The following is a 115,336-nucleotide window of genomic DNA, read 5'->3' on the forward strand; positions in this document are numbered from 1 at the left end:
GGTCACCAATTACCGATTAAGTATTGAAATACACCGGACAACGGGCATTCTGTCGCTCTAGTCGAACGAACCGAAGAGGGAGAAATTGTTGGATAAAAGATTTAATTTGGCTTACCTTTTTGAGAATATTCTGGATGCGATGACTTGTAGATTGGTGAGAGGTTTTAGCGGAATAACTGACTTTAATATTTTGGATATTTTGACTAACTTGGTTTATTTTATAAGTTTTGATATTTAAAAGTCACAAAAACGGAGTTACACAGTGTAAGATCTTAAACTTAGTATGACAAAAAATGGAGTTGAAGTTCGCTGAACTTTTGGGCAGAGTAACGTTGTATGAAAGTTTTAATGCAAAAGGCTAAAGGATTTTACCGCGAGACTGTACCGGAACTAGATGACGAATCTGGAGGTAGAAACACAAGAGAGCGATCGAGTGATCGGTCGCCCTTTTTATAGGGGTCGATCGTTGCGCAGAACGATCCCCCTCTCTAGTTTTTTGGTCACCTTTGCGCACCTCCCCTCTTTTTCTAGGAATTTCTAATTAGGTCACGACATCCTCGCGCATACACGCCCGTTATCTTAGTTCTTTAGCTATTACTATATCGTAGGTTTTTACGTATGGTGTATCGCTGTTTGGTGCGGTGGTGTAGGTGCGTGGACTTGGTTCCGTAGTTCTCCGAACTGCGTGGGCTTTTCGTTGTGGCGCCAGCCCCCTTTGTGGCGCCAGCCCCTTTTGTGGCGCCAGCCCCTTTTGTGGTGCCCCTCAGCCACTTAACTTCTTCCTGTCTACCTCTTAATGTTTTTGCTATCTTGTTCGTTACAAAGCCCATATTTCATTCTGGTTACCTGTCGTTTGTTAGTTTTATAGCTATGTCTATATAGGATTACATATGTATTATAGTCGACTACTGTCGTTATTAACCTGGAGTACAATAGCAATTGTTTATGAACATAGTTTGTTATTTGTTTAACATTATTAGAATCGCGCTGCTGCGAATATCCTTAGTTGTTTGTGTTATAATTATCTTAACAGATTTAGAGTATTTAGTAATTTGATGATTCATAGCTTTAGAGCAGGTTTACATGTGTGCTTTTGTATATGATTCCCTTCTGTAGTTGTTAATTCTTATATTGATATAAATCGGCTTGGAAGCTTCTAGAACGTTTTCGTTTCGTCGGTAAGTTTCCTAATGTATTCTCTAGGTAAGGCTCTGTATGGTTCCACATTGGAGATCTGCATTGCCTTCAAAACGTAGCGCGTGTTGCCTACAATACGGCGTTGCGGAATAAGGTATAGTTCATGCTGGGTAATTAGCATTCACGGTTTGATGGTTTTGCAGTCTCTGGTTTTGTGAGTTATTGCAGCAGTGCTATCTTTACATTATATTGGTTATGCGTTTATCTATGGTTTTACAGTCTTCTATACTCCAGGCTATATAGTAAAGCGTATATCGCTTATAGTATAGCTCTCAGCTCCAAATGCACAAATGGCATTGTTGAGTGTTATATAATAATTGGGTATAATTGTGTTAGTTAATTATAGTGTTAATATGATATATAATAACGCATAATAGTATTATAGTTCTCTGTAGTACGAAGATCTCGTAACATGGTTTTTAAGCCTTGGCTAGTGAATTTCATAGTTATTTCCATCTAGGGATATTCCAAATAGTTAGACAGTTGTTTTAATTTCTTATGGTTACAAGATTCTCGTACTTCGAGTTTGGTTAGTTGATAAAAGTAACATGCAGTAATAATAGTCGATAAAACATACGGACGTTCCGGTCGGATGTTACAACAGTGTCGCTCTGTGTCGTTGCTGGAAAGCTCCCATTGATGGTTTGTTTTCATAGACAGTTTTGTACGACATAACCTACGTCACGTCGACTATTATTTGAGCCATATTTGAGCCATGATTTGAGCCTTGCCAGATTCCGAATGGTCCCGAAGATTCTCGACTTTAGCCGAATGACGTGCGGTACTGCGGAAAAATTAAAATATTTTGATTTCAACGCAGTGCGGTGCGGCATGCCGGAGGTTGCCGCTGCCGGACTTGCGCCGGGCTCTGATTGGTCACCGCAGCATTTGCCGGAGCTCAACGCATACATGGAGTCTTAGCTTAAGGCCGTACGTCGTTCAGTCCGTAAAAAGAGACAGCAGCGTACGCGGCCAATATCTGTTTCTTTCTAACCAAAACGTAACGTAAATGAAGCGCCTCTAATGTGAAATTTTCTCTTGAAAATTGATAGAAAAAAGTCATTGAGTGTTGAGTGCGGAAAATGTATTTTTTTATTATATTTATCTTATCAGTGAGCAGTTTCATTCTTTTGCTCATTATATCAATTAATTATTAATGTTAACGTGTTTGAATACTGCAACTTAATCTCACGATATGACATTTTATCTACTTATAAAACGACCTTCGAGGTTTTTCATCTCGCAGTTATAAACTCTGGCGAAATATATGGCATTTATTCTTAAATAATCATCCGTTAACTGAGGATATACATATAAAGGCTAGAAAAAGAAGTTCTTCATAACTAATAACTATCGCGTGCAAAACGTTGGTAACATACCGTCGTCATAGTGAAATTGCAAAGTTGAGAAAATTCCGTTCAAGAAATATCTGTAAGTGGTCGTAGAATTCGTACTTCACCTGACGTCGCACATTACGGCAAAGCTCTAAACATATCTTGATCGCGTTGTGCGTAGCTTACGTGGTGTTTTCACCCGGCCGTTGCGACCATAGGGATATATAAAATAAAGCGTAAGCAACGGCCTGAGCGTCTCCTGAACGCATTTGAATCGGTTTCTCTAAAGGACAGAAGATAATAATTCTTCCGCCCTCTCGGTTGGGGGGGGGGGGGGGGGGCGACGAGAGGAGAAGAACAGCTAGGCGGGCTGTGCAGCTACCCCCACTCCATTGGAAGAACAACAGAGAGGGTGGGAGGATTATTATCTTCCGTCCTTCACAGAACTGATTTGACTCTTCTGAACGCCGTGCGGCATCAATCGTTCCCGAGCGATCGGAGTGAAATGACGTGTTTTCAGTATCAGTTCAACATTCAGACCGCGTTGTTCGATCAGTGTACTTGCACCATACTCATCTGTGAATAATACACGAAGAGCTGTGTGTAGCCTGAAAAGAAACCGAGTTACTGAAATAAAAACCTCCTACGAACGTTCAAGGAGAGTTTCGTGTCTCGAGTTCCATTTATTCAGTGATGTCTATTTTTGTCTCTGTGCGTCGTGTGTCAGTTTTATTTTTTTGGTTGCTCATTGGTAAATGCGCAGTTGCATTGTTAGAAAGTTTATTCACTCTGTTTAGACAGCTGCAGCAAACAAAGTGAATGTAGGCTCGAGTGTTATTGCGGTGCGGATTCTTGGACTATAAGAGATTAGTGAGGATCTAAATTATGTGAAAAGTGCGTCGCTTCGCCAATAAACCTCAGATGCTGCAAGAACTACTACGTATAAAAGTGTGGAGCAGCCCAGAGTCGAGGTAACAATACTTCTTTGATTATTCATTGATAATTCAAGGTAGTACACATGAAGCCGAACTTTTGTTCTTGCATAACATACAAAGAATATGAAATTAGACAACAGTAATAATTAATTTGCAAACTGAAAAGCCAATTTGTTAAATCAATTCAAGTATTCTGTTTTGTTTCTCACAGATTTAAGCAGAGACTTCCGAGTAACTTTTCCATTTCTCGGCAACGTTGGTGAGTTTGCACGTGTTAGGTTACGGGTATTTCCCTGGGATTCCTTTGTCATGTGGCGTGGCGGTAACAATTGTTACACAAATCATCGATTTCTTAACTGCATGGATAGGTTCATTCGCGATTGCAACGTGCTTGACTTACAGTCGAATAATTTTTTATTCGCAATTTAAATTGCCATAGCTTAGAGTTAGAAATTTTGCACGTTGCTAAAAGTGGAATGAGCATCGCGACAGGTAACCATCGCTTACTCGGCACTCGCGAGATCGAATTGTGTTTCGTAACTGACGTAATAATCTACGTTTGAAATTACCGATGATACCGTTTAAGTGGTGGGTTCACCTGAGGTTTGAACGTATTCAATTATTCACATTACTATTAAATCGATAAAATACCAAACTCTGGTATAACGTAACTTAATAACATTGTATCTTATATTATATATCATTTTCAATTTTTCAACAGCCGACAAGTATTGATCAACTGCAGGCTTAGTTCGCTTAGAAAAATGCTAAATGGCATGCAGCATGTTTTTAATCAATTTTACAAAAGGTTAATGTACCGATAGTCTGCTAACATTAAACATTAAAATAATACATACAATATTAGGGTTGGCGGGAACAACCGCGATACTGTATTCTGAGTTGGCAGACTATGATACAAAAACATTTTGCTTCCAACAGGTAACCAACGAAATGTAAGTCAGTGACCACGGCGCAAATGATGAAGAATGAAGTGTGTTGGAAAAAATGGAGAATCGTTTAGATCGAATATAGGTAACCGGGTAGGTGGGTCGACGTTTTGGGATACGTCGCGGGGCTTATGCATGCGTGTGTGAGTCTCTTTTCCGTTGGGTGGTTGCGTTGGGAAACAGGCAAGGGTAGGAAGGTCGCGATGTACCGTGATGTTACTAACTTTTATAATCCACAGCGTCAAACGATCACAGAAATTGTTTACCCAAATGACTCCGTATTCGAGTCTCTCGATCATTTGTGAGCATTTGAATATTAAAGAGATTGAATTTCCTATTTCTTGTCGCTTTGCAACCATTTTTCAATCGTCACTCAATTCAATTTAATTCAATTATTTAGTCATTAGCGACCATTATTGCATGAGGTTGATTTCTCTGATCGTCTGAATGAGCAAAACGCATCTCTGGACCATCTATCGCGTTCCGTGGTACGCTAGATGGAGAGAAATGCTGAGCTCGAAAACTTCGCGTCGAAGAGGACCGCCGACCGTCACGCCACACAATAATGCATGCCCTCCTACCTCCCTCCCGATTTCGATTCGATTTATGATCTGAGAAGAACAATCCGCATAGCAATGTACCTAATTCAAAAAGATACAGATGTGGATTGGGTTTCTACAGAATTTTTGGGACAAGTCCCAGGTAATACAAATTTTTTGACAGTTTAATCTGTCGCGCCTTATTGCGCGTAGATTAATTACGAGAATTGGACGCAGCCTTTTGCGCGTAAATTAATAACGGGAATCGGACACGTCGTTTTACGCGTCGATTTTGTAAACAGTATATAAAAGAGTTACCTACTCTAAATGTACTGATCTTCCAACTCTTCGGTCAATTTTTTTACGAATAATAACATTTTCAAGTCCCACGGCGCCTTTTGCGCGTGGACTTGATACCTTTCAGTTATGAGAGAAAGCGCGGCAGTTGAAGCCCGGCGCTCAAAGCCCAGGTACAAAAATATCGGTAGTGTATAGTGATAGTAGAGAATCTTGGCGTACAGAAACACTCGTTTAACGGGTGCGATCACGATTTAGATCGTTTAACGGATATTATTTTCTGCTTCAGGGCAACATAACCAATTTTTTTAACAAATGCACTTAGAACTAAAGGGAGCTTTCCAGCAAGGAGACACAGTGTGACACTGTGTTACACGGTCGAACACTGTGCCTTGGTGCTTGCTGGAACGCTTTGAGGATCTTAATTCAGTCACTAGAGTCCGCTCATGCATTATACGAAAAATCTAAGAACATCGAGCGCTCCAAGAAAAAAAAACATTTGTGAAACGCGTGTAGATTATCATTGCATTTAATAAATAAATATAAACAACATCATGCGTCGAAAATAAAATCTCTAACTAAAAAATTGGCAGCAATGAATCCGACACTGTGTCGAACCATGCTCCGCAGCTGTGTCCGACTGTTGGCTGTGTTCGAAAATTGACTGGCAGTACTGTCAGCAATCTTTCATCTCGTTTGCGCTTCCAAGTTCATGGATAGCTCTGACTCTGTCCTAGGGAATTTTCAGCACTGTCAGTCAATTTACGAACACGGCCTGTGTCGTTGTTGGAAAGCACCATGTTCGACACAGTGTCGCTTTGTGTCATTACTGGAAAGCTCTCATAGAATGTTCAGTTGAAAAACATATTCACTTTAATAACCCAAAGCAGAAAGCGATTTTCATTCAAAAAATTCATAATGTTTTTTATTCATCCATATAATTAATAATTGAAGCAACGAATATTAAGGCGAATATCATGTTGGACTCGACCCATTTGTTATCAGTATGTGGACTTGTGTGATTGTGCCTACCATACCTTCGTCTGTTTCAGCTAATGAAACTTTCTGTCTGTTTCAGCTAACCAAACCTTTTATCTGTTTCAGCTAATCAAACTTTTTGTCTGTTTCAGTTAATCAAACCTTTTGTCTGTTTCAGCTAATCAATCCTTTTTCTCTTTCAGCTAATCAAACTTTCTGTCTTTTTCAGATAATCAAACCTTTTGTCTGTTTCAGCTAATCAAACTTTTCTGTCTTTTTCAGCTTATCAAACTTTTTGTCTGTTTCAGTTAATCAAACCTTTTGTCTGTTTCAGCTAATCAACCCTTTTTCTCTTTCAGCTAATCAAACTTTCTGTCTTTTTCAGATAATCAAACCTTTTGTCTGTTTCAGCTAATCAAACCTTTTTCTGTTTCACCTAATCAAACTGTCTATCTCTTTCAGGTAATCAAACCTGTTGTCTTTTTTAGTTAACCAAAACTTTTGTCTGTTTCAGCTAATCAAACTTTTCTGTCTTTGTCAACTTATCAAACTTTTCTGTCTTTTTCAACTTATCAAACTTTTTGTCTGTTTCAGTTGATCAAACCTTTTGTCTGTTTCAGCTAACCAAACCTTTTTCTGTTTCAGCTAATCAAACTGTCTATCTCTTTTAGCTAATCAAACGTTTTGTCTGTTTCAGTTAATCAAACGTTTTGTCTGTTTCAGTTAATCAAACCTTTTGTCTGTTTTAGCAAACCAAACCTTTTGTCTGTTTTAGCTAACCAAACCTTTTGTCTGTTTCAGATAATCAAACCTTTTGTCTGTTTCAGCTAATCAAACTTTTTATCTGTTTCAGCCAATCAAACCTTTTGTTTGTTTCAGTCAATCAAACCTTCTGTTTCTTTTAACTAATTAATTTGTCTCTTTTTTGTTAATTATATATTTTACTTATCTGAGCGAAGTATATTTTTGTCTGTATCGACATATGTCACGAATTATATTGTCATCTGTTGCAGGTAACTGAGTTTCATTTGCTATACTGAAAAATTAACGATTAATTTTTTAGGCTTGGGTCTGGTTCGAGTCTGATTCAGGATTACTCATCTTGTTTTCACCGACGCATAGATTTAGTGATGTGGTTAAGAATCATCATGATCACAAAGTCTGGTAAAATTTATTCAACTGTAGTTTCTTTCATGGTTTTAGTCTTTAATTGCGATTGTTTAGTGTCGGAGTTTTTTTTCTCGAGTCGCTCATAGGTCATGTTCGGTTTGTACTTCACTGTAGAATTATACAGCTCTGTCGTATTTTGGTGGTTGTACTTATTCTACTCCGATTTGTTTCCATTTCTTCAAGGATTTTTGCATCGTCTTCCGATAGGTAAATGCCAATGTATAACAGCGATTCGTGTTTTCGATCTTGGTTTACTTTTTGATTGCTTTGCGTATTCACCATGTTCTCCACTTTAGTGATTATCTCATACCTCATAAGAAAAAAAACTCGTGTGCGAATATCCAAAGTCAATCACCGTTCACCTATAAGAGAAAAACAATCACCCTTCATCTATAACTAAAACAATCATCTTTCATCCATAATTATAACAGTCATCTTTCATCGATAATAATTAGTTAGCGGGTTATATGAACTGAAAAATTTCTAACAAACTGCAAATATAGGCGAGTACAAATTGACTGGGGAAAACAATGTACCATAATTAACATGTGAAAAAACGTTATCTGCAATTTTTCGAAGAACGTAAGATCGATCTTGCAAGTATTCTCCGTGGAGTAGGCCTACTGGGGATACCACGTAAAAAAAAAACGCGCCGTGTGCTCTACCGCTTGCGGTGGTGTGGAAATGAGCATAAGTGAACTTATTTTCACTGGTCAAATATTAACATATTGTAGTTTTTCAAATGAAAATGTTATTCTTGCGTAAATTTAACTCATTGTCAGTAAAACTCATGCTTCGACAATGTGTAACGCGTGTGGAATCATAATACCTTCGGATTTCTCTAGTTTAGTCAGTGAATTCCACGTAAATACCTTTTTCTTTTGATAAATTTCGTTTCTTAATTAAAGTCAACAAGGTGCACATACCTTTGGCAATTTACAGTATGGTAATTCCAGCATTTTTCTCCCCGAATTGACCTTTTGCAGTCGATACAAGTCGTTACAATAAAACACAATATTTCCATACCAAATGAGCACGTCTTCCGTGACAAATGATCAAGAATAAAAAAACGAAGCTCATTCAAAACCGGCTACTAAAAATGACAAAAAGAACCGTGTTGAAATTTTGTACGTTCAAGATACCGGTAATCTGTCTGAAAAATCTATTGTTCCAAATGAAATACAGTTAGAAATTAACTCCCATCTTCGCTTTGGAATCTATATTGTAGAAAAATGTTTTTAAATTTTTATGACAAATTTGTATACTCGGTTGATTTCTAGATTACTTAACCAAATCTACTGTCAAATACATTTTTCAAAAACTCATTACTTTCACATACATAAACAGAAAGGCAACTAATATGATAACTTGCATTTTATAATATTATTAATCGGTTTTAGACTCAATGAAAAACCACAAAAATGCGTTGTCACATTATGCATATAAATTTATTACTTCCGACCGAAAGGAAGTGATGCGTCAAGAACACAAATCACAAATCAGTTAAAATAAAAAATATGACTCTTTGAGTGGGAAAGATTTTCAACGCATGATTATTGAATTATTGTTACTTACAATGTAATTGTGAATAAAATAGTGTGTACAAAAGGTTGTACTGAGTAAGATAATACATAATACGAGTATGCTATACATAATTTTCTTATACCCCGCAGATACTTGCCGAGGAAACTGTGAAGGCCGCACTTCCAGAGGATACATTCGTAAAATGTGAAAAAAATGATGCATCAATAACTAAACGTTTTACGCATAAGTAATCGGGAATACATATTCTCTCAAACTCGAAATTCCTAACAATCAACACAGGCACTGCCGTAAATTTATAATGAAATGAACAGATATGAGTAATTATAATCAGGGCACTTGATAATAAATTTTTGAACAATCTTGTGTTTGGGGGTTAGCGGGCAGAGTCGCAATCTAACCAAATAATGTGAGTAAAAGTTGAAAAAAGGAACCTTGATCTTCTTTAAATTTTTTTCAATTGCTTTTGTGATAATGATTGCCTGAAGTTCATTGGGGTTTGTTACAGCATAGATTCAAACATTAATAACAATTGAGTCCTACCTAATTTACAAAAAATATTTACAAGTAGTATTTTTGTGTAGAAAGGTCTGGGTTTTCCTCTGCAAATACACTGTATTTAAAAAAACCACGGAAATCTAACGTCAGTTAAGAGCTTATTTTTATATGTCAGCTGTACTTTCCTTGGGAACGAAGATATGAGCGTTGATTGAAGATACACGAGTTAAGTAGTAACCATAGGTATGTACATAAATTACATACGGTACATATAGGAATAAATATATATCTCCATTCTTTGATTAACTTCTTTGATTCTGGCTCCCATCCTTTGCATCAAGAAAAGGTTTCTAACGTTGTTAACCGTAAACCGGGTGCATGTTTATTGTACATTTATTTAGATGATATTATTTTTGTTAATCAGATGGAGTTTATTTGACATGACCGAGCAATTGATCAACGACCAATCAAATGCTTAGAAAGAGACAAAACATTGGCCGCGTGTGTTTCCTTCTCTCTCACTTTTGGCGCTGCCACAAGCAGTACCAGTGAGTGCGCAGTCTATGCTCTATATTTTACGGCTATGCTAATACTAATAACTAATAAGGAAAATGACGCAGAGGGAGGTACGCGGGGTGTGTAAGTGTACCCAGTAAAACAATTATTTTGAAGTAAACTTCCACAATTATGTATGCAAGTCATTAGTCAGCGGCAGTGAGTCTTGACTGGTGGAAAGACGATTCGAGCGATTTAAGTGCGATTAACTGGTGGAGGTTATGCGCATAGCCGTATATCCGAAGTGCGAAAAGTTCTTAACCTCGATTTGCGAATGGGCGAAGGGTTGCTTAAAAGTAATCCAATTGCAGTTACAATCGTGCGCGAAAATGCGAACTGCGTTTGCGATGTACTTTATACAGGCGTTGATATTGAGTGCCATAGGAGATGTCGGATTCGTTTCCTGTACTTCCGACGTAGATGATGCCTTCAACGAGGAGCTTATGCTGAAGCCCTTGCCAAGCGGACACGTCTACGCACATTTTCAATTTACTACCCTGTGGCGGACTGACATTGAGACTGAAACCTGTATGTACTACGTATAATCCGTACATACGTTCTTCTATATCAGTGTAGATGCATGGCCAAACGTCATAACCTGGAAAACGGCGGTACTAAGGTGAGGTCGGAGTGCTGACCAGATGAGTTAATCGTATTTTACAATTTTCTTCCCTCTTGAATAAAAAAATCTTTGGGAAATAATAGCGTGCACTATTGTGCTTGGGTGATGATTTGAGTAAGTTCGAAAAATTGACGCAAACACTGAACATAACCAGATTTTCACTCACTTTGAGGTTATGGTGTACTGATATCCGAATCCCATGGTTTGCGCACTTCTAGATCAATTTTCGAATTTTTTTTTGTCCCAATACACAAATACGATCGCAAATACTGTCATTCCCCAACATTTGAAGTATTTTCCTTGCTCGTGAGAGAATAGCGTTCTGAAATTAGATTTTCTCACTTTGTTGGTACTTTAACCTCGCTTTAAGTTTGACACTCTATTGTTTCATTATTTGCTCATTCTTTGTTTGATCGCTCTATTCTTGAATGCAATTGATCTATCGAATTGCATACATCTTTCTGTATACAGTCCAACATTCTCGGCTATTTCCTCGTGGGTTAGGGGAAATAATCGGCCGGCACAATGTCAGAGAACTTCACGTCAGTTTGACTGAAGGATTATGGCGTTACGAGAAATGGGGATATCCTCTTCAAGATACCGGTTCTGGCGCCGAGGTTTATGCCTGGTTCAACGACGACCGAAGGTACAATAACTTACTATTATCTACCCTAACGACAATCACTCAACAACCTTGACATTTCAAAGAGTTCTCATCTTCTTTTCATCGATTGCCTTTCCTTGGGAAATTTGTATTAGTACCATATTTGATGATAATATACTCGATATTCTTGCTCTTAGGATCGATGAGAATTGGAAAAGCTTGACTAATGCTCTTGCGGGTTTGCTGTGCGCGTCGCTCAATTTTGTGGATGTGTCCAACAGCTTGTCACCTGATTTTACCTTTCGACCCAGCGGTGCTGTTCCAAGACCGCTAAACTCTAGCTGTCTTCGATATTCTTCGCTGCCAAGAGAAATAGTTTGCACAGAAAACTTGACACCGTTTAAAAAATTACTACCGTGCGACTCTAAGGTATGAACAAGAAAAAATACTCTGACAATATTTAACTAACGTCGAAATCACAATATTTTATCATTTTCGTCTTTGCTCGTATAAACAAAAAATTTTAAACCTATTCAACATAGTTTTATCCCTTAGAAAGGATTGGCTACTCTCTTGAATTCAGCATATATCCATAACACTAATTACCACTCGATAGCTGTTGATGTACGACCTGTATGTACCAATGCAGCATGTACGCAAACTACCATTGAACTGCGGCAAACAATTTCATTGGTCTACGACACTATGACAACTGATTCGCAGGTACGTACATATGGCATCGAATAGCAGGCACATTTTTATGAAAAACTCATTTTGGTTGAATCTTATTCTTTTGTATCATTCTTGATCCTACAAAATGAAATAGACTGAACCTTATCTATGAATTACCAAGTTAAAAATGCTGGATCCAACGTGATATTGGAATCCTGAAATAATTTTTGGTTCACAAAATAATATGAACATGGCCAATACTTTCTGACCTGCAGGACTGGTCGGTGCGAAAGCTTTTCGGCATTGGACTCCGAAGCGCTTGTCCATTGGCCACCCTGAGCCATGTATATGTAGATGTAACCGATAATGAGACATCTGAAACTTATCGGCTAGTGCCTGAGCCACCAGAGACTCTAATCAGCTTACGAGGAGGTCAAGAAAATAGAATAGCTGTGTACGATATTAAATCTTTGTCCAATGCCGGGATGTTCAATGTCGCTGCTGTCCATAGCAAAGCCAAAATTTATGGAGTCGAAATTCCACCGGTGCTCTTTGCAAACAGATATGTAGTAGGTGTGTCTGTGTTTATACTGTAATGGACTTGATCTTTATTAAACTGTAGTATTATGAAATGGACGGTCATTGTTCTTGACATAGCAGGATCTGAATAACTCGTGACAAAACGCTGTTCTCAGGCTATGGTCAAGAAAGAGGCGGCCTGGTGACAAAACTCCATAATAATTACTGGAAGCCATTGGATGTCGTGCTCCTGGAGAACATTCCATGGTACATACCGGTCTACACTCATACCATAAGGATCACCTGCCAGGGGAAATTACTCAAGCCTCGTATGTCTAGATTTCAGCGAGTATCGTTTGTTCCCATCTCCATTCTGTAAATAATTTTTTCTAATCCTTGGTTCGTGAATTTTGCTCGTGGTTTCAGTAATCAAGCGATACGTGCCTGGTAGAGAAAGGGAACGTCCTTACTACCTCGAAATGGTTCTGCGACTTCCCCCGCGTTCTGTAACAGAGTTTTCAATAGAATTAGACTATCTTTTTCTCAAGTGGCAAGAATACCCTCCGGACGCTAATCACGGGTTCTACATGGGCCCTGCAATAATAACCTCTCTTCTCCCAACTGCGAGAAATTACACCGCTCTACCTCAGGACGGAAGTACTATTTCATCCAGGTAAGGAAACAATGATCGATCAATTATTGAACAATATTCCGTTAAGCTTCGAGGACCAGTAGGTAAGAAGAGCATTACCCTTTAGGGTGGCCACTGAGATGTTGAACCTGGCAAATTGAGTAATTTTTTTTTTTTAAACTGGCCAGCACGGGACGTTAGTCTGAAACATCCGAAGCTGTTTCCTGATTGGTCAATGCAGCGAATATAATACAACCTAAAGCCATCATTATTGTGTGGTTGCAGTTTCAATGCATCTCGGGACGGTTACCTGGTCCAATTACGGACTGAGATTCTACTTGTCAGTCTGCCAACGCCTGACTTTAGTATGCCTTATAATGTTATTTGTCTGGCTTGTACGGCCGTGGCACTGGCTTTCGGACCCCTCCACAACATAACAACAAAGAGGCTTGTTCTCAAGCCATCTAAGAAAAATAAACTAGTTTCTTACATCAGAGAGAAACTCTCCAAAACAAAGGTAGATAAGATAGAGTAGATATGCAAAGTTCTCTTCAGTCATATTTGCTATTTGCTCCAAAAAAGAATACTCCATACACACTATTGGATCTGTCGCAAAGGCCTTGGCGACATAATATCATGAGTTGTAAAAATAAAAACTTGAAGCAATTAGGTAAATAAATCAAACAATCGATTATCTGGTATTTCTTACATAAAATGTTGGCATATTTCATTTCTGTAAACACAAACCTTTTGAAATACCGATATACCTCTGTGACGCAAGACGGAAAAAATTCAAAACTCGACAAATTTGGAACGAATCTGTGAGGCACAGTAGAGAACACAAATATAACATATAGTTAGATTTTATTATGAACAATTCCGATACCAATCTCATTGTATACATATAATATACAATTGGGTACGTGACAAAAACGAAAAGATAAATGGACGGCTGAAAAAGTTATTCGAATATCTCGAATTGCATGGTATTATAGTATATTACTTACTTTGGTTATTTTTAATCGTAATTGCTATAATTTAATCTTGAAAAGTATTAGGTACAATTATAATGGAATTGTATAACGTACGGACAACTTGATAAATAATCAGAAGTAGAAGGATGACTTTGCAAACATAATGACAAACAGTAGAGCAGGCGACGAGAAGTGGTACATGGTGCACGCACTCCCCCTCGAACCGTCGTTTTCGTTTTTCTGATTGTCCAAGACCCCTACACAAACATTACCGCAATCTTCGCCATCGCAGATATCGCACAGCGTAGCCTTCTGCGGTTCATAAAACACTCTCGCGCGTCGACCTGAAGTTCAAAACAGATATATTAAGCATTTTGTCGGTTGTTCCCTCTCAGAATGCGATATTCTCCCACAAATTGCTGATAATAGTAAGAATATATGCAAAATGCTGTCTTACTTGAGTCGTAGTAGTCATAAATTGAGACTGGAACAGGCTTCTGTTTGGCAACCTTGTGAGTCCTGAACGCGGACACTGTCGGGCAATACTCCTCTCTTATCATCTGCGAATTGTTTTTTACTAAGTTATACTCTTGTAATGGATATATATAATAGTACATTGGTCTGAACTATAGAGATTCTGCACGTTCGTCTTTTTTTCACCTAATTAATGACTTGCAAATCGCTTACCTTGTCAAAATACAAGACTACCATAGTTTCTCCATTTTTGGTCTCGACTCGTTTAACATGCTGCGATATTTCCAAGCTCGGGAGGGAGTCAATGTCGACAGTGAATCCTGACGGTAGACTTACTTCCATTACAGCCATGTTGCTTTCGTTTGCTTCTTTTGTAGGGACGAATCTGGTTGAAGGGGATAGTGAATGTAATTAATTTTACTCTAATGGCTATCGTTTTGCTAATGCTACTTTTGGCATTGTACGTCAGACATTTTGTCGTACCCAGAGCAAATTGAAAGCTGCAAGTGATTAGCATTTGAATTTTTATCCACTTGAGGGTCGAGGGTGAATAGGGGCCATGCACCGGTCACATTCAGATTGTAGCTGTACGATACTTGAATTATTGCAAATCCAGTGCCGGTAGCCGTCAGGTTCACCTCTCTAGTTTTTCTGGGCAACTAAACGAGACACGGGATGTGGTCAAAAATCTAGTCCCATATTTACCAAGTAAAAAAAGGGCGTGACCAAAAAATATACCATATGCTTCTGAAGAATCATATTATTGCCTGGGTTGATATTGATATTGCTTTGACCTCCGTCTTCGTAGACAAACGATATGGCAATGTTGCTGTTCTTGGATGATATTTTTTCACTCAACTTAGATAGCGCATAAATTCCGATTACCGTGTCCTGCAAATAAGGGTGAGCCATCCAATAAGCAAAATGTGCAATTTTCTATGTACTATCGACTTGAAAAATCCTTGTTTTCTCCATGAAAGTGGATGATAGCTCTTTCACAGTTCTCACCAGACATTTTTTTATTGCATGAACACTAAGTTATTCCATGTTCATTTTGTTTAACTATAGACCTATGTATCTGGAATTAGCATTTTTCACGTCGATGATAGATGAAAGAGAAATATTGCAACTTGCAAAATCGTATCGCGAACCTGTGTTGAGGCGAATCCTCCATCTGCGTTTCTCTGACTCACGAGCCACTTCATTATGGGTAGTGAATCGGCGACCATGTTTCGTCTGAGGTACGTAAGCAATGCATATGAAGTCATCTCAACATCTACGGAACTTGGTAACGAATACCAAGGATTCTTGTTGTCCTCTGGGATTGGTTTACTCCACCACATGTAATCCCCGCTTTGTTTGGCTTTTGATTCCAATCGATTAAATGCTGTGTCTTCGTAAGGATTCTTGGCTAAGTTTAAAACGTAGGTGCAGAGACAAAGTGAATATACATCATCGAGCCCTTCGAGATTCCGCACAATATAATCGACTCCCTTGTTTACGACATTGCTGTATTCCTCAAAATAATCCTGCAGGTGAAACACACAGTGTTAAATTTTTTTTTTGTAACTTTTCTAGTAGGTAAGGCTGTCGGTCATTATCGATCTTACCCGATTTTCAAGGAAGGCTACCAAAGTGAATGCAGTCAAAGCCAAGCCTTTAGCTGCGCCGCCTTGCATGTCGCGATGACTCACTTTTCCTACCTCAGGAAAGCTGCCGTTTGGTGATTGGTTGGTGGTGAGCCACTGAAGAGCTTCCTTTATAATTCGATCTTCTATCATAATGTGTTCTGCAGCCTGGGCAAATGACTTTGCCACAAATGCGGTCAGCCTACAACGGAATAAAATTGGTAATACAAATTGGATTGCGACTCCTGTTTCAGGGCAGATGTCTGTTAGCTATATCGCTACTCACCATGTGCTGCCACTGTGATCCGAGGTTCCAAATGCGCTAAAAGATCCGTCCTCGTGACGATAAGTCAACTCTTGCTGGTAACCAATTTCCATATATTTGAGTGCTTTTGCTTTAACTGCTTGCGTGAGTTGATCGGTGTTCTATAATAATGAATTACAGTCCAGATAAAAATAACGAATAATATCAACATGGATAAGGAATATTATTATAGAATTACACACCTTCAGATAGTTAATCACCACTATATTGGGGACAAAGTTGAGCATGTTCTGTTCTCCACATCCAAATGGCATTTTGATTAAATTCGCCAGATTCGGTATACTGGGTCCGAGAATATCCCCTGAGAATAAAGATCGTAGTGTTAGCTGGGCGGTTTATTCCTCTACCTGCTTTCAATTATCGCAAGCTTCAAATCCCTGGCAATATCTTACCGACGGCAGAAATTTCCACATGCTCAGAGCCCACTACAGCATTTCTTGGTATATCTACCGTCAAGTTGGTTTCAAATGTTTTTGCGTTTCGCAGATCAACAAATATAGCCTTGTTCCGATACTGAGTTTCTCCTTCAGACTGAAAATCCATAAAGCTAATGAACCTTGGAAATATATGTAAAAAATTTTATTTTACCATTTTCTAATAAAATATTTTTGATAATATTTCTTAAACCTAAATTTACACACTTTTGAATAAAACAAACTCAAATCAAAATTTATAAAATATCGAGTTTTACCTTGACAAGTAGTTTCTGCTCAATGCCATCTCCAGCCAAGGTACTGCGCGCAGTGGCCTTAATGACAATATGGCCCAAGTCCCTAGGAATAATCATGAAGGAAACAGATGCTTGCGAGTTAGCCTTGATATCGATCGTCTTTCTGCGATATAGTTCCAGCTCTGCGGTAAATAAATCAAATTGTTTATTTGCGTTGAGAATACATATTGCGACACCTGCGACCCAATCTACACTTACTCGGTGTGTCATGGATCTCGTTTGATATTTCAGCAAATTCAAACTGGTTCATGTTTTCCAGTACGACCTCCGCTGTGAGATCCTTGTCCAGGTAATTGAAAACTACAATGGGTATAGCAACAATCTCTCCTCGTATCACAGAGTACGGTAGATCAAGAGATACGAAAAACGGTTGGAAGACTTTCAGCTGAAACACGGATATCCCATGTTATAGTCAATCACATTCATCAAGTCTGGAATAACTGAGTGTCAAATACACACCTTTCTTGGAGTATCAATGAGTCCCAACCCGTGAACGGAGTCAATGGAAAATGCAGTAAGCACCCAGGAGGTGATGGTGTCAGGAACGGACCGCCGAAGAACAGTTTTTCCTTCGGGCCTGTTACATTAGAAAAACTGTTTCAACATTTATCACCATTAGTGTAACGAATTTTATGTTAATGAAAATGATTCAAAATAACCGATTGTGGGTGTAAACATGGCATACAGGGTGGGACGAACAAACAAAAAAACAATAAACAAAAAAGAAAGGAAGAGGCACCATATAACTACATGAATACGTAAGCGTGCAAGAAGACATGAATAAATACCCTGAAGAGAAATTCGCGAAAAGCCAGGTGTTTGAGATGTCATGCATTGGGAAAACATGGGGCTTGTTCCATACCGGGGTTGGAATACGAGAGAAGGCGTAGGGACCCGCCAATGGTGGTCTGGTTGCTATTCTGTACGTTACCGGTGGGCCGATGTCTGGCCTGAGCGTGGAGACACCAGGGTGGAAGCCATCTATTCTACCACCAACAATTCCTGGCTGGCCTGCAATCCAACTCTAACGGTATAGGTAGGTGGATAGGTCATGGTATTATTTTCTCCTACTTCATGCTGAGCTTACACACCTCGTCACTTATCGCACTTATCTTTACATTATCAAGGCGAGCGTTGCCCTTATACCAGATAAATATGACTGTTATTACGAGTTGAGATTCACGCGGGGTTAGCAGTAGTGGGAAAGTTAGCAGTTCGTTAGTTAAAAACTTTCCATTGCTGTAAGGTCTATTTCCGCCACTTGCTTCATGAGACAGTCATCTTTGATGATAAGAGAGAAAAACAGAGGTGAAAATTTTATACACACATATATGGGTGTGCCTGTACATAATAGTATAGATATATATTAGGGCAGTCCTTATTTAAGGTAAGTGCAGCAGTTATTCACCCTGTCCCAATTATTGACCTTTTTTGATTGTATCTGTTTGATCGTTAGTTCTAAAATTACCAAAAAATAAATTTGTAGTGTCTAACCCTCTAGCAATCGGTTTTAGTCAAGAAATTCACAATTTGTGCCGTCAATTTATAATTTTAGAAAATAAAAGAGTCAACAATTAGGTCTAAACGTGTCAATAACTGGTGGAAAGAACGAATTGCATACCCTGTAAATGAAAAAAAAATCAGATTTAGAGGGTGTGCAATTCATCTAGATTGCCTGGTATGATGACATGAATTTTTTATTGGATAGTAGCACCAATATCCATTAAAGTCTCGCGGTTATAGATTTTTTTGAAAGTCATTACTCTTACAATAAAATATATACTGTGAATGAAGAAATATAACCAAAACACATGTATTTCAAATGGGGCCACCCTCTTACAGGCAGGTGTTAGAGTTGAGATAAAGATCTGAAAAAATTGGGGAATCGTTTTTGAATTATTTGGAGTCGATTTGGGGGGCGAACAATAAAAAATTCGTCCAAGGCCTAAATATGGACCACCCTAATATACTACACACTTGTGGATAAATCGACCCGTTTTACCCAATTGTACAGTCATTGACCATTGCCATTCATTTTCATGACTTATTTCCTAACAGTACCGTCAGAATGAGCGTTAACCAGTCTGATCATTCACTAATGACTTCCAATTCATCAGAGACGCGGTTTTTAAGGATTTTTCCAAGGATTCTAAGATTTTCCGCACATTATACAGAAGTTACAGTACCATTACTCGAAAAGTTTGCAACTTGGATGCTGCAGGCTTTATTTATTCCGAATGCCGATACATTTGATGAAATTGAGAAACGTCGACCTGTGACAACACTTATTTGACGCTACCCTTGTAGAAAAAGATTCTGGAAAAATGTCGGTGATGGCAAATTTCCGCTATTAGGTTTAATATAAAAACCGTTCAATCCGTATAGGTATGTATCACTTATATACATATACTATACCTAAGTTTGTATAAATATTGTGTTTATGGAAAGATTACATTCTAAAGCGCTAAGAAGTTAAACTCATGAAACGATCTTTTGCAACAATCAGCCCTTAGGGTCGGGTCCAAGATGAATCGAAATAATCAAGAATCCATTCACCGAACTGAGGGGAGTCGTGAAATGTAATCAATTAATTATCGCATACCCAGCATCAAGCATATGCCAAAGCCAGGTTTCAGGGAAGTTCTTGCGCACTTTCAGTTTCCCAGGTTGGATTGTAGTCGGGTCGGGGCTCGCCGCCGCACTTTCATACATCTCTTCGTCGAAATTAGCTCTTTGGTATACTATGCAATATGTTCTTTGTTATGTAACAAGTGGGAGGGTATCATTATTACTGTAATAGGCAGGTGGTAAACCAAGTCCTCGAGAAACGTTTACAACTTTGTTTTCCTTGACGGATCATCTGAATTTGCATATTGAGTACACGATTTGATTAATTCGTCCTGTCGTTCTCGTGAAATAAGTTTTCAAAGGATCGAGAACTGGGCCTAATCATTTTTAATTCCGTAAAGTCAGTATTTTCGAAATTCACAGTCAACCCCTAGCGAATTTTTTTTCTACACTCATACCAGCAAATTTCGTGGATACGAGAATGCATACTTTTCAAGTGTTTGGTTAAAAAATTATCCGGAACATAGAAACGTCCTGCGTGAAATAACGTTTAATAATCTTAAAATTTGCGGATCTAGGGGAAAAAACTATTTCAAAACATTTGACCAAAAAAATCGAAAGCTCCTGCAAAATTGGTAAAGCCATCAGGTATAATTTTGCGTCAGAGTAAATGACAGCTACACATATTAAAATGGCATTTCACCTTCAAGTATCGGAGACTTAAGAACTGAGAATACTGTGGGTAAAGATCACTCGTACGTGTGGAGATGTGTCGAAAAAAAATCGCCTTAGGTTCGATCTTAAACGAGCATTTGGTTGTCACATGTACCGTTATCTATACATGCCAGGTTATTGCACACGAATACAAGTTTATTATACTGTCGTAAAGAGTATTGGCGCTTGTTCAGGAAGTAATTTAAACATTACTATATTTATACTACTTCGAAATTCTGATGCGAAACTTACTAAGTGGGGACATATCGTGGACGTAGCCATTGGTCAAGACAACCGCGCCAGATTCCTGAAATACAATTATTTGGACATAATTTTCAACAGTATCTCTGCTTTCTATCAAATTTAGAGACAGATTTATCTGCAAATCGTTATACATACATTGAAGACGTCGAATGCAGTAGATGATCCAGGGCTCCAAGAAGAACTACCCCATGCCGGAAAAACAGATGAAAACTCGTTGTTCATATCGTATGACTTCAGTTCGTTCAATATTTGGTCCTGCAAACGGAGTTACGACATTGCCAAAATTCAAGCAATTGGAGATACAACATATGAAAAAAAATATTATCCTTCTTGGTTTACAAATGTGCGATATTAGTTTTCCTCTCTCTTTTTTCTAATATGACGAAGAAACTGTTCATATAAAAAATTCAACTGTGCGTGATGCATCGAATACTCACATGTGATATATCGTTGCCAGACTTCAATAGAATTGAGCTTTGATCAACGCCGAGAAGTGCAATATAAGAATTTGGCTTTGATGAGATAACAAGATCTACATTAGCTCCAGGTGTTGTTTCGTTGAGCATAGTTTTGATGTCAACCTGCAACACCAAAGATTTGGCCAAATTACCATCATATCGAATGTTTTTCACATTCAGGATGAAGTTATTCTTTCATTTACTACTTCGGTGTGTTAATTCAATTCGTTACATACAAAATTTTGAAGTGCGCCATCTAGATCGACATTAAGGGAATCAGCAACTATTTCTCCATCATCGCGCATGTAGTAGACCAATATATGTGCTGTTGGTGCCATCACGTATGTGGCAAGGAATCTATGGGTACGAATAAGACATATAGAAAGATTTACTTTTGAAATACAACACGTGCACTGTTAAAGTTGGATGATATCTCACCTAAATTTGACAGTGTATTCCTCTGGGACTTTGACAGAAGCTGCATTGAGAATGTCGCCTCGTCCCAATACTTGGTAGCTCAGATATTTGAGGGGTGCTGTGGAATTTACTTCGATTTCGATGTTACTGTTTACCTAATTAAAGTATACCATTTTTTCACATTCTGGGATAGAATTTTCGAGTGCATATCTTCAGGAAGAATGGTTCACACGTACCATGGGTTTTTCGGTCTTCAAAAGTGCCTGTATGTAAGTTCCGCTCGGCGACAGAGCTTGATTTATTGTAGAAAACGACTCATGCAGAGTCAAGTATTGTGCCTTTATAAAAACCCAATTCATTCTTCCAGTAATTGTATCAACTAATAGATATTAATTATTTCGAAGCAATTGAAAGCTATGTAAATAACAACATACCTGGATATTCAACGCGGCTGAGGTATCATTTTCCGCGAGGGGTGGGTAAAAATCTAATTGTATCATTCCATGTTTGTCCAGCATGCGAGTAATGTTGGTGTAGGCAGATTGATCATGGCTGAAGCCGTACCATATCTGTACTGGATTTATCTGGTCCTGGACAGGTGCTCCGTCATGATGAGCGATTTTTATCTGCAAATTAATGGCATCGCTTTTATTAATACACAGACATTGGTTAAGCGAAAATGACATCTGCACTGCATGGACAGACATAGGTGCATATACACAAATATATGATTTTTGCCCACAGGCGTAATTTATCTTTCATTCAAGCCATTATTCATTCATATTCCAGCCAAGTTACATCCAGAGTCAATACGGAGTCAGAATAATACGTCATACTTTCACACATCGATTATATCTGGTTATGTAAACTTACAAACGCAGTGTATTTCAAGCCTGGCTTATAACTTTTTGCTGTTTGTATGAGTTCCATTGTATATTGATGCTTATGCAATATCATCTGCGCGGAGGTGTTTTGTATGCGGCCAGTCAATGCCTCCTTGACAGCTACTTCCAATTGTATAGGTCGTTTGTAATCGTCCGTGAGCCTGTGAATAAAAATTTTCAATCATTGACAACTCATTGATGCTGTAAGACCTGCGAAATTCTAAACAACAATCCATCAAGTTGCCCATAGGTAACTTCACTGCCAGAAGTATGTATAATAGTAGAAAACTGTAGGTTTGTCACATCAAGATCACCTTAGCTCATTGCCAATGTCGAAATTGACTGTAACATTTCCATCTATAGGCACTACTTTCCGGACTGGCGCTTGGAATATCGGCTGGATCACATCAGAAAATATATCTGGGTATGCTGTGATGGTCGCTTCCCCTTTTACTGGTTTGCCGTAGGTGTACCTAAAACGTTTACATCTAATTATTTCGAGAAATGAGTTTGAGAAGTAAGTGACGATTTCAGTTTTCCAGAGATATTGTAGATTGACTTTGTCGTGTTCACGACGAGAAGTGCAAAGAGTATCATTGCAAAAGTGTAAAAATTTCATCACCTAGCACGCACGGTCGCGGTTACAGAGGAGTCTTTGAAGGTGGCATGTTTCGGTACATCGATGACCACCTCGAATTTAGGCAGAACATATTCGGCAACCTCAAATTGCTTTTCAAAAGTTTGGTCCAATATGTTGATAAAGATCTTCCAATTTCCTAGTACTGGTGATTCAGAGAGCTGCAATTCTCCGACAAAGACACCTTTACTATCCGTGCGTCGCTTCCACTGTTTGATTCGGTTGCCCTGCCCATCCTGGCAAAGTGATTCATATAATTTTAGTCAATGCTCAAGTTATGTAGAGGGTATCTCGAATCGATTCGAAAAATAATACTCTCTAAACATTGTCTGATTAAAATTGTTAGATTAATTACCGTTATGTATATATCTAATTGAGCGCTGCTCAGTGGAGGGCGGAGCCTTGAGTCTAGTATTACAGCGCGAAACAAGACTTTGCTACCAGGTTTATAGACCGCTCGATCGGTCTGCACAAAAACAGAATAGCTTTTGTGGATGTATCGAAGATCAGTAGAGTTCGAAAATATAATTCCAGCGAGTCCTCGCGATACCAGCTTGTAATTTCCAGGCGTCGTGTCTCCAACCTACAGACAACATTTTCGCAACCATTTAAAAGGTTATCATTTTTCACTCTCCTCCTCACTTTCTACAATACTTTTGATCATGTTACCATTTTTATTCTCATTTCATACCAACAGAAGTATCAGATCAAGTATGGCACGTAAAAGAGCATGTGCACTGGAACAAACCTCAAGCCTGACAATACGAGTTGAATAAGGTTCCACCGTAATGGTCTGGGAGACATTGAATACATTTCCAGAGTCCAAATTTCCGCTTAACTCTATGTAAATAGTGGATGGCTGAGATATCTCTGTTGTCCCAATAGACACGTGATATTCCGAGTTTGGCCGGACAACTTTTGGTCCTATAACTGTGTAGTACCTTTGAAGAAAAATATCTGTGAGATGCGAGCAATAAAACATAGAATGATGTGTTCGTCATTGATATTATTTTGCACAATTAAAGATGCCGTGAAAAATTATCTCTATTAGACAGAACCACGATACATAGCTGATGACTGGAAATACATAAACGTACGGAGAAGATGTTACGGTAGCAATTGTCCCCAGCATGAGCAGTAACGGTGGCCATAGCGTGTCCATTATTTCTCGACGGCACTACAAAATTCAAAACATGATCATATTACGTTATCATTCCTGTATCGTTAGGCAAATTTACTGTTATGTCCGTTTACTTTTCGTACGAGTACAAACAAGTTGCCATATTTCCCATATTACGTATCAACGATATGAAAATGTTGCAGTCAGCGCAATTCTACTTGCAATGCCGAATACAAATATCCAAAATACGTTTTGCTTTACACAACATTAAGGCCGGAAAATATATAATTTGAAATACCACTTATCGCCGGAATACATTCGCTGGCGTTAATTTTGCATGAAATATGAAAGTTTTTGGATATTTTTGTTCAGCAGCTTATGTAGAATTACGCTGAGTGTTGGCCTTCACATCAGTGATTCGTCGGCTTCGGTAGTAGTAGTGAAGGATAAAAAAACATTTAACTCGGTCGGTAAATACTGACTAAGCATCCTTTCTACATTTACAGGCACTCGATACACCTGTGCGTCAGAGCGATAGTAGGAAGCTACGTCTTTGCCGAAACAGGAGCTATGTCTCACTGATATTGAACGTGATGAGCATAGCTTTACAGGTAACTCGCTACTCACCTCAAAGAATTTGGGTCGGCTTTCCCTGATTCTCTACTAAACGCAGCTTTCTAATATGGAACAAAGCTATCGGGATTCTTTGCCGAAAACACAATCTTCCGCAGGCGTAGGATGATCAGCGATCCAGGAAATGATGAACCGCGAAATGTACAACAGGAGCAAAGCAATCACAATTTGACACACGCCGATGAGTTAAATACTCGTAGGACGTATAAATAAGGCGCGTCGCTGTACACGGATCTTTTCGGATTTTGAAGGTAATAAAACAGAGCACACGAAGAACCGGGCGTGTCGAAGCGAACAATGAATGTAGTAGGAAATTAGCGCGGCGAAACTGGTTTTCTCTGAGCGACGGCGATCACACCTTGAGAAGATCTGTGGGACCGATGCAGTGCCAATCAAGGTAGCCGTTGATCGCTAGGAATCCTTTCTCTCCTCCGCATTCCCCACTTTTTCCTCGAGTATGACGCCCCGTGACTTTTTATACATATACGTATAATGTATTCTTGTAGACTGCCGATCTAACGTATATACATGGGTATAAACCGTTACGATTACGCATATTGAAGTACGGTGTAATACAATTTAAGTTTTATGCAAGTGGTACGACATAACTGTGCGTTTGGGAAAATCGCAATTATTCCCGGACATTCGGCCGCTGTTGCTTATGCAGGTTTATGTGTTGCAACTCCTAATTCATAATGATTAAATAACCAGCTTATTATCCTCAGTCGTAAAAAGGACTATATCCTACAAATTATGACGCTCCAAAAAGCAGGACTGCAATGAGCCGCGCAATGGCCGCTTATAAATTGAGCCGCCCATGTTTCTCATCTATCTCCTATTCTTTAATCGTGTAGTCAGATGCGTGTTTTCTATTTCTTTGATTCACCTTGCTCAACACCTGCCCACACAGACATCGCATATTCAACAATTGGTAAAATCCACTCGGTAATATCGATATGAATACAGATTCGTGGTTGCAATTTAAGAACTCTCTAACTGAAAAGAAAAAATGCATTTCGTTCGGTGATTTCATCATTTCACCTTGCATACGAAGGTCGCCTGCACAGACTTTACGTGGGTGTCAGTCACTGCCTGTACTGTACTGCATATGCTTGCTGTGGGACCTGCCACTATGCTACCATCCCACTGATCGTCACGTAACTTGAATGCTCAAACGGCTCTGCAGTGTTGCCACCCCATTGATTGTAAGGGGTTTAGGTGAGTTTCCAGTCTTCATCAAGGTGAATTTTTAGTAGGAATTGACTCAAGATGTATACATATAGGAATAAAGTCTTTTAAACCTTGCCGAGTTTGCTTCGCGGGTAAAGTTATGGTAAGGGGAGCTGAAGGGCCGGAGAAAAATTACTGCGTTCTGCTCAGATGCTGACTCGGTTTAATATTGAAATTCCATAAGACGAGTTGGTAATTAAGTGCAGAGCAAGAGAATTACCCCCGGACCCACTAAAACCCACGTGTCCCACGCAGCCGAAGGAAATATATAATTATGCCAGAGCTTGACGTCTTTATGTATTTTCAGTTACAGCTGAGAGAGCGGAATCCACTGAAATGTATATCTCTATTTCAGTGGCGGAATCTTAGAGCATTTACAGTAATATGCTCCAAGGGGGAATCTGATCGTGAGCCATCTTGAATTAAGGGACGAGCGGTGAGAGAGAGATAGGTGTGTTTGAAGTTGGTAAGTCTTGTCGCACTCATGGCGACTTCCGGCAACTATCTGTCAGGACCGTCAGGCCAGAATTGTAGCTACGCGCCATGGCTACGCGTTGTATCGGTTGCGTGCACTGAGCTCTACTAGCTGTTATACAGAGTTCAGTAACTTGGTTCAATGTTCATTGTCAGATTGCGTTATTTTGGTGGTATTCTCTAATTGATATATAGATACATCAATCAACGAAAACCAACGCCAAAATCAAGCGGAATCAACCTATTTGCACAATAATGTAATCAACTTCTCAATCAGATCTTATCACACAAGATCAATCTATATTTATACGAAAATGTAATCAACTTCTCAATCAATTTGTATATACGTCATTTATTCTTAATATTATAGCACATTCATGTTTATTAGGACTCATTATATGATTTACACTTTCACATTTACATAATTTATACGCTATCTTGACTGCTTTTGCTACAATTTACATTCGAACAAATCGAATAAATAAAAACAGAAAATGAAGAATATTTCTGCGTGTCTACGCATAACCATACCCGGAAGACATGCTTGGGATCAACTGTCGAAACTCAGTGGACCGATGTCTGTGTTTAGTCAGTACATATCGTGTGTGACAAGTGCATACCAACTTCAAACAACTATCTCTGTCTGACACATTCAACCACCCATCACTACCATACACTTGTTCCACTCACGGAGTAGAATAACTCCGTGGTTCCACTATTATTAGAGTTCAGTGCCCGAAGTCACTGCAGCACAGGTTGGTATTATTGGACATACATTGTAATCCTCAGTCGACGCATTGTATATATTATTGAATGGTTTTCAATGGTTGCGAGTTGCGATAGAGCAATACAGTACCTAGAGTTCCAAGTTACGCCAGCGTAGCGCCACCACCGAATCCTTGTTTGATTTTTACAACGATATGCTCAATCTCTTAATCTCTCTACTTCATGTGGTTCGTGGTGATTCGTCGTTGTTCGTGGCGCGAGTGCGGCATCTGCAGCGACAATAATCACTTTTCAGCTAATAGCGTCACCGGACATAGACATATTTGTTTCTCTATATAACAATCAAATAATACACAACTAGTCGAATCGTTTTTTAGACTGGGTTGATTCTAATCACGTTGCACAAATATAACAAATTGTTTTGCGATCCATAGTTTTCCTTTGGTAAGTATCATCCTCCGATATAACACCGCGTTGATTAAATTTCTCGTCGCGTCGAGTAACCACAAATCAACATACCCCTGGGTGAGCGAATTGTGCTTGGGCATACATCGCAACTCAACTCATTCGAGCTCTAATTAACTTAACCTAACTTAGCCGAGTCTTTCCTAGCTTAATTTTATCCCCTGCATAGCCCAACCCAGACAGCCCAGCTTGGACGCAGTAAAGCTTTTTCAAACTTATTCATCAGATTCGCGCATGAAACGTCGACCCAAGTATATTTCACTTGACTTTGAGTGAAATCCCTCAAATGAAATGTAAACGCCTGAGACTGAGTGCAAGCAGTACTTCCATCATCTGACTGTGCAAATGCTCATCGCTACTTTTTTTCTTTGATTCCACAAAATCTGTTTGGATTGCCAAATTTATTCAGCACTAGGATTATCAGGTCCTGTGAAAATGAAAAATCTTGTAGAGAAAATACGCAACATGTAGGCACAGTACTGAATTCTACCCAGCATTTTCTCACACTTGATCAATGGGCAGGTACCCCTAAAGTTCAGCAACTGGTAATTAATGCTGCGTAGGTACAAAAAACGTTGATTCAATATATCCTTTTATTCGACAGTACCCTAACTAAAATACATGAGAAAAGTTTACAAATGCATTCAATTCTATGTCATGGCAGTGGAAATAACAGGTATAGGTAAATATGTGTATTAAGTACCCAAAATCAAAAACCACCAGTGATTATACATAACCAGTCCGAGCAGCCGTTTGAATTATTTTAAAAATGCAACTAGGTCCGGGAAATTCTGCTGAGGCCAGAGATTACATAAGTCAATCCTTTCAATAATAGCAACACTGCCATTGTCGTTGCTTGATTTTCAACCCTCTTCCACAATGAATTTGACAAAAAATTTGTACCAGGTTCTAACAACATATCGTACATGATTCAGCAAACCAGGGAATTGACAGTTATCGTTGTTTCAGAAATGAGGCGCAAAAGTGAGAGGAACAAATCCAAGGGATCTCCGGAGAAGAAAGTGGAAAAGGCAACACGAAAATCTACACGGAAACGTGGTAGAAGGGCGACGTCGTCATCGCCAGAAAGAGAGGAATTTGAATCTAAGTCGGTGGATTTGTCAAAGGAACAAGAGAGCATACCAGAATCGATGACGTCGCTGCCAGCCACAAGGCTCAAGATCAGAGAGTTGAAAGCAATAGCGGAAGAGGAGTCATTGGCGAAGCAGATAAGCAGCAGCAGTAGTGCCCCGCCCTCGGAAAACCTTGAAGAAGGCGGAGGGGAGGGAGCTTCGGTTTGGAAGGTAGCAAGGGCGGATGCCTCACCAGGTGAAATCCAGAAGCTCAAATTATGCAGGCAGCGAAATCCATCGGAAGCATCGGATAGTTCTTCGTCTAGGAAAAAATCTCATAAGTCGTATGAAAGTGGTGAGGGTGACGGCGAGGAAGGTGACTCCACCGAGGAACCGCTTAGGTCACGGAAGCGGGACCTTGGTGAGGAGCGGCAGGATGATCCCTCCTCCCCGAACCCGGGTCAGGACTCCAAGGAAGAGGTAAGTCATTGTAGGGAGATCCTGCCCAGAACCACTTCAGCCAACTTCACCTTGTCTGACGATAAAAAAAACGTAGATCGGCTAGCCGACAACAACGCCGACCAGGCTATTCGTTACGACCAAAACTGTCCTGTCCAGAAGTCGCCAAAAGCAGATACCAACGAACAGGAGGAGCCCAGCTCCAACGGAGATGATCTAGATCAGACAAAGGCCCCTATAGTCGAGCGACAGGCTTCCGAGGATGTTGATAAAAACTTGCCAGAGGGAAGGAAGGGCAAGGAAGAGGTGGAAAAGGTGGGTGAAACTGAAGCTGAGGCTGTCGTTCGGCTTAACGAGGTGCCGATAAATGACAGCCAGGCTGATGAAAAAGAGGATTCAATTGCTCCCGCTGAACTTGAAACTAGAGAGTCGAGTACTGACGAAGATAGCTGTAGCAAGCCCATTGCATCTTCGGTGACAAGTGAGACAAAGATTCAAACTAAAAGGTCTGAACTACTTACGTCATTGCGTACAGTGCGGCGGAAGCATCGTGATAAGTATCACGAGTCCTCAGACTCTGACACACCTGAATCTGAGGATGAACCCAACGAGAAGAAGACTAACGATTCTCAGCAGAGAGAAGAAACAGGGAAGGAATCAGCTAAGATCAAGAGCAGCAGATCCCCGTCTCCAGTGAACAGATTTGGTTTCTGCGCAGAAGTTTCAGCGGATAATAAAACTGAAAGTTCTGGAGAGATAGAGGAGAGGAGAAATAGCCCGAACGATTGCAGACCCTGTGACCAAGTACCAGTTAATTCACTTTCAGCTGATTATAAACCTGCAAAAGTCAATTTGAAGCGATCCTTGTGAGTAAAATGCTGTTTTGTGTGTTATTTTGTTTTTATTCTCCTTTTTCAAAGCCACTTATCTGATGGAAAAACGTCTCTAAATGTGGCATGACCACCCGAATACAATCGACTAAAATCTGTATGGAGATTTAGTGCTCTTTTGTTGCTAATTTATTGTCTGTGTCGCGATATTGTTGCTTCAGCCGTTTCGGCAGAATCAAAGCCAATGCCAGGTTGGAATAAAGTTGACAGTGCTTTGAGAAAAAATTTAAAAAAAAAGTAAACATGGTCTATTAATTGTAAGTTGTTATTTAGTTGATTGAATGTCACGTAAATATAATTTCAAATTAAACCTTTATTTCAGTAACTATACAACCAGCATCCACTTTAAGAATTAGTTATTCTGGAAAACTCCACCGCATCATTTTGTTATTCCCCTGCATTTGGCCAAAAACTCCTTTCAGTGTGATGAAAATACGCAATTCCGCAAAATGTCCTTTATTTAAACGATTATCAAACCTATTTCTACTTTTATAATTAACTGCGCTGGAAGACTCCACTACACGATTTTGTTGCTCACCTGCATTGGGCCATGTAATCGCTGAAATAATCGACATTTCGAGTAACTTGGTATTTTTATCACACTAGGGGTGGTTTTTGGCCAGAACAAGGTAAGCAACAAAATCGAACTGTGGAGTTTTTCAAAGCAACTAATTCTAAAAGTGTATATTGATTGTAGAATCACACATATAAAGGACATTTTCATAATTTAGTATTTCTTATCATATTGGAGGGGGGGGTCTTTGGTTAAATGCAGGTGAGTAACAAAATAGCGTGGTGGAGTTTTTCGGAGTTACTCATGCTTAACGTAGATGTTGGTTGTATGATTACTGAAATAAAGAATAATTCGAAATTATATTTACGTGACATTCCAGCAACTAAATAGCAACTATACATGTTTTTTTTTATCATCCACCCATTGCAGTGCTAATTTTTTTTCACCTAGCATTGCCCTTCATTCTGCCGAAACGGCTGAAACAAAATCGGGATTTTGGCAACAAATTCATAATAGAATAGATGTAAATCTTCATGTGGATTTTATTCGATTTTGTTGACGTCGTCATGTCACCTTTGCAGACATAATGATAAATGCAATGTAAGCGATCATACATTTAAAACATGTTCTTGCTTCAATTACTTTGCAGCTCTGTACGGTTAATGGAAGCCGAGGAGTCAATAAAAAAAGATGATGCCGAGAAAAATGGAGAAAGCGAAGTGTCTCTTCGAGTCAAGGTAAGAATGCGGTGTACCGTTTTAACATTCTTGATGGGTATTTTTCAGATTCCAAAGAGATTTTGCTTTCACTATCTTGCCATACAACTCAATGCTTTCAAAGCTTTTGAAATCTTACTATAGCAGAACCTTGATAATCCGAACTAATTGGGACCGGGGGTGGTTCGGACTATCGAATCGTTCGGATTACCAAAAAAAGTGCTTTCCAGGCATAGTAGCATGCAAAAAATGAACACTGACATACTATTTCCCATAAAATAAGAAGCACGTTGTATTGTTAAAGGTAAATAGTTTGTTTTATGAAATACTACTGTGCTACAGTAAGGTAATTATATTTTATGTAATGTATTGCACATGAATTTCGTAATATTTTTAGTATACAATCTTATACACATACAGAAAGTACAGTACTGTACACACAAAAAAATTATATTGTACAGAAAGATAAAAAAATTAAAGAAAACAAAAAACTCAACAAAGAACATTCGAAAAACCAACACAGGCTCAATAACAACACACATGATGCAATGTTTACTACGGTGATGCTCTGTTTACTGTAGCAGTTAGAGAGCGATTCTGATTACTATTTTTATTTTTTCCAAAACGGCGTTCGGATTATCAAGCGTTCGGACTACAGGGGTTCGGATTATCGATGTTCTACTGTACTTACGAATAGGTTGACCAATTATATGTCATGCTTGGCCAACAGGAAATTCACAACGTAGCTGAACAAGCCGATGGTAAAAATTTGCCCCGCAAGCGTCGCTGGGGAGTTGCTGTTACAGCAGAATCAACCCCAGCTTTTACGGTATCGACTGATTCCTTGAAGGTATGTTTCATCTTTCCTTAAAATTTGCTAAATTGATGTCTACACTCGGGAATTTCGTAAAAAATGCTTGTCTGATTTTCTCTCCAATCGTTACGCAGGCTTTGGTACCCGGCGCAAAGCCACTGTCGATTACAGAAGTCAGATTATCCAAAGACGATGATGAGCCAAGGGAACGACGCAAAGAGCGGGAAAAACGGCGTTCGATCAGCGCCGACGCCACGGAGCCGAGAGTTTCCGAAGACATTGCAATGACAAAGAACGAAAATACGAAAAAGGGAGATCTCAAACACGATAATCACATAGGTGGGTCGCAGACGCAGTTTAACACGCAATTAATTTTAAACACAACCTGTATCCAAAATTTGTAGTCCCTCCTTTTCATTCAATCGTATATTTAGATATACTTGATATTCCACAGGTGCAAAGCGGAAGATATCAATACTGAAAGAAGCGCCTCCCGTCAAATCACCAAGCCCGTCATTGGCAAAGGCAACAAATGTACTGCTGATAAAAAACCTTGTTCGCCCATTTACTTTGAACCAGATCAAGGAACTGCTTTCTCGAACAGGCACCATTATAGAGAATGGCTTTTGGATAGACGGGATTAAGTCCAAATGCTACGTAGTGGTGTGTATTAAATTTTTAACTTCTCAATTTCGGGGGAGCTCGATATTTATCTTTTCCGTTATCTTAATTATCAACAGTATGCGAACGAGGACCAGGCATTCGAAACCAGACAAGCCCTGCATGGAATTTCGTGGCCATTGTCAAATCCTAAACGTCTTCAAGTCGAGTATGCAACTATAGAAGATGTGGAGAAAGCACGCGAACTGTTCAAAGACCAACCCGCCCTCCGCGCTGCAGAGCCATCGGTGGGTGGCGATACCTGGCAACAAGTCTGGGCCCGTGAGGAGAAGCAAAATGCACCGGTCAAGGTAACCAGTTTTTCAAGTTGCTCACAAAAGACTGATGCTTTTGGAGTCACTGCTGTTTTTCTTTCCTACATATCATTTTGCCCACGAGTTGAGGTCGTTTCTTTTCTTGGTTCGGCCTTGCGTTATATTACCTACCTACTTTTTTTCTTTCTTCTCCATATCATTGTAACATAACAATTTACACATCGTGTAGGTGAATACTGTCCGTGAATGGGATCTGGGTAAGGAAGATGGCCATCAAATGAAAGAGAAGGAACGGGGAAAAAAGGATTTGGAGAAGAAAAGAAGGCAAAGAAGTCGCAGCCCACCGATAGAGCCTCACCTACCTCCACCTGCTCGGAAATTCAAGAAAAAAGAGGACGACCCACCGCCAGCCAAACTCCTCGACGATTTGTTTAAAAAAACTAAGGCCATTCCATGCATATACTGGCTGCCACTTACAAATGAACAGGTAAAAGAGAGGTGATGTTACCACACCTGTACAGGTTTCTTATTCTTTCATGGAGAAACGCATGACAATGAACCGTTTGTTATTCGTGCCTATAATACCTATGATCGAATTTCAGATTGTGGTAAAGGAAGAGATGCGTCGGCAGCATATGGCCGAACACGCGCGTAGACTTGAGGAGATGAAGCGCGCGGAGAGAAGCAGAGACCCTGCCGCACGTCGCCGGCGCAGCCCCAGAAAATAAACTCTGTTGGTTTTATCCAACAGTTGTATCCTCCCCGAGCAACTCAAGATTACATTTACGACTAGACAACAACACGCGACCGACGTTCAGGTCTTAGAAGCTAGAGTCTGTATAGAAATCAATCCAATGACTTACCTATTCCACGAGACGATCGTTGCACGCAAGAGACCAATTAACCATCTCTTTCCTCTATTTCTCAACCCCACTTTTTTCCCCAGCCTTTCCTTCGACTTTTTTCAATAAACATGCTTCTTACTCGTTACTGTATCTCAGTTGTGATTGACGAGCAAATCGTTCCAAGACTTTCACCGGGTTGCAGACTTTTGGTGCATAAACTAACTTGTAATTCCCGTACGACCGACGCACGAATCGAGTCCCATCTCTCCAGTCCATTCCTCAATTTCAGCATTAAACCGTATTTCTTACAGGTCTACGTCTGTTCATAACCGTTCACCAAAGGCAGTAGAGATAGTGATATTGTACTTTGATAACTGTACCGTAAGGGGACTGTCGCCGGCAAGAGACATGGTATTATTTCGACTAATAGCATCGATATCACTATCAGGCTTTGGCCTTGGTAATAATTTGCCCCCGGTCCGGGTGCGCCGCGTCGTGGGAATAGGAAAGACAAAGACATTGAAATGGATATAAAAGGAAAATCGAGAGACGTACCGGCATTGCTAGATCGACACTCGAACATGGGGGTGTGTAACACAACCAATACTGCGCTTCAGTCATGCGCCGCCACCCGCGTAATGCTAGTTCCAACAACTCGAAATACATGCAAAGAACGAACAACTTGTACTTCCGATGGAAATTTTGAACAATGTGTATTACGTACAATACATAGTAATTTTCGTTAGCCGACATTGGCACGTTTGGACAAATATAACGCGCAATCGGTGTGACACCGTTAAATGTCGGCGAACTTCGAAACGTGACGAATAATGTGTTATTTCAATAAATTCACACCTGCCATGAATCAGGTAGCAGCTGTTATTCGCCGGCGATTTATGCGCAAGTGTAACAACATACGGCACGTATTGCCGCCCCGCCTTGCGGAATCACATGTATATATTATACTTGATATATCCCAAAATGTGGCATGTAAAATTATTCATCAATAAAAGTAAGAGACCTCAAAATACAATCTCTATACGCGCTCTTTATAACACAAATAATAATAATAATAATAATAATAACAACGACTACAATTTACAGAAGATTTGACATTTGTTGTTGTTTCTTTTCGGTCTTCATAGTTAATAATTCACAGAGAATGCCCAGATTTATTCAACTGTCCCAGGTATATGCAAACAGGGTATGCCGGTAATCTATTGCAGGGGGGCACTATTGTTCACTGCCTGGGTATTGATTCAATGACAGTGGCAAGTATTCTGTTTGATAGTGCAGTAGTTATTTGTAAATAATTTTTGGTTCTCCAAAAATGCTTGGAATTCGTCACCCCCCCCCCCCCCTATGGTGTTACATTTTATCAACCCACAATGTTATATTCCTCGATACCAAAAAATGATATTGACGAATTGTCGGCAGGCTCTTTATTCAATGTTACTGGGTGATCCCTATCTTCAGTCACCACAGGGTTTGTATTCATACAAAACTGTCGATCTCAAAAACTGCTATTTCGAAAGTCTTTGATACAGCATAAACGAAAGCTAAAAGTAGGTAATTGGAAAAAATCCCTAACATAATGACCGATTTGTACAAATTACTCATACATATGAATATTAATCTTCATATATGTATATATACACGCTTATAAGATGCACACTTAACATTAAGTGAACTATATTATCCTTATCGTTATTGTTATTGTTACCAATAACATAATTTATGTAACACGGTATGGTTTACCCGTCTTTTTTTGCCCCTTACGTCGTAGTACTTAAAAGTGTTTGAAAGAAAAAAGATTAAAAAAAAAAAAACCACACTTATAAACCGTACTTTTGTTACATAAAGTATCTTGTGCACCATGGAAGCAGTATTTGCCTCGCTTATTTCTAATATTCGTCTTTGGCTTGCGCAAGCGCTCGCATACGACTCATATTGCAAACTTGGACTTTGCGTAAAAAGATCTATTTTGCATCCTTGGTACACATTCAACTATTTTTCTTTTCAAACTCTCGAAAGTTAGTGTGTCCTTGGACGTTACCGGACCGATATACTCGAGTAGTTTCGTGCCATTATTATAGGCAATGAATTATTAATTTTCTTCAACTTCTCACAACAGCCACCGAGAAGTAGGGTACTCTTCGGGACTTGATAGAGTTGTAACAAGCCTTGCACTAATCAACTTTCACTACGCTGTAGATTTTACGCACGAACCAGAAGCAGGCAAAGAATCCAATGGAACCTGAAATAAATATGCAACATGGATGTTGGCAATCTTTCACGATGACGCAGAACCATTAAAGACTTGACGTATCCTCGCCTCGACTTACCTGTGAGTAAGAAAAATAAGAACACCATAATAAGGGTGTATCCGAAATACAGGAACGTCGATGTTGCGTCTTCAATATTAAGTTTTGTGACAAAGTAGTGGATACAGTAAACTAGAAGATAGAACGCGGTGAAACCTGATGTCAAGAAGCTCCGCCACCACCAGTGGTAATCCTAGGATGCAGAATATGTGATATTCATTTAGGGATATTACTGTAAATAGTAAGTGCATTGCCAAAGTAATGCTTGAATTTACCTCTGCGCAAAGATGGAAGTAGCAAAGAAGAATTGTTGTCTCTGAACATGTTATGACAAGAATGAGAAATACCAGGAACAAGAATCCGAACATGTAGTACACCTGACTTGACCTGGAAACGGAATGTGTATACATAAAGCATGAAATAAAATATCTTACTTGGATTGATAACTATGTTTGTTTGCAAACGTCTCATTTACCATAGGGAATTTAACAGAAAGAAGAGCTGAATGAATATGCATCCAAAGGGCAAGACTCCTCCCATCACTACTCCAGGAACAGCTTGTGTGTAGAAACTTTGTTCCGGAATCTGCCGTGGGATCTGGTTGGTCCTTACAGGATGTTCGAGAGGCTGCGGGGATGAAAATTAAAGAAGACCGTTACTCGATGTGAAGAATTTACGTTGTGAATCAAGGCGGAAGGAAATAACAATGACTGTGAAGACAATGATGGAAACAACACCAGAGAAAGTAACAATGATAACACTACTAACCCTTTTCCTAAAGCCAAAATATGATCCAACGAATGTAAGAGGAACAGACACACCGAACCACAATGCCAACAGGGCGACAAGTGTGCTGAAAGGTACAGCTGCGGAGCTGTCGTTCATCCAGAATATCAAGTTCATTACAAAGAACAAACTGAAGACAATGCTGGAATACAGTTAAATCGTATTAATAATAACATTGGTTTTTTTTTTTCAGCAGATGCTGGCTGCAAACAGTTAGGTTCTAAAAAAATGCGTGCATCTATCTGCAACTTACCCAGGGCTAAGCATAGAAGTTAGGAGAACGTTCGACTTCCACTTTTCGCCGCCAAAACTCTTATATACACGAGCTGAGACATATCCAGCTGGGGTGCCGAGGCACACATATAGAACCATGGCGCAAGTCATTAGGGCACCACGATTTGCCGGTGAAAGGAAGCCAAGACAAGCAAATGCTTGAGAGAACGAACAATATTGAGTAATTACTGTTTAGTTCCAATATTATCCTATTATGGCTTTCTGCTCTTAACCAAGACTCAAGTTTCGACCTACCTAAAGTAATCAGTGCCATAAAGAAAACCTGAATGCCAGAGCCGAGAAGTACCGACAGCAGCATCCCTTTCCGCGGAGGGCGAAACACATCACCGTGTACCAACTTCCATCCAAATTCCTCCTGCGCGTCCTCTCCCGACTCTATCTGAAAGTAGGCCTGCGTTATCACAACACAGACATTGCATAATCACTATTTCATAGGTAGGACTTCAATTTTGAAATTTGTCAGGCAACAAATTCTAAATTTGACTCGATAGGTGCTTTGTAAAAAACCTGTGCAACAAATGTGCAATGAAATGAGTAATTTGCAAACATACCTGGTTATATCGAGCAATATCTTTATTCAGCGTGCGTAGCATAATCATAGCTACCATCCCAGACAAAAAGAGAACAATCACTAGCGAATTTAGGATACTAAACCACTGGATGTTTGTTTGTGGCATCGACTCGAGAATATAATCCCATCTCGATGACCATTTGATTGTGTTATTTTTCTGAAAATTGAATTGAATTTTATTTATTAGATGCACAGATACAGGAAGATTTTTCCATAATTGTAGCAATCACAAAAATCCTTTTAGCTCTAGCCATGACAGTTCATTACATGTAGCTTATGTGATAGGATTTTCAAGCACTTTATGTGTGTCGCAGAAGCCCAAAACTAGGCTTGTTCGCGATCAGACTATTCTATAAATTCGTACTTATAATATATCTAAATAAAAGAAATAAATAATAATACTATAAATCTAATTAAAATAATTGACTCATTTATTTATCTTAGAGATTGCAGATCTATAGGAAAAGTATTTTACAGTGAAGGTAGCGGGTAACGGTCACGAGTCATTCATTCGATTGTATTAATAATGCCAAAACCTTAGCATAGAACATCACTTGGAAGTGTGGAAATAGTTGAAAATCATAGTTGAATAGGGCTTGTTCTTTGTTCAGCTCACCAAGTACGTAATGCGGTATGTGTAAAGCACGTCAAGTTTTTCCGAAGGGCTCAAGTCTTCTCTTTTTATTGCCAATGGACTTCTGCTATCGCAGTCAGGCAAAGACGGATTGTGATTTATGCTGCGGGGCTCCACCTTGACAGCTATAACACGCAAGCGCATAAAGTTACCTTTTGGTAAGTATTCGCAGATTGCTAATCTTCGTCAAGCTACCATGCCAAAAGTGGACATTTGCCATTCCTGCCAATGCAATTTTTTTAGGCTTTAATCAATTATTCCGAATTGTTTGTCAATTTTTATTGCTAACAATATCGGTAGATCAGACTTTGAGATAAAACTTGTTATTAACCGAAAATGCTAGGTGCACTATATATTTTTTAAAAGGTTGAATTCACGAGAATCGTTTTTCTGAAGGAACTTACATATTATTCGCCCTACTTTCTGACTATATCCTGATCCCCACTCTTCTTTGTCACCGCTGTGATACGTTATGGTCAAGTCCACGTGATTGAACAGGTAGTACGTATTCGGTTGGTTGTAGCCAATCTGTAGAATTAAAAAAATTGTCAAGTTGCAAACATATGACTGTTAATTGTCCTCAAATATATTAGATCATACAAGGATGGTAGTGAACGTAATTTCTATTCATTCCTTTATTCTGGCACAATAACGTGTTTAGTGATATAGGTATGTGAAATGTTAGCGTCTTCCTTGATATTTTTACTCACATTACACATGTCTGTTGGAGAGCGAACTTCTTTGGATAGGCAGCCCATGGGGAATCCAGTACTGCAGTATTGGCGCGAGCTTTCTAGTGGGTAACACCATGTAACAGGCATGTTATCTGAAACAGGAAGTGAGCTGGAAGTGAATTTGGGTCGTGTGAAAATTCTTAATCACATTCTATGGGTGATTGTTGTGAATATCTTATCAACAGACCATTGTGGGTGCAATATCGTTACAACCAAGATATAATTACCCTGCATAGCAAAACAAAAAGAATTTGCTAAGATGTAATTGTAAAATATGCGTTCTACGGACCAACAATCCAGTGATGCTGGTAATTCAGAGCCATGCCTTTCTTCAGTAGCTGCAACTTCTTTGCTGATTGCTCGTCTCCTCCTGAGTACGTCTTTGTGCATAACAGCTTGCAAGTTTCATTATTCATAAACTCGAGCTAAAAAGTTAAGATTGGAGAATTACGCAGTCTGAAAACTTGATACGAACAGTTATATCGAGATTTATGAAAAATAAAATTAAAGGTTACACGGTAAAGGATGAAAAATTGGTCTTAGTAACCTGGATTGTGGCAATGACCGGTATATCGTTGTTGTCATCACTACGACGATCGACCAGCAAAGGTAACCTCACAACCAGTTCTCGGAAGCAATATGTAACAAACTTACCTTGTAAGGCGACAGTCTTATACGCTCTCCAAACACCACTTGACCCAAGTTTTCTACCGGCGATTGGTCATTATTAGCAGGGCAGAAATCGAAACTGAAAAAATAGCATAAACGAGTAATAATACGCCTCGGTCAATCATGCAAGCAAATTGCACCAAACATAGAGTACTCACTGGTTATACTCATAAGGTATAACTGATTGCTCTGTATTAAGTCGATTGACGTACAACTTGATCTCTGACTGAAACAATTACAAAGTAGCAGTGGTGAAAACCGTGAAATATGCCAGTCAACGAGGGGTAGAGACGGTGGGCTGTCAACGTTGCAAAGACTAGTTCAATCTCCCGGTATTATAAGAAGTATGCCGCTTTAATCGTGTGCACCAAACAAGGTATACAGGCCATGTGTCGCTGAACCACCATGGCACCATTATTATCGTTACGATACGTGGATTTTATCGGTTATGTCCAGTCATCCGGAAAACTGCCACGCAGTAATATCGAGTTAACAAATCTGCGGTGGTACATACCTTGCAGGTATCCGATTGTTCTCCGACATGGCAATAATTGACGGGTGCTAAACCTGGTAAGTAAAACCCGTTGGACGCAGTTAATGCGCACAACCCAAACAGTAGAGGCAGAGTAAATTTCTTCGCCATTTTGGCTTTTCACTAGTAAAAATTTTTCTTATAGCAAACGCACGGGATTGCTTGCTTATGTCACATCAGGTCACTTCTTAGCACATAACTGCCAACCACTGTCGTTCGAAGATATTTTGTGACAGCCCGGAAACGTCATACAGGGTATTCCGGAGCCACGGAATAGCAGCACTTCCGCGCACTGCCGCCTCCACCGCCACCGCCGGCATGACACGTCACAGCGACTGAACGGCTCGAGTAAAGAAACCGACTGCCGGTCAAAACCCGTTTCGAATTTACCAACATATATGTGTGTGTACTTACGCGACGAAACGCCGTTTTTGTCATTTTCCCTCAGAAATCGTTTGTAAATCGATCGTAGGTATCTATTAGTCAATTATAAATATTTGTGGGTAATTACTTCAATAGTATTTAGTAAAATAAAAATAAGAATTTCAGTCGAAAAAATTATTTAAAAAACGTTTTCTCAATAAGTGAAAAGTGTAATCGAAAGGAACACGTTTGTAAGTAACGAATTCATCAATTTCTAGTATTGTTATTCTATAATTATCCGGTAATAAGTTAATTAATATATTTATGGACTTAGTGGCGCAAACCTCATACGTGCAGCTACTTATGCTGCCACTGAAACATACTTCACCTTTTGGAACACGTACCGCGTATGCTTCCCGTAGAGTGGAGCGTGCTGAGAAAAACAGCGACTAGCAGATAATTTTGTCTCTTTCTAATTTGCTGCGCACGCAATAAGGTACAAAAGCCTCAAGAAGTAAGTCAAACACTCGATGCTTTATCAAATACATAAGCACGCAATGCGCCATAATCTTCAGAGGAATAATTTAGTTGGGGTTCAACTAATACCTGTATTTCATATTATCTGTAACGCGTGTAATGCTACACTTGGCTTCGATCGAACTTGTTTTCCATTTGATGGATTTAAGACAAGGAGTTATATTTGTAGTTGACCGTCGATTAATGCAGGCAGCGTTACGCTGCGACAGCGAACCTGCCCGTGAAAATGTGTCCGTAAACACATCACTGTTAATGCTTATGGTCGAGTAAAGACATCACTTCGCATTTTTTCTCAGTGCTATTCTTCATCGAGGCTTCTTATTTCATAAAACCAATTTTTTTAAACAAAGATTTTTAATGTGGGTGGATAAAAAAAAGTTTTTTCACAGATTCATAGATTATTCTTGGGATCGATGAGGTACCAACTTCGGTTTTGCTTCCAATCGTTGCGCATTCAAATACTTCAGAAGGTATTTCAGCATTTTTCGAAATTTCACTCCGACAGGATGAAAAAGTATAAAATGTGTCCTAATTGATCGCTCGATATCTCTTAGACCAGATGTCATATCGACTTGGATTTGCTACTAGTTTTTAATGTGGTTAACTATAATATGTGGTCTCCACTGACAATTTGTGAGGTGTAAATACGAGTGTAAAGCACCAGCGGGGTGGGGGCACAAGGCTCTCATAGTCCTAAGCCTTCAGTGTTCTTATAAACCTAAAATTGAGAATTTGGGAAATGGAGTCCAGGGTAAATTGATGAAACAAGAAAAAAATGCGTGATGTAAAGACAACTGTGTCCAATTGTTACGAGGCTTCGAAACTTTAATTACACATTATCTGAGGCACCAACGATTACAGTAAAAAATTGGCTTCATGACATAACGTACAGCTTGCTAATTGTAACATTAATCATTTCATCCTAAGCATTTATTCATCTTCATATTTACAATCCATTTTCAAATATGCCACAAATTTGTAATACTGTCGAATGAAGCTTTCAAATCTATCTTGTCTTGGCTGCGATGGCTTCCATAAATTCCTTACACGGTTTGGTTGCAGAGACCAAATATTGGAATGTCACCTCAGCTGAGGAATTGTACAAATTTAGCGGCTTCGTCGACACGTACACAAATAGATATTTCGTACTACATGGATAAAGTACAATTTAAAAGGCAACTCTTCGACATAGAGAAGCTGGTATTTTTATGTGAAAGCTAAGTTGTACTAAGCAGCGCTGAGTAGTCTTCGAAGTCGAACATTATGTGTATGATATTCATCTATAATGAAAGATGATACAATTCAGGTTTCTTTGAGGTGATGCAATAAACCGTACAGTATCGAACTAAGCTTGAATATAGGAAGAATATGTACAGAATTTTTTCACATCTTCAGACCGGAAGACATAGTAGAGTTCAAGTCCGAGGACGAGAAACGTTAAAATTTTTAAATGTCTGTGCCTCTGCTTATTGTGGTGGCCAGATTCATCGAATCTAAGATAGTAAATAATAATGCTTGCAGTTGTGTTAAGAATGCACCAAATGCACAGTTCAGTCAGAGCTATCAAGACAAACATATGCTCTAATGGAAGTTTGCAGGTGCAGCTGAAGTTGATCAGGTTCAACATGGATATTTGGTGCATCTTCAAATGAAATACCCAACAATCATATGGTACAGCGGGAATTTCATACAGAAAATTTGAGAAATCGACTTGTGCTCGCTTATACCATCTGTTTACGGAGACCGGCGATTTTCAGGCTAAATATCTGTGGCATAAAACTTGGCAGTAGTCGCGTATCCTCGATTTCACGCATTTCAGGCATGAGTGCTTTCTATGCAGGACTGGGTAATCGAGAAATAAATCTAACTTTACCAACAAGATTGCTCACTGGTAGTCCTTGGCGTCTCGGCTCCCGGCTAGAAGTTCCTGCCAGCGTTCCTTAGGATGTTCGTGTACGTACAACTGATACGCATAAGTTGGTAGAAACGAGACTTTTCAAGTCTTTGGGAACTTGAGGATTGTAGCTTCAACATCATTTGTCATCAATAAAACTCGGAATCTGAGCTATGTTGAGAATCACCGGATCGACTTTTCAAGTAGGCTTCCGAGGTTTGCTGAATCGATGTCGGTTGATCGGCATTCCAGTTTTGACCTGATGATAAATGATATCAAAATTATTGTAACTGAGGTAAACAGCGTTCGCCTGGCGACGGGAATGAAGTTATTTTATATTGAGAAGAAAAGGAAGAGAATGAAAATGCAGACGTGCGATAAATTCACTTACCGTTCGCTGCAAGTATTGTAGCTAAGCAACGAGAGACGGTAGGATTTGGAGCACAAGCAAGTGCAGGTGTAAGCCCGTCTGCATCAACTGCAACAACACTGGCCCCTTGTTGCAGAAGTCGGCGCGTCACCGACACCAAACCATTTCTTGCTGCAAGGTGTAACGGCGTTCTCAACTGCTTATTCGCCATATTTATTATTGCCGCTCTATGCAGTTGTTGCTCCTGCAAGTTTTCATCTTCGACGCATATACTGTTTATGTGATCAAGTAGGACCAGAGCTGCCGGTGATTGACGTCGTTGGCAAGCCAAGTGAAGTGCAGTATTTTTGTTAGCATCGACAGCACGTACGTTCGCCTGCCATTCCAATAATAACTCTGAAATCAGGAAACCTCTTCGATTATTCGTACTAAACCTGTTGTCATCTATCGTCAGTTGTGAGCTGACAAGATAGTGCGTGACACCAACATAACCAAATTACACCGCTACTTGTGACTGAATTATGGTGATATTATATGATTTACGAATACTGATCAGGTTTTTCATTGAGCTCAAAAAAATATGGCTAACCGATAGCGTTGCATTGCCCTGTTGCCGCGGCGCTTAGCAAAGGCGTTCGTCCTTCACAATCTGGTGTTTCAAGGCCGGCTTCTTCTGATCCGACTGCAGTTAGAATGAGACGAGCACATTCTGCAGAGCCAGCGCTGGCGGCGACATGCAAAGGCAAACGACCACCAAGAGTATCCCTAGGTGTTGCTACTGCTCTTCCTCCAAACTTGCGTATCAATGATATCAGACAATTGGTTGAGCCTTGATAGACGGCACAGTGTACCGGAGAAAATGGATTACCTGCGAGTGAACAAGATTTTCAAATTACAATTTACTATCGTTACGTTACATTTTTATTATTGTAACGTTTGACAGGCACTACTATTAGCGAGTGAAATCTTCAATTGACTGGCGAGACTAGCTTACCTTCCAGCGAGTCGATCACATTCTGTTCCAAAAGGTATGCGACACAATCGGAATGCCCGTTGTAGCATGCCCAGTGTAGCACGTTACAACCTTGATCATCCTTTAGCGTCGCTGCTTTAGGGTCAGCCGCTATTAACGCTGCTAGAACTGACCGTCTGCAAAGACTTGGACTATATACATTCCATTTTATGCATTATGTAGAGTTTTGCTTAAAGCTATCGCTTGTTCCATACCTGCCGCATGCAGCTGCCAGGTGTAAAGGTGTTTTTCCATTACCATCCTGGACTGCGACAATGGCACCATTTTCTAAAAGAAGGTCTCCAAGCCTGTGATGTAGTCCTTGAATTGCTGCGCGAAACAATGGAGTATGCTTATTTATGTCAGGCAAATTGCAGTCGGCTTTATATTTTAAGAGCAATATGGCACAATCGAGGTGTGCATTTGCTACCGCCAATGCCAATGCGGTTCGTTGCTTGGCATCGCAACGATCCACAACTGAGGGGTCTTCGGTATTTTCCAATAATAAAATCAAGCATTCGGAATGACCTGCTGCAGCGGCACAGTGTACAGGAGTTCTTCTCGTGATGGAATCCTTGAAATAAGTTATCAAAACTGTCGATTATCAGCTTTATACTTGTCACCCGTTAGTGTTGTCTAATTTTGTCATCTATGGATGACGTGTGTATCATCAAAGGTGTAAAAATAATAATCATCAAAAAAAAAAATTGCATATGTCATTTGTAAACTCTTAATAGAATGGGAAATCTGGTTTATGTAATAATAGAATATGTTTCATCAACTTCACTGTTGATCACAACAAATGTCTACGCTTCTGCGGTTAAAATGAGAATACATGCTGAGCTGCAAGTTTTACCTGCACCGATACGACAGCGCCGCATCTGAGTAAGAGTTGTACACACTGCTTGTGCCCTTGGTATGACGCCAAGTCTAGAGGCGTCTTGCCAGTTTCTTCTTTAATGTTGGTATTTGGGAAAAGCGGTAGCAGAAGTCTCAGAATTTCTCCGTGACCATAATGCGCCTGTTCAATTGAATTTGTCCTCGTTTAATCGTAAACGAAAATCTTGATTTTCGAAAAGGTATTTCTGGATATATATTTTATTAAATCAATCTGTACCGCGAGATGTAACGGTGTAAGAGCTGGACATTGCGGATGATCCCCGTCCGCCGTGGTTGTCGTAAATGGGGCCGTGGAAACCAATAGATTATGAGGTGTGGATGCTCGGAGTAACGCTGCGAGAGCGGGTTGATTTCCTCCAGCGACGGCGTAATGAATCGCTGTGAATCCACGTTTATCTCGAACTAGATGGTCAGCTTTATGCTTCAACAGGTATTGCACACACCTAAGTCGAGAAAATTGCGTTCGGCGATCGTTACGCCGATTGTGGAAAACAAAATCATTTAATGTCGGATACCAAGTTCATTGGTAGTTATTACAAAATTAGAATACGATGTGTTTTTTCATAGTAGTTTTACCCACAAGGCAGTTTGCATGTGTGTTGCTGGATGGTACAGTTTAATTTCAATTACTGATAGTTTTGCCACTAATGAGTAGTACGAAAGATTAGCTTTACATACCGCGCTTCAGAGTCCGAGGGATCAGCGGCTGCAGCTGCGAGATGCAAGGGTGTTGCACCCTCTGTGTCCTGAGCGTTGACGTCACTGACAAATCCCACTAGAGTGAAAACACAGAGATAATGACCCTGGCCTGCGGCGTAATGGAGTGCAGATCTGTTTTGATTGTCTGGCAATCGAAAATTGGCCCCGCTCGAAAGTAATAAGTCCAAGCACTCGACCGATCCCTGGATTAGATAAGATATTAATTTACCTATCTGTCTCTTTAGTTCAAAGACAAATAAAATGTGTCAATGATGGGGAAAATTTTTGAAGCTTGCGTGGCAGGGATAATTCTTGTTATATGGTGTACATACAGGTGTTGGAATGAGAATGAAAACTTGCAGGACAGAGACTTTGGACATATAATCTGAATTGATTAATTTGCGGCCATACTTTGAAAGCAGCCAAGTGTAACGGTGTTCGACCTTTGATATCCCTAGAATCCATACGCCGACTGTCCGCTTGTAATAGCTTTCTGCAGACCTGAAAAAATGGGCATAGTACATTTCTGCGATTGTTGCGAAAGTACATTTATTCTGTATTGTACCTCTATATGCCCTGCGAGACAGCTAAGATGAAGAGGTGTTCTCTGATCGGAGTTTCGTGCCGCTGGTGAGGCGCCGCGCTCAAGTAAGGTAGTCGAGAGACATTCGTGCCCGTACCTAGTGGAGAGAATTTTTGCTCAATCAAAGGACAAAATTGTGCTGGAACTAACAAAGTATTCATTGGACCTCAAATATTTCCTACAGATATAACTGATAAATACCACGCCGCGATATGCAAAGCTGTGTTTCCATTCTTATCACGGGTGTCAACCGACGCTCCTCTGTCCAGTAGACTCTTGGAGCGTGTAAAACGACCGTGAATGGCGGTCACATGCAACGGAGTACGACCATCCTGAGATTGAACGTTGATTTGGGCACCAGAAAATAGTAAAACCTCCAAACATTCGACACCATGCACACTGGCGGCAGCAACGTGTAGTGGTGTTTGACCACGGTAATTCAATGCCTCTAGGAAAAGGATAGACGTAATATCGCTTTATATTGATTTTTGGAGGTCACACGTTCTTTGATTATGCAATTTCTGATCCAATTGAAAGTTGTTTTCTAATTGGGACAAGCTTTGTACCAGCTTACCAATATTTGCGTTGTGGTTGATCAATTCCGTCACAGTGTTCGCATGCCCATTAAAGCAGGCTATGTGCAATGGCGTATTTCCATACACATTCTTTGCCTCAATATCTGCTCCGGCGGCAATGATTATACGGACGCAGTTCACTTTTCCTGAAGCAACGGCGGCATGCAGCGGAGTATATAATTCACGATCCTTGGCAAAAGAGGTTGATGTTTATTGTAATGCGATAATGGGAGTGTATATAAATTATGAATTCGATATTGAGATGTTATTGAGTATTTGTGACGTTTGTGAAATCAGGGTTGCTTGTATTAATTTTTGGGGAACAAAAACTTGATCTGTACCTTAACATCGACCGATGCCGTGTTTTCCACTAGTAATTTGACAATAGCATCGTGACCCATGTGGGCGGCGTAATGCAAGGCTCTCCGATCTTTCTTGTCGCAAGCGTTGAGAATGCACCCGGGTTGAGATACTAAAAGCTTCGTCATTTCAAAGTGTCCATTGTAGGCGGCATGATGTAAGCTCGTTCTTCCACCCCTAAACAACAGTTTCAACAGACTGTACTTACATTGTCTAAATTTTAAATGTGATAATATAAGAATGAATAAGTTAAGAAGTAAAAATAATGTTGAACAACTAATTTTGTTAGCACTGTTAGCTGTTGGCAATAAAAATAGTTACATCAAAGCAATTAGAATATTCGATGGTCTACCAAATGATCTAAAAACGTTTCAAACTGATAAAAGAAATTCTAAGAAAAAATTAACAGATTCGATTAGATTTAATATATAGTAATTAAAAAATAACTCAAGGTTGTAACTGTTGACACATGGATATTAAATAGCATATTGCTATATGATCAGATGAATACCCTCTAAATCAAACCAGTAGGTATTTAGTTGTTATATTTAGTATTTAGGTCAGTAGTATTATTATTTCTCAGATCTATGTATAGGTGATTTCAGTTATATATTACACCTCTACAAGGTTTTACTTTGCAAAATCTATATCTACACTGAGAAATGTTTGGTCAAATAAATAAATGTAAGTAAATGAAAATGTCACACCAGTCAAGTAATTTATGATTACTAAAAGAATAAATAGTCAAAAAACAAACCACTAACCTGTCTGTGACGTTTATGTTTTGCAGAGGGATGAGACTCTCTGCGCATTGTATCGCATTATTAGCAGCAGCGACGTGCAGCGGTGTTTGCCAATTGCGGTCACGAATATTCACATCTGCCTCATACATCAGCAGTACATTAACGGCGCCCCAATTACCTGAACGGCAGGCTCGGTGCAACGGTGTTAGCCATCTGTTGTCTTTTTGGCTGACAAATGCTCCCCAAGTTATTAACGACTGTACGACGGCTGGATCTCCCCTGCGCAGAGTCAGAGTTTATTCGTTATGTCCCACTGCCACAGGATATCTTTATGATTATAAGCTTTACACGTCGACCCTAATATATTGTTTGTTTGAACCAAACGATGCAGTACTGAAGGAATATGTAAAAATAGTACGATGGGAGTATGGGTTAGTGGGAATAAATATTATCTCAAAGAGAAGATCTGAAAGAGATGAAAAGAGTAGCGATAAAAAGACCAGAAGATGCAAGACGTCATACTGGTGATAATGCTGACACAATGATAAGGGCAGATAATAAGTCATTCGTAACTCTCGAGGACATTCAGCGTTAGCGGTAGACTTCTAGGCTTATAGACTATCGAGTTCAAACCAGAATAGATGAAAGATATGGTAGAGTGACATATTTAAATGCATCGCTCTGATCGATTGGACACACACGGTTGTGTCAAAGTAGATGCGTAACTTACATGTAAGCAGCTGCGTGTAGAGGAGATCGTTGTTCAGAATCTCTCGAATTTACACCAACTTGTTGCACCAGCAAAGCCTTAACCTCTTCCAGGTTGCCATTGAATATAGCTTGGATCAAGGGTGGCTGAAAATGCGAAACAATATTTATGAAACTAAATGAGTCATACTGAATAATTCTGACTAGTGGTCATATTGGTAAATTTTTCATTTCAGGTATCCATATGTTGGTCTGAGTATCGAAGATACATCTGTTTTCGTGTTAACGGGATGTACTCAAATTTTGAGTTGTCTGGTCAAGTTTGACTAATATATTGTCTTGATATCTATACTCGATCGCATCTGCGATATATAAAGATTTTACCGGTCAGCCAATGATCAGGTGCGTAACTTGAAAATTTCACATTGATTCTGCTCACCATTAAATTACTGTACTTTTCTTGCAATTACAAGGATCCTGGCAAGTCACACTGAATGAACAATATTCAGAAATGATTTGCCCCAGTTGCCTTAATACGAGTTTGCCTGGCAACCGTTGTGATTGACTTTATTCAAACATATAAATCTATCTCCGATTACAAGTATGCAGGTAATTTGAATCTGCGTCTAAATTAAAAGGGCAAAACTTTACTTTATGTAGAGATGGACCCTAACCTAAAAGATGTAGTTTCGTTTGATATTGGTAACAATTTTCTGCCACACCTTTGAAACTCACCTCGTCGCGAAACATTTTTAACATGTTTGTCAACTAATCAACGTTCATAAGACGCATCCGAAAGTTATTGACAATTAAGTAAACAAACTGTTATCTGCTGTCACGTACCGCACATTGGAAAAGTGAAATTTGAATTCTCGTCGCATACGAGTTTCCCGATTTCAATAACAAATTGAACGATGAAACAGTAATTACTTGTTTTCCACGATCGACTCATGAAAATTTTAGACGGAGACCAACGGTAAATGGTATCCGAAACCACACTTGTGTGACAAGAATTTCCAGTAAATTGTTCATTTTTTATTTTTATTGCAATTGACTATCAATTTAGCCTCAAGCACAGTCGCGTTCACCGCGTGACAGAAGAGCGATGGTGATTCATACAGGACACACAAGAGAGTCCACGCTCGGATTTTTGGCATAGAGATAATATTGAGGTAGACTGAGCAAGGCGTCGAAAACCCGAAACGCGCAAGGAAGGAGGGGCGCCATTCAAAAGCAAGCTAGACAAAAATAGAGAGTTGCCAGCGGAGCTCCTTCTCTTTGTATGCGGGACTTTAGTTTCTACTTACACGCGTGCCCATACCATTGAAATATAATAATCATAGACATGTAATCACTGAACTCTATATTATAATATTATAATATAGATATAATATAACAGTACTGGAACGCTCATTACGTGGCTCGGTATACGGCCATAGATTTATCGAGAAAGACTGCGTGGTCTGAGCACCGAGCTGAGACCCTAATTAGAAAGAGAAAGTAACAGCGGCATCGTACCTCTCACTCTAATCGGTGACTTGGCGGGAGAAACACCTAGCTTATACATGTTATGCTCTTCCCGGCTGGCGGCTGCTCCTCACTCCTTCGACCGTGCAGCAGAGAGGTCGGATCCCACTATTGCTTTCTCATTTTAATTAGGGCTTCAGCTCGGTGCACGGATCGCGCAGTCTATCTCTATAAGTCTATGTATATGGCTCGCCTTCAGGAGAAAGAAATAGCTTGGAAGTGAAGTTCTATCTCTCTTGAACCGATACAGTCTTTTAAAAAGTTTGTACACCGGAGATTAGTGCCCCTTTTGCACGCGTTTTGTTTTGCAAATCAGTGACATTACATTTTTGCTTAGACTGTCCCTCGTATGCGCAGTGGCCAGTAGAAAGACGCAACACTTCACCTCCGATGTATTATAGGGACTGTCCTCCAAGCTATCACTCTTTCTGGAACCCTCGCTGCCGCAGTGAGCGTTTATTTTATCTCCTATCAGAGAACACTTACCGTGGCGAAGTGCCGCAGTCGTCGTCGAAACTGAATAAATTGATGGCATAACAAAGGATAAAACTGCAGCATGAATAAATATTTGACGAACTTTGTAAGCTTGCAATTTACTGCAAAACATTGTCTATCATCTACTACTCAGCAGACACAGTTATGTAACCTTAAAGTAACATTTATCAGTTATCAAACCCAATATACCATGTTACATAGCTGTTTAGTTCCTAGTTACCGTCGCGTTACGTATAACTTCCCGCTCAGTTCAGGGTGACAAACAGTAATTTAACATACATGTAAGCATGTTATATTTCCAAAATCTAACAGTAGCATCGCAGTTAGGTGATGGATAGGTGGGTAGTAACATATCTTACATAACCTTGTGATAAATATGTTAGTGGGCCTGTTTGGGCTTTAAACCTCAACTTGAATCGATTGAGAAGAATCCGCGCACAAACTCGAGCGAATATACCCAGAGGTTCGGTATTTTCACTGGACTTTTGTGGGAAATTCTTTTCAATGGAATTCGAGTGAAGCTTTTTATATTTGTACCATACACTTGAAATTATCTACCACCGTATCGTCCGTGCGATCAGGAAGTATGTACATACACACTTTTAAGTCAACAATGTAGCCAGAGTTGAGTCGGAAATAAAGTCCTGTATGCAACACAGGAATAAAAGTCGATTATTCGCTTGTTGCCTAATACTATTATACATTACTACAGTACTGGTTCGAGCAACGGTGCATGTTTGCGTATGCTGCTTATTGAAGTAGGTACATTTGAAAATAAAATATATTGAATGGATACTAATAAAGCTATTCGGTCCAAACGGATGAAACAGAACTCAAATTATGTATACCTATCCGCTATCGGGAGATTGTATGGAAATCAAATTACACTACCAGCCCGCGAGCGGGCAACTCTAATGACAAGCCATTAATTTCTTCTTCGGTAGCAGCCATCAGTTAGCGGTTTTCCGCTCGCGGGGCGTAGTGTGATATTCCGTTTTCACTTAATCTATAATTCTGAATGAAGATGTACGTACGCAATGGATTCGATTATACTCACCCATACTCAATGAAACGGGAAATTCGCGAAACAGGTATCATTCTTCGTCATCTAACTTAATCGGATAGGGATAAAAGACGAAATTATAGTTGTACGCAGTCATGAAATAATTTATGCAGAAGATTTATGCCCTTTTCTTGGAGTCTCGTCCGAGTCTTCTTATGGCTTTGCCTTTGTAATCAATTTTCCATATGTACGTCATCAGGGGGCGACGAAGGGGCGTGAAAAGTGCTACGTGAGGGTGCGGTCGTCTCGGCTGAACTTTTCTAATTGACCCACCGAGCCAAACGAAGTGACTTCGTGTAGCGGATCAACCGCTGTATGAGGATTGCCACCCACTCTTCCTGAGCAAGAATGGCCCACTTCAAAAAATATTTCCTGTATGTAGTATGGATCATGCATGTACGCCTCATGTAGATAAGTATTATCCAGACACCAAATCACAGTATCCACTGGACCTCCTGAAACGAGTCCGATTATACGATACGTATATTACCGAAGCTCCGGTAGCTTATTAAAACGACTGACTTGCCAGACCGTAGAGTCGGGAATGTACGATGAATGGGACCCTGGTGCATCGTAAATGTTGTCCAATTACTGCTGATATCGCGTTTCTCGTGTTAAATGAAATTTGCACTTCAGTAGTATTAGTCGGAGACGTCATTTCGTAATTCTGTAGGTAATTTAAGTAAGTGCAGGTAGTGATAATACACTGTCAAAAAATTCACGGCGTCAATAAGAGTCTACACCGATTAGTGTAAAATTAAACATCAGCGGTGTAAATCGTTCGATTCTTGACACCAAGTGGTCTTAAAATTAACACCAAAACGGTGTAGACTTCTATAGAATATTTTCGGTATTACATTTAACACCGCATTTCTAACAGTGTAAGCAAACAGTCAAGATAAAAGGTTCGGTCGCACAAAACTATCAATAACATTCTTCACAAGTGGCTTTGGGGTCGGACAGTAATTTAACATTGATGTAAAAGGATCGTATGCACGTCTATTTCAGCCGAAGCGTACATCGGTACATGCAACATTTTTCTGACCCGTTACACACGTACGATCATCCAACGATACGATGGCGTTGACGTTGAGATTCTTTGTTCCAAATGGCAAAATTCCATTCTACTGTAAATTGTATCGTGACTGTCTATCGAAAGAGCCCCTTATCAATTACACGGATACCGCCAGTGCCAACACATGTACAACTTTCACCCGACGATGAGCCAAATATAATGGACAAATGCTGCGATCCTTTCAAGGGACACAGACTTTACGTGCAACTTGGTAATGTGTTGAAACAAGTTGTCCCTGAATAAAGATTGAAATTCCAAAAGATGTCAGCGAAATTGATATATGCCATTTTATATCCACCGATCGCTTTCTAAACGATATTGGTAATGGAATTGGAAATTTTTTCACAGAAATTAAGCTGGTACTGCTGTTAGAGGGGCTCAATTGCCTTCTGTTTAAATTTGTTCATGGTTAAACACGGAGCAGCTGCAGAGGAAGTGATATTTCAAGCTACAGTGTTTCCGATCGATTGTATATTCATTGTGACGGAGCACGGTCGATTGTGTTTACCGATTATGTATATATATGGACTAGGTACATACATATCAGGTTGACATGGGACAAAGAGATGCCGGACGGTATTTGAAAATTCCTGGTACGAAATTGGAGAAAACATCCCATTTATAGAAGGTAGCAAAGGCCCGAGAACTTGTATCCTCAGGTGCCTGACCGGTACAATTAAAATATCTCCAGGCATTGTTACTCGTTAACTCGGGGAACCTGAAATTAGTTACAAGTCCAGCACATCGTCGAAACATGGTCAGCACGTTCGCTGCAGATAATTCAACTGTTGTTGAGTCAAATTACTGGCGATGTGCTAAAACTTAAGATCAACCTCTGAGGAGGTTACACGAAGTTTCGTCGGTAGCAAACGAGTTAAAACCCTAGAGGACGGGTAAATGGGACATGAAATGAAATAATAAAGATGGACACGTTCAAATCAACCGCAGTAAAGATAAGGGGTATTCAAACGACTGACAATCGGAGATTCCACAGCTTCTCTCTCCTTGTCAGCCCCGAATCTCCCAGAGTTTTGTCAGTTATCTTAATTAGATCTGAATCTGCACGTGACAGGGCGCTCAGTCTTGGTAATAGTGGCTTCGCGGCGAATTCAACCGATAAGAACCACCCACGACCAGGACCTCGAAATTTGCCTCTCCTCGGCTGGTGGCTGTCACTTGATCTGCGGCGACGCCACGCCGGCTCACGCGCGTATTTCTGTGTTACGTCATACGATTTCAACTCCGACTACCATCGCTCGGCTGGGGAGAGGCCATGAATTAATACTCACCTGTCGACGCGCATACGCAGGTTATGATTGACAACTCGTCGCACACGTTTGATCTCGACTGTGTAAGCTGCTTCGTCCTCGTTAGGTAGATCCCTGGTGGATTCCATCCCACTGAAATTGAACTCAATTTACATTCATAGATATCACTTCGATTATACTTTGATTTCACGGTGTGGTTACAAATTTTTTACCCTGCATTTTCACTGTAATTGCATTAAAAGCGAACCAAAATCCTACCAAAATATTACTGAAATAAAAATTTTCCATTCCACCGCTAGAATATCACTGAAATGGAAAAGATTTCTTACTCAGCTGAAATTACACTGAATTCTAAATTCATACTTATAACTGAAATCACACTTGAAATCTACTGAAATTAAATAATGCGCATATATTTTATTTTAAAAAAAACAAAAAACTTATAGTGGTATTTTGATGATACCAGAGTGGATTTTTCGAGTTTAATTTTGGTAAAACCGCAGTACAAAAATTTCACAACTACACCGAAGAATTGAGTGGAATTTGTGTGATTACTTGGAACTTTACTCTAATACCACTGATTTTAGGATCTACGAAAAAAATGTTGTAATAACACGGTGAGACCGAATTCGCTAGGGCGAGCTCAGCATCAGCATCATCCATCCCAAGTGTAAAGCGGGAAGTATTAAAGAAATCGGTACATCCCCTATGTTATTCATTAATGCCTTAACCATCCGGCAAACTATTTTCGGTCTGAAACAAAATGCGAGTTTGATTCTGATTCTATAAATATTTTGCGACAATGCCTAGCGATTCATTCACGTCAGCTGTATCGCAAGTCATTGTCACATAATTCGTATAGAATCGGAGTCGCATTTTGTTTCAGATCGAAAACCAGTTAGTCGGAAGGTCAAAGCATAAATGAATATTACTCTACATGGATGTATGTACGTACCTACGTATACACACACCCACACAAGCCGCGCCGATTAACGTTTTGCAATGCAGATGCCTGAACGAGAGAGAATCGCTTCGCCGGAAAATTCAGTTTCCTTGATTGATTAAAAAATTGACGACAGATGGCAGGATAAGAAGGGTACATACATACAGATGAAAAGCTGCGGCGGATAGAAGATCGTAAAAGTATCCATGGCAACCCAACCTCTGACGTCGGTCTTTCATCCGCAATTCTTTACGCTTGACCATTAAATGATATAGGTATGACGCTGGGTGATTTGCTGCCTCAACACTCGTCGATACTCGATTCGGAACAACTGCGAGGATGCAGGACTTGTTCTGCCGTATCGAGTATTCAGACCGATGACAGCTGTTATCGATTTCTGCAAGGCATAACGACATTACGTCCGTTCGTTCGCGGTACCTATCATTTATTACTAGCTATTACGATAACGTTTCGATTCGTTCTGGTGCGTGATTCTCATTAAGAGCCAACCACGGGGACGAGACTGGATCGTGTCTGTAATACTCACTTACACAAATTTTTCTAGTTTTGTTCACCGAAATAGTCTCAATACGATTAAATGATAGGGTTTATATACCACCACTCGTCCAATATTGGCTCGACGTAATCGAAAGATATATTGCACATAAGACAAAGGTATTTAAGTCCTTCGAACAAAAGGGTTTGGCACCGCAATGGGAAGGGTTCTGTTGCAATTGCAAAATAAGATTTGCATGGTAAAAGCACTGTATAAAGATTGCAGACAGATTCTTCTGTCATTGTAATTAAAAAATTATCATTTCGGTGTAATTTATGCTACAAGAATTGAATACAACATCCAAAAAACGCCAAAGAAATGTGCCACAGTTAATGGTATGCTCATTCAATAGTATTTGACCAGTGATGCTTCAGCTGTGCAAATCGGACTTTAATACAGGTAGTCGGAGCCCATTCTACGTATTAACTACTTACGTTACTGCTCTTGTGAGTAGGGATTCTGGTGCCTCAAGGGAAGTATTTTTCCACTCTGATAAAATATTTTTTAGATTCAATATGCAACATATCCTTTCATTCCAGTAACCAATTAACGACTCATATTACACGGTAATCTTTACTCCATTTTGTCCACCGAATAGATTTAGTATGAATTTCACTTCATTACTGTGATAATATCACGAATCAAGTATAGTTATTTCATTAGCTTTAACACATCAATGTCGAGATATCGTATGTGTAAGTATAGATACTTTGTTAAATTGAATTATTTCATAATCTTAAACCAATCACCGATTGATTTTGGTATTCGCAATTTAACCGTCAACTTTGAAAAACTTTCCACTGAACGCGTCTGCGAACTGATTGAAAAAGCTACAAGTTTTCTCTGAGAGATATAACGGATGCATATTTATAGTGCTCAGTGTAACTTGCGCCTTTTGCGAGGTAAAGATTAAAATTAAAGTTGGTCCATTCGGTTCAGGGAAGCTGCTAACTAATTACTTTACTGCAGGGTGATATTTTAAACAAACCTCGTCCGCCCTTTATCGGCTTAACGAAGAAATCCTTAATTGGTCCTTCGACCGATGAATATACATTGTGGCTTGTTGACTGTATTTCTTTTATCCTTTGTCGTTCGAGGTTCAGTTAATAGTGGAAAATGTTTATTTAGATAATTTCATGCAAAAGGAACGCGGGGCTGTTATACCAAGGCTACTGTTGCGTAATATTTCATCAGTCTAGCGGTATAAAGGATTACAGGTAAACAATGTCCCGAGCCTCTATCCAATTACTTCCCATGTATATAACCGAAGGTATAACAACATTGACTAACAGATCTTCCTTAATATCTGTAAACATCCAGATACCAGGAGCAACAGCACGTTCGTCTACAATGTATATATTATAACATCGGCCACTTACTTCCCGGGGTATATTCCATTGGTATGTCACCAGTTGCTCCTCTCCTTACATTCATCCTTTATACCCGTTTCAACGCAGTGATCGCGCAGCAAGAGAAAGGCGACCGGGGTCGGGGTTTGTGGAAGGGTAAGATGGAGGGGTTGAAACATATCCCATTCTATCCCATTCTATCCCATCCCATCCCATCCCATCCCATCCCAGCCCATCTCATCCCCGTACCACAGCACCCACGGAACCTCTGTACCAGGCCACGCCTCCCGTGTCTATATAAAGGTGGATTGAACTGGCGCGCGTCACTCGCAACTCTGGCAGCAACCCGCCAACGAGTAATAAGACTAAAAATACGAATTAAAAGCCGAGAGGAGGGAAAGCGTCAGGAGGGTAGACAGGGACCTAGACGTACAAACGAGGGGGAGAGTGTGGAAAAAACAGAGATAAACAGAGTGAGAGAAACATTGACTAATCAAGAGAATCGCAGTGTTAGGCATTATAGGGACAAACAAAGCGCGGAACACCGTTCTGAAATTTAAGAGAATCGTGGAGAACGAAAAGGTGTGTGAATGTGCGTTCGTGCGCGAATGAGAGGGAGATCGAGAGAAAGAGAGAGAGAGAGAGAGAGAGAGAGAGAGAGAGAGAGAGAGAGAGAGAGAGAAATAGAGAAAGCGTGGGGTAACTTGGTGCGTCAGAGATGCGGTAAATACCGCACATATGTGTAAAGCTGCATTCATACATACACGTATTAATGATTGTATCACATGTGTTGGCTATGCGTATTAGAGCGACCCTTGAAATGGACTTGGGTGAATTTTAAAGCTCAGTGCCAAAGCGCAATTTCGCATCACAATTAGTACGAATCTAACGTGACTGCGAGTGCTATTTCTGAATAAAAATCGCCCTTGACGGGACATGCCAAGTTCTGCAACCGTACGAGATATCGCATTAGGAGTTTCCAAGTTATTTTCCCACTAGTATCAACAATATGTTTTCGATTCGTGTGAGTTTAGAATTTTTTGAACGACAACTCAAAGTCAATGTTATTCAACCGCTGACAGGCAAACATCCAAACCGTATACCTCTCGTGGCAATGAGTGTAACAAATAGCCAGTGGAAATTAATTTAAAATATCTCAGCTTCTAATAAAGCTGGCGAGTCGTTTTTTTATTCAAATTAAAGTTCAAACAATTCTGCATGAAATGGTTGTATTACGAAAGTAATTAAGTTGAACTAAGCAAATAAAAATGAACGTTAAAGGGGTTCAATACTTACGGTATACTCCAAAAGTACAAAATTTTTGGGGGGGATATTTTATCCTCATTGCCTTTCAGGGGTTAAATGAAAAATAATACGTACTTACAGATACCGGTTTTAATTTATTGACCAATTTTCATTTATCTATCTAGACAGCTGATTTGAATTCACTCAAACTGGTTTTAAGGATCATCTTAATTATATGTATAACGTATTCATGAACAGATAAAGGGGTGCAAGACAAAGACAGAGTGAGATAGAAGGATATTAGAGTGGCAAGGTGTTGATCTTCTGACAACACGTACAGGTCGTAAAAACTTTCTTTCATACAAGCCGAAGAAGAGACGAAAACGGGGGAAAAGGCCGAAGCAAAGCCTTAGTGCGCAAGGTGACAGTATTTAACGAGATAGACTTCGATGTACAAGATGAAGACCAGCTTACTTATTCTTGTCTGTGCAATTTTCATCCTCTTGGTTGATCGTGGTTGTGCAAATCCTTACTTCGAAGATGGTAAGTATGTGTGTTTTTGTTTAAATTTTTTTCTTCTCACTTTTGAGAATATATAGCTACGTACCGATCAACTAGTATAATTCACTACTTTTTCGCTGTCTAAGTAAATCGTCATTCGTTGGTAAATCAAGTCGAATTATACACTTACACTAATAAACCAACAAAAGGGAGTGTGTATCGCCTGCTGAAGGTTCTTTGAAACGTTCGAAAAATTTCAAATTGAACGCTTGATCTGTAGCGAGATTATGTAACGTCTTAAAAAATTAACGGTACGTGGGTCAGGCGAACGTGAATCGCTGTGAGGACGATGATAGATCGTTCGAATTTTCACAGGTACGGTTGTGAGTACATTTTAATATACCTGTAACTGTGCACGCAGGAAAAGACAATTCGACGAACCAGCATATTTTTATGTTAATATAGTGGTTACAAGAATTTTCGGTGAAATAGCGAAGGTTATGCAAGCATAGCGAATTACAGGACTTCCCACTGTAGTAAGCCCATTAGTTACACTTGCAAAATTCTCGTTGTTGCAACAAATTTTCTTGTTGTCTCTACATTAGCACTTAAATTTGCTGCTCCAGCAATTTGTTTTTTTCCGTGTGACATGAATCTATATGGCGTACATTGTACCTAAAATTTGTCGTAAAGAGCTCTGACGGTGCGGAAAATTGTCTTTTCGGTACTGCGAGATAAGGTGATGCGTGGCGTTTTTTACGAACTTTAAATAATACAAAAACGATTCTCTAATTTTTTTCCCATTTTTATCTCAACTCCTGCCCGTGCCTATAAGAGGGTGGATTACTCCATTTAAAATACACGTATTTCGGACAAATGAATCTCAGCATATATTTTATTGTAAGAGTAATAATGATGACAAAAATTTGTAACCGCGAGGTTTTGGTAGGCGTTAGTGCTACTATGTGAGAAAAAATTTACATCATCATACCATTCAATCTCGACGAATTGCACACCCTCGAAATATAACTTTTTTCCATTTAGAGGTGGTGCAATTTGTGGTGAATTTTATATGTGTATACCTATATCTGTTCCATGTATCGGTTCGTTTCTAGACGAGACCGAACGGATCGCAGAAGATGATGGACTCACCGAATCCGAGTATACGGACAATGCATTGGACCGTTTACTTCACGCAGCTCAACAGAAGTGAGTGGGCCAACCTGGTCAATGAATCAGTTCTATCACTCGTTCTCCATCCACATCTAATCTCTGGACTTTGTGTTCCATACGATGCAAGAGATACAATTTTTCCGATTTTGATAGTTTTCCTTCTATCCCCCTTCAACAATGCGTTACGCCCCATATCACTGTGTATGAAAATTTATTTTTCTTATTCGCATTTTAATTACGATTTAACTTAATCTCTGGTGGTTGCACATCTGTCTTTACAGGCGTGGCTGCGTGCGCCGCGATGGTAACTGCGATCATCGGCGAAACGATTGCTGTTACAATTCAAGCTGCCGATGCAACCTCTGGGGATCAAATTGCCGCTGTCAACGGATGGGCATCTTCCAGAAGTGGGGATAAGCTATTGGGTTCGTCGCAAACGCAGAACGGCCCTACCCTCCGTATCGCGAGTAAATCGCAGACATCCTGCAGGCTCCAGGCACCTACTCGCGTAACTCGGTCTTTACTATAATATATATTATAGATAGGATATGGTAATAATGTGTGATACGTATACAAGTATCGTCCGTATAAAACAACGTAAAAATCATTTTCTCTTCGTAAGGCAGACGTGAAATCAGACTGCGAATTACGTTCTTTGTGGTTTTTTCTACAATGCGGAATTTATCCGCGTGCTGGGTAACTTGGGGCCAGACGACCCTGCCGAGGATTTGCGCCGGAATTTCATTCGATAATATTTTTGGGAAATTATTTTTGCTGGTGCAATTTATGTTGTTGAAACGTTAGTTTGCACACTAAGTGCAGGAACTATAATTTACGAGCTTTACGAGCAGATTTGAATTGCTTGCTGTTTCGTTAACATCGATAGTTTATTTCTTTTCCAACTCCAGTTTCTTTCACTCTCGGAAATACAAAACACGAACCTTTATCGTTTGACTGGCTTGAAAAACATTCCTCGACTTGTCTATCCATGTGCTAACATTATACGATGTATTCATCTATTATTAGTGTTACACTTGATGTCTAATTATATTAATAATCTACGTAAATATAAATAGAGCCTAATAAAAGATATGTATTAAAAACTGGTCCATCCTCGCGATTTATTTTCGTGTTCTTGCTATTCTTACATGTCTACCTGGCAATCACCGACGTGTGTCTTCTTATCGTCAGATGACAGATCGTTTTATGTTCATTTCCAATTAGCTGCAGTTATGCAGCTTGGGTAGGTACGAAGTTGGAAGATGCAAACTCGTTTAGTTGGTATCACAGACTTGTTTAGCATTGGCATACGTGTTGATAATTGTATCGAGACGAGCTGATTTTGATACTTCGGTTTGGCACGTCAATATCATGCCTATAGGCGTGTCGTTTATTACACATGGTAGATGTATTTACCACAGGCCATACTTAGCAAAGTTCAATCGTTATGACAACGAGTTTGCAATCCAAATATTGAAATCTAATAATGCTATTGCGAGAAGGTACAAATGGCATGAAACGAACATAACCACGTGTACTAAATTGCCGTTCCTGTGATAGACTGATGGTACTGACAGCTCATGTGGACAGTATCACAAGGAGAGTATCAGACCTCCGGACCACAGATTAATTCTGCTGAAACTTCCGGGAATGTTTCTTTGGGCCCAAAATATGAAGCTTCTGATGTATAGTTCCATCCAGTGGGCCTTCCTTCGGTCGATTTACAGTACTGTTTGGTATGTCTAAAAATGAACGGAATTATTATCAAGATGATCCCGGGTGGTAATTTTATCTCCCGTACATTTCTCTATTGTCTTTTCAAAATACAAGAGAGACATCAAAAATCGTGACACAGGTAACAGTTATTGCTAAGAATTTCAAAATTGTATCATAGGTGATGAATCATGAAACGTATAAATTAAATCACTCAAAGATTATGCACATCACGTTGAAAAGAAACGTGCAACGACATACACTTGATATTTAAAGGGGTCGTCTTGTGTGAAGGCTGTTTATGCAGAGGTTTTTTGGGTATTTTTTAAAGATAAACCATTGAAATCAAATTTTTCATAATTTTCACATTATATTTATAGACATTCAAACAAACTTTGTACATTTTTTTGAGATGAAGTAGCAAATATAACCTTATGTCTACTGCCCGATAGAGGAACGTGTGTGAAAAAAACTGTAGGCATGATATCTCAAAAAGGACTAGACCGATCCTGCTCAAATTTTGATAGCATCTTTATTATATCTATACCTATCCCGTGAATTGGAAAATCATAATTGCTTCGGTAGTTTTTTTTTTTTTACAAAACAAATTGAAATTAAAATTTTTTTCCATTTGTTTAACTCGCGAATGGTTTGTCTTCAAAAAATATCCCAAAAAACCTTTAAAGAAACACCCTTCACACCAGACGACACCCTTAACATGGAATATTTGAGAAAAAGGGTTTAAAGACGTTACAGGTGCTGTGTAAGTGTGTACTTGGCTACATTTTCGTGCCTTGATAGATTCAGTTGGCACACCTGACATCGCTATCGGTACTGTCACGAAATTAATTCCAATCACCGATTGTGAATAATACCTTTTCTCTTTCTAGAATGATGCATCTCAGATATTGTGTTCCATATTCACAAATCGGCCCTCGCAATTGGTTAACACGGATGAAACAATCAGACCAGGCTTTATTTGGTCAAATTCTCTGTGTTAAAATAAGGTTCTGATACCTTTAAGCCTGGTGATTTTGAACATCGGCTGACTTGCGATATGGTGTGCACCTTTAATATAAATTTATTCAAACACACGCACATGCACACACGCTGTATTATTTGCAGATTAGGTCGGCAGTCAGTTGTCAGTAACAGAAAACATGCAGAAAAGTTCGGAAGACCAATGAGGTTTGGCGCTGGCCTAAGGCAACTGGGAACTGGTAATTAATTTAACTTGTGAGTCTGCTGCGAATAGTCCCAAGAGAAGGGAGCACGCGGTAGCGACGAACGTCTTTCTCGATGGCAATCCGAGCTGGGTTAGGGTTAACTTGGTTAACCCCAAGTTTTGACCTACGTAGTGCGATATCATCAAGCTTATGCGTCATAAATGTATGTACATATCTATATTATATGCCCTGCACGCGCGCCTTCGCGATTGCGAAACGTAAGAAGGAAATACAGTGTAAAAGTATACGCGTTAACCTATATAAAAATGAATCGATTTTTCAAAAGAAGAGAAAAATAATAGGCACGTTCTTCCAAAGGTCAAAGTACTACACACACTACCCAACGGATTGCAAACAATTTTCAATTGAAGCAATCTATGGCGATATGTGTTGAATGCTTCTTAAGAGAAGGTGTAAACAATTTTTAATTAATTCATTAAAGCACGTGAATGGCTGAAACATACTATAACGGTAGTAATTATTACAATAATTGCACCGTCTCGCCAATTAACCGAATAATTCGGATCGCATTGTCTCCTATTTGGGTCAATTATTTCACCAGGTTAACCCGCTGTAACGTAGATCTAGTTTCTGAGGAAAAGAAAAAAAAAATACTGGCCTAGTATTTTGTAGGTGTAAGTCGAAGAAGCAAGGAGAAGGGCTTAAAAATATCATCAATCAGGGCTACGAAGGTTGAGCCTCAGGTCACAAGTTCACAAGTGTCACTTGTAATTGGCATCTGTCTTGATCCCGTTTATTTTGTCGAAGCTGAGGTGACGATGAAACTTGCTTTTCCATGAGAATTAGAAGCTGGCAATTAATCGAATTGGTAAATGAATTTCATTTACTTGCTGCAAGTATTGCAAAACACTTCGTCTGCAATCTGTGCCTAATGCCAGCGCCTGATTTATAATACAGAAAAGTTCCTTGTCCTTAATCTGATGCGGTAATGGTGAATGACTCAAGCAACTTTTCGCTCAATTCAACTATGTGTTCAACTTTGTAGTCATTGAGAAATAACCGAGACGTCGAGTGACCCGAAGAGACGACGGCTTCCGGAAGGGTAAAGGAACCTGCAGGACAGGACTATGACCTGTGAGTAACGGCTGTTTTACCTGTACCTGTAAGTCGCATATTACCGACTTCGTTACTTTTATGTTGAAAGATTTTTTTATCCCCATAACGAAAGATCTTCATCGTGAGATTCTTGTTTTTTTTTTGTAGCAAAAGCTTGACTAATTCCTAAAGTACCAATATTTACCAAGTGTAATTCAGTCAGGTGACTGCAGTTTTATTCTAATTTTCTTCTTCGCAATAAGAGCAGTGTCGATTTCTCTGGACGCATTATTATGCCCTTGTTTGTCTGCAGTCGGGTTCGAGTGATAAATAAATTATTCGTTTGCTTGAACGTCGTCCCATACAAATGTGGCTCTACTGATCGGATAAAGATCAAACTGTATCAGCAGGTGTGTAATTGAGGTGGGAAACATCTTTGAAAGTACCGAGTACAAATGTCGCAGGTTTGACGCGTTGCCATAACAGGGTGAGTCGCAATCCAGCGCATTGTTTCGGAAAGTCGGACAAGTGAAAAAGTTGGCTACATACGCCATTCCACGTTTAGTCTAGACTTTTGCGCATCTGTAAGCGATTCCATCCTGCAAGTGATGCTGGTTGCCACACGCGATCCTCGACGTTCTCTAATGTGTCGCAAGCGTTATCGGCTTTCCCGCTATCCGCCCCGTCTTATTGTGTATAACGGTATTGTGTTTCGGACCGATTGCGGGTTCAGTTCAGCCGAGATTCGTAGCCGCGATTCCGTCGTTCGCCAGCGAGTACGGACAACGACATGTAAACCTACACCCGGTGCATAACATAGGTAGCCAGCTACTCTCGGGCCATGATTACCTGCATTGATAAAACAGGCACGGAGGTACTTGCATATCGTACAGGATCTCGCCACCGACAGGTGGGGCTTAATTAGTATAGTACACGCAACAAGTACAACGAAAACCGAAAAAGTCTCTGGAATGAAAAGTATCGTTCGCAAATGCCGCACCTTCGTAGCCGTACTTCGTCGACTTCTATTCCCCACCGTCACGCTTCCTCGGCTCTTACTCAGTTTTCCCCCGTCGCTGCTCCTCGCCACGCAGCTCTGCCGTTCGGCTACTCTCGCCAAGGTGAGGAGGAGCTGGAACGAGGAACTCTAATCCGACAATGTACAATACATACATACAAATAGGTATGCACGTTTCTACGCTGGTATAAAGTTGTATATACCCAACGCGGGGAGTGCCTGAGCGAACGTGGCGGTGCCTTGGCACCAACGGCATCAACTTGCAACATCGGTTCAGTGCTGCCCATCGCGCAGGCCTGCGCGCACGTTCTCGTCGTTCTCAATACGCATTTACAAACACGGTGTTTCGTTTACAAATTGATATCACGGTTGAGAACCCCTCAAAAATTCTCAGCAGCTAACGAGACCAGATAGTGACGAGGTGACGACGTGAAACGCTCGATTTATGGAAAGGTGAGGGGCGGTGATGGGGGCGGGAGGGTGGGGGGGCGGGAGGGAGGGAAAAAATAATATTCTGTCAACTATTACAACTGCAACGAGGGTCGTTACCCATCAATTTTCCATAGTTCATCCGTACTACCTGGAAGGAAGTATACCTTTAACGTTCCTATAATGAGGTTGGAGTAAAACATTGGAGTAAATAGAAGCAGCAAAAATGTTATTTTCGATAGCAGCCCAAGTACCGGCTGCACACGTATTCGTCGAATGACACGGTTATGACCGTTGGTAACCAGGTGGATACCTGCACCAACCTCCGATTGTTCCACATGCTTTTCCAATGCGTGGCTTCTTCTGCAACTTGGTCCTCGCACTTGTCATTATGCAGTTATCAAGAATCGCCTGATCCAGCGATACATCACGGATATGCTACTTCGGGAATGGCAAACCAAAGACAACCTGCTACCGCGCGATCATTCGTTATTGGCCTGCAAGTGGTAGCGTTTAGTACAAGCACGTTTCGGTGGGAGAGCGAACGATGCAACGTCTCTAATTGGACGTTCAAGCTGACAAACAAGTAAGATCATAGATTTCGTTACCTCTATAGGTACTGCAAAATAGTAAAGGTCAAAACAGTAACAAAAGTCAACTCGTCAGGACGGATATTTCGTATATCGTAGGTACCTTCCTATCGTATACGTTGCAGTTTGTCGCAAGAATCGTTCGAGTAGAGTTCGTCACGGCATCCGATGCCCCCGTACGCTGAAGACGGTCTCGCTACACGGCCACTGGCTGGTAAACGTCAATGCAGAATGTGTTAACAATAAGGAAAATCGGTAATTCCTTCGATTCGAGACGTAGTGGGAATAACCGAGTCATTTGGGTTAAAATCGCGGATCGAAGCATCAAGCAGTGGGTAGAGGTCAACGAGAACGTTTTTTTTCGAAAGAAAGGTTACCGAGTGAACAAGTGTCGGGTTACTGGAAAACGCGCTTCGATAGCGGTACAACGATTAAAACGTGCACACCTTGCCGAATCAAAATGGCGTGCAGGCATGACAGCTAGAGTGGGGTACGTGAGAACTATTATAGCGCATCTCCGACAGGCTGACTTCGCTCTGGCGAATAACCGACACATGAGAAAAAAAAGTCTTTCGTCGCTACGTCTTTAGACGGCACAACGAGTATCGATCGGATTTTGTTGTCCGGAAATTTTCCCAACGGTCAAAATCATTTTCGAAACACGCGTTCAGCACTGGCGATATAACCGTGTGCCGGTTGACTAACGTTTATTTTTAGCAAAGGCGAAAGATCGCGAAAACCGGTTTCAAGTCCACACTCTGCAGGTTATCCTTTGAGGACGGGGTGACTCGAGGGACGATATTATAAGAGGAAAAAGACGCGAGAAAGAAGTCGAGAGGGAGAGGAAGGGAACCCGATACAAAGGTACTAAGCTGCGAGAGTACGCGGAAGAAGAGGCGAAAGTAGCAACCGACTGACGGACACTCGGTTGTCGAGTGTGCAGCCGGGAGGAGTGGAATCGTTTGAGAATCATCGCCTAACGGCCGTTGCGGGCTGTCCACCGCGTGGAACTTACTATGCTGTACATATTGATTGCAGTTGGGGGAATACCGTATAGGTACACAAGTTAGGCGGTAGCCCGAGGCCAATCAGGTTACAGCCGTACGAACAAAGTCTCGAAAGTAGGCGCGTCCCAACGTCCGCCGCAATCCATGGTATTTATTTTCTGACAATCGGCCAGCTTTCGTTGCACAGGCATTGGGAAAGCTTCCAAAACGTAACGGAACCTATCTTACACTATCGTCGACGAGGATGAATGATGCAGCGTTGTTGTTTTCGACGGAACACGACTCAGTGTTTGATAATTCACTCGCCGCGTGTATGTCCGATCCGACGGGCGATCTGGCAGGTGTTGTTCGTATATTTTGATTAAAGAAAGCAGCGACGGAAGAAGGAAAATCGAGGAAACAACAAGCAAATGCGTATACGCTACAAATGGAAACTCTTTGTCACATATCTTTTACGGAAAAACATGTGATTCTTTTTTACGAAGCATAAGAAAACGGTCCTTTACGGAAAAATAAGAAGAGCTAATACGGAGAACAGTGAAGCCCGATATTTCAATGATCGACTTGTATTTGGCTTGAGGCAGTCCACGAGGGCGGTGGGCACGTCAAAGGGTTGAAAACCTCCAAAGCATTTCGAGACCCAAATCAAGATAGAACCGAGTTCTCGAGTTGACCAGGAAAACTGCTGTGGTATTGATAGAGGACAATAGTTGGCAGCGTGCCTTTGTGATTTGTGTCGCGGCGGTGGTCAAAACTTAACTCGACTGTGATCAGTGGAACTTGACTAATAAATATTAAAACACCGGTGAGTCTACATCTGTGGACTGCAACGGCTAAACTTCAAACTTATGCCGGTCGATATCTGTGGCGTTCAATTGTTACGGTACCTGCAGCCTGCAAAGCCTGTTACGGGTTGATAAATAACATTTCAAGAAGACGAGAAGAATAGTGTAAATTGAAAAGCATACATACTTAATATATCTGAAATCGTTGATGGATATTTAAAAATAAAAAGTACAATCATATTTGCCGTGATTTTGAAGATTCATTCTGTGGTATGCCTGAACAAATAATAACAACTGAACAGGGATAAAAGTTTTAAGTGTTTTTGCGTTGGGTTTTGAATATACCAAATGTTAATTCACTTCGGGTTCAAATTAAATGTCACAGGGCTTAAAAGAAACTTGAAAAACTAAATACCGACGTGGATCCGCGCACAGGCATATATTTAAAAGCAAATAGCTCGGCGAAAGGAGGAAAGATTTTGCTTCGGATGAGAGGAGTCGGAAAAGAGGCTTGAAAATCAACGGAAGAAAATCAAAATACAAAAACAGACAAAACGATTTGACAAATCTTGGTTTTCTAAGTCTTACTGAGGCCTGAATTGAAGATTCAGTATCGAACGGTATGAAGAATGGCAGAATCGAACAACCACCACCAAAGTCATCGAGGTATGATGACTGTGCAACCAACGTTGGATGAAAAACGTGCAGTAGCAGCACGTGGTGCTGCTGGGGTTCTGGCCGTCGGCGTTTTAGCTCTCGTTCTGCAATCTGCTGCGGCGGCAACGCCTACTTGGGGTTACTTCTCAAATCCTGATGGTAGGTAAAAATTGTCTCTAATTTGCTAATCTATAGACGTTCATGTTTTACTCCGTTTTCGTTCTAATATTTCTTTCCTCTTTCCACGTTGATATTTCTCTGGCCTCCGGTTTGCCCCGCGATGGATATGACTAGGACGTCATAAATAATAATCAACAGATCAGTCAATCAATCCGTCAATCAGTTAATCGATTCCCCCCTTCGAACGACTACGCTTCAAAAATCTTTACCAGCATCTGCTATAATCTCAGAAACTCTCTACCTCAAGCCATCGGAGAGTCAGCCACATATTATACTTTCAACAGACTTGCCCGAACAGGTTATAACCCGTCATCGTCTTCATCAACATTTCCTATCAGCTTGAGATATTCTTGTTACATAATACTCGAGGTGTGATTTTTCTTTGGTTCGAAGGGTAGTGCTTACAAATTTTGTTGATACCACGTGTTTTATTTGAACATTTTGTTATTTTCTCCCGAGGTTCTTACAGTGCGACGATACTAATTATATCCACACTTAATGAAGCTGAATCTGGCAACGTTAACATAACGAAACGTCTGGGAAAAAATTGTTATTACGCAATTTTAGAATAACTTTCAAGGAGTCAGTTTTTCAAAGTAAGATGAGTCTAATAAGGCGGTTTACTAAATTTCAGACATCTCTAAAGGTGCGAAGTAACGATTTTTCCTAAACATGCATCGTTACAGTAACGTTACTATATTCATCTTCATTAAATTCATTCTCTTCCGTAATTGCTTTTAGTGATTCTCGGGATCAGAACACAAATAAACGTTTATCTTTGTGATGCGATGTTCCGAAGCGTATAGTTGATATCGGTGTACTAATATGGCCCGGATGTTTGACGCGTGCGTTATGTTTAGAGGACCGTATATTTTACAGCACATTGAACGATACTCTATTTTCTATACAAAGTGTCATTGAGCTGCATGGCAGATCGATAAAGGTTCAAGACCAAGGCTGTGACATTATGCCGGAATTGTGCAACTATGGAATTCTGCGGCGTGAGTCAGATCTGAGTGATTTACGATTGCAACAGCTCGGATCACGGACGAGCGAAATGTGTATTCACAAAATCAGGCTGCTCTCGTGCCAATCATGCCGGTATGAAGATACTTGTTGTAGAATGATCAACGGAGATGGCATTTAAGTTAAACGTACGGCCAATGTAGAGGAGTAAATTTACCTATCTAGGTAAGGTTTCCCATTTTAGTGTGACCCACTTTAGACATCGCTCTCAGCTCTTTGAACTTAATTATCATCCATGCTGCCTGTATACGCCTCTCGCCGGTTCCTAACCTTGACGCTACGTGTCACACCACCAATAGCAACAGATACGCGGGGGCAAGGGTAAAGGAATGGACCCCTTTGGCAATACTGTTATCACATTAGATGTAGGGAGCGTATAATGTACGTGCGCATCTGTATAATCATTCGCGTACGTCGCGCAACAGTTCGTTTTGGTGTTAATGTGACCCTGCGTTAGTTGGGTCTGTATTTCTACCAAATGTCTGTGGTATAACGATACGTACGGACATTTTGCAACGTTGTGATCTAGCTTTAAATTCACCACTGCTACTCATAAGGTTTCGACTGCCACTGATTTCTTATATTGTTACAAGTAAGTAGGTATAATTTACCTACAACATCGTTATGCCGAGAATTCGGTGAAACAGACTGCTGATATAGCCGTTCGTGGTGACTGCGTCTTGCGCTAACCGCTGTGGGTTTGCCGACCTTCATCGCCGTTAAACTGACAAGGAGAGTATCAGACCTCTGGACCATCGATTCTGCTCAAATTCTTAGGATCGTTTCCTTTGCTTAAAATATGAAGCCTGTCATGTGTAATTTCATCTCATAAGCCTCCCTGCACTTTGGGTAAAATTTACAATATCAAAAATGTAACGGGTAATATGCTATGACAAATGAAACCTGTTGTGTATTTTTGCCTTAAATATCAATTCTCATTGTTCTCCGTTAAAGTTTCGATGACAGGATCTTGTAGATTCAAGTGTAAACGGATCTATTATTATTCCACAGTTATAGTTAAGTATAAACTGCGAACTATAGACAATCTGATATATTGTAAATTGTGCGAAGAATGGCCCGGTAGATATAACTATTTATTAGAAGCTCCATATTTTGGGCCTAAGAAACATCTTGGAAAGTTACACCAGAATCCATGATTCGGAGGTCTGATACTCCGCTTGTGAGTACTTTGCTTTACCATTTCGTTCATCGTCGTTGGTATACCTACATGCATCGCTATAGTCAGTGCGTGTTCGTTATAAATGAACTAACGGTGCATCAGTTACGAAACGGCTAGAATTTCGAAAGGTATATTAACGGTATACTTTCTAGCCATGAGATCTCCCGTAATTCACTTCGCGTCGTTATGATTTGAGGGCGTTTCCCTGCGGCCCTATTCTCAAATTTTATCACTTGTCACGGTAAAACGTCGGTATGAGTAATAGAGCTCAATGATTTTGGGTTGGTTAATATTTTTATGCTCTATATTCCTCGTCACCCGATTTCGATCGTCAAAAAGTGAAAAGAATAAAAAAAAGAAACTCGTGATAAACCGGCTTAATCAAATCATCGTATTCTATGGACGGATAAAAAATTGTCCACGGGATCAAGTGAATGCCGCGATTTGAAACAGTAAAACATTCATCGGTTGAAAAGTTCCAAGTGGCAACTGTGGATAATTTTTAGAGATCACCAAAAAGAAGTTCGTTCATATTTGCAAAGCTATTATGATACCCTCAAACTAATGATCATCTAGTTGTTTGTCATTGAAATAGATAAAAATGAACGTCAAGGTTATGTTGTTTCAGTTGGAAGAATGCCGTAACATGTGGAGATACTATCTAACCCAAAGATATCAAGCTGTATTATTTATATCACCGTTTCGGTCGAACACAATTGGAAAAAATTCAAATTTCGAACCCCAACCGCGGGTCTATCTTGCCACAAGCGACTGACTGTGTTGCAAGATTTTTACCATCTCGGTTATTGCGTAACAAAGCCATCAGCCAACGGTTCTCAACTGTATCAATAAAAATTGCCAGCGATGAGATCACCTTTCCAACCACACCCGCACGCAACACGTTCTCTTCTCATGCATTATACAACCTCTACAACCTACATCGTAGCCGATAGGATTCACATGTTTTAACGACATGAATTCCGATGTAACAAAAACACAAATTATACCCTAAACAAAAAAAAAACTGCGAACAACATAAAGAAAGACAAATAACCGTCGCAAAGCTCGAGTAACTAACAAATTTCGAGGTCGCGACATGATACAGCTGGGTGCGACAGAGAAATGTGAAAGAATGTGCGGGACATTGTGTTTCAATTATCGTAGAGTTAGTTACTGGATTATATATGTATACTTCGTATGATTACGTTACATCGCCGTCACGTTTATAGCTACCTTGCACCCTGATATTGAACTAGGAATTTATTAGCCACTTTCGAATTCGTACAATACCTTGTGTTCACAAATATGTACAAAACTCTAAGCCAGTGTTCATATGCACGGGTTGAATTTTACCGTTTCCAGTCGTATATGAGCCTTTCACTTTCGGTCATTGAACCCACCATCAAAGCTGGTGCCAAAGTATTGAAAAGATTCTGCCCGTCTATACATATCACACGTGGGCTTACAATAAATTTTGTTCAAGCGCGTTTGTAGGCCAATTAGGTGGGCATGTGAAATATAAAAAACGGATATCCTGAAGTCAAGTTGATAAAAAGAGCTTGTGCGCGGGAATAACGACGAGGGGGAGCCGATTAATGAATTTCAATTTCAGCGTTGAATCCAATAGGCAATTTTTGTTTTTGCAATTTTCTTTTGTTCTAGCTGGTTCCGCAGCAGAAAACGGATACTTTGGGCCTTGGCGACAATGCAAACAGCTGCTCTACGGCAGAGAAAGATGCGGTTCAGCGGTATCCAGGTTTCAACCGGTCGGTGAGTTGATCACGATCTCATGAATCGGGATATAATATAAGGATGTTCCAGCGTTGGCGTTTGACTAAAGATTAAAAAATTATGGATAATAATTATGCGGTTGGTGCGGTAAGACGCCATTAATACAGACGTACAATATTCCACGTGATCGGATTACCTATATCACATCTTTAATGGAACAAGTCTACTGCTCCAGTGAAGGATATTATTACAGACTCTGAACTAGAAACGAAAAAATGAACGGGGGTCGAAGTTAGCTCCTTGTTGATTGCGTGCCATAAACATTCCGCCAGTTGCCCGTTAACACGGTAAAATTTGGGGTTATGCATTTAAGCATAAAAAAAATCAGATCACCGAAATCCAGGGATGTGAATCGTACAAACAATAGTCCATTGTGCTGAGGATGAGCTGCAATGAGATTTTATCCCGTCAAATTTCGGATCTACGTCGACGATTCTTTTCCCTTGGTCGCGTCAAGTGTTTGGCGGGTTTCGTCTGACCACTCGGATCCTTTTCTACTCATCATCATTGCAGTAATGGCCAACCGTAAAGACTACCTACTTTTGAATTATAGGGGCTCCGCCGAGATCAATTTATCGCGTCGCTGTTGTCCGAACTTTCGTATGTATAGGGTAACGTGGGGCACGACGGACCACCTAAGCTTCTAGTTATTTTTTAGTATCTTTTGAGTATCGGGTACAAGTTTTTTTCTTGGCCTAAAAGAATGTTGCATACTTTAATTCAACACATATTTAACAAACTTTCACTGCGCCGAAATATCGCACAGCTCTATGCTTGGGGCGCGCTGATGAAACACGTGCTCGTGGTATGAAATCTGTCGTTGTGTGTACACAAGGCATTCCACGTCAATTGTATCGATTTTGGCCCATTACCATTTTTGATTTTGTTAAAGAATTTTATGCGATCGTCCCAAATTTAAAACTTAAAAAAATTTTTCGAGTATGTAAATTTTATTATGATTTTTGAAAACCATCATTTCTTATGACATATTTGATTTTAAAATCTGAAAAAATTCTATAAAATAGATGTCCGAATTCTGAAGCCTAGGTCCAGAGTGGATCTGTGATCACTTCTACTCTTTTTTGAGTTTTTTAAAGCACAGAAGCAACCGTCGGCTGACTTTGGGTCTGAGTTTGAAGATTTTGATATCTTACTCAAGATTTTTGAGAATTTTTTCAGATTTTTAAATTACGGAATAAGACATGTTGTTTTGAAAAAACTATAAGTAATACAGATGTATTTCGAAAAAATCTGAAAAAATTCAGGGTACTATTTTGGAGTTGGGAAAATCGCATAAATCTTTTTGAATAAATTCAAAAATGGTAAGGGTCCAACTTTGGTACAGTTGGCGTGGAATGCCCCATACATACGTAAAGTACATTTATGGGATGTCAAGTGGGGTTATATTAAATATAATGTACTTTCATACGGTTTCGCCAATCGACCATTACAACCTACCTGAATCGCAATATTTTCTTCATTTTCAGTGGCTGTATGGGTGGCTGGTCTTTCAGCAACCGGAGCATCCGTTCTATTGGCGATATTTGTCGTCTTGAGTGTTATTCAATTAGCGATGGCTTCTTCGGCGAAGAGGATCCTCATGTCCTACAGTACGGCATTGATTGCCAAAGTGGCGCTCGCTACTCTCGCAAGTAAGTATTTAAAAAATTTTAATTATCACGGAAAATGTTATTCCGAAACAATAGAATGGTATGGGTTTGGAGTTGACAAAAAATGAGAGAGATTCCTGAGATCTAGCTCACAATACTATACATCATGCAACCGTAAATAATCGCCGCAAAGTTGAAATTATCGCATTGGTTTACCTTTTGGGAAACTAGGTGCAGGGCGCGCGTACGCACACTGAGAAAAAAATTTTTACGCATTGTTGACAATTTGTTAAGTTAAAAATTTATAGTCCAGTCAACCAATTTTATGATATGCTTTACTATAATTTTCGTTTGGTACACTATAAATAAATGTCTCTTCAAACGAACTCTGTTAGTCAACATGTAACGGTTAAAGATAGTATAATAATTGTGCAACTAATTATATAAAAAGTCAGAATGTCGACTATTCAAGATGTTTAGTTAGATTATTCGGTATCGTCGGAGGCACACCATTTTAATGCGGGCCTGTAACAAGGTGTATAGTTGGAACAATTTCTTCATGTTTGTTATTTACAAATATGTGCATTTTAATTATCTCACATGGTCAATGATACGATAATCCTTTTAAATAATTGTTTTCTTCGTCTGTGTGTCATTTCATACGAGGGTTCAATTGTATAATCAAGATGTGTAATATGTGTACAGTATGAGAAACCATAAATGTAGTTCCAGTGACTATATCTTCATTGTTGCATTTACCATAAATCTAGCTCAGCTACTGATATATCTTCATCCGTGATTTATTATGGTGTTCAAACAAGTGTCCAGGGTTAAAATCCTTCCGAGTGCGGTGACTTTTCATAGGTTAAGAATGCGTATTTCATTATTGGCGTTGATAATAGGTTACTAGGAACTTAGTGCGTATGTGGTATGTTGCATATCAAGTAAAATTACGCGTAATTATTAGAAAAACTTATTTTTCCTAGCACATGGTAACAACAACTACAATGTTCGACTTGTGATGCAAGTATAGCTTTGGCTACCATGTCTCCACGATTTTTGTAACTATATTTTATAGTAAATGTTTGTATTATACTTTCGGAATATCGTGACTCAGTACGTGTTCTTGGCATCCGAATATGCAACATCCAAATTACATCGGTTACATGATATTCTTCGAATTATACGTAACGAACCATATAACACAAGTTATAGGTACATAATAAACCGTACGTCTACGTTCGTGACAAAAGTCGATAAGTAAGCCAATCGACGTGGGATACATTGTACCTATTTAGGTGTTTAACACATACACGCATGTTCGAACGTATCCAGGATTATAGTTGTATGGTTATATTTAAGTATTCACGGATATGCGTCTAAGAGCATCTTGAGAGCACCTTTATATGACGAATACAAATAACACCCGAGGTTTAGATTGAAAAGTATGCATATATGTATGCGTGGGTTTTTGTACGTTTTTCGCTTCAAAAAAACCGAATATACGATGCGCATATTTTATGAAGTAAAGACGATATTGTACAAGTACGCCGTTTGATAACCACGCTAAGCAATGACCCAACAATGTTTTTTCTTGTTCCAGCTCTGCTTGCCATCGTAGCGTCTGGTTTATTCGCTCTGCAGACCGACGATAGAGCCAACAGTTTTCTCATCACACGGGGAGAAGCTTTTTACATGCAGGTAATACGCTTTCTATTTATATTTAATCCGAGTCTGTGTACCTAAACATACGGATGCCACATAATTGCCCGATAGGGTATTTCGTAGGTATAATGCCGCACGGCACACGTGATAGGTGGTACGTAGTAGCAAGTTTGGGGTTGTTGGGTTACATTCGGTCCTGTATGCCAAAAAAAATTTCGGCGACTTATGAAAATCAATTACGATTAGTCCCATCTCGGTAAAGGGTATAACGAGGAAACAATCTCAATCGGCAAACATGCCTCTGTAATTGTATAGTTCTACAGAGTCCATTCTAGTGTTGTGCGATTAATCGATTAATCCGCATCTCCGATTATTCGTTTTTTCCTATTCACCGATTAATCGACGATTTTGACGAACCGAGGTTAATCGTATTTCCAATCAACCGATTAATCTTGGGCTTCGATTATTCGATCGATCGAAGTTGCCTCGTAGTAATTCAGCAGGTCAATCGATATACGAATCGAAACCGTCGATTAATCGATTGATCGGAAAAACGATTCATCGAATGCCCAATTAATCGAAGCACCAGTCCATTCTGCTCGTCCGTATCTTGTGTTCAGGCAGGTACGAGCGAGCCTCTATATTTGTAATAAAGACTACCCTGTCAGTTTACGGAGTAAAGTCAGCCAAAAATCGACGAATGCAAATGATCCGCTGCAATCGGGATGTTGATAAGAATCGATCACCCACAGCTGTTAGTTTCTTCGGTTCGCTCACACCGCGGTTCACGGGCACGTGGCTTCATACAACACTGCACGTGTGGGTGACGAAGAACACGGGGGCGCGTCTCTGCCAACTCGACGAATCGTGCGAACCATTTCAAGATGGAGACCGCGCAGGTGTTACAGGTCACGTGCCACACGTATCAAAGTATTACGGGTGCGCGTCTATGTGTTGACGAATAATAAAAATATGATGTGCCCGGAATAACGACTGCTACGATTGTTATTGCTATTGTTGTTATTATTATATATATATATATATATATATATAAGAGCGATCGGGCTTGACATTAAAAACAATCGGTAAGGTCGTCAAACGTGCAGTTGCCATGCTGCTAGGAATGGAACAAGTCTGTCAAGTTGGTACGGTGATTAAATTTATTTGTTTTTCATTCGATGTAAGAATAGAGGCGGGTTACTGATAATCGGAATGATTCCCGTCGCCGCGGGCGTGTCATGTGTCAGGCGTGTGTTTTTCGTTGTGGTTTGCCCGCTGGATATGTTGGATTTCCAGTATAACCTTCGACGTGTAATCCGATATTCAAAATTCTTTATAATTTGCCAGGAAAGTTAGAGGAGTGAATTGTTTATTCGGCTGGCTCGTTTCTTTCGTATGTTCGTTCTTTTTCTCTCTCTCTCTCCCCGACAACTCGAATTTCCAAGCTTGAGACTCCGTGGAGAGACAATGAAAAAAGTGCCAGTCTCGTCCCGGCACGAGTTAGCATTGTGCCGCTTGTGCAAGTTTGACCGATCTCATGGGTGGTGTGTTTAAAAACTATTATGAGTGAAAGAAAAAAGCGACGATTATTGAGAGAAGCAAAGGATGAGATCAAGCTGGAACGCAGCCGAACGAAACAACGCGGAAAGGTATGATGATTTTTTGACAACCGGTATTGTGAAGATTATCTTGCGTATCAACTGTACTGAAAAATCTTTAAATGTGTGTGAAAATCAAACTGAGCAAATGGGGAACACGGAGACAACAAGAATAAGAATATTTGACGTTCTCCATGCGAATGAAACGTCAGGTAATTCGTGAAATAGTTATACCCTGTAAGGTTTATACGGTAGTGAATAAATGGGCGTGGTATAATTAAAACTCCACGACACGAAAGTCTTATTTGTTTTCGGCCAGTTCGTAAGATCGCGTTCGTGCGGACAGTTGGGAATAGAGAGTGTATTTAAGTGACTCTCTTTCTGCCGGGAAATTCGATGGGGGTGTGAAGAAAAGACTCTCCGACGTTCGGGCGCGCAGTACCTTCAATTTACAAAATACTCTGTAAATTTGAATAAGTGAAAATTCACCGATTACCAGTTATATTAAGTATAACCATGACTGGAACAAAACCAATGCATTGTACACACTGACGATTCACTGACTTTTCACGGATATTTCACTGATTTCCAGAAATACACTTATAACTGATTAATATTCAGAGAGTATACGCTCTGATGGCAACACAATGTTGGGCGTATTTGTGTAACAAGAATCTAGGCGTTTCTTTTTTTTTTTTAGCTGTGTTATAACCATTATCATTGATCAAAAGCTTCTGCACTAGGGTGCTCTCGGGTTTATCGAAATACCCAGAACGCGTTGACGTATACATTATAAGCCCATTGTCACACGGCTGAGCTGTGCAAGCCCTGATCCTTTCTACGTATATGTATGTACATTATAGGTATATGCTATCGACGATACTTTCAACATGCACCAACAACTACGCGTAGGCGTTGGAAAACAACGATTAATGACCTGGTATGCTCGATTTTATCATGTTATATTAGCTGGCGGCAATCGCATTGAACTTTGGCGTTCTGGTGTCCGCTGTCTACGAGGGCATTTACGCACGGAGAGGTGGTGACCCGACTAAACTTCGAGACGTTCATACCTCTCATGGTAACACGATTGACAATCCGGGATACCGGGAAGCCCATTACCCCACGAATGGTGAGTTACTCGACTTGTAAGGCATATCGCTACGTGGTATTTTCGGATGATTTTATTCCATGAATGTTGAGATGTAAAATGTCTGTATTATTCGTATAGAAATATACGTTCAAGTTCCGCATTTGCGTGAATAAAAATTGACGAGCGATTAGGTTTATTTCGAGGTCTTGAGAGAAATAGTACACATAAGCTATTCGGAAACATTATATTTCATTGAAAAAATGTAAAATAATATACCCGTAATGAAATCCATTCAAATGTCTTACGGGTTGCCAAGTTCTACTCTTCTAAAATATGTGAATCCGTTTTAACAGGTTTGACTTTGCGGTGCATCGGCATCGATAACTACGTATATACCTATATACATTATATCTATAGAGACGATATGGATTTTCGATGGCAGACCAGGACCCGTTATATTGACGAGATATTATTTTTAGGGGGTGGTATTTCAATGACCGACGCCAGTGGTAAGCCTCACCCCGGTGGTGCCGGAAACGGATCGATGGCATCGGTGGCAACGTCCGGCAGCGCAGCCAGCACTTCATCCCCCCTTAGAAGCTCCCTGAAGAAGCCAAAACCGATGGGTATACCGAATCCAGGATTTTCCTCGCACAGTCCGACTTTATCAAGAAATGGATCTCAGAAAAAGGTACGAATTCAGACACATTCCACGGAAGTTTGAGACCCGACAGGTAACGATCGTCAAAAATAAGCTAGCCCAAGTTACTCGCTATAAATCTGGCTTAGTTAGTTATAGGTACGGATTCGTTTTGCACACTTGGTTGGATGGTAGTGGTTTGACGCTCGTCAACCTATATTCAATCTAAAATCGAGCCTTGTGATCATAATAAGGGGAACATTAGACGGTGTTATGAAAGTAAGTTTACACGTTGATGATTTGATTGCGGTTATACAGCTGCAGGTATTACAACAATCATGTGCGTGAAACGGATGCCGTCGTCCGAATGTTAGAAATATGTTTATCGTTATGTTGTTACACGTACTGTAAGTACGTACAGTGATCCGAAAAATCTTATGAGACATCCACAGCCATCTTTTGCTTCGAAGTCTAGTTTCAGCCTAAGAATCGTTTGTCATCAAAAAGCCTCGAAACCCTGCGAGAAATTTTCGGGCTATACGGCAAGACCATACGGGGTCATTTGGTCGTTGCATGAACAGTGGCAGTCTTGTTCACCAAATGAATAAATGGCCGCGTATAATATATGATTAATATGGGTCTAATTACGAACAAATGAATATACGGGCCGATATACGAACCTTCGGCTAGCTTTTTAAGGTCACTAACGATTCAGCTGAACTTTGGGTACGTCTCAGAGTCCAATTCTTCGGCCTTCATTCCTCGTCGTTTTCGAAAATACTTCGATTCATTTTATCACTTTTTTCAATTGCAAATTTGTCTTCGAATTTTTAGGATCTTCTGCCGTCGGAAAAAAGTTATGACCTAATGTGATTTTTGTGTATAAAAGTCTGATCTTTCCGAATAAGAAATACTTTGTGAGAGTCATTTATATGCAAAGGGTCAGGAAATAAATTGTTCTGTTTCGACTTTGAAAATTTCAGGATATACTTCAAAACGTTTGCTTTTTGAAACAAGATATAAAACCAGTTTCCAGGAAAAGGTAAGCGGTAGAATACTAAAAATTGAAGTATTTTCATAACTCAGCGTACACTATACATATTTGAATCTAAAATTTTATCCTAAAAAACTGGCCGAAGGTTCGTGGATTGGCTCATACACAGGCACACATGCATCTACGGGACAGTGATTTTCTAATCGTGCAATATTTTAAAACCTGCGATACAATTGAAGAGTAGTCAAGTGTTACCTTACCTATCAGATTGCATTAGAAATGCTCGTTGTGATCCGAGTGATAATTTTCCCAACTATTCGTACCTGGCGCACTGGTAAAAACAGAATTACATGCAAATACAGGAACATGTGCAGCTATCCAACTATATCTATACATACATTTTCGTACGCATTATGCGAATGTTGCGGTTAACGAAAACAGAATCATTGTTATATTTCTATTTATATACGACTTTTTTCCGTAACCAAGTAATATTTAAGATTCGCGTACTTATAGGATAAAATATATGCCTTTGCTACTTACTCGCAAAATATCCGTCCAGTCCGAATAAGGGCAGCTACTGTTTTGGCTGTCATACGGGCAAGAAATATATTACACGTTATATGTATGTCTAATACATAGTGTATACTAGTATATATTTATATTATTACTAACTCATGTACCTACATGTAGCATGTAAGCTTCATTCAAAATTTAAAACGGAAAGAATTTTTATCAACAGCATCGTTGCTGTTATCATTCACGTCGAGTATTATTATTATCAATATTTGTCTTATTGCTATTTTTTATCATTATTATTATTATTATTATTATTATTATTAAATATTTATTATTCTTCAGCGACTTTTTCGTAAGTTACCTCACACCTTTTATTGGGAGCCGGTCTCATGATGTTTGAATGACAATATTGATTTGACTAGAAAATAAAAATAAAAGCGTTATGCGTATGTAGTTAACGTTGAGTATACGGATGCTTCACCCTTCAACCCTTCACGAATGAATGCGACAATCGAAAGGTGTCAAACACTCATCGATTTTAAACGGACGTATTTTCAATTGTTATAATTTCTGTAAGGTCAGGTGAATAAATTATATTGGAAGCAATTGTAATGGATGATAAAAAAAAACAAAAAAAAAAAAATAAGAGTAAATATGATTACAATAAGCGTAAACAAAAGTCATATCCCGTATGTCTTGTTTTTTGATGTTATGCATACTTGTACTGTTGTTACACGCTTACATGAATATTACACAGTACGGCGGTGTTTACGTATGCACCATAAAGTTTTTAAACTTCCAAAACACCTTATAAAAAAATCACTATTACCTACATAAGGTGTTGGGTAATACATCTATCTATACAATATCATATATGAAAATGAGTTTGAATTATGCAAACGTTAAACTAAATAGAATATGGAGAAAACACTTTATCTTGTACACACTCGTTTCAGGCGTGGGGTGGGGGGGATTTGTTTTGCATGATTAAAGAAAACACGGAAGTTTGTAAAAAAAATTAATATTTAATTGTATATCAGTTTACAAGTTAAAAACTTGACGACGAAACTATTGACTTGCGTAACGTCACGGTATAGTAGTACAGGTAATTATTCTCACCAGGAGATAACTGGATACGATTAAATCTGACTCTCGTTATGTTGAAATTGACCGTTTCATGGCATCCTAGCTCGCATGTACAATAGAACCATTCTTATCACCGGTTGATGTCCCGTGACTTTTCGTCAGTTCCGCGTTACAAGAACTACCGAGCCAAGGATCGCAGGTAACTATGTAGGAAAGTATTTATTATACACTTAAATCTGGACGTGTTGATCAATTCACTCCAATTGCGTTGTACTGTAAAATATCGCTGGAGCATTAATCAGCCAACGTGATATTCACGGTTCACAGTGTATGTCGAATCGTTGGATAGCTCGGATGCTTTAATCTTTGAGATTCCATGATGATACGCGCATATAATGGGCTGAGATAATACTCGGGAATTCACGCAACCCGAGGCGTGGGACGGTTGTTCATTACGAAATAGGTATATAACTTATGGTTAAGGTTCGAACTTGAAGTCCAGCTCTTTCGACGCGAAAGAGGAAAGAGTAAAGGTCTGCTGGGTGAGAGGGAGAGCGTAAATACACACAAAAAAAAAATGTTGCTGAAATTGAAAATATCAGTATCGTGAAAAAATAGAAAAAACTATTGCAGTCACGCTATCGTCATGTCAACGATACTGATCTGTTTGTGCGAATATTTTAGTTACGAAACTACAGTTTAGCTGGTAACTTCGATTGTTCGATTCACTACAGCATGTCGGGACAACAGCAATAGTTTTTACGATACCGCTGTTACATTAGTCCGTTTTAAGATTACAACTGCAATGCTACAAGTTTTACCATTCAATTGTCCTGTAACATCAACAACTGGCGATAATCCAATTTTTGGAAGACACTTTATAATTGTCGAACAGATGTAGTAGAAATAGCCTTGATCTCTAGTTGATATTACATCACCTTCATTATTTAGTTTTTTCACAGATCAAGTAGACCAATGAATTAATGATATGGCTCATTTCTGTTTTCATTCTAATTCTCTATTTGCAGTTACTTTTTGGCTGTGGTGCAGCAGTTATATTGTTATATAGAAGACAGCATGTGCGGAACGTACTCCAGTGATGTAAAGTAATACTTGCAACAGCATAAACACGATTTGTACGTCAAGGTAACAACACAACATTGCCGAAATAATGTGATAGAATTGACTGCATCACAATACTACAATATTACAAGTACACAAAAAATGTTCCGAGTCTTTCGGTTTTTACGTGAACTCGTATCTAAAACAATCGAATCATTCCCTCGTCCCTACAATTTCTCATAAAATTGGATGATTAGCAACAATTTTTCAGCAACAACAATAACGTACAATTACCGCATCCGTCGAAATAGTTACCTGTAATTGAAGTCAATTATACTACAATTTGAGTTTCTTTGGCAATTCCTTTTTCCCGTGCTTAAGCGTCGAAGATTCGTGATGCTTGATCACCGCACACCTTGATCGATCGTTACTTAAAAAATATTCTCAAGCGGTACACTAGAATCCATCTGTACATTTCGTAATCACGTTCACACGATACACATGTACCCATATGATAATCGTGTAATACGTATTTCCACGCGCAAACACAGCGTCAGGTGGGTGTAGAAAGTTCTTTTGGACAAGATTTTTAAGTAATTCTTTCAAGTCTATGGTACATATTAACATTACCGTGGGTATCATGAATAGGATATACACGGAGCCTGTATTGCACGATATGGGCAAAGCTACGGGCGTTATCAGGACGACGTGCATTGGAAATGTATCTAATCCAGAACCAGAATATTTCATAATGGTATGCGAAAAATCTGGAGCCATGAGTTGGTGCTGCGAGTGTACGGGGTGGCTGCGGATGCTTATCCACATGCATCCTACCCGTAAATGCGGTAGTATTATATACCTATGCCCTGGAAATCGGACTTATTATCAAAAATAAGTCTCTCGGTCTTTGGGAGCGCTGGATATCAGCTCTCGACGTTTCCACACAGGTGCTGGAATCACCCTGGTATTTTGCGTGGAAGGCGTCGGCGTCATTGACGTCGACATCGTCGTCGTCGTTGTCGTCGTCGTCGTCGCCGTCGGCGGTGACTTGCCCGCGAGGGTTTCAGCGTCAGGTATGTGCCTTGTTTGGTGCCGCGAGTCGGTGTAACGTCTCTTTGTGTATTTCTTATTTTCGTTCGACGATGAATTGATATTTGACTGTTGCTGCTTCGGTGACGGGCTCGCCGGTGAATTACTAGTTTCCGGTTTGGTGATGTGCAGCATTCTCTCGATATCCGCGGTCTTCGACCTGTCAGGTTAAGCGACGTGAGTATACCGATTCTGGTCTGTCATTCGTGTCGACAATCTTGGTATTTGCTCTACAATATTGCACGCGCAAACGGAAATCGTTCAGAAATCGGCGACAACCGAGCTGTTACAACGTCGCGAGTTAGCAGACGATGATATACGCGTTTCATACACTTGTCGCCAATTTCAACGTACAACATTGATCACGCAGCAGGATTGTACATCACCCACCTTAATACTGCACCGCCGATACTAGTGATGCTTGGCGTGTAAGACCCAACCGAGCTCTTCGGGGTTTCCAAGGATGCAGCCGTTGACACGGCGGTCTGACTGTTCTGACTGGTTGACCTCGATATTTGGCGAACTTCGCTCGAGGTAGTAAAGGACACCCTTTGCAGTACAGCGTGATGATCAGGGATGTAGGAAACTGCAGTGACCGCGCTATCGGGACTCGCCGGTGGGCTGGATGCCCACGAGGGTGGCGAGCTTGGGGGTTGATCGCCCGACAGGGTAGTCGAAGATCCCACCGCGCTGTCGCTCCCGTGTCTACCGCCACCTAGGGGGCCAGATTGTTTCTCATTAACGTCTAGCCATGCCATACATCGATGAGCACATCGGAATCGACACTGGGTTCCAGTGCATGCTTGCGTGATGAATCAACAGGTGTTTCACGAGTGGATGAGCAGTACATGAGAGAAGTGTAAGAAATGCTGGCCAGTTGGGTGATGGTAATAGATCAGTTGGACGTATATACTAATTTAAAGTGTGTTTCCGTATTATAACTGTCACCTTCGCTGCAGCCGGATATCGATCGTTGTCTTTGCCGCCGCGGGGGTGCGCAGGGTTGTTTCGGTCCTTCCTCGATGTAAGGTATGTCGGGATCGTCGAGGTTCAGGGTGAACCCGGACATGGGTATCGTCAGGCTGGCCGTGATGACCATGGGTGACGATTTTCGCCTAGGATCGGTTGGATCCTCGCTCGAACCGCTGTCGACACTGTTGCTGCGGGTGCTCCCGTCCTTTCGTCGAAAACCGGGACGTTTCGACCGCCTCGGCCTTGGCCCGATGTCGCCCCCGACGCCGGCTGTCTGATGAAGACACTGTTCCCGCGTCCAGACCTTGCGTGGCGCTACGGCTTCCTCGGAGAACGTCTCCGTCTCGCTGCAAGGATCACCATCGTCCCCGCATTGCCTGTGCGCGAACCTCGTTCAACAATCAATATCGAAAACGAAACGCCGTGTCCCGCCGACCATGTACACTCGGGGACAATGAATCTGAGACGGCTAATTTTTTACACTACAGAGTTATGTTGGCAACACAGAGAAACCTGCAGCGCCACGGTCGGCCGAGCGCGAAACAAACTCAATCTAAATAAACGTAACATAACCTATGACCGTCGAATCTAACCTTACTATTAGAATACGTGTCAATCCAACAAGTCATTATCCCCGCGGTATTCTAAGGTTAGATTCGAGGGTCATGGGTTATGTTACGTTTATTGAGATTGAGTTTGTTTGGCGTTCGGCCGACTGTGGCGCTGTAGGCTTCTCTGTGTTGCCAACATAAGTTTCCAGTGTAAAAAATTAGCTGTCTCAGATTCATTGTCCCCGAGTGTACATACGTAGATATAACAATACGATACAATATCGATACATGATACATGTACGAAGCATCTTACACTGTGTATGCTCGATAATGGATTTATTGTACCGGCTGAGAACAACAAAGTGACAAGGTATGATTATACTAAGGAAATCGTTCGCTATCTCGAATCGCACAAGTCCCTCTTCTATCCGCATGGTTATAGCTGACAATGAGGTAGGTGCAGTAAGTTATACCTACTATATATTTACGGAAAGTGAAAACTTACTCGTCTGCACGGCGGGTCAAAGCGGCGTCCAGGTCGGCGGGATGCGTGTCCATCATGTGGAGATATAGTTCGTCGAGAAGCGCTGCGGGTACGGTGAACAAAACTGAACTATGTTCGAGCAGAGCGCGGACAACGTTTATCACATCGATTCGTTCTTCAGCCCTTTCCGCCGAGATTTCCGGTCGTGTCTGCCCCGGCTTAACGCAGTGCAGGATGTTTGGCGCAAATACCTGCTTGGTCGGTGCAGAAATAAGGTTTTACACAGCTATACCTACCGAGACAATTCGATTATTGGAATGGACAAATTTCTCATAACTCATCATCGAAATCAATAGAACTGAGTTGAGACTTTTGACGGAGTACAAAATTTCTCAATACTCAACAATGAGACCTGGACTACGTTTCGTCGCGATGTAAGAAATGAAGTGTAGGAGAATTATAAAAACCAGTCCGTTCCACCTGCTTTTTTCCTTATCCATTAATCAGTTTTTTTTTTTGTTTTTATTTTTTACAGGCAATTTTTGTTCTTACGGTAGCCAAGTTGGTTGCATCCATCTTGTTACCGGCGATCCATTCACCGGCCTCACTTTTGTGGTCCTCGCTGTTCCCAGCAACTTCACCTAAGAAATTGAGCAAAGCCCACAGAGTGTCACGATTTGGCGCCGGCAACAGTTGAATCAAATGCTGCAGAGCTTCCTGCTGCAGTCGTCTGTTTCTTATCTCTGTAATTTACATGGTAACGATAAATAATTAATGAGTAAGAAATCGTATACATTCAAAGGGTGAAGGACAAAGAATACGTTTAAGGAAATAACAGCCTCGACAACATGGTGGTAATTGTCGAAAAATGAAAATGAAAAATTGACGAAGCATTGATTTCAGTGAAGCAAATTTCACGTTCTAGAACCGTATTTCAACATTCACGAGTCGGGTTATACAGTTGCATCCACACCAATGTGTCCCATGCCAACCTACTCTGTGTGTGAACGAAAGCTTGGTAGAGATCTCTGCACAAAAGAGGATCTGGTAAATCCCGGAAGTATTCCTTCAGCAGAGCAGCCACATCGTGCGGGCATTGGTCAGGGCCAATTTTCGACTCTCGGCCACAGTCGAAATCTTCTCGCAGCTATAACAATGCATCAGTTTTGAGTTAAATTCCGAATACGGTGCGCTTGAGCCGAAGATGGAAGTAACTCTGATAGCAGCAACATGTGAAACGACGCTGAGAAATTGGTTTTGAAAAGGATACCTCCGTTTTGGCAGGTATTTTATTGAAACAGTGTTGCTGTGTATGACATTACTTTGAGCTTAAGTTTATTTATGCCCTGGTAAACTATGGTGCAAGGAAGATTTAGCCAGAAATTAAATAAAACGATACACAGATCCATAAAAACGAAACTAAAAACTAACTTGAAAAAGAAACAGAGTAAAATAATTCTCAATCCAAAGTTCACGATAAAACATAATTGATGAATAATTTTATAAAACATTAAATATATTTGGCGAGATGAAATGAAAGTGGGTAGGCGTAACAGAGTAGACGATAACTCACCTGCCGAACTCTTTTCTTAGAGGGAGATACGCGAAATATACCGAGGGTATGAAGTCCGCTGACTTGGAGGTATTTGATGCATTGTTGGACAACGGCTGGAACGGAATCCCATTCACCCGGAAATCCACCACCGCCACCACTGTCGCTCAGCTCTAGCAATCCCGAGTCACTGCTGGTCAAAGCCCCAGCTTTCGACGGTAATGACTCGCAGGAGCCACCCTTGAAATAATATCAATGCTGTATCCGTACATAATCATCGACATCGTACTCGCTATATAATACGGTACTCAATTTTACGACAACTCTTTGCCGTTAACAAGTTATAACCGGTGCCGACAAATTGATTTTCAATTCGAGAGAAACCAGCAAGAACCTTTTTTTCAAGTGGCTGGCTCTGACACGTATTAACTAGGGCTGTGCGGGTTTCCGAAATTTCAGGCAAAAAAGTTCGGGTTAGGGACGGGTTTGTGTGGGATCGGGTTTTTTAGCGATCCCAGAATGGTTGCGATACCCCAAATCTTCGGAAAACCGGGAATCTTTGGTAAGGAAAGCAGAAATTTTTGAGAAACTCGAAACGTGGGTAACCTAACTTATAGAATATTTATAATATTGGACAAATACTAAATACTAAATACTAAATACTAATAGTAAATGGTATATATAAATGACATCAATATTATCAGAAAATAATACATCATCTTTCACCGGGAGATCCGGGAATCCCGACATTTTCCTGAATCCCGAGGTTTTCGGGAATTACCGGATTCGCCGGGGAATCCCAAAAATTTCGGGAACCTGACCCGACCCGAAGAATTCTGGCACTCGCATAGTCCTAATATCAACTATGCAAATAATTTTGTTATTGTAAACTTGTTTTCAGATCGCTTGAACTTGCAGGCACCGACACTGCAATTTGACAAATCTACAGGTTGTTTAAGCTTGTCTTCGAAGAGAAATATTGCATCAGTATCTGAGGTACCAAATTTTTTGTTTAGCTAAACAGGTATAAAATTTAAGATCAGTAACGGTGATCTATATTCGTATAAACAGTTGTCACGGTATACTTATTTGACGCGTTCTGGTTACACTTACAAACATGTCACCGCAATACAGAAAATTGCACATGAGTTTGGTCCAGGCATTCAATGGTGAACATTGCTTTTCATAATGTAGTAGTTCCACAGATCTTGCGCATCATCTTGAGGATGTAGAGGCGTGTAGGTCGAAATTGTGCCAATGAAAATAAAATTATACAAACAGGTCTCATTTTTATTTTCGACACCTGTGTAAAATTCGGAAGCGATTGTCTGAACCATACCGGAGTTATTTTACTTTTAACTGTTTGTAATCTTACATTGATTCTTACGGGAAACTGTTAGGCTGAATGTAAAATCACGAAAAAGAAAAAGTAAGATAACGCCGGTACGGTTCAGACAATAGCTTTTATATTTTACACCGGTGTTTAAAATAAAAGTGAAAACAAACTGTGTAATTTTCCTTAATTTAGCACTATTTTGATCTATACGCCTGTACACCCTTAAAAGTCGACAGGTTCACTTCTCCATTTATTTCTTGATATACTTTATGCGACGAAGAAAGGGATAAGAAACGAGCGGGCGTTACAGACGGACTGCAGATAGTTGCGCATGCGTACCATGCGTGGTTCCGATTGAAACTCTTGGCGCAATGTTACAAGCCCTCCTTTAAATAAAGCCTCTTACAAAATTAAGCGGTCTTAATTAACCCGACGGTAAAATTAGTCCCTCTGGCCCTGTTCTATTCTCGTCCACGATCTGTGACGTCACGTTTCGCCTTTGCGATGACGATCAACTGCATGCAACGTAGTTTCGCTAGTTGCCAGTTTGAATCGGTCAGGTGTGCCGACGTAGTCTTATATATACATGCCACGAAAATTTAGAATATTAAACTACGCCATGCCTGCGCGTAATATATTTCACACCAAGATCGTCGAATTTACTATTGAAGTGTAAACCTATATTAACCTTCCTTATTTCAGTCTCCCGTTATAAATACCTGTACGTATTTATTTTTCGTCGAGTGAAATCGCTAGTACGAAAACAGTCTCTCCTCGAAAGAATTTAAAACGCAAAACTGTCCCGCACGGTGACCCGGGTTTGGATTGTTGAAGGTAAGTATTGCTGAAGGATTGCACAAGTTTGTCAAAAGTGTCAAGAGCAAGATAATCGGCTACGGGTGCAGCGATCGAAATCGTTACTTCAAATAAATTTGAGTCGACTACCCCTCATGTGCAGTAGACATTTACGGGGACATTCACGTAGATCACAGCAGTAAAAATGATGCTGGTAAGGACGAGCATGGGCATTCAGGGAGTGTGAAGGTGGGCATCTGCGGTGGCATGCAAGGGTTCAACATCTTTGGTACGCGCATACCTCGTCTGTTTTCGCAGCGACGCTGGGCACTTCAATGAGACTGGTAAAACTGGCCCTGCTTCCGTGTCTACTGTTTCTCGTCAAACTCCCAACGTCGCTGATCTCTCCAGCTGCAGCGGCGATCCTGGCGATCCTGTCGTTTTCGAGGCACTGGGACAGTGGGATTCCAAAAACCAGACCACCTACGGATTCTACAGACGAAATGGATCATCGGTAAATCATACTGCCAATGTTGGGACCAAATGGGAATATGGTATTACAGCTTCGGCATTTGCCACCTTGAATATTGATCTACGAGACATTGTCGTGGTGAGGGGTTGGCTATGGAAAAGAATGAAAAAATGCTTGGAGCAAAAGTTAGTCGAGTTGAAGAATTTCTCGCATCATCTAACGTTAGCTCTGTTCATTTTCTGCGGTGTTTTATTTAAGAACGATGACGCATTCCGTGAAGATTGGTTCTTTTGAAAAAGGGTTCGCTTCTTATATCCCGAGCAAAGACTTTAACGACTGCTTCAGAGGTAACGGATGACGATGACGTCACATGTTACACTGCCGACCAAACAAAGGTTGAATATAGCTGTATATTTATAGATATCGTGCGATACAATATCGAGGTTCAAGGTGGTTCTGCCGTGTATCTGAATTTTACTGTCGACACGCTACTTGTGAGAACAGAATTAGTTGGGAGGTGATTTTCGGTAATTGGGATCATACAGGGATCATTAATTGAGAATTGTGTTTCCAAAGGTCTCGAAAGTTCAGATAATTCGGTAACGGTCCCAGACCCGACTTGCTGGACCGTTGCTTCGTCTAACTTTCAGCACGCAGCGACTCGATGAGTTGAGGTTTTCATTGACCTGAAATGGCGCGGCTCGCAAGAACTTCATCGGTTATCCCGCAGACCATTGAGTTTTTTTTTTTTTTTTTGTCTTTCATCTTCTGCGACAAAGTGACAAGTGCCATTTTGATAAATCGACAGGCATAAAGTGAGGTGTGCCTGTCGACGGTCGACTCACATCTGTGTAGGTAAATAGATCGTTATATAAGATATCCTATTGTGGATCCAACCCCTTTATAACTTCACAGCTGTACCGTGTATTTACCTCCGCTATTCGGTTTCATGTTCGCGAAGGTCAACTTAGGATAAATTGGTAGTAACTGAAAGGAGGAGGATGTAGACGCAGACCTGCCACTACGAGTTTTCTCTGAATTTTTATGCTTTCCTCGGATACGTCACATCGCGAGAGAGAAGTCAGTGCTTTTCGGATATCTCGGTCCAGTATTCGATTATCGGTGCAACCCACCTGCTGACACGTCGTCATCGACATCGACAAGATCACGTCGAAACGTTCCAATGACGAAACCGTCCCGCGAAACGCCGCGATGGCTGTACCGGTGGACTCGACGTCCGCCAAACTTGTATGATATAGAAACGCTCAACATGCGTATACGCATCCCGATATAGAACGCAATCTGGGACATTGACGCTTGCAAGTTCCAAGCATATTGTTCGATATTATATTACGATACGTTCACTCAAGTAAGACGATCCTTCAAATTCAAGTTTTTCCCACTCACACGACTCACGTACATGGGTATAGTTTCATGTCATGGATATCTTTTAGGTGAATTAGGTACTCCCGAGTCCAACACTTTATAAATTATTCACTGTGTCATGCACCGTGTCTTAATCGAATGATTTTAAACCGCATTGAACGCAAGCCAAAGCAAAAAAATCTAATCCCCTATATTCGAAATACCTCGTGAGTTTCGTACGTATTCGCAATGATACGACTTCACTTGTAACATTACTCTGCGCTGCGCAGGTAAATTTAACCACTGCGGGATTATGGTAGCCAAAATTCCGTGAATTATTCACTTGAAATTGGGACTAAAGCGAAAGAACATACAGGCACAATTCTCTTGAATACAAAGAACGTTACGAGTTTGAAAAAATGTTATTCCACGTTCCCGATCGTCGCTTAGGGTATACATACATATATATCATATAATGCGGCACGTAGTATTTCAGAAGAAGGGCAATAACGATCCTAGCAAAATCTACTAACGGTAACCCGGGTGAAATAAGAGACATTTTCAGTGTCTAAATTTACCGAGACCGAGAGAAGATGCGGTGGTATTGCATATTTCTAGATATACGTATCATGCACGCTATGTATTAAGCACTCGTATGCGCTTGCGTATAAGCGTGATGCACAGGTATACGGATACACGTATATTCGTCGGTTGGTTTACTCGGGGTTTGTAAGTGCCGGGCGTCAATCAAGACTCTCTTTGGTGCGCGGTCACTCACTTGGCATGTAACCGGTCATCACCTTTAGGACTGACAATGAAAGTGAGTTATGCATGGTGGGTTGCCTAGGCCGATCTCCGAGTTTCAGCGAATCAACGTGTGGGGGAATAACTCGAGTGTAATCTTCAGTACTGGGTGTCCCTTGACTTAAAAACTATAATGTCTGAGGTCCTCGGACGAAATTCCACGACTCGTCGTAGCAACGTTCGATCAATCTTGTTGTTGGATCTCCGTATCAGAGACGGACAAGTCAGCCGACGCGGATGATGCAACAGTTGCCAAGAAGTATTCATCTCTCAATGTTTCAACGCGAGACAAAAATTTGATCGTCCCGAGAAGCGTTAAATTGCGATCACATTTCCGGTAAAAATATGCGAAGTGGGTGAATGCGATAATGGTAAAACAGTATAGGACCTATTGCTGCGGACAGTGATCATTGAGATGGTATGCGATAAAGGCGCGATGCGTTGCCGCTTCGGTCTATTTCAAGATATTTATATATAGGCCTATACTTTGGAGCCCGTTTATACTACAGGCCACTCTATTCAGAGCATCTTTCATACACATTGATGCGACAAGGAAATAAAGGGAGCCGTGCGAACGTTGAAAGTCGGTACATCCAATGACAACAGTACTCCCACTGCCTATTGAATTCGGGTAATTTAAGGCATACGTAATTTGCACGCCTTTGCACGATTCTTTTCTAGCGTACTCTATGGCATTTGAATTACAAACCTGGAATGTACGGCGGTTTTCGAAGCGAGTCAGCTTACGGCCGTGTGTTTCTATACCTATATGTATACATACAACACGTGTAACAGCTGTAGGCATGATAGACGTCACATCGGTGATATCATTCTCGTGATCGATGCGTGCTTTCTGTACCCCAAACGTCACAGGTGACCCATAACTTTTTCTTTTCTGCAGCATGCAATTCTACCCTGACTCACACGATTTCGGTACCATGTATACCGCCTGTCGCATGCAAGAAAAATTCGAAAATCTTGGCGCGTTTCATTAGTTTGAATGGCATACTGTAAGCGTACTTCGTACATACGTCAAGGTGTGCGCACACATGTCCGCGACTCACCTTTATCTTTATCATCTTTTCCCTTGTTGTCGAAAAATCCGGTTGTGAGAGCCTTGCGCTTCAGTAAATAAGCACGACGTTTCGGTTTCGTCGTTACCGAGCCGCCCAAAGTTTCTGCAAACAGAAAAATTATATCAGGATTCGTGCATTATTATCCGTAGCATCTGGTCTGAGATTACATTGGTTTTTCGCGTTTTTAACGTACTATTCTTCATTTTGTTTCAGTTAGAAAAAATAGGTAAGCATCTGTAACCGTGGATGTCTGCTTGGAGAGTCTGATTACGCAAGTATGAGGTATCAGCGTATACCTTATAGCATTCGCTTCTTTGCACGAGTCCCGCCTTATCTTTAAACTGCAACGGTGCAAGTGATCAAGTCTTTCTCAGATCTTACCGTGGGTAAGGCGACAATACGTTTCATCATGCAACACTCTCATACTTTCAGCTAAAATTATTAAAAGTATCTAAACGTGATTCACGCGTTCACCCATTTCTTGAAATCCATGCACGTTGTGTGTGCGTTTAACGTACGTGATGCACCGATACATCGTCAAATGAATTTTAGGTACATCTGTAGTGTCGAATTATTGATTGATGAGCAAATCGTGAAATTCAACCACGTCGCAAGTTCCGCAATTTTTTATTGTCACGGTATATCGTTGCCGTGTAATAAAAAGAGTATAACAAAGTTTCGTCGTCCGTCTTCTATCGTCGCGCGGACTGGCAATGAGAAGTGAACGTGACCAAGTCGAAGGCATCGCGTAGACTTACCGGTAGGTGGACGAATGTGGACCCCAAGATTTAGGGCTTGTAATTTCGCGACAGCCACTTGACAAAGCACGCGGCGTTCAACGTCCGAGAGCGCTCGAAGTGGTGCATCTTGAAGAGTGACGCGGCGACCTCCAGCCCCAGCCCAAGTGCATCTTCCCTGTAGATAAGCCAGCGAATGGAAGAGAGACAAATAAATCAACGAATTAAGTTTAACTATTCGACGGTGAGAAATTGTAAAGACATAATATTTTACATGATTTGCAATATATTTGTAACAATGTTTAATCGTGTGGCATTCGATAGTCGTCATCGTAGTCGCGTAAGGTTTAAGGTACGGATAGGTATCCGTGTACGCTGTTTTATGCGATGAGCATTCGTAGCGCTGCCGCCCGACGGTTAAAGTCGGAGAATAAAAGGAGACACGTTCAATTTGAACAGCAAAGCTATGTGTAAACTTTTAGAGGCTCGTATAAAGCGACACTTTGTTTTCCAAGTGCTTGCGGGAATCATCGAAGGATGTTACGCAACGGGCTATATCCGTTTCAGTCGGTCAGTGTGGAGAAAATATACCTCGGACGGTCACCAAAACTTGGAAACCTTCGGAAGAGACGAAAATTACTGACGTCGTTGCATTGAACTGACGAATTTACAGTATAAACGGACTATGAAGCCTTTCCTCCTGCTGTATAAATCATCTTCAATTAATAAGGTGAGGTTATGCAGTATAAAAATATATTAGAACAGTATAATAGTTTGAAGTTTATCGCCATGCTCATCGTCAGTTAACCCTTCGTCCCACTGTGCGCCTCTCTCTCCATAATAGTATCAGCTGTCATACCTATCTATAAGACAAGTATACTGTTTTACAGCTAACAATAAACATCAGTTTGATATCACCCTCCAATTTCGTTGCAACTCGTGTATGTTGCAAAGCATTGAAAACTAATAAAAGACAGGTATTTCTTTATAGGCGGGAAAACGGTTTAAAGGGGTGATGAATGGGTGTTAGGTGAAGAATGTCGAGGGTATAATCTCTCTTTTACTGGGTTGTACACCCGAGTAAAATCGATTTTAAGCCGCCTAATTTTAGCGGGGTGGAAATGAGGTTGGCAGCACTAGCGGCCAATTTATTACGCCTATTGAATTACGCACGTAGTATCTGCTCGTACGCCGATATGATTGGTTAGAGGCTGCCGGAGCCAACCTTGTGTTTGACGTGCTTATACGTGGTGGGTACTGCTAATCGACTTCGCTCGGTTGTACACCTAACATTCTACTACCGTAATGGGCCTAATTAATTTCCCACGGAGGGAAAGGAATTCTTGAACCACTAAAATAAATTTGGTTGGAGTCCATTCTCTGCGATCTAGTATCCCTTATTTATTTCAAACACGATGACTTCGATTCGACTATTTCGATTTAATTAGTTGGTCAAAATGATTTGGTCAAGCAAATTCCTGGATTCAACAAAAGCCTTTTTTGTCGTGATCGAGTGAATTATTGATTTGAATGAAGCTTTTGATGTGTTTCCGAAATTGAGTCAACTAAATATCGTTTCAATTGAAGTTTATGTATTGGTCCTCCAAATCGCATGTTTGCTGACAGAAACAGTTAGGTACTTCAAATAAAATAAGTATACGAATCTAGCCAGCAAAAAATTTACATCGATCGAATGCCATACTTTATTGTTCTAACCGGAGCTTGTTTGGCCGAACTGGTCGAATCAGTTACAGTAATTTGTTTACGAGGTAAAAGAAACGCCACATGCTTTGAAACAAGCAGAGAATATATATTCATTGTAAACATCCGGATACTAGTGCTATAAACGACCACTAGGCGGCGAACGTTCTCGCTACGGAAGTTGCTTCAGAGATAGTTATAAAACTGGGTAGTCGGCTGGAAAGTCAGATACGGATCACGTACGATAAATTCGTGATCGGACCTGTTACAAACGATGAAATCATAGTAACAAGTTACGCGTCATCAAAATTGAGATAGACTACAAATGTACGAAAACTATATTGACACGTGATCAATTTATACTACTATATATTTAATAATAAGTTTGCGGATTTCAACTATTGAATATCGAGTAAAACCGATGAAAATTTCGAACGAACAGAATTATACATGATATTATTCGAAGCATACGTTTTGTACGCTTGAATAACTCTAATGTTCAGTCAGTGCAAAAGATTTTAGTAACAACAAATTTCGTTACCTGCTTCAACCAATAAACTCTTGAATCAACAAAACATGAATCAGAACAAGCTCAATTTGTTTGGATATTAATAATTTCAGATTTTTAAATCAAACCGATTAAGGTGCGTTCAGTCAAATTTTTAGTCATTTAAATCAGACATTTTCTTGATACAATATTCACATTATTGCAAGAAACACTTGCACCCTGTTATCTTGAATAAATTGTCAATCAGCACTATCATTCAGAGGTTTGATTCAATTCCATATTAAGGTTGTCACAACTATTTCCTACGAAAAAAGTATTTTTTTGAATTAAGTAAGTATTTTGTTTACCGCATTTGACTAGCATTTAGTTAAATCAAACAAATATCACTTGACTCAAATAATTCTTTTCCTTCGTGTAGTGTATTTTGATATGTATTCCTGGTAAGACGTGGGACGATGAAATTCTTTTTCGAACAATAGACTGGGTTGTTAGGATAAAATTTCTTTACACACAATCACCGTGTTAGCACTGTTGATATATTTCTAGGTGACCGAAAGTCAACTCTCCTGAAGACTTGGCCCGAAAACTATACACATCTGTTTGTGAGTAATAATGCGTAAGAATTCACGTTACCGTTCTTACGTGTATAAGTATAATATTTAAGCCTATTGTATATCAGTCAATTTTCTTCGAAATTTTGCTTCCAACGATACGTGAAGATTCTTTCCTTCGTATTTTTGTCCTGTTTGAACCAATACCAAGAAATTTCGTTTAAAAAATGGGCACTTCTTCGCTGTCTCTGCCAATACAAATGTACAGTGTTTTAAACGGGAATGGCTTCCCTCTGAAAATAGCTGTGTTCAAATTCTCGCGAACCCAAGCCACGGTACGAGGTAGAGATTGAGAGCGAGGAAACGTTTCGTGTGTTATTCAGTAACTTGAAACTTGTGGTATATTTTGATCAATTCATTTTCCTAAACTTGACGCGTTCATTTGTGGTTTTCGGTTCAGTGAAAGTTAGCCGTAACTGTCAGCACCGTCTATTTGGGTTTTTGGCATCACTGGGCTAGACCGTGTGTCTTTGTATGTAGGGCATTCCACGCCAAATCCACCCGGGTCTGGCCCTTGACCGCTTGAAATTGGTCTGAAATTGTTTATGTTGTTTTTATAACTCTAAGAAGCACGCTAATGTTTTTCAAATTTTATTTTCAGTCAAATTGTTGTACTTCTCGTTTTACAAACCCACATGTCTGTGGAGCCCGTTGAAAAATCAAGAAAAATTCTCAAAAATCTTGTGTCTGATATCAAAATTTTTAAATTCAGACCCAGGGTGGGTCAGCGTTCGGTTCTACACTTATTTGTGCTTAAAAAAAAAAAAAAAAAAATTGAAGCAGTAGTCGGTCTATCGTGGGTTGCTGCTTAAAAATTGTTATATATAACCCAGCATTTTTAAGAATATCCTCAGATTTTTACAAAGTTATTCTTATTTATGTCGATAAATAACTGAAAACAATTTTCTTCGATACTTTTTTTAAAAGCTCAAATAAGTGTAGAAACGAACGTCGGAACACTAACTCTAGACTTAAAAATTTGATATCTGATCGAAGATTTGTGAGAATTTTTCAGATTCTTAAATCACGTCCAAAGACATGTTCATTTTCAATAATCATAAATCATACAAGTTTACTGAAAAAAAATCTGAAAAACGTTTGAGTGCTATTTATAATTGGAACAACAATGTAAAAAATGTGGTCCAGATGCAAGAGGTCGAGGGTCAAATACATGCATAGGAATATGAACACGTTTCTTAGTTTATAAAACTACGCAGCTATGCAATCTTCGCAGCACTTCGCGAATATTTGGGAATCGTTGGGTTCGATGGATTGAAAAAATCATTTTCGCATTAATTTATTCGCTGTATGTGAATAACGCGTATCTTACGTACCGTAATAATTTGAATCATAGATTTTTTAGTAACCGGTCGTAGCATTCGGGATATTTGCTCGCCACGTGGGGGGTCGTATCGAAGCGCGGCAAACTCACGTAAAAATACGTAGCCTGTTTCAAACTACCTTACAGATATTGCTGCATCCTGCATCATACATAGGTACATAGCTATATAGCACACCGTGCAGAGGATCTACATATTACTGTTCCAATATCTCGGTATATTCATTAGTCATTCTGTCATGCTAAAAATTGATAGTTACATATCGTGAGGGGTGACCCCTCGAGGGACCACGAACATTTGGAGGGTGCACAGTATTCGAAGTATAATGCCTTGATTACACTGTGTTCATAACCAGATCACAGTACTTTCCGCTGCACTTGACGCCTTCCAAAGTGTCGATGACGGTATCGCAATGAACCACCGAAACTGACTTTTTTAATCAGTGTTGTGCAATACATCGATTAATCGCCAGCTCCGATTAATCGTTTATTCCATTAATCAATTAATTGATTAATCGTTTTTCCAATTGATCGATTAATCGACGGTCACGATTCATAATCGCACAGTACTACTTTTAACCTATTGCAGAATGGAATGAGAATGAGAATAAGGTAATAAAAGACGTATTTGCACGGTTCCGTGGTGCCACATATTTTCGAACGGGAGGTTCACGTACAGTCGCGTCTGCGACATGGTACACCCTGCATCGCTTTGAAGAAAATGATATTTTTCATCCAACGTCCGATCAATCAAGTTGTTACGCACGTTAAAATTAAGGGCATGCTAACGCAACTTTCATATCTTATTCTGTATTCCATGCCGATGTAGGGACCTAAATATTTTGAAGCATGTAGGATGATGACAATAAGTACCTAAAAATGTATTCAATCCGTATTTAAATTTGGTAGCAATTACGTAGGCAAGTGTGCGAAGGAAAGCATCCTCGAACGATTGATCCCTGTACAGGCAATTTGCAGTTTGCTGTTCTTCCTTAGGGAGAAGATGAACAAATGGACTAGTGAATTAGGTAATTAAATAAAATAAAATTTGACCTGTCCCGATTGGGATCTCGGTAATTGGCAATTCCTTTCAGCGAATACAGCTGGTGTACGCATGCATCACCCGTTCCCTGTAGCGGTGAAGGGTGTTGTGGAAATAGTCCAACGCTCGAGCTGGTAATTATCTTGAATCTTTTGCAAACACTGAAATAAGTTAAGGGTCGGCACAAAATATACTTCGATGGTTGAGAAAATATTCATTCCGAATGAGAGAGGTTCACGGGGCACGTACAAGGCGAAACTTTGAAATAGCGATCAAAGACGAGCGCATAGTGATTTGTGCATGTTAGACGTGGGTACGCACGGAGGCATGTCTGCCACACGTTAGGTAGGCATGCGTTTATACGCATACGGTCATAACGAAGCGTGTATGTAGGTTATAACATATGTATAATTATAAAGCACGCGGAGACGTAGAGCTCACCTGCGGTGTCCATACGGATGGTTGATTGGAGGCTCTCGACGTGCTCTTGCTCCTCGATCGCCATATCTTCTTGGCCACCAACCTGCTTCCGTGATGCACCACGCTGCTCGACGATTTACTTTTCTGCATCGCTGCGCCACCTGCGGAATTCGAGGACGTCATAGCTGGAGAACCTGGCGCTGAATGCGGCTTGTCTCTGTTAGGATTGGAACCATGCAGGAAATGGGAGAGGAAGGAATGGTGTTGTTTCGGTGTCGGGGGTGTATCTTCCGAGCCTAATCCAGCGTCAATACTACTACGTGAACTAGCGTTACGACTCCCCGGCGACGTGGTCTCCGGATCCGACAAATTATCGACGATATCGAACATTTCACGGTAATTAACGGCCCAATTATCCTGTGTCTGACAACCCTTGCTGTTACCGTCATCCTCGCTTGGTCTCGCACTATCGTCGCACCTTGCTTTAATGTTTCGCAAATTTCTGTCATAGTTTACCCTCTTGAACCTATCGACCTTCTCAGCGTCCATTGATTTCTTCCGTGCCATTCGAAGGTATCGTTTTATGGTATCGCTGACGGACGGTGAAACATCGTCATTGTCCACGCTACTCCTACGCCGCGACGATCCTGCGGGACCACCCAACTTTTGGATGTCCTTGCTGGTCTGCTCGTCCCGTTCTGGCAGGCAGGATTCGATGACGTCCCGCGGTATCGGGTCGGTTTGGACGATGTCGTCGACCGGTCCCCTGTCCGTGCTCGGGCCTTGAACCGCGATCAGCGGCGGCGGCGATCCGAGATCCCTTTTTCTGTCCGGCCAGCCACCTCCAACGTCCTTCTGCGGTCTAGCCTCACGATCAGTGTTGAAACGCCACTGGGATGCGGGTAACGCGCAAGCACCCATGGACCTCGGGCCCCGAAAGCCCCGTGTACACCGTAAATCGAAGTACAATTTTTCGAGAAGCTTACGGTCCGTCAATATGTCGGATATCACGTGATCGCGATTTGGCGATTTACTGTAATAACGGCTAAGGGTATCGAGCAACGACTTGTGCACGTAGTCGCCCTGGTAAGGTAGCATGGTCTTCGGTACGCCACCGCGATGAATGTTCGAGACGTCAGTTCCGCGACCCTGGGCCATTATAAGGTCAAGATGCTGCTGAAGCTTGTCGATAAGATTTTGGTAATTAAATGGTTTGTTTGACTGACTTGTATCTTGGTTGAGGGAGGATTTTACGGGACTTGTCGTACAACCCTCTCCTTGCATATTCAAATATTTTTGTAACATGTCCGCCAGTGCTTTCGCCTCGGTATCCTCTTGGGGTAATTTTCGCTGAGCTTCCGGTGTGACCGGAGAGCTGCCGATACCAGCACCGGCCTGCAGCCATTCCCGTTTCATTTTTGTTATGTCAAATCTTCCCCCGGACGTTGCCTGGAGAAGGAACGCCGGACCGGGTCCGCGTGTCTCGTTTACGTCAGCCTCGTCGGCGGAACTCGCCTTGACTCGACAGCTGCCACCCCTTCCGGTTCTCCGGCGTCGATGGGTACGGAAGCCCAACGAGCTTGGATACGAGGCTTTCCTCAGGAGCAAAAACTTTGGTTCCTTTTGGCACATTTCCTGAAAGTATTCCTCGATCTTTGGTATATCCTCTTGGCGGTTGTGCACCCCGTCGGGTATTAGTTTCCTTCCCGCATCCGCCATGTAGCGCCAAGTCTTTCGAGTCAGCAGCCATCGCTCTTTCGTTGGTTTTATAGGCCGCTTCGTGCGCTTATCTTTGGACGTTGGAGTGGTGTTGCGAGAGGTACCTGCTTCGCTGCTGTCCCGTCGTGACCTTCTTCGGGCACCGGATCGCTCCGCCATCGCGATACCTCTGGCTCCGTCCTCCTTTTTAACCACGCGAACCACTTTTGAACACTCGAATCAACCTAGCGTTAAATATATTGCAACCTTTACGGATAAATCAGCAAGACACCCGTACTAACGAGTAACCATTGCGGCGTGATTCAAAGGGCAGAGAAGAGGGAACGGCGGGGAGGATGTGTGGGGGGGAGGGCAAACGTCGGTGTCTTTCACGTCAACGTCAATCGCGCACTCCACCACCAGGTCACAGTGTCACACCAAGTGGAATACTACGAGTATCTCACAATCAGTTTCCCTGCGGAGCAATCGAACCGACGATATTGCGCGAGTAAAGTTTTGCGTTATCACCGTTCGCTTGTTCACCTGTATCGGATATCTCAGTGGGGAGGTCGAACCATTCGATACGTTTAAGATTTGTCACTTTGCAGAATGAAACTTGGGGAGACGATCTCGCGACATGGTGGTTCATTCCCGAGCGTCGCCGGCGGAGATGCGGGCTGGGCACACCATGGGCCGGTGAACAGACGATGTGGCGCGAGGGGTGAACTGGGTCGACCTGCTTCCGAACCCGAAGTACGTCCGAGAAAACTTCGGCCCAATACCCGACGAACAACAACCGTAATAAGGTCTCCCGATGACCCGCCACAGCCGAATCCACTCCCAACAGCCCGGCTGACGGCCGTGTCGTTGCGTTTTTAACGCATAGCTAGTACGTAGGTACTATGACGCATGCCTATCAACCCGGTGCCTGGGCAGAAAAGTTGCCGCGACAAGGACAACAGTTTTTCAGCATGCAAGTTTGACTCGATTGCCTCTAATCCTGCGATCACCGCACACACACTATTGCCACTTTCATCGTAGTCAACCTGAACGGGTTTGCTGTTGAACTGGGACTCTACGAGGACGATAAGAGGCGACGAATTCTCCCCTAGAGTGAAGTTCGAATCGCGTCCACCATGTTACGGTTAACGTCTGTTGTCTATGTTTCACTTGAGCCGGCAAGGTGGAGGCTCGCCAAGGTACACGACTACTGCTCAGGGCGCCGCGACGTCGTGGACGCTCTGTGTCTAAAAGCGTCTCTGGCCCTCCCCTTAGCCGCTTTTCCGCATCTCTCCTTGATTCCATCGTCAGCCGGGAGTGCTTCGCGCGCCAGGAACGGTTGAGCCACCTCACTCTTCTCCGTCTCTCCGCTGGGAGGATGAAACGTACCTAATCGACGAGACACAGTGATCGGGACACTTGCCGAGAGGAAGGTGATTGAGAAGCGTGGGCATTTGCAACTGCCGTGTAGACCTATACCTACGTCTTTGCTAGACGTTCAGCATGTTGTACCCCACCTCGTCGTTCACGGGTCAAGAGTACACACGGGCAAACGCGTGCGTCTCGCATTGTACCAAGTCTCTGCCCGACGGACAGACGGACCCAACGCGATCGTCGATAGATATCGTATACATGCTGGCATATCGCGTATGTTGCGTGTGCGTGCGCACGCGCGCGCGCTCGTATGTTTGTCATGTGTGCGTGCCTGCGTCTGCGTATGTGTGTACATGTGCAGCGGGACGTTGTGTTGCAAATACACTTCCAGCAATATTTGCAGCTCTTGAATTTCATTTTGCCCGGAAAATAAATAAAATTACTTTCCACGAATTCTCAAACGGGTGTCTCGAAATTCTGTGAATCTGCTGCGACGCGGATGACGGTCTGAAACAACCTTTTTTCAATCGTTTCGGATCAAAGTCATTTTCTTTCGCTGACTGATATCGTGTGGCGCTTGACGCGAAAAAGCTCCCACGCTACAGATCACTTTCTTTGCAATCTCTGTCACTCCCTGGCTGTAACGTCTTGCGTTGATACCCTCTTACTAGCACTATATTTGTATTACGTTCCCGCCTCACAAATAAATATTCGACTAACTTGTGGCAATTTAAGTTGCCGTATGCGACAACTGTGATGACGTTAATGTGAATGTCGTATACTGTCAAGAAACAAATCAAATACTAACTTGACAGTATAGATTAGTTTTAGACCAATGCTCTTGCATCAAAAATACTACCACTGCGCAAGTAATACAGTTTATAATGTTCTGCGTTCTTCGTCGTCTTGTGGGAAATAAAGTGTGACTGTCGTAAAACGTTCACGGTTGGCTCTGATGCGTTTTGAATATTTCCTTACGGTGAGGAATTTGGAAGATGGAGTAGGAGGCTAACGTATAGAAGTGAAAAATAAATCTTGAGCAACCCAAGGAAGAGCTCTCGAAATATACGACGCAGGAAATATCTAGCGGTGGTTTTAGTTGAGCAACGCAGCGAAAAGTGACGTCACGACGACAAGGGCCAAATGAAAGCAACTTTTCAACTTTATTTTAGGACGAATCTCGAACGAACGGTGTAAAGCTTATATGGTTGCCCGAACTCGTGGGATACCTACCGCAAACTATAATATTTTGGTTAAGGAAATACAAGACCATAGTTCGTAAATGGATCGGGTGTATCTACGTGTACGTATAACGGGTATCTCTATACCGATTACCGGTAAAAGAGTATCGTATTCTCGTTTCTTCCATCACCCTGCAGACACCGTATGATAGTCGCACAGCTTTGCAGAGCTTGCGATCAACGTGTCTGTTAGAAATTTTTAAACAAAGATAAATAGAAATGTCAGATGGAAAAGTCGAAAACTATGAAAATATCTTTGTGATTCATAGCGAGAAAAAATTATGTACAGCACGACTGCCGGCAGCTTCACCCGTCGCGCCATCGACTCTGATCGACTATAATTATCGGGGCATGGCGTCGGAATACTTGGCAAATGTTGAGGATTATAAACACATTAGGATAGACGCGTGGTGGTCCTAATCCTACCGGTTACGCGCTATGAGTATCATGATTATAAAGAAAGTGCGGCTCTTAGGATAGATGCGTAACATCTCACGGAAGTGTGAGACATGCGAAACGTTTCCAACGTAAATGACGTTGCTGCTTCTCAGTGCATTTGACTTGCGGGACGCCAAGTTTTACAAAACATCTTATAAAAGCCACATTGTAATTAATCCAAAATCATTTACAAGTTAGCCCTATTGCACTCGGAATGTATATACCTTAGAAAAAATAACTGTTTTTTCACTTACGTTACATGATATATTGACAAAACGATAACCTAAACAAAATGCGTCAGATCTCAATGCGAGAGAGCGTTTCTCTTCGATTTTTTGAACCTGTTACCAGGTTGAGGCAATGATTGCCCACGAACGGATCACACATTAAGACGAGTGAAAGATAACAGAACATGTGAATGTTTCTTCAATGTAATTTCCTTCGGAAAATATAGTCTAGTAGAATGTCTATACTGCACGTTACTATACATTGTATGTTATACTTTGTGTAGTTGAATCATATAATTCCGGGCCATTCACAATCTTCACCGAAGAAGAAAATTTTTGATAACTGTACAACGGATGAACGTACATACTAAGTTTGCACACTAATTGCCTCAATTTTCAACATGACTTCCCACTTATGTGCAATTGATCTGCTCCTTTCGTAAATTGAGCGTAAAGCAGACATTTGACTAGAATCCGAAGGCAAACAGGTAACACACGCTACAGAACTGTGGGTCCGTATTTTCATCTAACTTAATCTTATGAGTATAAATATGTGGTTAATTGAGATGTAAATTCCTTAATTTTTAAACGAATCCCAAAGGTCTTGTTTTCATTCCTTATTTCCATAGCAGCACCGGCGGCTATAGAATTATTGGTGTATGGCACCAGCAGCACAAGTTCTAACCAACGGAATTTAGTTTGCCTTGAATGTGCAGTTTACAATTACCCCTGGTGTATATACAATGATTGTTATTGTTATTTCGCTACCGTGGTGTGACGATCTCAAGTGATTGTCAGTAAATTTAGGACTTGCAGCATATACGAATAATTATTGCAGCAGACCACAATCGAAGAAATATACAATATGTGAAAAACTAGCTGCGCAGGCATTTACAATTTTCATCCTCGGAATATTCTGTTGATACTTTGCACAAATAATGAAAATAAGTAATGAATAACGCAAGTCTTGTTTTTTTTTCATACGATCTGGTGTATACCATATCCGTATGCAATCAATTTGGAGTAGGAAAAATGGCCATATTTGTCGTACAAATGTCACCGGCCTTGGAGCCAAGCATTTCTTTAAGGTAGGTTAGATCCAGACGATGTACGCTGCGACGAATGATGAGTGACCGTCATGTGAGTGTACCAAAATTAACGTGGTGGCCATGTTGGTATTTCTGGCTCGATTGTCTGGCGAGAAATAGACCGGCGTTCGGATTAAAAGACGGCACGAGGGTAACATACTGGCGAGACTACAAAAACTGACGAACTCTGTGGTGCGTTACACCTGTGAAACGGATTGTCAAGTTATTTTTACAGAACAGGGCGAAGAAGCTGGATACGCTCGGTTCGAGTGTGGGAGAAAAATGATGGAAGTTCAAAAGGGATGGTCAATGAGACCAACAGCTATTTGCGTATGATGAATAGATTATTTGAGGATACAGGAAATTTACTGGATGTTCCCAGATCCTGCACAATTGTTTGTATGTTGAAAAATTTAAAAAACCTGTAATAGAAAAGTCGTCAGGCTGAGGAGAAAAATGCATGCTGTCGGATTTCTGTTTATAATAGATCTCACCGGGAAGTAAACAGATAATTTGAGAAGCTTTACATGTAGAAATGTACAAGGTCCACGAATTTCGGGTTAAATTCTAGTGCCCAAGCTGACAATAAGTTAAGAAGGTGCCGAGAGCACGACCGAGGATTTCGCATGCGGTGATATTTCACGTTATAGAAGTGTGATTAAAATAGCAACACTGATTGCGTGTTTCTTGTTCAAGAGAAGACATGCAGATGCAAAATGAAACATCGATTCGCTTTCCATATTAAATGACGTGCTTAACTGTACTGTGACACATGGCTTACGGACATGCTTGCAACATGTAAAATATAGGTATGTAATATGTAATCTAAATTGACCGTTTGATTTTTTATTCGTTGAATTAACCTCAGGGAACGTTTGGTGAAAGTGAGGTAATTATACGTAAGTCCCGCAAGAAATTTCTCGGAATTATTCCACTCAGACGAAAGACATCGATTCCCTTGACGGCGACTGCGCGGGTTGATGACATTTGTGCCAAATGATTTCTCATCTTTGAATAACACTTGCATGCACGTACATTTGATGAGAATTATCAGAGAGAGGAGTGTTGAGAATTCGAGGATCAATGAAATGTCTAGAGACACGAACGATCAGCGGCAACGCCCATTCGGGACAATTAAAGAACATGTCCGTATCAACGAGTACTTAAAAACGCGTAACCAACCCCATTTACTACGTGATCTGAAATTCATATCGTGTGAAATTGTATACGTATAACCTGATATTCAATATATTTGTGAAATAAACAGTTACGAGTTTTTATTACGAGTTCGTTATTATTTCGTGACTCGTTGTTTGGTTCAGCGAGCGCAGCAAACGCACGGATTCCTAGTTTCTATTGCGGTTGAAACCCAGAAGGATCGTACCAGGCGTGCACCGTATACGGTGAAACCTTAATGCTGCAACGTTAAGAGTTGGCTTTGATTTGGGAATCGGTGAATCTGTCCGTCTATAAAACTAGGATAGTCTGGGCGATCAGCTTTGCGTAGCAGTTATAAAATGCGCGATTATTTTTAGTTGCGCAAAAATATCGCAAGGTCGCCGATGCTCGCAGACCGACTACTGGCTCCGACCCTCGAATACATCAGTGAATACATCGCAATACCGGGTAGCTGGTTATACATAGATATACATAGTTAGATTCTGCAAGCTGAGCTTCGACCGTGTCGCGATCGGGACGCCACCATCCGGCAATGAGCTTGCGCCAATTGATTCGTTACTCGAACGATAGATGAAACGTTTCCTACACTCTTACCGCAAAAGGGTGTACACCGGGTTACTTAACGTCAAAGAACTTTATAGGGGCCCTAAATCATAGGCAACCCAGGGTACACAGTCACCCGCAAACTCGGAGCTGCTTAGAGTGAACTTCTCCTTGAATTGCCTATAATTAGGGGCCCCTATGGGGCTTTTCGAGGAAATAATCCGGTATATTACCACAGCGTTCGATTTCTGCTCTTGATTGAATGTTCAAAGATCGGCTGACTGCGAAAAAATGAAGTAAAATGCGAAAGGATTAAATAAAACATAACACGCTAGATACGGTAGGAGGTAACAAAGTTGAAGAATATTTTTTCCGGTTTCCTCCACCTGAGGTACGACACGGTCCGGTCGGTCAGTCGGGGAGAAAACCGTCGTTCCTACGTCAGATGCCAGATGGCAATCGTATCCAACGAATAACTTTGATGACGCGATGAATCGAGTTGCGTCGAAAACAGGAATCGGGGCAGCGAGTGTCCGTCGTTCATTGACGGATAGCTCGCTTACATCGTCGTTAGTGTTTTTTATGTGTGTACCTGTAAGTAGCAGCCTACCGTTATCAAAAGCGGGGGGGATCTTTGAAAACTAACTAAATTTACATCAATCTTTCCATAGTGTTCATGCTGAATGCAGAATACCACCAACATACAATTATGTCGCAATGCTCGATACAATTTTATTACATCTTGACTGTATTATAATAAACCCGTCGAATGTGAACATATGCCTGTGCAATAAAGTGATGGGCAAACGTAATTACAGTCATGCGAATGCAGAAGGTTTTTACGTTAGTCGCACGTTTTCTCATTCAACCATAGAACCAAATTGTCATTTTGGGCAGAGCAGTTCCTGTCAAAGGAAACGGGAAAGTCACAAAAAAATTAACTTTCAAAAAATATTTACTTCAGAGTATCCAAGAAACGCAAAATCGTTTCACACACACATTGCAAAACGCTTGATTAACCGAATTCCCAAAAATTTGCGAAAAATTCAATTATCAATCGTTCAAATTGAAAGATTGTTATACGCCAGGTTCGAGTAATTCAAAATAAAACAATTGAAAATAACTGTAGCGTAAGTCCGTGCTGTAGCGAATAGATAGAAAAAATTGACTACCTACATAACACGCGAAATGTTGTGAAACACGATCTCAGTACAAATCATAGAATACTTAAATGAAAATTTTGTGGAATGCGCGCAATGTTCAGGTGAGCGCAACATTCTAAACTGCTATCAAATCAGTGATCCGTGTACCAAAAGACGAATGATGTTACTCCAGGAATTGAGTTATTTATCTTGTAACGAGTAAGGAACACCGCTCATCCTGCGTCATTGCTAACCTTATTTCTAACAGACTTTCGATCTTTCTGGATATTACTCATCAATATTTTGGGTGAGTAATAAGCCTACTCTTATTTTGATCACACTTGGACGATCTTTAAAAAATCTTACACATAAGATACAGGGCTGCGATTCTGTAATTTCACTTTTCACATTTTCCACCATCCAAGCATTCCGATTGGTTGAGTAAATTTTGTAAACCAATTAGAATACTTGGATGGTGGGAAATGTAAAAAGTGAAATTACAGCATCGCAGCCCTGTAAAAACGACATCATGCTTAGAAGGGAGAACTAACGTAAAGAGTATATACATAACTTTAATGATGTAATCACGAACGAGGCGTAGAAGAAGATGGAAAACGAATTGAAACTGGGGTTGAGACTGTACCTTATACTTCGGTGTACATTTCGAATACATCCGCGACTCTGTTCAACCTAAACCTCTGACCGTTCTATCAATCAAAATACTTAATTCGCCAAGGGTTGGTCATCTTTACCTATCGATTACGGTCAACAAGAGCACCGTGTCGAGACGCATTGCTTGAAAGATCGGCAAGGTTTCGAACCGAACTATTTCGAAAATTGCGAAGAACAAAATCCTAACAATTTTGCAAATCGATAGAATGACACTTCCAGACCCAGAGTGTATGGTAATTTTTTATTCATAATTACCAATTATCAAGAACGATCTTGGGTTCAGAATAGACGAAGGCTTGAAAGCAACTGACCTTACCAGCTGAGTTACGTTGGGACTAAAAATTGGTCGAGTATCGTTTGCTCAACCCCGTATTAGTACACATAATGTTGTATTCCGATGAAATATCTGGAACATGCGCATCGTGGCTTGAATATACTTGGGTGAAATCTCCATCGCTCGGTATGTTAAATTTATATATATCCACGACGTCTGGTTCGACGTGAATCGGAGAGCGGTGCTATAGGCTATTTCTGATCCGCGTTATGAACCTACGTCGACTAGCAAATGCTGACGCTCGTTCGACGTGCGTCTATTCGTTTTTATTTCGGTTAACAGCACGTGTTGGAAAACCCGGCTTGGAGTGTAGTGATTTTCAGATCTGGTATTAAGTACTGGTATAATACACACACGATTCTCACTCCGCCAAGTTGCCGTTTGCAGTCAATGACTGCACGGACTATTATATCGAGATACCTGATGCACTCTCTTTGCCTATAACAATTAAAACCGCCTACCGTTATAGCGGAGGATAGTCGGAGTCTTACAAAGTGCGTGTTGCTTCTGATCTCTTAGATTTACCATCTATTCCTATGTCCAAAGTAAGAATGAAACGTCATTTGCGATGGGAAAATACATTTCTCATAGTCAGATAAGGCAAATATTTAAACTCTATTTTAGATACATAATAAACTATTTATTTGCAGGAAATAAAACCTAATAGATTTACATATTATACGGACAGTGCTTTTTTTTTATATAAAAATGACAGGGATTGCGGTAAGAATTACTTATCAGTATACTGATGTTAAATTCTCTGAACTTATGAATCGCCACAATCCCGAAAATTTTCACTGCAGTAAAGCGCTCACCATTTGAATACCGTCGCGCATGTAAATCCCATATATTTTCCCCCGTGTTCATGCGTATAGTCGCCCGAAAAGATTTCGTCAGATTAAATGAAGTTTTAATCTGAAAGTGGATCGCTAAATGAAACCTAGTAACACGTGATTAGTTTCTCTCTCTGAATCTAATAAATCTCCTTTCCTGCTGTTATATTATCTTCACGGTATATTAAAGAGTATTAAAGTTATGCATGTATTTTCGTAGGTCCCCTGCATGTAAGAATCGACCGTTACCTGCGAGCCTATTCGTACAAATCGATGGGTAACAATATTTTTCGGATGATCTGTGCTTGAATATGTGCTGTTAAAATTATAATCAACAATTTACTAGTCGATAGTGTCTTATGGCAGCGACGCGACTAACCAGACTTGGGTATTGTTCGCCGGTGAGAACAAAATTTTATTGCCAATATTTGCATTCACAAATTCCTTGTCAAAACGCGGGAAATTGAATGATGCGACGAGTTTTCCCGATACCGTTTCCATTTTTTGCGGTAAATACGATTCTGTGAAGATTCACAGATCGGGATGAGCCAGATTGATGGGTAATCAGGGTGTGAGTGCAGGTTCAAATGTTACAGTGAAAATGCAAACATGTTACGAAATTAGGAACCAATCACTGTACACACGATTACTTATTAAGGTATAACATGCGTCAGAGTTGGTCGATGGATCCATCGCAAGGAAAGCTTAGCTATAAAATTAAGGGAAACTTTCGTCTCTGCGTTGAAAATTTTTAAAAAAGTTCCGTCAAGCTTGCATGCAATGCGATTTTCTCGAAGGTATGTATAACCTGCCTAATGCAAATACGACATCTTACCGATAATATGGTGGTTGTTTTCGACGAACTGCGTGGTAGTTTGAATTCCCATGAGTACCAGATTTTCTCCCTATGTATAAACATGCATGTGTACGTATGCCAGTCATATGTACCGACGCAAACTGGCTATCCCGTAAGCCAAAAAAAAATCCACCTGAGCAGACCTAGCGAAGCTGGATTGTTGGTTCACACACCGCGGGATGATATTTCAGCATGCCGGAACGATGCATTATTTTAAACGTATTCTTCACTGCCAAAACTTGAAAGTATTTCAGGCATCTACGCACTTATTTGTCATTCTCTTCTCATTATTTCCCGTGGTCTGTGTCCATTTTTATATTTATGATTAGATCGGGAAACTAGAACAAAGTCGGACCGTCGTTGACACTGCGATGATTCATGGGACAGATCTTGGGCGCACAAGTGTTAAAAATATGGAAAGAAAAATTATTTCCTCGTTTACTTTTTGTAGCATGTCCTCGAACAAATCGAACCACTGCTTTTAATAGTCAAAATCTGAACGATTAACGCAAGTTTACTTCTGTTGTAGTAAATGGAACTGCAATTGAATGGCGAAGGTAATTGCGAAACAATTGATATTGATCAAATAACGCGTTCAAACTATCGCGCGGATCGGATACGAGATCGATTTCTGAATGTCCAAGTCAAATTTATTTCAAATGTATATTCTTTGAAAATAAAATGTAAACCGCGAGAATGGAATTATTCCGTTTAATTAAACACAGCGAAGCGTTAACGTCTTTGTACGTACGTTTTACGATGTTGGTGCAGTGCAGCGATAATGACGATAATTTTACACACCCACGTTACAGGCATATACGTACGGCCACAATTCGTCGCAGAAGTTTAATTTTGTCACGCGGTGTAACCAAATTCCCGAAATTTCAGCTCCGCGAGTGCCGTAGGTATGCAAAACTTTTGCCGGAATAACGAGTGGTTGGTTCTAGGTACGTAGTGGAAAAGCCCAAGTGAACCTCACCATCGGAAACAACGTGTAAGTATCCGTTACGCCGGCAACTGAGGACCGGCTTTTAATTTCCGGATATACGAACTTTACGGTTGATATTCTCACTTGGTCACCATTATACATTATATTGTGTAAGCCTCACATGGTTTTATAATCATCATTCAATCCAATGCGAACGAGACAATTGTATAATCACTGTATATCCGCCCACTGCTCACAGTACCGGCATCACAACTGCATTGAAAGAAGCATGTATATTGTTTAATATTACTATACCGCATGTGTTGCTTGTATCGTACATATGCCTATGCATGCGTCCGTCCTGTGTACAGTCGTACGTACATACGTGCATGCATGCATGCGTGTGTGTGTGTGTGTTCGTCTGTTTCTATGTATTCGCGTCGATGCCTCTGTGTATATCGTGTCTGCGTGTACGTGGATTAACATAGGTGTGTATGTACGTAAGTATACTATATGTACAACCGCGTACACACGAGCCCGCACTTCTGCATACAAAAGATGCGTCTATATCATAAACATATGCAATGAAATATAAACTCTTCTCGTAGCAATGCTCAATGCTCGAGGAGCGACCAGCAACTGGCATCTGCACCGCTTTCAGAGTTTTCATCGCTAGTGCCAGCTGGGGACGCTGACTATTTTAAAACCAATGTCCTTCTAACGCTACTGCTACCGAGTACCAAGGTGTAGGTAGTGTGTAGTCGTGGTCGTCATCGTGCTCAAGATTTGGCAGGCGCGACTTTGAATTCTCAAAACTTATGCAGTCGAAAGGACGACTCGTAGCGGAAAATCGGCGAAAATCTTCGTACCTACCAAGAAACGCCCTGTTATCCGATACGGAAGTAATTATCACACGACATGGGTACACTAATATGGTGGTATAGCATACCGCGTACAGTGGGCTGGTTTATTCGGAGCGAAGATCGAGGTCAGATAATTGTAACGATTATCGGTATACTGTTGTAGGACGTAAGATATTTGATTAAACATCATTTTCACCGGTCAGTTATTAATGCATAACTGCTGATTAGTTATTGCTTTTCTTACTGTTGCTTTGGAAGTCTGTATCGTGGAAAGGAAGATGCTTTGTATCATAGCTGGCGAGCTACAATGCTGTGAAAATAGAAAAATAGTGATGTTCAGAAACTAATGTCAGATGCGTTGTGTTCATATTACCTGCATTCGGGTCAATTAATCGTAAGAAATTGTTACGCTTCATAATGTCGGAAAGGTACACTTGTTGACGAATGAGGATGCAAAATTTGGTGGCAGTTGGCACGAAGAAATGCCACCAGCCATTTAACGTTCCAACCTTGTAACCACAGGACTAGAAATTTGAAATGCCTTTACTGACACTTGTAGCGAAATGTTACGTCAACTTGTACAATGGCTAACAGAAATATTGAAGAGAGAATCTCACACGCAAATGCTTAAACGCCGCTATAGTCGCCTGTACTCATCCAAACGATTCTCCATTCTTTGCAACACGCATCATTCTTCCTCATTTTCACCGTGAAAACTGTGTCTTACTTTCTCGTTGATTGTCTGCACGAAGCAAAATGTTTTTTTACCATAGTTAGCGAGCTCCAATGCCATGGCACTGAAGAGAGTGACGTTCAAAAAACGACAGTAGCTGCTCATTCCACTCTCAGCAGCATGCAATATCTGTAACTTTGAGTACTCTACGGAAAAATAGGTAAATCGTAAATAAAACAAAAATAAAAATAATACGACTGAAAGTCAAACACCGTTGCGATCGCCAATGTGGAGCTAAGAAAACGAAGATATGTATAAAAATTGTAAACTTAAACACGTGCAAACTCATCAAAATTGCCAAGTAACGGGGGGAGGGGGACAAAACTCGGATGTTTTTACCTAACTCAGGAAAAACAAAAATACGAAACTCCAATTGATCTGCCAAAAGGTGTGAACAACAAATAAACAAATAAAGTGCGGAAGTTTAATGATAGAATACTAACGAAATAAGCACGAGTGTTAACTAAGTGTTTCGGAAAAGTGACCAGAATTTAGTATCAGTGAAAATTGAACGTTGAACTAATTGACAGTTAAAGACTATCAATTGATTAAAAATTGTCAATTACGGAAATTTTATTATTGTTTAACTAGATGATGGATTTAGATTTCCCTTTGCTTTCGCAGATTGATTGATCGGGTTACTTGATTCAGGTTATTGTTAAATGCGGCGAATACTGCCGCAATTTCGTTTATCCCTGTAACCACTTTACAAACAATAACATTTTCCCAGTATTTTATCGACCAACTCTAGGTACGTAGCAGTGAAAATTTTTCTCGTAATTTCGCTCGAAGTTTCTCCAACAGCTTGGACAAATTTCACAACGGAACAAAGTGGAGCAGCCGTTGTTTTTCATACTTCAATAAAATTTTAATATTTCAGTATCAAATGTGTGTGTAGTTAATTTTCAATTCATAGTA

At 40.5% G+C, this 115,336-nt stretch overlaps 9 protein-coding genes and 2 long non-coding RNA genes across 34 annotated transcripts; 5 read left to right on the plus strand and 6 right to left on the minus strand.

Annotated features, from left to right (window-relative positions):
- The first annotated feature begins 10,054 nt into the window (after positions 1–10,054).
- Positions 10,055–13,755, plus strand: LOC124305539 (GPI transamidase component PIG-T). The gene is made up of 8 exons (XM_046765101.1): positions 10,055–10,520; positions 11,086–11,260; positions 11,416–11,647; positions 11,774–11,941; positions 12,166–12,463; positions 12,586–12,738; positions 12,836–13,082; positions 13,326–13,755. Exons 1-8 carry the CDS (start codon positions 10,214–10,216, stop codon positions 13,573–13,575), a joined length of 1,830 nt encoding a protein of 609 aa, XP_046621057.1. The 5' UTR covers positions 10,055–10,213; the 3' UTR covers positions 13,576–13,755.
- Positions 13,756–14,014: 259 nt separating this feature from the next.
- Positions 14,015–25,800, minus strand: LOC124305534 (CD109 antigen-like). Of its 5 annotated transcripts, none has more exons than XM_046765082.1 (28): positions 25,753–25,800; positions 24,211–24,290; positions 23,862–24,054; positions 23,469–23,696; positions 23,099–23,349; positions 22,791–22,949; positions 22,466–22,637; positions 22,027–22,218; positions 21,829–21,930; positions 21,614–21,747; positions 21,412–21,532; positions 21,155–21,298; positions 20,853–20,972; positions 20,706–20,760; positions 17,960–18,182; positions 17,631–17,748; positions 17,370–17,556; positions 17,133–17,293; positions 16,834–16,972; positions 16,624–16,742; positions 16,403–16,542; positions 16,099–16,318; positions 15,640–16,017; positions 15,227–15,379; positions 14,972–15,147; positions 14,702–14,873; positions 14,472–14,574; positions 14,015–14,358 (listed from the first exon to the last, which is right to left on the minus strand). In XM_046765082.1, the coding sequence occupies exons 1-28, from the start codon at positions 25,783–25,785 to the stop codon at positions 14,147–14,149; spliced, it is 4,485 nt and encodes a 1,494-aa protein (XP_046621038.1). In that variant the 5' UTR covers positions 25,786–25,800; the 3' UTR covers positions 14,015–14,146. The 5 variants fall into 5 exon arrangements, with proteins under 5 accessions (XP_046621038.1, XP_046621039.1, XP_046621040.1 ...); XM_046765083.1 differs by lacking the exon at positions 17,960–18,182 and adding an exon at positions 19,774–19,912; XM_046765084.1 differs by lacking the exon at positions 25,753–25,800 and adding an exon at positions 24,861–24,999.
- Positions 25,801–27,176: 1,376 nt separating this feature from the next.
- Positions 27,177–35,575, plus strand: LOC124305536 (apoptotic chromatin condensation inducer in the nucleus). Of its 4 annotated transcripts, none has more exons than XM_046765096.1 (9): positions 27,177–27,325; positions 28,731–30,159; positions 31,347–31,434; positions 32,144–32,263; positions 32,362–32,566; positions 32,682–32,890; positions 32,968–33,198; positions 33,392–33,649; positions 33,765–35,575. In XM_046765096.1, exons 2-9 carry the CDS (start codon positions 28,733–28,735, stop codon positions 33,888–33,890), a joined length of 2,664 nt encoding a protein of 887 aa, XP_046621052.1. In that variant the 5' UTR covers positions 27,177–27,325; positions 28,731–28,732; the 3' UTR covers positions 33,891–35,575. The 4 variants fall into 4 exon arrangements, with proteins under 4 accessions (XP_046621052.1, XP_046621051.1, XP_046621050.1 ...); XM_046765095.1 differs by lacking the exon at positions 27,177–27,325 and adding an exon at positions 27,530–27,740; XM_046765094.1 differs by lacking the exon at positions 27,177–27,325 and adding an exon at positions 27,822–28,320.
- LOC124305538 (transmembrane 9 superfamily member 2) lies at positions 34,696–40,852 on the minus strand. 3 transcript variants are annotated; one of them, XM_046765098.1, is made up of 15 exons: positions 40,534–40,852; positions 40,178–40,245; positions 40,005–40,098; positions 39,640–39,775; positions 39,327–39,442; positions 39,021–39,144; positions 38,599–38,741; positions 37,963–38,139; positions 37,646–37,790; positions 37,371–37,548; positions 37,100–37,259; positions 36,807–36,958; positions 36,607–36,718; positions 36,353–36,524; positions 34,696–36,264 (listed from the first exon to the last, which is right to left on the minus strand). In XM_046765098.1, the coding sequence occupies exons 1-15, from the start codon at positions 40,660–40,662 to the stop codon at positions 36,197–36,199; spliced, it is 1,974 nt and encodes a 657-aa protein (XP_046621054.1). In that variant the 5' UTR covers positions 40,663–40,852; the 3' UTR covers positions 34,696–36,196. The 3 variants fall into 3 exon arrangements, with proteins under 3 accessions (XP_046621054.1, XP_046621053.1, XP_046621055.1); XM_046765097.1 differs by having other exon boundaries at positions 37,646–37,802; XM_046765099.1 differs by lacking the exon at positions 37,963–38,139.
- A 1,384-nt stretch (positions 40,853–42,236) lies between these two features.
- LOC124305535 (serine/threonine-protein phosphatase 6 regulatory ankyrin repeat subunit A-like) lies at positions 42,237–50,493 on the minus strand. Of its 5 annotated transcripts, XM_046765089.1 has the most exons (17): positions 50,031–50,493; positions 49,735–49,921; positions 49,318–49,442; positions 48,609–48,866; positions 47,826–48,021; positions 47,484–47,673; positions 47,111–47,357; positions 46,892–47,006; positions 46,738–46,827; positions 46,306–46,529; positions 45,845–46,070; positions 45,584–45,748; positions 44,943–45,301; positions 44,710–44,864; positions 44,305–44,583; positions 43,737–44,111; positions 42,237–43,604 (listed from the first exon to the last, which is right to left on the minus strand). In XM_046765089.1, the coding sequence occupies exons 2-17, from the start codon at positions 49,735–49,737 to the stop codon at positions 43,495–43,497; spliced, it is 3,117 nt and encodes a 1,038-aa protein (XP_046621045.1). In that variant the 5' UTR covers positions 49,738–49,921; positions 50,031–50,493; the 3' UTR covers positions 42,237–43,494. The 5 variants fall into 5 exon arrangements, with proteins under 5 accessions (XP_046621045.1, XP_046621044.1, XP_046621048.1 ...); XM_046765088.1 differs by lacking the exon at positions 49,735–49,921; XM_046765092.1 differs by lacking the exon at positions 49,735–49,921 and having other exon boundaries at positions 50,139–50,491.
- LOC124305540 (uncharacterized) lies at positions 42,237–57,686 on the minus strand. The gene is made up of 4 exons (XM_046765102.1): positions 57,602–57,686; positions 55,832–56,063; positions 54,785–54,855; positions 42,237–42,855 (listed from the first exon to the last, which is right to left on the minus strand). Exons 1-4 carry the CDS (start codon positions 57,654–57,656, stop codon positions 42,797–42,799), a joined length of 417 nt encoding a protein of 138 aa, XP_046621058.1. The 5' UTR covers positions 57,657–57,686; the 3' UTR covers positions 42,237–42,796.
- A 197-nt stretch (positions 57,687–57,883) lies between these two features.
- Positions 57,884–61,561, plus strand: LOC124305541 (toxin Tbo-IT2-like). 4 transcript variants are annotated; one of them, XM_046765105.1, is made up of 4 exons: positions 57,884–58,044; positions 59,183–59,359; positions 60,433–60,526; positions 60,772–61,561. In XM_046765105.1, exons 2-4 carry the CDS (start codon positions 59,266–59,268, stop codon positions 60,905–60,907), a joined length of 324 nt encoding a protein of 107 aa, XP_046621061.1. In that variant the 5' UTR covers positions 57,884–58,044; positions 59,183–59,265; the 3' UTR covers positions 60,908–61,561. The 4 variants fall into 4 exon arrangements, with proteins under 4 accessions (XP_046621061.1, XP_046621059.1, XP_046621062.1 ...); XM_046765103.1 differs by having other exon boundaries at positions 59,075–59,359; positions 60,772–61,560; XM_046765106.1 differs by having other exon boundaries at positions 57,894–58,000.
- LOC124305542 (uncharacterized) lies at positions 61,279–63,475 on the minus strand. Its single transcript, XR_006908403.1, has 2 exons — positions 63,079–63,475; positions 61,279–62,232 (listed from the first exon to the last, which is right to left on the minus strand). It is a non-coding gene; the product is annotated as an uncharacterized LOC124305542 (long non-coding RNA).
- Positions 63,476–65,752: 2,277 nt separating this feature from the next.
- Positions 65,753–83,839, plus strand: LOC124306370 (uncharacterized). Of its 6 annotated transcripts, XM_046766994.1 has the most exons (9): positions 65,759–65,956; positions 66,070–66,518; positions 67,287–69,130; positions 73,020–73,127; positions 74,636–74,800; positions 76,362–76,459; positions 78,991–79,153; positions 79,594–79,805; positions 83,382–83,839. In XM_046766994.1, the coding sequence occupies exons 3-9, from the start codon at positions 68,944–68,946 to the stop codon at positions 83,451–83,453; spliced, it is 1,005 nt and encodes a 334-aa protein (XP_046622950.1). In that variant the 5' UTR covers positions 65,759–65,956; positions 66,070–66,518; positions 67,287–68,943; the 3' UTR covers positions 83,454–83,839. The 6 variants fall into 6 exon arrangements, with proteins under 6 accessions (XP_046622953.1, XP_046622950.1, XP_046622948.1 ...); XM_046766997.1 differs by lacking the exon at positions 83,382–83,839 and adding an exon at positions 79,468–79,502 and having other exon boundaries at positions 65,753–65,956; positions 66,070–69,130; positions 79,594–79,743; XM_046766992.1 differs by having other exon boundaries at positions 66,070–69,130.
- On the minus strand, positions 82,273–104,392 carry LOC124306369 (uncharacterized). Its single transcript, XM_046766991.1, has 11 exons — positions 100,291–104,392; positions 94,670–94,826; positions 93,900–94,013; positions 90,496–90,686; positions 88,085–88,303; positions 87,508–87,658; positions 87,064–87,254; positions 86,533–86,762; positions 85,453–85,853; positions 84,895–85,219; positions 82,273–84,664 (listed from the first exon to the last, which is right to left on the minus strand). Exons 1-11 carry the CDS (start codon positions 102,145–102,147, stop codon positions 84,301–84,303), a joined length of 4,200 nt encoding a protein of 1,399 aa, XP_046622947.1. The 5' UTR covers positions 102,148–104,392; the 3' UTR covers positions 82,273–84,300.
- LOC124306372 (uncharacterized) lies at positions 86,205–90,181 on the plus strand. 3 transcript variants are annotated; one of them, XR_006908595.1, is made up of 5 exons: positions 86,205–86,397; positions 87,047–87,268; positions 87,437–87,795; positions 88,105–88,281; positions 88,965–90,085. It is a non-coding gene; the product is annotated as an uncharacterized LOC124306372 (long non-coding RNA). The 3 variants fall into 3 exon arrangements; XR_006908594.1 differs by lacking the exon at positions 86,205–86,397 and adding an exon at positions 90,102–90,181 and having other exon boundaries at positions 87,142–87,268; positions 88,965–89,059; XR_006908593.1 differs by lacking the exon at positions 86,205–86,397 and having other exon boundaries at positions 87,128–87,256.
- Positions 104,393–115,336: the final 10,944 nt, after the last annotated feature.

Source organism: Neodiprion virginianus, chromosome 5, assembly GCF_021901495.1.
Source record: "Neodiprion virginianus isolate iyNeoVirg1 chromosome 5, iyNeoVirg1.1, whole genome shotgun sequence".
NCBI classification, from domain to species: domain Eukaryota; kingdom Metazoa; phylum Arthropoda; class Insecta; order Hymenoptera; family Diprionidae; genus Neodiprion; species Neodiprion virginianus.

What these genes read in the sequence shown, in the direction of transcription:
- LOC124305541 (XM_046765105.1), top strand. Translation starts at nt 59,266, where the DNA reads ATGTACAAGATGAAGACCAGCTTACTTATTCTTGTCTGTGCAATTTTC. An exon ending in AAATCCTTACTTCGAAGATG is followed by an intron (nt 59,360 to 60,432) that starts GTAAGTATGTGT and finishes GTTCGTTTCTAG; the next exon opens with ACGAGACCGAACGGATCGCA. An exon ending in CTTCACGCAGCTCAACAGAA is followed by an intron (nt 60,527 to 60,771) that starts GTGAGTGGGCCA and finishes CTGTCTTTACAG; the next exon opens with GCGTGGCTGCGTGCGCCGCG.
- LOC124306370 (XM_046766992.1), top strand. Translation starts at nt 68,944, where the DNA reads ATGGCAGAATCGAACAACCACCACCAAAGTCATCGAGGTATGATGACT. An exon ending in AGCCCATTACCCCACGAATG is followed by an intron (nt 79,154 to 79,593) that starts GTGAGTTACTCG and finishes TATTATTTTTAG; the next exon opens with GGGGTGGTATTTCAATGACC. An exon ending in GAAATGGATCTCAGAAAAAG is followed by an intron (nt 79,806 to 83,381) that starts GTACGAATTCAG and finishes CTCTATTTGCAG; the next exon opens with TTACTTTTTGGCTGTGGTGC.
- LOC124305539 (XM_046765101.1), top strand. Translation starts at nt 10,214, where the DNA reads ATGCGCATAGCCGTATATCCGAAGTGCGAAAAGTTCTTAACCTCGATT. An exon ending in TGACATTGAGACTGAAACCT is followed by an intron (nt 10,521 to 11,085) that starts GTATGTACTACG and finishes TTCTGTATACAG; the next exon opens with TCCAACATTCTCGGCTATTT. An exon ending in GGGGAAATTACTCAAGCCTC is followed by an intron (nt 12,739 to 12,835) that starts GTATGTCTAGAT and finishes TCGTGGTTTCAG; the next exon opens with TAATCAAGCGATACGTGCCT.
- LOC124305535 (XM_046765088.1), bottom strand. Translation starts at nt 50,054, where the DNA reads ATGTTAAAAATGTTTCGCGACGAG. An exon ending in TAAAAATGTTTCGCGACGAG is followed by an intron (nt 49,443 to 50,030) that starts GTGAGTTTCAAA and finishes TCGCATTTTCAG; the next exon opens with CCACCCTTGATCCAAGCTAT. An exon ending in CGGCATCGGTCGATGTTAAG is followed by an intron (nt 47,674 to 47,825) that starts GTACAGATCAAG and finishes TCTTTTGCCAAG; the next exon opens with GATCGTGAATTATATACTCC.
- LOC124305540 (XM_046765102.1), bottom strand. Translation starts at nt 57,656, where the DNA reads ATGAATGTAAGGAGAGGAGCAACTGGTGACATACCAATGGAATATACC. An exon ending in AATGGAATATACCCCGGGAA is followed by an intron (nt 56,064 to 57,601) that starts GTAAGTGGCCGA and finishes TATGCCTTGCAG; the next exon opens with AAATCGATAACAGCTGTCAT. An exon ending in AGTCGAGATCAAACGTGTGC is followed by an intron (nt 42,856 to 54,784) that starts GACGAGTTGTCA and finishes AACTCTACTATG; the next exon opens with TCTTCCGGTCTGAAGATGTG.
- LOC124305536 (XM_046765093.1), top strand. Translation starts at nt 28,419, where the DNA reads ATGGCAGTGGAAATAACAGGTATAG. An exon ending in AGTGGAAATAACAGGTATAG is followed by an intron (nt 28,444 to 28,730) that starts GTAAATATGTGT and finishes TCGTTGTTTCAG; the next exon opens with AAATGAGGCGCAAAAGTGAG. An exon ending in AGTCCAAATGCTACGTAGTG is followed by an intron (nt 32,891 to 32,967) that starts GTGTGTATTAAA and finishes AATTATCAACAG; the next exon opens with TATGCGAACGAGGACCAGGC.
- LOC124305538 (XM_046765097.1), bottom strand. Translation starts at nt 40,662, where the DNA reads ATGGCGAAGAAATTTACTCTGCCTCTACTGTTTGGGTTGTGCGCATTA. An exon ending in CCAGCATCACTGGATTGTTG is followed by an intron (nt 39,443 to 39,639) that starts GTCCGTAGAACG and finishes TTCCTGTTTCAG; the next exon opens with ATAACATGCCTGTTACATGG. An exon ending in TTTCTGTTAAATTCCCTATG is followed by an intron (nt 36,719 to 36,806) that starts GTAAATGAGACG and finishes TTCCGTTTCCAG; the next exon opens with GTCAAGTCAGGTGTACTACA.
- LOC124305534 (XM_046765082.1), bottom strand. Translation starts at nt 25,785, where the DNA reads ATGCGATGTCTGTGTGGGCAGGTGTTGAGCAAG. An exon ending in CTGCATTCGACGTCTTCAAT is followed by an intron (nt 20,761 to 20,852) that starts GTATGTATAACG and finishes ATTGTATTTCAG; the next exon opens with GAATCTGGCGCGGTTGTCTT. An exon ending in TGTGGAAATTTCTGCCGTCG is followed by an intron (nt 16,743 to 16,833) that starts GTAAGATATTGC and finishes CTTTATTCTCAG; the next exon opens with GGGATATTCTCGGACCCAGT.
- LOC124306369 (XM_046766991.1), bottom strand. Translation starts at nt 102,147, where the DNA reads ATGGCGGAGCGATCCGGTGCCCGAAGAAGGTCACGACGGGACAGCAGC. An exon ending in CCACATTCGTCCACCTACCG is followed by an intron (nt 94,014 to 94,669) that starts GTAAGTCTACGC and finishes TTCTGTTTGCAG; the next exon opens with AAACTTTGGGCGGCTCGGTA. An exon ending in AAAAGATGATAAAGATAAAG is followed by an intron (nt 90,687 to 93,899) that starts GTGAGTCGCGGA and finishes TTTCGTCTGTAG; the next exon opens with AATCCGTAGGTGGTCTGGTT.